The 144,179-nt window shown below is 32.2% G+C and overlaps 4 protein-coding genes across 4 annotated transcripts; 2 read left to right on the plus strand and 2 right to left on the minus strand.

Annotated features, from left to right (window-relative positions):
* Positions 1–1,394: 1,394 nt before the first annotated feature.
* LOC134682075 (anti-sigma-I factor RsgI6-like) lies at positions 1,395–16,446 on the minus strand. The gene is made up of 13 exons (XM_063541678.1): positions 16,235–16,446; positions 14,518–14,666; positions 13,872–13,964; positions 12,972–13,134; positions 11,868–11,952; positions 8,141–8,299; positions 6,592–6,647; positions 6,234–6,371; positions 4,666–4,837; positions 4,032–4,139; positions 3,458–3,673; positions 2,721–2,922; positions 1,395–1,498 (listed from the first exon to the last, which is right to left on the minus strand). The coding sequence occupies exons 1-13, from the start codon at positions 16,414–16,416 to the stop codon at positions 1,461–1,463; spliced, it is 1,761 nt and encodes a 586-aa protein (XP_063397748.1). The 5' UTR covers positions 16,417–16,446; the 3' UTR covers positions 1,395–1,460.
* Positions 16,447–22,296: 5,850 nt separating this feature from the next.
* Positions 22,297–24,217, plus strand: LOC134727902 (galactose-specific lectin nattectin-like). Its single transcript, XM_063592299.1, has 3 exons — positions 22,297–22,387; positions 22,929–23,102; positions 23,982–24,217. The coding sequence occupies exons 1-3, from the start codon at positions 22,297–22,299 to the stop codon at positions 24,215–24,217; spliced, it is 501 nt and encodes a 166-aa protein (XP_063448369.1).
* A 19,601-nt stretch (positions 24,218–43,818) lies between these two features.
* LOC134681309 (protein unc-93 homolog A-like) lies at positions 43,819–77,772 on the minus strand. Its single transcript, XM_063540878.1, has 4 exons — positions 77,629–77,772; positions 61,520–63,693; positions 50,139–50,409; positions 43,819–44,427 (listed from the first exon to the last, which is right to left on the minus strand). The coding sequence occupies exons 2-4, from the start codon at positions 62,600–62,602 to the stop codon at positions 44,198–44,200; spliced, it is 1,584 nt and encodes a 527-aa protein (XP_063396948.1). The 5' UTR covers positions 62,603–63,693; positions 77,629–77,772; the 3' UTR covers positions 43,819–44,197.
* Positions 77,773–87,017: 9,245 nt separating this feature from the next.
* LOC134681310 (polymerase delta-interacting protein 2-like) lies at positions 87,018–100,360 on the plus strand. The gene is made up of 11 exons (XM_063540879.1): positions 87,018–87,150; positions 88,777–88,840; positions 89,294–89,391; positions 90,117–90,171; positions 91,297–91,369; positions 92,743–92,850; positions 94,859–94,980; positions 96,033–96,047; positions 96,959–97,084; positions 99,481–99,560; positions 100,206–100,360. The coding sequence occupies exons 1-11, from the start codon at positions 87,053–87,055 to the stop codon at positions 100,315–100,317; spliced, it is 951 nt and encodes a 316-aa protein (XP_063396949.1). The 5' UTR covers positions 87,018–87,052; the 3' UTR covers positions 100,318–100,360.
* Positions 100,361–144,179: the final 43,819 nt, after the last annotated feature.

The following is a 144,179-nucleotide window of genomic DNA, read 5'->3' on the forward strand; positions in this document are numbered from 1 at the left end:
TCTAAATTTCAAAGTAGGTGAAATCTCGGCTGCCCCATGCTATATTCAATCGCTTGTGTGCCTGTACACAAAGTGTACCAGGATACAAACATTTGCATGACTACTTTCTTGGCTGTTTGTGCCACCGGAGACATACATTTGTATATTCCTCCGAACGGTACTGACCCAGTTAAAGATACGTTTAGAGCATCCACTCGACCAACAAGGCTACTGTGGATTTATTTATTTGTGTTCGTACCAATATCCGTGGATTAAGGAAAACTAACATGTTCGCGGATATTTAATTTTGTGGTTTTGTTGAAATCTGCATACAAGCCTATAGAAAATTTGCTATTCGTTGCACATTTAATTTCGTGGTTTACCTGTTCCCACGAAATAAACGAAAAGCGATAGCCAAAGAATAATAATGAATCCACAGTGTATAAACTTCGCTTTTGTGAGTAGAGTAATGCCTTTTAATTGGGTTATAGTGCGTTGTGAATAGTGGCAAGTGAATAGTGTATCTTTTACACTATATTAATATTAGCAATGTGAGCAACACGACGAATGTCACATGTGGAGCAGGAGCGTCTTAAAGATTTACATATCTGTACTTAGGTGATCTTAGGTGATCTTAGGAAAATCAAGAATTTGAAAATAATAATATTTACTGGAAGAGTATCAGTTGAGGATCAAAATAAGCTAAAAATGTTGAGAGGTCATGGAGCTCCTTTTCGAGATATTTGATTTATAATGTATGGCGGGAAAAGGCTGACTCGGACTTTTACCTTATATTTGCATTGGTAATATTTGGGTCTCAAATCAAAAGAAAGAAAATCAAGAATCTGCTTAACTTTTAACAAATGACCATTTATAAACTATATGGTCTTATATTAAAAGATGAATAGGTGTTATGGGGCAAAATATTTTACCTTGGAATGTATGGAAAAACACCAAGGAGTCCGAACATTTGACACACATTCAAAACCCTGACCTAAGTAAATCCTTAAACTTCAAAAACACTTGATTTCACAGTTTTCGGTCGGAATCTTGTAACTAAATCTGTAGTTTTATATGTTGTGTTTAATGAACTGTTGATCGTATTTTTATTTTTTTTATTTTTCAGTTTATTTTCGACATATGAGTTTGAAGGTCCGTTTTTGGTATCTTTCGCCTTTGTTTCAAATCTAGGTCAGTTAAATTTTGTTTGCCTTTAGGCCTTTAAATATTGTATTGTATTTACTATAGATATGTTTGTCGTTCGGTTGCCGTCTCGTCGACATATATACCCTAATCGTTTCTTTATTTATTTTCAAAAGCATATTCGGATATAAGAATACTCTTGCAGAACTGTATTTTTGGACTTGTTCTTCGTGTGGTATCTCTTTCGATTTTTTTATCAAGCATCTTCATAGTGAAATTTGTACTTTTATTTCAAAGAATTCAATGTTATCTCCTTTGTATCTACAATTATGTTGTTATCATCCAAATACAACATTCGAAACAGCGTAGTTTTGCCCTGGAAAAGAATAGTTTAAATATCATTTCATTCCTCTCGTCAGGACATATGCAAAACAAATTACATGTGCACGGACTCTATTCCCGCCAATTTCATTCAACGAAAGGAAGACAAATTTGCAATTTTAATTTTTGCATTGTTCAATATATTCTAACAGAAAACTTATTCACAGCTGTAATCACTTCCCCACAGTGTACTTTCTGTAATTGTCCTCTTTCAATTTCGTGTATAAGATGCAAACACGACTCCGCAAACTTAGGCCAATTATTTGGAAACAAAAGGAATATTTCCTTTGTCATAATCGTGTCGTTTTTGTTGAGAATTTGCAATATTTTATCTTAATTTGTAAAATTCATTACAAAAATAACGGTCATCTCAATGAATTGACCTACCTCTTTGTGCAAGGGTCTAAAAGCATAGGCACTTTTGTCAGATTTCCCCCTATATACCTTTATGTTATATTTTTTTCTGAGACAAGTGCCTGTGTCTAAAAGTCTTAGAATACAATGAGTTATAAATCGTTGTTTAAAAGTTGCACACTAGGACTTTGGAAAAACTTATAAGCTTAAACGTTCGGAATTGAAGATTTCCAATGCATTCTTTCGGTCGGTTTGATTAGGGGCCAAGGGCTGGCGTGTCAGTGGCTGCTAATAGTCTTTTGTTCATTTGTATATCATTGTCATTTTGCTTAGTTTCTTTTGTTACCTAATCTGACACCTGACTCTTTTAAACTGAGTGTAACTGTGCATATTGCTTTGTGTTTTCTTTATTCTACATTTACTATAGGTATAGGGAGAGGGTTGAGATCTCACAAAATCATGTTAACCCCGCCGCATGTTTGAGCCTGTCCCAAGTTAGGAGCCTCTGACTTTTGTTGGTCTTGCATATTTTATGGTCTTGGTTCATTTGTGTGTTTTGAAATTTTCATTGATCTAATACACAATTTTATTTAGGGCCGGCCAGCTTGGGACAATCTCCAGGTGCGGTAAATTTTCGCTGTGTCTCCATTGGTGGCCCTCGGCTATTGTCTGCTATATGATCGGGTTGTTGTTTCTTTGACATATTCCCTATTTGCATTCTCAATTTAATTTTTAACTGCGTACTTTATTTTCGCCTTTTTAAATTTTAGGATTCGAGCGACAATAATTAGTATTTTGTTGACGAGAAGCGCATCTGGCATACACAATTTGAAGCCTGGTATCTATGATGAGTTTATATATACCTTGTCCTGTGACATGTATTGTCAGAGAAAGTCCACCATTTCCTAGTGTCACATGCTTTGTTCCAACAACTGGACCATTTCTTCCTCGTCTTACAATGATATCATATTCTCCTTTGTATGCACGAACAGTCACTGAACTGGTGAAACGATGAGTTTCATGGGTATGCCAGCGGTTTTGGTAGACGAGTCCAGCTTGGTTATACTATTGTCAATGAAATAATAATATAACAGGTTCTTATGGAATTCTTTGCGAAATTCATTAGAAAGTAACAATGTATAAAATATTCTGAAATGATTAACTAAAATGTAATACTATTTCAAAAATGTGCTGTTCTCGTAAACGTCTAAAAAATACAAAAACAAACAATATTTTTACCGTTACTAATTCGCCTTTTCAAAATATAAAGAACTATGGATACACCAAAACGAAAATATCGTTACGTCATTGGTTGAATTTCCATTGTTTAGAACGGTTTAAACAAAATTAATCATAACGTTTTGGTGAACGTTTTTTGAAAATTTAACCCAGAATGCATGCAAATCTGAACAGGCGAATTCAGCTCGATACAAAAAAAAAGTTTAATAAAAAGACTCTGCCTTTCACCTCTATTTGATATAACTATGATTGAGTACATAAAAAGTTAACTAATAAATTTCTAGCTAATATATGCTAAACCAAAAGAGTAGACGTAACATTTTGCTATTTTCACTTTTAAGTAATCAATCAAATGATAAACCTGTAAATTTTGTCCATTTGCCAATGCTGCATCCTGACTGTTCTGTTCCGGACCCCAAACGTCGTCTAAAATTATACCTTCTACTTCCGGTCGTGAGAATAAAAGAGTCACCACATCATCTAACAGTTGGGCTCGTAAGGAAACAGGGTCTTTATGAAATGCAAGACTTGATATCCACAATGGTGACCTTGCCTCAGCTAATTTATCAATTCTGTACTAAATAGTAATAATGTGAAGCATGAAATAATATATATATTTATAATATGACTATAAATTTACTGTCTTTTTTTTTTTTTCATTTGTTAAAAGCATAGGAAAAACTTTTTGATAACACGTTATACCCACCACGGCAAATATAACGAGAGGTAATATAAGATTTGAAACAGCGTCCGCGTGCCTAGATATAGATGTGGTGAACGTTTGGCTTAAAAAACATTTCCAAAGGAAAACAAAACGAAAAAGGCTAAATTTGTCATAAATCAACGATCAGACTGCAAAATTCGTGCTACCTCCAAACTCTTTTTTATGAGCTATATTAAGCAATGAGTTGCAATGCTAGGTTCGATAGACTTACCTTTAAGGCATCCATGTCTATGTGACTGGAGTTAAAATGTGCTTTAATACCAAGTCCATAATATGGAGTATGTATGCTCTTTAATCGCTTAGCCATATTAGCATATGCCTAGATAAATAAATGTAATTCGGAGTTTAGTAGGACATCCATTATCACTGCACTAGTATACATATTTGTTTAGGGGCCAGCTGAAAGATACCTCCGGGCGTGGGAATTTCCCGCCGCATTGTAGACCCAACGGTGGCCTTTGGTTGTTGTATGCTCTTTAGTCGGGTTGTCACTTTGACACATTAACCATTTATATTTTCAATTTTTGTCAATGTACAGCTCGTTACAAAATAAATATTGAATCTTTGAAACACGTTAAAAAGATTTAGTTCATAATTTAAGAAAACATGTTCATCTCAGATAAAACACTGCTTGTAGGAAATCGGACTATTCTTAATTTGCAGCAGATCCGCAGTTTACAAAAGGCTTAAAAAAAGGAACATAAAAGTAAACAAAATCAAAACAAAAACATTGCTGTTATAAACGATCTTGGTCAACTTCTTCCAAATTCTATGTTTCTGACTGAGCTCTTTTTTATATTTTAAATTCTCTAGTTTTCGTGTAAAAAAATCCATTAAACACTTACTGTTGTGTGTAAACTACTATTGAGAACATTCCTTTCATCTAAAAACAACCTGGCATGTGGAAATCCTTGTCTAGCTTTTAGGAATAACTCTTGTGTAATATTTGCTGATTGTGTGTAGATCTCCAGGAAATCATCTTGTAATACATCACTGTACACATCTAAGTTTTCAAAACTAAAAACAATACATTGCAAGATGTATAATATCATTAACATTTTGTTTTGTAGTACTGCAGTTTTAGTCCATTGGCTATATAAATATTTAATAGTTGACGACTGTACAATAATTTATCAACATTGCTTACTGATAATCTTTTGATTAAGGAATAACTGTAATATTTTTTTTGTCTATGAAGAAATAACATAACAAATTTGGTGCACACTGAATAACGCGCGTAGCGGGTTATTTAACAGTGTGCACCACCTTTTTTTTAATGTTATTTCGAATAGACAGACAAAATATTACAGTCCTTTCTTATAATTTAAATCTAAATTCCATTTTAAACCGTAGAAAACCATGAAAAAACGTTGATGACGTCATGGTCACATGACTAAATTATGTCTATGGGCTCATAACAAAATAACGTCAGCCAATCAGATGACGCGTTACATCCAAAATTAAATTTTTGAATGTGGGTAAAAAGTTGTAACCAGGAGATGTATAAACCTTTAGTAACATGAACGTTGGAACTACATTGACCTTATCATCTATTTTGAATAGTTTCCCCGACCTTTTTATGTATATTCAAGCTTGAAAAGGTGTCCAAGTGACATATTCCAGCGGCACATCCTATCACCCCGTATTTAGGAAATGCTCCCTTTCCCCCGAGGGTAAAGACTGAGTATAACAACGTAATGTTTTGGCCTTTTCCTTTGTTATATTCAAATGTCACTGATTAGTCTTTGGTAGATAAAACGTTCGTATGGCGTACACAATGTTAATCCTGATTCCTATTATGAGTTTATTTGCAGTATCGCTCGTGCAAGCTGTCAAAGATTAATGAATATGTCAAGATGAGCGATGGCGTTGGTTCATGTCTGTCATATTTGTGTTTTATAAACAGGTTATGTTATCATTTAAGTCGTTAGTGTTCTCTTTGTTCATGTATTTTCAAGCTTGAAAATGTGTAAAGGTGACCTATTCCAGCGGCACATCCTATCATTCCGTATATAGGAATTGCCCCCTTTTCCCCGAGGATAAAGACGGAATATAAAAACGTAATTGTTTTGGCCTATGGTTTTTTTTTGTTTTTTTTTTTTTGTGTCTGGGTCTTTTAAAGCCGACCACATATTTATTTTCATTGTTGAAGGTCGGACGATTGCCTTTAATTGCTTACATTCATTCCATTTGAACTTTGGTTGATAGTTGTCTTATTGTCATCAAACCACATCTTCTTATTCTTAAATTTTTCACAGAAATATAAGTTGTGAGTAAACAAACAAATGTATATATTACCTCAACTCATATATTGCGAAATAAAAAACTGCCGTCAAGTTATATAAGTGAGAACATTCATTGACAGTATAAGTCATTAATAACTAAGTCTTGAATTAAGAAATTATTCACGTACCTCCCATTAAACAATGCAGCCATATAATTAATTCTATCTTGAATAGCAAGGTTTATATCTCTAAGAGGTAGTTTAGATATCCAGTCAGGATTACTTTTGCTCAACGCAGAGAATAAGCCACTCCCCCATCTTTTTAACCTTCAAGAAAAAATAAGAAAACACTTTTGTATTACAAATAAAACTACAAAACAGATATCAATAAAATATTATCACTTACAAGACATTAGTTTGATAAGTCATCTCCATCTTATGTTTCCTCTATTTATAAATTTCGAGGAAAATATTATACGGTTTCTAGATATAGTTTAGAATTTATTAAGATTTCTATTTTGAAAAGGAAGACATTTAAACTACGTACCTATGATTTTGAAGACGTTGCATTGCTTGCACTAATGTTTCATTGTCTATCTGTCTCTGCAAAATCCAAAAAACGGCATGCAATAATTTAATGCTATAATGAAAAAGGTTTTAATAAATCAGTTTACAAATGTAGTTGGACTTCGTCGTTTCCTGTCTTTTTGGACGCGCTGGCCCATCTGATATTGTGTTTGTTTGTCCAGTGTTATATTAAAGATTGCTTATTATGATTATTGAAGATACACCAACTTAAAAAATAGAACTCTTATTCACTCCAATAAAAACTTTGACAATTATCTGTTAAATAAAAGTTTGACCCCTTTACCCCATGGTTCACTGAACAGTGGAGATGTTACGATTTCACATTTAGGTAATAGTTCTTAAAATATTTGACATTCTGTGACCAAATAATGTTAACGGTTTCATAGAACTAATATTAAAATGTGTAGTATGGCTGTTTTATACAATCAAGTAGTGGTCACATCAACTTGAAACTTAACAACCTATGTTGATAATTATGTTTATTTATTTTACTATATTGCAAATAACAATTGTGACCTCGTTTGCATGTTCACTGTGCAAACAAGGTATGGTATGCAAACAATATTATTTCTTGAGTCGTATACATACATGTAACACATAGTTATATGTGAAAGTCTTACGTCTAAACATTACACCTCCAACCAATAATAGTAAAAGAGGCATTCCAAAAATGTATTAATCTCGTTTACTCATTTGTCATGTTTGTAGAATGCTTCAATTGTGTCATTCTATGTAATTACTCTCTTATTTAAACGTTTCGTTGGGACCCTTCAATGTGTAAGTACTTAACACACCTGTTGACACTGTATAAGGTTGTGTTTCGTAATTGCACTTCACAAAACATTATACACATATAAAGTATGAGAATATATTTACTTTGCTTGCTGAAAACTTTTAAATTTGAAATCATCCCTTCGTAAATTTTACGGACGCCATCACGAGTTGTTGACCGTTATGGAATAACCGTTTCACAAATGATATCGGATATGTTCCTTACGTCGTAACTACAATCCCCTTCCCTTTCATGAGTTTGACCTACCGAATTAGCCTATTTACCGGATTTGTAATCACATAAGCAACACGACGGGTGCCGCATGTGGAGCAGGATCTGCTTACCCTTCCAGAGCACCTGAGATCACCCCTAGTTTTTGGTAGGGTTTGTGTTGTTTTTTTCTTTAGTTTTCTATGTTGTGTCATGTGTACTATTGTTTTTCTGTTTGTCTTTTTCATTTTTAGCCATGGTGTTGTCAGTTTGTTTTAGATTTATGAGTTTGACTGTCCCTTTGGTATCTTTCGTCCCTCTTTTAAAGAATTAAAGAGAAAAGCCTTGTTTCATTTTTTTTGGTATTTTGATATATTCAGTGTTGGCTATTGTGACTTCAGAACCATACCCAACAACAAATATTGTTGCAACTCACTGGTAGAAATTGTCAATTACACATTCAAGAAGACTGTGCTTTCGAGGGTCGTTATCATTGCAACAGCAGGCAAAGTAAGTAGTAGTATACCTGATCAGATTCCATGTCTATCCATTGTATTCCATTGTCTATTTCTCCCATCTCGAAATGGTCGTACATGAACTGACCATAGTTAGTGAGAGAGTCGTTTACTAACAGGTCTGGTTGTATGGTTGAACCAAATGGAAACTGACTCCTTTTTTGTTTAATCTGAAATGTTATTGCATTTTTTTTCTGGTTTTGCTAATTTGGTAAACAAAACCAACAACAACTATTTTTCACAATTAATAAATGCTTTTTTTTCCGTTTCACATAGATATGATTGAAATTTTCGAATGCTACTCATGAACGACTTTTAATTGTGACAAACATCATAATTGGTCCACACCCGGAGTCCAATTTTTGTTTGTTTGTGAAATGTTACTTTACTAGAGGTCCTTGTATGATTTTCATGTTTTTCAATCTGCAATGTTTTTCTTAACATTAACCGCGTTGTCCGTCTTTTCGTTTTATGGACAAGGAGTATTTACCAATTTTTTCTTGTATTATTTTGATTTTTTTAATCTGAAACTTCCCTTGTGTTGAACCTATGTTTTGTTGCCTTCGAATTTAAAATAAATCAGCGAACATGGGAAACTGTATTAGAAATAACTTAGGGTTCAAGGGATTAATCCACCATTAAGCTCGACCGATATTCCCAGTGATGCTAAAATAGAGTTAACATTATTCGTGTAATCTACCAATTCACCAACCATCGTAAGACCTATCGTCCATGTGTCTCTCAATTCGCATTTAAGAATACCAATCAGAGTAGAGACAGGTTACACAGAACATGTAAATATTGTGTTTCAACATTAAACTCGTTAAATTAGTACACCAGACATTTTGAAAATACGCTAGTTGTATTATGGTATTATTTTAGCGTCAATGTTTAAAATTGAGTTATTTTTCTTATTGGGAAATTGTCGTATAGACAAAAGGTTATTTTATAGTACTATTTACGATAAAAGCGTGGTAATTCTGGGGAAATTCGTTTGTTTTTTAGGATTTTTCCAAATTCGCATATAATATTTTATTTTTTATTTATTAGAAACTAAACAGGAGGCTTACTTAGTGTCGTGTCTTCTTACAATGGGTTTCATATTTCAGATATCGCGAATGTAGAATTAAAAACGTCTTATTAATAATAAATGTTCACATATATATGACAAATTTTGAATGTAATTTTAACATGTATCAATAAAAGCAATCAATATCATGATTAAAAAATTAAGATCACACCGAAACAGTATAAACACTCTTAATTTCAATTAGCACAAATATATGGAATATAACTGGCAATAGTGCCTACTAATGGAAAACTATTAAGAAAAATAAATATATTTTATAGTGAATTATTAACCCAATATCGATGGGAGAGAGATAATCAAATCCAAAGAATGGACATATTCTAAAGGGAATTTTCATTGGTTAAATATTTCTCAGTGATGTCCTGCCATGGCTTTGATACATTTATTTTTGGCATTGCACAAGTCATGTCTTCTTTGACTATTAATGACGTTAAAATACTTAATCCCTGGGATGTGTTTTAGTTGATTTTAGTCTATGATGCATGATTTTTTATTATTAATTGGTTTTGGCTTTTAACTAGCTGTCAGTAACTGTGAGTACTCTCAAATCGTATTTGCTTGTTAATTCGACCTGTTGATACTGTTTATAAAATAAATGCTTTTTTGTTATTTTTTATTTATATGGATCTTGTCTGTACACCAGCCTTGATTATTTGTAATATCTTTAATTTTTCACTTACTCTTACTCAATTTGTATAAACTTCAAGATCATAATTATTTTTTTAAAACCGTTTTTTTTCTAAAGAGAATTTTGATTGGTAAAATATTTCTCAGTGATGTCCTGCCATGGCTTTGTTTGAATTTGTTTGTTAGCTTGTTGGTCATGAATGTTTGTCTCTAATATTTAATTAACTGTGCATTTGTATTCAGATATCGCAGATCAAATTTATTCGTTCATTGTGTAATCATACGTTTTTTGATTGAGTTAAGTTTACCAATTGATACTTTATCGTGTGTTTTTCTATGTTGTGATGTTATGATATTGTTTCAGAAAAAGGGAGAAGGTTTGATTCCATTAAAACGTTTAATCCCGCTGCAAATGTTTGCACCTGTCCTAAGTCAGGAATCTGATGTACAGTAGTCGTTTGTTTATGTAATATATAAGTGTTTCTCATTTCTCGTTTTGTTTATATAGATTAGACCGTTGGTTTTCCCGTTTGAATGGTATTACACTAGTAATTTTGGGGCCCTTTATAGCTTGTTGTTCGGTGTGTGCCAAGGCTCCGTGTTGAAGGCCGTACTTTAACCTATAATGGTTTACTTTTTAAATTGTTACTTGGATGGAGAGTTGTCTCATTGGCACTCACACCACATCTTCCTATATCTATATAACTGTTCGATTCAAAACAAAACAGAAATATAATCAGCACACCTGCTAGTTTGGTCAAAGTAATTTTTTGATGACTGTTTTCTAAAATGTAAAAAAAGACATCAATTATGACCCTTTATTTTAGTAAGTAGCTTTCAGATATACCATGTTCGCACTCTATCACTGAGGCAGACATATTCAATAGATTCTGGCCATTAAGTTGTTTTCAATAACTCTTAGTTGATTTGTGCATGCTATTCCGATTGCCCATGTGAAAGTGTATTTTGTAATCTTCTACCCTACATCATATTTTGATATTTGTGACTTGTGTTGCGAATAGTACGCAATTATAAGACATTGGACTTTTATTTGACATTGTGTATGTAATATTACGTTGTTAATTGCATTATAGTGAATGAATCATGCTAGAATATTATAGATGGATAGTGAAAGTAGTTGTGTATATTTATGTTAATTAAAGAAAGGTTGGCAAATTCCGGAATTTACCCTGTTACCCTAAAAAAATATTATTTATCATTTCTCTAGTTAATTATAGTTTGTTCTAGATTTAGAATGTTCTTATGATTTTGATATATATGGTTTTTATGGATAATTATCATTGTAAAAATAGTAGTAACAGAAGTATAGAAGTATTATCAGTTGAACTAGAAAGAAAAAAAACGGATTTTTCCAATGTGGGTATTTTGTAACTGTACATACTGTTAATAACTGTGAGTTATTGGATTAAACATGTGAAAGATATAAAAGGATTCCGTGTTAGTCTGATTTAGTCACAGCGTGTATTTACTAAGCCGATAGCTTGTTATAGGAAGAGATGTTTGTTACACTGTTGCCTATATTATCTGTTATATCTTAATATATACATGTAGGATCAGTGAAAAGATAAGATATAAAAGATCAGATCGACATTTATAAGAAAATAATTGTAATAACTTGTGCTATATTGAGACTGATTCTATTGTTTAAGACAGTACCTTAAATCGAATGGTATTAAACATAGCAATTTTTAATTATTGTCTAATAGTATACAGTCGAAATGGAAACGGTCCATTAACCAGAATACGATTTGAAACCTTAACACTTAAACTGTGGATTCGTATTTACGTGGTCACCCATTTTCATGATTTGAAGAAAACTTGCATATTCGTGAATATTTAATTTCGTCGTTTTGGCAAGTCTTCATACATTTGTTAAAAAAAAATTGTAATTCGTTGAACATTTAAGTTCGTGGTTCCCCCTTACCCACGAAAGCCACACAAATTGGTATTCTTGGGATTTTGATGACACGACTGTATATTAACGAACTATATCACATTACCTCGACGTACATATAACTGATATCTATACAATAAGAGCCGCCATTGTGTTGACAATAGTAATAACTGGTATGGTGAGCAACGGGTCTAAAATAAAGAAATGAATGTCTAAGTGTTCAGAAAACGTCGTCAAACGTACCTCGACATTTAGTTCTAGGATAGAAACATAATTGTAGAGATTACAATAATAAACTATTTGAATTTAAATATTCGGCTTTGAGTGTTGTGTCATTGTCTGTCATCGGTTAACATTAAAATAGCAAAAATTCCGAACTCCAACAAGAGAACTTCAAAACAGAAAGTCCTTTATAAAATTGCATGATCAAAAGCTCAAACACACCTAATAGCGAATCGAAAACAATTGTGATATTCGTGTATTGGTACAGACATTTCCTGTTGTGAAACTTGTGTAAAAAAATCTTGTGATATGCAATTACAATTATTATCTTTTTGTCACTACTGTTTTTTATTTATGCATTTATACTTTATAATAACAAATACCGTTAAGTTTATTTTCTGATTTTGTATTTTTCGGGACAATTTTGGATATATTATGCATACATGCTTAGAGACTACTTAAGAAGCACAACTATTTCAACCTAACTATATAAATTCTATTATCAGCACGTTCTCAAAATTGATTTTATTGTATGATCAAATGCTGTAAGGTAACACACATGTCATTTAATTATTCTGCACTTAGCGGCTGTTATGCAGGCAAAGGTTACGATTTTGTAAACATGGTAAACAGATAGATAATCACCTTTTACCTTCGTAATAGCATACATTACAAAAATATGTCTGTTCCTGTTATTTTAGTATTTGATATCATTGTTAAGTTTTCCTATAATTTTCTTTTATGTCAGCACCAGTTTAAAATTTTGTCTTGTGTACATGTCTTTTTTATTGACTCATCATAAATTATGGAAAATTATGTATTCTGTGGGAAGTTCCTATTTTATAGTAAAAAAATATTCATTGCAGACAGGAATATGCCGACGTTAATTTTAATATGCATCTCGTAACTTATCATGATCAATATCAGAATCATGCATACCTAAGTAAAAGTAAAACCTTCAAATTTATAAAATTCAGATTATACTGACGTTAATGTAAGCGTGGCCTTTCGAAGTCGATCAATTTCAGAGTTGGCCTGTGCTTTCCATCTAGAATTCCTTGGTAATACTGTAAGTGATGCTTCATCAAGCATAAAATCCACTTCATGCTCTGGTATTTCAATAGACACGTTAAAATTGTTTGACTGAATACCTGCAGCAGAGTAATGTTACAGTTAGATATCATGTACATGTAAGACAACTAACTTATCATGTTTGTAGAATGGAGGGCAATAGTAACATCCTTTTTATGAAATACCTGGAAATTTTGAACATAAAAGAAACCCAAAAAACTTTTATGTGCATGTTCTTGTAAAATAATAACTAGATAAAAATCAATACACTCTGTCAGCAAAACTGAAGTCCGTTCATTTATAATATATTGAATTTAAGAGAACTGAATCCTGTAACTGATATCTTTGGTACAACATATGCTACTATACACCATATAAACTGAGAAACCTCAAATGTGTTCAGTGCATTACAGAATAATAGAAAATTGCACATCAATAGTGTTTAAGACCCTAAATAGGAAATACAAAAGTACATTTTGAAATCAATTAGGTCAATTGGACAAGAATTTTAGAGTACAATCAATCGATCAACTACAAACTATGATTTATTGAAGTATTATTTATAACAATTGTAAAAAGGAAACCTTTTGTAGACCTCCGGTCATATTTCCACTTTTAAGCATGAGAAAAGAACAGTGTTTGGAAGGGGGAAAATGCAGGGAAAAAAAGATAAGTTTAACAAAATATTTGAAAGGTTTCGTAGAACAGATTTCTTAGAAATTAATTTATTATAATTAAATAAGTCTTCATTTAATTAATAGATAACAGTTGTATCAGTATGTTTAATTTTGTATAATAGTCTTTATTTAATATTTACCATTTGGTATATATACATCTCCACTAAGTTCGGTCCATTCAAATCCTATCTGTATTTTTGGATAATCCACAAACCTCTGTTTAATATATGTTCCTGTAAAATGTTTAAATTTTGCTTAAAAACGGCAATTACAACTTGGATGTAATGTCAAACATACAAATTTACTGTTCGTGCTAATTGCTGATATGGGGTATTTTATGGGATTTTGTATGATGCTTGGTCCGTTTCTGTGTGTGTTGCGTTTCGGTGTTGTGTCGTTGTTCTCCTCTTATATTTAATGCGTTTCCCTCGGTTTTAGTTTGTTATCCCGATTTTGCTTTTTGTCCATGGATTTATGAGTTTTGAACAGCGGGATACTACTGTTGCTTTTATTTATTGTATGCAAATAATCATTTTGTCAGTCTTGTAACATACAGAGTTAAGACAACCTACGACTTCGTGTGGTTTCCCCGTAATTTTTGTCACAATGCGTTTGTTATTACGTTGCCATAGTAAAAGCCGATTGTAAGTTGACGTCGTGTACACCGGTTGTTAACCGGTGTTTCTCATTTATAATGTAAAACAACCTGAGATTGTTTGATGACATCGTTTACATCGGTTAACTTGATATTGGTGCTCTTATATTACAATATGAGAAACATCTTACCATAACGGTCGGTGTACTTCACATAAACGTGAATATCTGTGTACATAGTTCCTCTAACTAGCTTTAGAAGTTTGATGTAGCTTTTAAATACATAGTTTTCTCCTCCAGAGCTTCGGATGCGTTGTGTCAAAGCCGAAAAACTTTGATCCCTGAAAATGAGATGAAAAAGTTTGTAATGTAAAAAATCATTTTACGATGCATGACGTATAATTTTCTCTGTTTGAATTGTCAAAATAGAGACAAAATTTAAGTTTTGTCTCTGATTTTAGATTACTATGTATTACATGCAAATTTTGTTACAAACATCAAGTACACAAACAGCTGTTTACATTGAAAAAGAAAGCAGCCAAGGTTACATGCTTTTAGAAAAATAAAAAAGGCTCAATTTTCCTTAATTCAATGACCAAATGTTGTAACAATGATGCGCTCTCTATAATTAAAAGAGGGACGAAAGATACCAAAGGGACAGTCAAACTCATAAATCTATAATTAAACTGACAACGCCAGGGCTAAAAATGAAAAAGACAAACAGACAAACAATAGTACACATGACACAACATAAAAAACTTAAGAATGAACGACACAAAACCCACCAAAAACTAGGGTTGATCTTAGGTGCTCCGGAAGGGTAAGCAGATCCTGCTCCACATGTGGCACCCGTCATGTTGCTTATGTGATAACACATTCGGTATATAGTCCAATTTGATAGGTCTCATTCATAAAAGGGAAGGGGATTGTAGTTACGACGTAAGGAACATAACCGATATCATTTGTGAATCGGTTATTCCATAAAGGTCAACCAACTAGTGATGGAGTACAAAATATACGAAGGGATGATTTCAACTTTACCAGTTGGAACTCTTGGTTTAATAGCTTCCCTTGTGAGCAGCAACCCTCTTTCAAGAAAATCATGATAGGAAATGCAAGCAGGGGAATATCATATCAATTGAGAGATATATACCCCGTATGCAGGTCCTGCTGGAATGTTACTACTTAGAAATGGAAAGTTCACAATTGGAAAGCTAAAATCATCTCTTTTGTCGTAAAGATTTATTTTAACCGACTCTCATTGTCAATTTCTAGACGTAAGTCAAGATTTGAGGCCTACTTAACTGTATCTGTAGTAGCCTTTATTTCTAGTTCGATGGGATAGATGCGTTCCACATACTCACAAAATTTTGAATTATTAGTGAAAGAACATCAACTAATTGTAAGGTGATAGTAGTTTACCTAAGTTCAAATATAGAATACAAAAGAAACCAAATCAAGATAACAAAGAGAAACTGAAATAATAGATTGGTTTCCAAAAGGAGCGTAACCGTGATTGTCAAACTGGACGCAGTTTAATTTTGTGTACCTGTCGTTCTGGCGGACTAACTAAAACGAAAAGCAGTTTACATAAAAATATGATGATGAAAGGGCTACATGATTTTTGAAATATTTAAACCTACAATCATTCTTACTAGTTTAATTGAAATATAGAATAACAAATTTTAAAACAGTGATGCGCTCTTTATAATTAAGGTAATATTAGTTTACCTAAGTTTAAATATAGAATACCAAATGAACAAATCAAGATTACAAATGTAAACGGAGATTAAGAATTATCTCCATAAGGAGCGTGACAAGGATCGTCAACAGTTTTATTTCATGCATTTTTCGTTCTGACAGCGGGTTTGATAAGTGGACTAAGAAAAAAACCTAATTACGGTCTTACCTTTGAGTTACCATCACACTCCAATCTCCACTATAACTATTCCTTAATCCATTTGGTTTACAACCCAAACATTCCCAAGGATCTATAGTATTAGGATTTTCAAAGTCTCCATTTTCTATAAGATTTGTTGCTGAAAATACTACGTTGTATAACGTAACAAAAACTAAAAGGTCTATAAACATGTTGATCAGACTGCGCAGTTGTGATTTTCTGACGAGACTTCCTTGTCTTATCAAAATTTCGTGCTTGATCTGTTGAACTTTAGTAACAAGTTTGAATAGAGAGATCAGTCACATATTGACATTTACTTCAGATATAGGCCCTATTAGAATTGCATTTACAAATGGTGTCGTAATACCGTTTTCGATATGTATTGAAAGATTTAGAATAACAAAAATAACGAACCCCTAGGAAAATTCAAAACGGGAAGCCGTTTATCAAATTGCAAAATCAAAAGCTCAAACCCTTCAAATGAATGAAACCAAACTAGCCTATTCATCAATATTTAAATGATATTAATATCTTATAGGGATAAATATATTTTTTTCAGTGAGTTTTTATATTTAGAAATCGCTGATATATCTATTCCATTTGGTCGTAAATAGTTTTTGAATAATTGTTTAATTCACCCATGAAAGTGTCGGTAGAGACATAAAAGGCTTATTAATATAAGAAATTATCTCGCTAATGCATACTTTATTATGGGTATTTTTAGATATATCAGATTTAAACTTGGCTATTGATATTTCTTTCAAAATAAAGTTCTTTTGAATAACCGTTATCTACTAGTATTCTCTTTATAAAAAAAGAATTGAAATCGCATCAACTTTTTCTTGTTATCTTCTCAAGGTGCAAATAAGTTTAAATCTTCAACTCATTTCGTTAAAGCTGCCAAATTCATGCTCACCGATTTGACTCAAACTCTATTAAATTGTTTAATGTAAAACAGTTTCCAAACTATCAACAGTATAAAATAAACAATTAACAAGACATGTCTCAATAAGTTTCGTAAGAATTTTAGCCAAGACGCCATCTAATCAACTATAGAGTAAACTTTCTATGACCGTATAAACGATGTACGCATAAACATATACATAAATAGATTAAGCTACCCTTGAAATTAGATTTTTTATAGATTTGTTGAGTTTTGTTTTATAAATTGAAATTTATCGTCGTTTTTACCTTTATAAAAAAGATTTTTTGTGGGTCGAATTTGTCCATCAAATTATTTACCTTTGTTTCACTTTCAATGTTGACATTCTTTTCCTTTAAATAACCATACACAGGCAATGTATGCATATTCTATCTCTTTCAACGGAGTTAAATTGGAGTTCACATGAATACGGCTTTAATGAGGTCGAATTTTTCACTTGCAAGTGAATAATTCATTATCAATGTTTAGTAGCTCTAACAAAATTGAACCATTTTAAATGATAAAAGCGAATTATTAATCACAATTTTACTTTCCTTAAAAATTTAACAAAAAAATATCAAAATTTAGATTTTTTTTATATATCTCGTAGCTAGTGCCCCAATAAAGTTTAATAAACGTAATATGAAGCAAATACTTATCATTTCAAAGTTGAACATTAATAAGCAACCACACAGACTTCAACAATGAGAAAATCATATACTGTACAGCTGACTGTAAATTGCCCGGAAATAAAAAAATAAAACAATTTTATAGAGAAAACTAACGGTTTTATTAATAGCAATTTGCATAAAAAACAATCGTCATGAATATGCATGAATTATTTGCCACTGGACGTTAAGCTACTAAAAATCATTGTTTGAATGTTTGAAGGGGCCAACTCTCTCCTAATATAGGCCAAAACAGTAACGGCACAACCGATGAAAAGCACAAAAAATACAACCACTCAATCACAGTCTATTGACTTTAGACATACACACAGAAAAGGAAGGCACCGGCACGTTAAATATATCATTGACTACATCTGAAATATATTTTGATTTCATGACTTTCGGAATTAATTGAACAGTAATTGACACTTGATATCACAATTTGAATCAATAATCTGTCTCATGTATTTACTGGAATTATTATTGTATTCCAAACACGTGATTGAATGTCCATTTTTCGTACTCGAGATAGCAAAAGTTTGAATAACTTAGTTAACTGTTCGTATTCTACTTAGAAATGTTATAGATACAGAAAGTAACAAAAAATCAATTGATGGATGCGTTGATTTTAAACAGAAATTGAATAAAAGGAATCAATTGCTATCTATTTTCTAGTTAATGAAGCAATCTCTAGTGACTAGGTTTCCTTAATTGCTTTCCTTTCATATTATTATTTTATTTGATAAATTTATTTTTTGTTTACTGCTTAGTACCATTAATTTATATTTGATTTCATTTACTAAACTTTTAATACCACCTAAGTGTTGGCGGATCATGGTAAATCTTAATGAAATATGGAAACGAAAAGTATTTTAGTAGTTTGTTTACGATCAGGAATATTTATGATGTTATTAGCCGTACATACAACAGGTATGCTTTTATTGTGTTTCTTAAATGTTCCTTTACAGTAAACTGGATATTGTCAATTGTTAGTGTTTAATTTTGTGATTCATTTGCCGTTGATGTTTTGAAATATCCCAAGCAGATTTTGAGAAAACAAAAACAAGACAATCAAATAGCCTCAGTCAAACAAGGCCAGAAAACACTACTTCTTTGGGAAAGGTCAACAACATAATAAAGATAAGCCAAAAATACCGAATCATCATCCAAGCCCCACTGGAGCTTGCGGTATACTCAAACATATTAAATCAACTCACAAATTATATACTAGAGATAGTTGGTCTCCTCCTACTTGAATGACATATCATATATGTTTGTACTTTTCTATCGGTAATAGCATTTGTTTTAAGTTTTGGAAATAATAAGATTCGATGCTAATAAAAGGAACTGTCGAATATGTCAATAAGCATTAACACAACAGTAATAAAACGGTATTGATAAGCTTAAAAAATACAGTTGACAATGTCAAATGCTGAGCTTAATCGGCTCGAGTATGTACACTAAAAGAATTTATCAAACAGAAAAGTTAAAGATCTGCAATAATATGCATTAGACAAACGTAAAACACGGACCTTAATCGGGACAAACACAAAGATAATGTGTAGCATAAAGGATGTGGTCTACATTTTGTAACTATAGTTTTATATACTATCTCTTCGCTATTTTATCTAGATTATCCGGTTAAGAAAAACAGTACTAAAATATGTTAACCTCTCTTGTTTTTATCCTTTTTGTCAAATATCCGGAGTCCTCTGATGTTATCTATTTAGTTCCATTAAACATTGTTCCCGATTATCCCTGCTTTTCTCTTCCTAAACTTACTATAGATATAGGAAGATGTGGTGTGAGTGCCAATGAGACAACTCTCCATTCAAATAACATTTTAAAAAAGTAAACCATTAAAGGTCATTGTACGGCCTGCAACACGGAGCCTTAAAAAAGATTGTTATTTTGAAGCATAGTAGCAAACATCTTAAACTTTAGAAATAGCGTAATCGTTCAATATATATGTTCGCTTGTGTTCAAATGTCTTTAGATGGAGTAAAGCCATTTCCATTGATATTTCATAGTGTGTCTTTTTTTTATGTGATGTTACACCATTATTTCAGATTAGGGTGAAGGTTGTTTCCTTTTAAAAGATTTAAACCCGCTGCATTTGTTTGCACCTGTCTCAAGTCAAGAATCTTCAATGATTGACACCAGTCATCATGGTCATGTTTGTGACTCTTAAAGCTTGATGTTCGGTGTGAGCCGCAACGACCGTCCAAGGGCTGTAAAGGTCAAGGTCATTAATAACTTCCATCGTATCGTAGCCAAAGCTCCTTGTTGAAAATCGTTCTTTGACCTATAATGGTTTACTTTTACAAATTGTGACTTGAATAGAGAGTTGTTTCATTGGCTCTCATGCCACATCTTCGCATATCTAATTAATGTTGTAGATTTATTTTTCTTTCGTGTGAACACATTTTCGTTGTTTGAAGAAAGATTGCATTTTCGTGGATATTTGATTTCTTGGATTTACAAATTCTGCATAAAAGCCTTGTAACTTCGTTGACCATTTAGTGAATATCCGTATTCCACGAAGTAATAAAATCTGGTATCCTACGAGTAATGATTAATCGTCAGTAACTTGATTCTGTACCGACATAATATGTTCAGGAGAGAAGTTACATCATAAAAACATGGATGTGTGTTTGTAATTACTATTTAGTAAGCAAATGTGCCCATAGTTATAGCCCTTGTAACTAAACAAAGACTTATCAATAACAAAATATATATTAAATTGTCAACAAATATCTTTCAAGTCTCGGAATTGGCAAAATATGTAATGCAATTATCTTCAGGCAGTCGAACCACTATTAAAAAACTGACACCAGTTAGAAGAAATATTTCCGCAGAGTGGACGACAGCTACAACCATGACAACATCAGAAAATTAAAAAAAAATAACTGAAGGAATAAGACGCAGGGTTGAAGACTGACTTCATAAAAACACGTGATAGTTGCGATCGGTATTAAACTTTGAACCATGCATGTCGTTGACTGATTCAAAATTGATTTTTTCAAGTAAAATGAAAAGTATGTCTTGCGTTATGAACGCATAATGTGAATACTTAAAAAGAAAATGTGTTAGTGTAATTAAGTAAATAATTTAATTAATTTTGTACTAGTGAAGGGCCAGTTGAAACTTTTGAATGACCTGCCAGCCCGGTAAGAACTGCAAAATATTATCTAGACTAGCGACTTTGTTATAAACTTATCATTAAATACTTATTTCTGTTGTTATTCTAACATTTTAACAGGTCACAGCTTTATTTTTTCGACTATTATGACCGTTATCTCATGACCCTAGTCGTTTATATCATAACACTACCATTTTGGCATTCAATAAAAAAAAAATGTGTGTTAAACTTTTTCGTTGTGCATATTTTTTTTATTTTTTTTTCAGAAACAAGAAATGTAAAGTTACAACTCCAATATGACTGCAAATTCAGCTTGAACATAACGAGAACATTAAAGTCATCAACTATTATCCAATGTGGTCGTGAATGTATTTGGCAACACGCGACCGGAAGTGCATCATACTATGATGGAGATTGCTTTTGTCACTCAAATGTTTTTACCAGTAAAGACGATGCGGATATAATAACCGGTGCTGTTTACATTAAACCTGTCACTTACATTGCAGGTAAACGCACATATTAGAGAAAGTTATTAATTAATTATTGTTTAGAAAAAGAAAAAAAAATACTGGATTCAACAGCCTTCAACGGTCGAGTGATGGTATTGCAGAATCTTACCACCAAAACAAAGTCCTATTGTAGTGGTAATTAATTAAGTAAATAATTTAATTAATTTTGTACTAGTGAAGAGCCAGTTGAAACTTTTGAATGACCTGCCAGCCCGGTAAGAACTGCAAAATATTATCATGTCAAACGTAAGATGAAAATGAACACTTAGTCCTACAAAATATTTATGTACAAAAAGAAAAAAATGGATCTAAGCCGGCAAAATATTAGTATTCAAAGTTATAATAAATATTTCGTCCAACAAAACACCGCGAGACCACTGCAATAGTACGTAAGACGACATAAGACTCATCAGTGACTCTCATATCGAAGTATGACAAATCAGAATGTCGTCCCCTAAACATTAGAAAGTAACATTAGTCGATGTTGTGTACTCTTGTTTTTGACATTTGACCTATATCGTTTGTTTTCCAACAACAATTATTAAGGTCTTTCCCATTTTTAAAACCAAAGAGATTTCTCTAAGGGGCATAACCCTATTTTAGGTTTCTGAAAAGACAAAATCAGCTTTTACTATAAAACCAAAGTCTTCAGCAATGATATTTTGGACTTATGACCTTGACAAAGGTCACAAGGTCAAAGATCAAGGTTATGTCCCAGATAACGAATTATGTGTTTTGGGTCTTATTTAAAGGATTTTTAGTGTGTTTAAAAGGTATTTAAGGTTGACCTTGACTTTTTACCATTCAACTTTTTGGTCGATATCTCAAAAATGGTTCATTTTACAGACATAGTAAACAGTAGAAAATGTTTAGAAAACTGCAAAGAATTTAATTACAAAGGTCACAAGGTCAAAGCTCAAGGTTATGTCCCAGATAACGAATTATGTGTTTTGGGTCTTATTTAAAGGATTTTTAGTGTGTTTAAAAGGTATTTAAGGTTGACCTTGACTTTTTACCATTCAACTTTTTGGTCGATATCTCAAAAATGGTTCATTTTACAGACATAGTAAACAGTAGAAAATGTTTTGGTGACTGAGGCACAACTTTTTTGTACATTTTGACGGAAGAGATTTGACATATTCTCAAGGTGCAAAACTCCCGTTAACGGTTTTGAAAAGGTAAAATTAGCTTTTATCTTGAACCAAAAGTCCTAAACCCATAGGGTCTTTTGCAATGACATTGTGTATTGTTGATCTTCACAAAGGTCACAGGGTCAAAAGTCAAGGTCAACTCGTAAAAAGCGAATTTGTTGCTTTTTATCATAATTTAACAGTTGTTTGTGTGTTTTAGAATTTTTCGATACATTCCACGTCTATTGGAACATGTTTTTTACATAACAAAAAGAAAGACATCTCAATTGGTCAAGAAAAATTGACATTTTATTTTGTTTCTCTATTTTCAGCTGATACAGATGAATGTCCAGATGCTTACCATAAATACAGTAATGTTTCCTGTTTTAGATTCTTTGACACATTGGTTAATCACGGTACAGCAGTTGTATTTTGTCTGGAGCAAAATGCTACCCTGATCAAGATTGATAGCAATGACAAACAAGAACATGTAAATCAGTACTTAGGTATGGTTATAAGAATGAATAAGCGCATGACTTTCTGCGTTTAATAGATGATATAAATGTTCGTATGACGTGACCTATTGGTTAATTTTGTTTCGATCGCTGCCCTTGGAATTATTTCGGATACTCGGTCTTCGTTGAATAATTAATTAATTGATTGATTGATTGGTTGGTATATGATTGGTATGTTCATCTCTTAATCATATGTGCATAAAGGTTCACATTTAAGGAATGACTGTTATATTTTTTCTGTCTATGAAGAAAAACATTGACACTGAATAACCTGCGTAGCTCGTTATTTATAAGTGTGCACCAAATTGTTTATGTTATTTCGAATAAACAGAACAAAAAATACAATCATTGCTTATAATTTAATTCTAAATTCCATTTTAAACCGAAGTAAATCATGAAAAACGTTCACGGTCACACGATAAAATAATTTCTACGTGCTGTTAAACAAACGACTGTCAGCCAATCATAAGATGCGTTGCATCTAAAATTAAATTATATTCAGAAATATTCTATAAATGATTATCTGATTTGAAGGGTCAACATCTAGAATACAAATCCATATTCATGAAATTATAAATGAATCAATTTACTTAACATACGAAACATATTTCAGTTGCAGGTGTAGAATTATGATAAAGGAAACCAATACTCATTTAAAAGTCATTCCTTCGATTGGTTGTTGTAAAGAACAACCTTTACGACCATTTGTTTTCTAAGTATAGTTATTCAAATTAAATTGCAAAGACTAAATTCTTTAGATGCTCCTGATTAATAGAAAATGTGCGTTAAATGATAAAAGTTTTTTCCAGTAGAACGAGGGGTTTGTAAAGAGAACTCTGTTTGTGAACTTAAAGCAATTTTACATTATAGTTTGGCTCCCAGCCGAAATCGTTCATATACAAGGGTACAAAGAGGTTGAACATTTTGAGGATTCGTGGTTTTATGACGATGGGAACGAGATGGAATTCAGCAACTGGAACCAACGTCAACCTGACAACGATCCAGAGAACGGTCATATAGTGATGAATGTATTAGAGGGTGGTGGCCACTGGTCTAACGTAAATCCTGATTACGTAGCAAACTTCCTATGTGAAATTTACATTTAAGGCAAGAGGAAATAAGAAGACTGTTACATTGTTACATCTATTTCTTGTAATATAGACATACACATGGTATATACCCATCTGCTTTCAAACATAACGACAGTTATTCTGAACCCATGCACTTGTTTGTGGCTGTTCAAAGTCAGAAGCCTCTTACCTTTGTAAGTCTTGTATTTTTTTTTTTTTTTTTTTTATCTTAGATCATTGATATGTTTTTGAATTACGTGTGGCGTCATTTTTTACTGAACTAGTACACGTTTTGTTTAGAGGCCGGCTAAATCCCTCTTCAGGCGAGTGATTTTAATCTCAATGTGTTGAAGAAACATTTGTGTCCTTTGTCTTTTTTCTGTTTTTTTCTTGCGTTTCTGTCTCTATAACATGTTCCCAATTTCCACAGACAATCTTATTTACGACCTAGGAGAGAATAAGATGACATTTACATTGTTACGTTCCTAATTCTTGTTTAGACAAAAAATATAGGCGAACCAATGATACACACCCATCTGCTTTCAGACATAACTATGGTTATACTGAATCCATGTTTCTATATGTACGTATCCACTGCATGTAGATTACAGATACTGAACAGAGCCAATTGAAACATTTATGGGCAATAGTAATTGGAAGTGATTCATTAAAAAACATATTAAACCAGATTTGGACTTTTTGGTTTAAAAAGCTTCCACTTCGTCTTTTTCTTCCCCCCCCCTTTAACTTAAAGCTGATTTGAACGCTTCTGATCAATCTTGTGGAGCTGAAACGAGCGTCTGGGTGTTATAAATTATCTGCTGGATAGATAAAGATTAGTAATTGATTGGGAATGCTTAATATATATAGTTTGTATCGCAAGGTAGCACGTTGTTAGATACAATTGAATTGGACAACTATAAGGTGTTTTTTTTGAATTTCGAAAAGCTACAAAAATAGAGATTTATTGACAGATTTGTTATGTTTTTATCAATAACCCTATTTTAAAGGATCTCTAATTAAAGATGTTTGTTTAATGGAAATAATATGAACTATTGCAAAGATGTATTAACGATATCAATTAAAGATAGACAACATATTTATAAATGTTAATGTCTTAAATCGCAACGTTAATTATGTAGTGTATTTAGACCTATTACACTAGCTGTTTATCATATTTGTTCCATACACTAATGAGTGTGTATGATGTGTTATATCTGTTGTTTACTCACTTCTGCGTAAATATTCCATACTTGCATATCCATATTCTAAAGCCATTTCCATTCCGAATGATGATGAGAATCAAATGTCGGAATGAAACAAAAGGTCAGTCCGAACACGAATAAGACAAGGTGGTTCAACAAAGTAGGTAACTATATCACTCTGTAAACAACTTTAATTTGTGTAACGTTGACCACATGACAAGCCAAATAGCATAATACTTGTTATATGTTTTATATTTGTATTTAGATTTTTTGTTCAAACAAAATTTTTGTTTTTGTCTCTGTGAGAAGAAAGACAACTCTATGTGTTTGTACAATTTTGTATATGCTTACGTACGTATAACATAAATCTATTCTTTTACTTCGCCTGTGGGTATGTTTTTCTTGGAAAGTGTATATGTCAATGACAGGGCAACTGAACAAACAATCCAAAGACTTGTGTGGTGAAAGAATTTGAGGGTTTGACATTTTGTAACAGACATTTTGTAACAGACATGTTATGTTGTTTTCCTGAGCAGCGTATAACCCACTATTATATTAAAACAGAGTGTCATCTTATGTGGGCTTCCTTTATAAAACGATGTTTATTTTTATGCTATTTTTGTGGCATGTTGTGGGTTGCGTACAGTTTAAGACATGCCGGACAATAATAACGACCATGTCCGACCATATGTGACAAGAACAACATAAATACCAAACTCCAGTCCGTATAGTGAGTGTTTCTGACATAGGACTGCTTTCGTTCACTCCATGATTGGGGATAGGTACTAGTATGCAGATCTAAGCTGGAAATGCCAGTGAGTTTGCATAAACCCTAGCAAACATATTGAATTGAAAAGTTCAATCAATAAGACTGAGCTTTGTAAATAATTTGGAAAGCGTTCACCGATAATATTTATTTGCCTTTCTCTAATACTATTTCAGCTTTTACAATGTACAAAGATTAAATTGAATGAATGCCTTTTGAATTTATTTATATTCAACCTTACAAATTGTTTATTTAATTTCGTTCTTAAAAATTCTCGTTATTAGCAATTTCAATCGAATTCCAGGAAATTCTGGTTTCTATTTAATCTAATGTTATTCACTCATGTATTTCAGTAAAGCCATGATTAAGTAAACAAAACATATTTGTTCTTTGTTTTCCAGAATTTTATTACGAAATCAATGACACTTAAATGCTTAAGATAATTATACCATGATGTTTAGTTATTTGATTTTGAAAAGTACAATGTTTACTCCCCAAAGGAATGACAATTTTAACAATTATATGATTGTGCTAAAACTTTTGAATTCCAATCTTTTGATCTAATCGGTAATGTTGACAATTGATAGTTATGGTTACACTTATTATATCATTCTTTGTTTTATGTCGTTAAACTGTTTATGTATTTGGGTTTTCAATACTTTAAGTATCGCTTATATTTGGGAAATTTTCATATACAAATGTGTTGTTCGTATACAAAAAAGTTACATTTTGGTTGCTACCATTGATCATGAGTAAAAGTGGCTGATTTTCAAATACATCAATTTCAATCATTCTCGTATCCTTCTATGCAATTACCTTTAAGTTAGTTGTGTAACCTTGAATTGTCTCTTTTATATCGGTTTAAGAGATTTAAACACCATTAAACTTATGTTGCTTTTTCAACAATAATGCATTGTGGTTTTTTTTTTTATTGCATTATTGCTACCTACCCAGGTATATCTTACACAATTAACAGAGGAAGTTTTTAAAATTATAAAAAAAACGGTACAAAAAGGACTGTATAAGGGGAAAATCGATTCAAAATAAAGAATATAGTAAGATTCAAACAAAATAATTTATTAGATCACCCATTGGAAATGCGTACTTCAACATCATATCATCAACGCCATTTCAGCTCCTAAATCAACTGTTTATTGTACGTCATTCCAACGTTGAAAAATAACGTTGTAGAACTTTTAAGTGTCTACTGGGTAGTTCGTTGGTTTTGTTTTCGTTATTAGAGGTAATATATACACGAAGTTTAATTGTGTACTAACTTGTAGTTTTATAAATTGTTTTACTTGTGGTTCCATCACAATAATGATGTTCAATATAGCATCAATATAATGCAGATTGAAGAAAATTTCTTTTGTGTGTTGACTTTGTAACTGAACTTTCATTTCGATGACGCAGTAGCATATAAGTCCAATTATTAATACTACGGCTAAAATTAAAACTTTTTGTTTCAACACACAGGAAGAAACTGTATCCAAACGCAATTGCACATCCGGTGGCGTAGATCCAGTATAAGGCAAAGCAGCTTCCTGTTCATGCAGGAAAATTATTCCGAAAAAAGAAAATTAAAATACTTAATTTGTCAATGCGTGTGCATTCAAAAGTATTGATCAAAGCAAACGAGGAAAATGATGACATTTAAAACAAGTAAAATATGTATTTCAGAATATGGTACTAACTTTGTTCTCCGCTGGGTGGTTCTATTAATCTTTACGTATTATCGATATCAGTACTATTCAATTTGTAAAATAAAGTGGTCATACTATTTATTTTACAAATTGAATATATACTTATAGAGAGAAAAAAGTAAAATAATAAAAAATACCGTACTCCAAGAAAAAATCAAATCGGAAAGTCATCAAATGACAAAATCAAAAGCTCAAACACATCAAACGAGTAGAAAACAACGGGCATATTCCTGACTTGGTATCTCCATTTCCTCATGTTAAGAATGGGGATTAAATCTGGTTGATAGCTATATTAACTTTTCACTTGTATGCCATTCGCATAAAACTCCATTTTAATCAACTACAACAATGTGTGAACAAAAACAAACCAGGCATAATAGGTTAACATGTAAAAAAAAAATGGGGATACAGCAGTCAACATTGTGTTAGTATCACTTTTTTCTCGGTACCTTGCTGTATTACCATGAATCATGTCACGCTGAACAATGCGTTTCAAATGACCCTATGTTAAGACATATTGATAATATGTTTATAAACATATACACCCTTTTGTATTTTGAATTTTCTAACTTAAGGGTCCAACAAAGTGACTTTTCATATCTCCTGTCATTTGAACTTTAAAAATACAGATAGAAAAGATAATACTACATGGTAAAGATACATATAGTTATGTAGAGTTATAGGACATTGATGCGCATACAACAGTTCCATTTATTTAATGGATTAGAAGCATGATTTATCCTCGTCATGAACATATATTGCATAGTAGTTCAGAAGTTCAATATCATTAATATACATAAACCACTCTGTCCATTATTCATTTGTCGTTATGTTAAATAAAACATACTGCATGACCTTTACACTTAATCAATTTTCTTTTTCAATCTTTAAGCTAAGGATAATGTTTTAATGATTAGATTTAGATTTTTCTCAAAGTGGATATATGTTTCCTGAAAATGTTGATAATACTGTTTACATAAGAGATTGATTGAAAGGGTAATATAACTCTGCAAGTTCAGTCACCTACTAAGACCGTGTTCACACCAAACGCCGTGTACAGTAAACATGTTTACAATTAGTTTAATGTAATGGACACTGGTTTCACATTAAATTTGTTCACATCTATACACCTTGTTTTATGACCTGTACATAAGATTTGTTCACTTGTAAACTATATGTCATTTAATTGTTCATTACGTAGAACTGAATTCAAAGTTTTTGGACAATTTTTCTAGCAGGATGGGAACGACCATTTGAATTCAAAAAGGGGGGATGGAAATATTCCGATCCCCAATATGATAAAAAAAAAAAACACAGATGATAAACAAAATATTCTGAATCAAGAGTTCCCCCTTATATTATAGTGTTAAATATTGATGAAAAAAAGTATTTGATCACCAGCATCGAAAAAATAAAACGGAAAAAAAAGTATGCGCGAAAAAAAATCTGACTCAAATAAAAAAATAGCCCTCCCCCTTTTTTTAAGTAAAGGGGTTGCTACTTTATGAAAGCCATTTTTAAAATTTGCAGTTGTTTGAATATACTAGAGATGTCTCGATTACGCATTAGAAAACGTTACCTGCAGCACCGTGCTTACAGTCGAAAAAAGGATTGAGATATTAGGGATCACGATATTTAATCTTTTCTGTTTGTTTCAAATTGTATTTCTTCTCCAAGGACTATTTGGTAAAGGAATAGGGTAACGTTTTATTTTTATTTTAAGTGTTATTTAACAGATCTGAGATACAAGACAAACATATCATTTACCTCGCACTTTTCATCATGCATTTACGCGTGAATCGTTGTTTGAGTAAAAACCAGTGGCGAATATTTCTGTGCACGTCCCGTCGATTCGAGAAGACCTTTTCAAATGAATAGGCAGCAATTTGGGGAGGGGGAAGGGACGTGGGCTATAGATTTTTTTCAGGACAAACTTTGGTGACAAGTCGAAATCAATTTTAGCATTATATATAGTGGCAGCTCAGGGCAAAAAACTGGACACATTTTTTTTCCAAAACAAAATCCATAGCCCACCACCCCACCCCCTGCCTTTCTGTTTTATACTCAATTATAATAGAACCCCTCCCCCCGAAAATCAATTGGTTGCTGCCTTATAGGTTCGGCAACGATGCTGCTTTGAGTCTTGATCAGGGGTTAATAAAGTACGATAAAAAAAAAATAACCAAAAAAGAACCGGAAAATTTAGACAACAATTTCTGTAAAGAACTATACTAATAATTATCAAAAATACCAATTTTACTCAAAAAAAGTTTCCTCCTTAAATATATACACGGTAAAACTAATGTCCTAAATGCCTAGTTTTGTGTACACTTAACCTACACAAGGCCTACATTGGCTATCGACTGTGTGTAGATAAAACATGGTTTAAACTACATGTAAACATTGAGTTTTATCAATTGGAACGCAATTGTGTTTAGTTTACGTGTGAGTTACACTAACACAACACCGAATTTAGGTCAATGTGAACACGGCCTTATATTGTTAATGTCAAGAAACCCCAATGAGACTGTAATGCTTCTACTAAATCTAATTTATTTAAGAAAGTGCATTGCCCTTCTACCATTCTGATAAAGAGAGACGATAGATATCAAAGGGATAAGCAAACTCGTAAGGTAAACACAAACTGACAGTGATCATGTGGCAAAAAAAACCCCGACAAAACGCAAATAGTAGTACACAAAATACAACATATATGTTATAAAAACTTCAGAGTGAGCAACTCAAACCCTGCTGGGATGAATTCATGTGCTAATGGAGGTTAGCTGATCATGTTCCACTAGTGGCACTGGCAGTGTTAACGTAAACATAATATGGATAAGTGTTCTCATAGTGGACAACGCGCGTCTCCTTAATTTTATGTTGGTTTGTGTTGCTCAGTCTTTTATTTGCTGTGTAGTTTTCTTTTGTCGTTTTTGCGTTTGTGTGTTGGTATTTTTCGATCTCTTAGCATGCAGACTAGACTTTTGTGTTGTTTATTCTTTGGTTTTCTATGTTGTGTCATGGGTACTATTGTCTGTTTGTCTTTTTCATTTTTAGCCATGGCGTTGTAAGTTTGTTCTAGATTTATGATTTTGACTGTTCCTTTGGTATCGTTCGTCCCTCTTTTATCAAAATACGAATGACATTTGAAGCCAACATGTACAATAACTTGCGACAAATAAACTGACTTCACAAATGCTAGTTCTGAATTAATATGCTTTGTTCCTTTTTCAATAAAATTAACTTATGTCGTATGCATAAGGCAATATAACTTCTCCGATGTTCTAATCTCTTTACACCATGTATCTATGAAAATTCAATTTACTAAATACAGACTCATCATAGATATCAGGATTATCAATTTGTAAACCAGACGCGTGTTTCAAATACAAAAGACTTGTACAAGTTACGCTCGATTCGCAAACGTGTAAACGACCAAAGAAAGTTCAAAGTTTATGAGCATTGAGGATCCAAAATTCAATAGCGAACGAAAATTAAGCGAACTGGAAGAATCCACAGAGTAACTGATTTTTATTATACATGTATAATGATACTCAATGGATGAATCAAATGACTATTCGTATTAAATTGGAACGTGACACTCCAGGGAGTCAACTCTGTTTAAATCAGTCGAACGTTTTAATCGCGATTTAAAAGGAAATATTAAGCCTCACATGATCAAAACTAGTGTCCGATATAAAACGTGTTGTTGAAATGTGGTAAAAACGAAAATGACATCCGTTGATAACCCGTCGTAAAAAAAGAACTATTCAAGTGTCGAACAGAAAGATTGAATCTAAGAGCTGACTTTACAATCATCAATAATTCAATATGTTGAATCCATTATGGTGACATTTGCAATTGTATCCCGTTCGTTTTATAGCTACCTTTACGGTGTGATATTTGCTCATTAAGCCTATCTGCAGTTATTTCATTATATTTACATCTGTGATCTAATAATTGACAATTTGAAAATAAAATTACTCTCAAGTGATACGAATTTATATGTTCTTTAATACAGACACGAGCGAGTTTTGTGGATGACTTTATTACTAAAGTAAAAACTGCAGACGACAATAATTAACCGATATTTAAAATTTCTCTCACCGACTGTAGGATGAGAAAAATAAAGAAAAAGAAAAGTGGGTAATTGCATGAACTCCGGCGAGAAGAAGCGAGACCATTGTTTTGAACAGGGTACGCGTCTCTTACTTTGCATGCTTTTATTGCAATTTGTTTTAAATGATTTTCAAAACAAATCAAGATATCCACTCATGTTAATAAAGGCAACAGTAGTATAACGCTATTCAAAGTTCATTATTCGATTGAGAAACAAACAAATCCGGATTACAAACATAAACTGAGGGAAAAAAAACATCTAATATAAGAGGAGAACAACGACATGACAGTAACACAACACCAATGCAACACAGACAAAAACGAACTACAATATAATATAACAACCGATTGAAATTCTTAAACGAGCGCTTTGGTACAATTTCGAATGTGTGACATCACAGATCATTTAGATAATGAATACCTGTTGCCATAATCAAATAAAGGGTATACAATATGTTCATTCAGAATAAACATGTGTTAATTGTGAAACCCGGAAGTATCAAACCCTTAAGAATCCAATAGTACACGAATATCAAGATATACAAAGTAACGTATTAAATTCTGAAAAATTTCGATTCAACGTTATCCTCGGGAGAATAACCTTGTTCATGTACTTTCACTTTACAAACTTTTACCGACTGATATTTTAAGAGGCATCAATATCAAGGATATCACAACTGTACAATAACAAATGTTATATCAATAAAATGTTAGGCTTTTACTTTGACATAAGGCTTTAACTTTGATATTTAAGATACTCGTACAGTACAAAACACTATCCTGTGGGTTTATTAGATGAACGTTAACGTTGACATACAACTTTCAAGCAGTCAAGATAACGGTAAAATTACAATGAAATCATCAATATGATGTTGTGCTTAACCTTAAATTAAATACATACGAAAATTTCACAAATTTTATAAAAAGAATAATATTGCAATTCCAGCCGATGAGATCTATTCAATAATATTGCATTGGCTCCAAATTACAAGCAATAACATAAGTAGCATACCAACTGTTAGAGACAATTACGGTTTAGCTTATTGAATTTCCTGTAGAACATTGGGGAAACATCCTACTATAACTATGTAAGAAAAACTATTAAGATCTTATAATGTAACCAGACATACAGAACGCTACATTCAGATGAGCAAATGATTTCAACCAATCGAATCCAAAGTAATCATTTACCGCAATTTCATTACTCTGACTTCGTGTTCATTAACTTGTCGTCTGCAAGTATTGCTGATTGCATTCGAAACACTTTATATTTTGATGGTGCCAAGAAATTTAACTAATAGAAAAGTGTTAGGGAATAAAAAAATTGAGTGGTAGGCAAATGGTATCTACTCGGGACTGCACAATTAGTTTTATCAATATGGAGAGGTGTAGTAGTCGCATGCAATAAACATCACATAATTTATATAATTACACCAGAGACATATATGATTAGAGCAATGTCGTGTCAGATATAAAGCTACGCGAAAATAGCTATTAAGAGTGTAAATGGGAGAAGATGGGACATTAACTTTAATCCGATAGGGATTTTATTTCGGATTTTATTTCATACAGCACTTGTGTCTGAAAAAGAACTTGCGTCCATTGAAAGAGTGAAACGAATATAGGTAACAACGAGCAACATTCCTGCAGATGTTGAAAAGTTCCTATCGCGTTTATTAGTACTTTAAATATATGAATACTTTAAATATATGAATAACAAATAAGAATGTGAAAAAGAAGAAAGAAAGATACAGGGCGCAGTATCTGTAAATATGCTATAATAGAACAGTGCTAGTACAGGTCTGTCGTACGTATAAAACAATGTGTTTCAAATTAAAAAAAAAAGTCTTTCACATATCTCAATTAAATACGCTCAATTTACAACAGCGCCATAGTCTTTTGCCGTGTTGCGTTTATTTGATACATATTACGCGGCTCTGTACATTTACATCCCGTAACTGTGATATTGTGTTATTGTAAATTTCTGTTCGCCTGTGTGTCATTTTGGCTGACGTGCTCTGTCTTTATACCTTTTCTTTTCTGTTACGTATTTGTTTGTTTTTGTGGTGATTATGATTATAACACACTGATGACTGATGGAATTCTATGTTTTACCCTTTTAACTATTATGTTTGTTTATTTTGTTCACACATCGTTATTAATATAATGGAATTTGATGCAACTATCATACAATTGAGAGGTTTAGCTAGCTAAAAAAACAGGTTTCAAGAAAATGCCTGTACATTGTAACAGTTGGAAATTGACAGTTGTTATCTATTTGTTTGATGATTTTGAGCTTTTGATTTTTCCAATTGAGTACGGACTTTCCGTTTTGGATTTTCTTCGAAGTACAATATTTTTATGTTTTTACTTTTTGATACACAAAAGAAATCGAGTACAAAAAAGACGTTTGGATTAAAGCGTAGTCCCCAGGTCCCAATAGAAATGCTGCTGTTTTTGGTTATTGTGTCATTGACGAGTAACTCATGATCAAATATCCATATTTTCGTATTAATAAAATAAATTAACAAATGTCGAAATATTCTGGACTTAATTAATCTGTATTTGGGTAAGATGATGCAAGCATACGATTTTTATTGCGTTTAACACTTTGATAAGCAAATAATCTTCAACTACATTATTAACATATTGTGTAAAATCGTTAATTATGAGCTATGAAAGTCGAGTGGTTCGAGCATTTTTCTGGGGACGTTTTAACAAATTTCAAAGAAATATGTTTTACAGTGGGTTAGCTTTTATTAGTCTTCACTATCCTAAAGAGTAACAACTTTTGGTTATATTTATAACTAAGAATCTTCATTGAAGTTGAAGCACGAATGCAGTTGATTATTATATTGATGTGCCATTTGTATGCAAGAGTGACATTCCTTTGTATTATGTGCCGATTCGAAAACAAAGTTATGCGAGTATTGTCTCCCTTTAATAGGTTCATTCTTTTATAATTAAGTATAGGTTTCTAGTATATTTTTGAATGTTTACAAAATGTATCAATTCAATATATTTTAGTTATTAGTGTATACAAAAACATTGATGAACGAATATAATTTCATAAATTTGAAATGTTTAAAATGATTACATACCAATATTAAGAACCGTTCATCATTTTTTTTTATTAAATTGAGAAAGGAAATGGTGAATATGTCAAAGCGACAACCACCCGACCACAGAGCAAACAACAGCCGAAGGCAACCAATGGGTCTTCACTGTAGCGGGAATTCCCGCACCCGTAGATGTCCTTCAGCTGGCCCCTAAAATATGCATAATAGTACAGGGATAATGGACGTCATACTAAACTCCGAATTATACACAAGAAACTAAAATATAAAATCATACAAGACTAACAAAGGCCAGAGGCTCCAAAATTGCGGCGGGGTTAAACATGTTTATGAGATCTCAACCCTCCCCTATACCTCTAGCCAATGTAGAAAAGTAAAAGAATAACAATACGCACATTAAAATTCAGTTCAAGAGAAGTCCGAGTCCGATGTCAAAAGATGTAACAAAAGAAAATAAATAAAATGACAATAATACATAAATAACAACAGACTACTAGCAGTTAACTGACATGCCAGCTCCAGACCTCAATTAAACTGATTGAAAGATTATGTCTTCATCATATGAATATCAGGTACAATCCCTCCCGTTTGGGGTTTAGTATCATACTATCATAAAATATATGAGAAGACTATAAATGAAAGTCGAATAAATTAGCTCCCCTTCATGATAGAGTGATTGGGAAATTAACCAGAGTTGTCTAATATAAATCACTGAGAGGGACGAGCAATCAATTTTTAATTGTAGCTTACTTAACGTTTAACAATTTTCCACTATAAACGAAATATATTACTTTATACAAATATAAGAACTTTGTTAACTAAACTACAAATTTTATTAGATATTATAAATTTTGATTACAATAGATAAATATGCTTCAAGTTTTTGTCATGGCCATGGTAATTAACGTTATACGTGAAAGTTATCATATTCTGCTGAATCATTGCGTGTTTGTTATCTTGTGAGATTGTCTGGGTTATTACTGGAAGAATTTAGCATTCTTACACAATTATTGGACGCAGATGTAGCCTACTCTTTAGAAGTTGTTGAACGGTACTTTACCTAACCAGTTTGCAATGTTAATGTTAAAGAGGTGGGATCTCATTAGCCGATGTTAACGTTCTAGATAACTATATGTATGTATATGATACTTCCATTTAAATAGGCAATTAGTCTGAATATAAAGTACGGAGTTTCAAATTATTTGCATAGATGAAAATTGGAACAATTAACACTGGACACTTTTCCTTAGAGATACATTGTCGTAAATATAGCCAAAACGTGCGGAATTACATGGGATTCAATAAATGCGTTGCTTTTCTGCTTTTATTATTAAATATATTTAGCATTATGATTTTATTTTATTATTATTTGGCCGTTTTGTGATTTTATTTCATTATTATCTGACCGTTTTGGATTTCTAATATGAGGGTTTAGATATGGAGTCTACATTTCTTTTTTATTTAAATTACAATAAAATTGAGAATAAAAATGGGCAATGTGCCAAAGAGACAATAAATCAACCAAAGAGCAGAACGCAGCCGAAGGCCATCAATGAATCTCCAATACAGCGAGAAAATAAAACACACAGAGCCGTATTTCAACTAACCCCTTAACAAAAGCGTGTACTAGTTCAGTGATAATGGACGTCATACTAAACTCCAGTCATTTCCTATAATTTAATTTTAAAATCCATTTTAAATCGGAGTAAATCATGAAAACAACGTTGATGACGTCACGGTCACATGACAAAAGTATGTTTATGAGCTGATAAACAAAACAACGTCATCCAATCAGAAGACGCGTTACATCCAAAATTAAGTTATATATGAATGAAATTAAATTAAAATCATACAAGACTAAAAGTCCTTAATGCTTCTTCTTGTTCCAATTCTTATTACTATTTCCAAAAATGGCAAGAGTCAAGATCGATAATTTTCGAAAAAATCGATCAAAAATCTTTTGAAAAACTTTTATGAGTAACATGTAATTGTACTGATTCATTCTATAAACTATAATCTTTTTCGCTGTAGTTCTTCCACGATAAACACACGTGTTTAGTTGCTGTATATTAAAAATGTAATCGTTATTGCTAATCTTATAACTGTATATTTTATGTTTCCATGTTCTTTTGATGTACGCATTTTACAACCCTCATTAATAATTTGAATTATTTACATATGTACAGGTATAGACATTATATATGTTAGTGCAGTGATACGGAATCATCAACTAAATGAAATTGCATCGGCATTTACGATTAAATTCCAATAAATAGAAAGAAAAAAATAATAACCTCATACTTGCTTTCAATACTTGAATAAATACTAGCTTAATATATCAAAATATTAATAAAAAAGTACTGTTTATGGAGCTTTTTTCAAGGTGCATGTTATCGAAAATAGTCATTTTATTGCAAGAATTGAAATGGAAAAAAACATAGAGCATATATCAAAATAACATCTGAGAAAATGCTGAATAATAATTCTTATGACATGTACTTTCAGAAAAAAATATTAGTGATGAGTAAACATAACAGGCGTCTACTTAACTGTTATATATAAATTCATCATAGATACTAGGACTAAATTTAGTATATACGCTAGACACGCGTTTCGTCTACAAAAGACTCATCAGTGATGCTCAAATCCAAAAAAGTAAAAAGGGCCAAATAAAGTACGAAGTTGAAAAGCATTGAGGTCAAAATTCTTTAAAGTTTTGCCAAATACAGCTAAGGTAATCTATGCGTTTAACATCATTGGAAGGCTCATGCATATATTATCAACTTTAATAAGAAAAGTTAGAAAAGTATAAATCATAGGCGCTTAATTATTAAACTAATTAGGACATTTAGTTGACAAACTTACTTATTTAATATTATAAGATAAGTCATGCATCTTCTACCGAGGGCGTTGCTATAACTCTCCAACTGGAATTTAATTTTAAAATGCAGCAACCCTCGGTTATTATCTTCTAAAACATGATTAAGATTCATAAAAATTACAGAGATAACAAAACAGCCCTGAAAAAAAATATCAATTTGATAATTGGATATAATGCAAAACATAAAAATGTGATCTAATAAAATCAATATTATATTAACTTTGACCGCAAAAAAATCGGTTAATCATATTCAATACACATCCGTTAATGACATTGCTATATTATCATATGTAATGAATCATTAACTCCTTGATTCATGTATATGTTTTTCTCACTTTCGATTTTACATTTTTTTATGATCCTTCAATGCTACATTTTATTGTTATCCTTGAAAGTTCAACGCCAAACAATTGATAGAAAATCGGTTATTGTCTCTGCATGGTTATTCATTCATATTTGAATTGTCTAGATTCGGGTTGGCGAAATGTTTGATCTATGACATAGATATACATGAACTTGTCGTTTTTTGAGGACTCTATGTGTTCTTTTTTTTTTAATGATTATTCAATATGATATTTAAAATCTGAATATAAGTAGCTTGCAGTTGGCGCTATTTCAGAACAATTTTTTAATAATTATCCAACTGTGATAGTTTATCCATTTAAAACGTACTTTTAATATTTATGTAAATATCTAATTAGGAAATGATAGAAAACAGATATTAAAATATACAACAAGTTAAAAGCTTGTTTCTGCATGAGTCACCATATTAATTAGTCAACTTTTACTGTAACAGTGGTTATATATTTATGTTCTTAATTGTGTATAATCTAACTTAAATAATGTTTACACAAATGGCTTTATTGTGGGTCTCAATGTGTGATAACATTCTAAGAGTAAACTATGTTTGAACTATCAGATTGTTAAACTTGTTCTAGCTGTATATATATCGATCGACATCAGTTTCACTGAAATTCATATTTATTGTTTTCTTCAAAAGTACAGTCCCCATTTCAATCTCATAAATAATTTATTCGGAATTCAAAGAATCTTTTTCAAAGCAGGATACGACATAACACTGCAAATTTGAAAACATGATAACAAGGATGTAGCCTTTTATTTATGTTAAAATCTTTAACATGATTATATGCATTTATTATCATTTGAGATTGGAAATTTTGAACAGAGGGTATTATATTGTTCCGTTATAGATCCACCCAAATAACATCTTCGGTAGCAAAGAGTTACGATATAGTTCCTTCCTCTCGTAACTTCTGGAACGAGCAGATAGTTGATGAATGAATCAAAACCCACGGCTATCGACTGAGTTGATAGTTGGTGACTGGATCAAAACTCACGGCTATCGACTGGGTTGATAGTTGGTGACTGGATCAAAACCCACGGCTATCGACTGAGTTGATAGTTGGTGACTGGATCAAAACCCACGGCTTTCGACTGAGTTGATAGTTGGTGACTGGATTAAAACCCACGGATATCGACTGAGTTGATAGAAGGTGACTGGATCAAAACTTACGGCTAGCGACTGAGTTGCCTAATCATGGAATCATAGATTATAAATATTTGTCAGTGTACGTAACTATGGAAGTATCATTTGAACTTATTAATGTGTGGTGTAACTTACATATAAAAAAGTGTACAACGTAACTATGGAAGTATCATTTGAACTTCTTAATGTGTGGTGTAACTCACATATAAAAAAGTGTACAACGTAACTATGGAAGTATCATTTGAACTTCTTAGTGTGTGGTGTAACTCACATATAAAAAAGTGTACGTAACTATGGAAGTATCATTTGAACTTCTTCATATGCGTGGTGTAACACACATATAAAATTAAATTGTAATATATAAATAAATGCATATTAAAATGTCAGAAAATTTGGAATTTATTTGTATTAGCTTAATAATTAAAAGACATGCATGCAAGGCTAAACGAGCTAGTTGTACTGCTTCCTAGTGAGATTACATGCAGTTAATGTTTTCTGACAATCCAATTGATTATTTTATTCTAATTCCCAATACACTGGTTGTATTAGTCATGTAAGTGTAAATTCTTTGGCCAAAACACTTTTGCTAAAAGATACCTAACACACAGGTAGTTTACTTTACGATTACGTACAGTACTTTGTTTATAAAAAGTAAATTAAGTATCTGTTAGGGGTGAGCCTTTGCTCAAAGGGTTAAATAAGTTGCCAATTTTAGTTGGAATAGACCAGTTTTCACATGGTTATCACTCAAGACAGTGAAATTTCTGCTTGTACTATCACTGTTTTTGTTACCTTATCAATGATATTTATATCAAAATACCATAATTTCGAATACAAGTTATTAGAACCGTGTCGGTAAAATAAATGAGACAAAATGTAAAATTTCGCGAGACTGAAAATATGCGAAAATTAATCATTGTAGTATTAATAATGTATTGATTATATATTTAATTTTTAAATGTCACTGTTCCAATTCATTTCTTTTTCATTCTAGGTCTTCAATACAACCTTTCAAATCAGACATTGGGTATTTTATCTTCACAAACCTTTAATGTTTGCTGGTCAAATCCAAGGGAATTGTGAATACAGGCACATCAAATTCAATTCGCTTTTTACAGAATCTAAAGGACTATGGGTAAGCTCATTGTCTGTACACCAAAATGACAATAACGTTACGTCATTTGATAAATGTCAATGGTTTAGAACACTTTAGAACAAACCAAAACCTTTAAGTGTAGGCTTTTGAAAATATTACCCAGTACGCATTAAATTCGTACACAGCGAATCAAACCTTTGTAAAGTCGCTGAACATGAACCCTTGTTCTAGGCCGATGAATACAACTATCACAAGCACGAACAGACATTTTGTGTCTTTAACTAGTTATCAAAGGTACCAGGATTTCATTTAGTACGCCAGACGCGCGTTTCATCTACACAAGACTCATCAATGACGATCAGATCAAAATAGTTGTAAAGCCAAACAAGTACAAAGTTGAAAAGCAATGAGGGTCCAAAATTCCAAAAAGTTGTGAAAATTCGGCTAAGGTAATCTATTCCTGGGATAAGAAAATCCTTATTTGTTTTAAACATCTAAATTCTTGCATGGCATTTTTCCGTTGATGACATCTATACATTTAACATATCAACTTGGAGTTTTTATGTTGGTCGAATAACGATATGAGGATAACTATCCCCACCATGCATCATTCGATGTATATACTTAACAACATAATTTTCGTTTTGAAATTGATGGTTCTCATTGCATTCTGGGAAAAATAAATTCCATGATTTGGTTCATCCTCAACTGTGGGACAATATTCAGCTCCGCACGTGGAGTTTGTTGAGAAGTTATGATAATAGGGAACGTGAAGGGTTTCGTTTTCACCTAAAACAAGCGTTGTTATTAAGTTTCCCCAAACATTTCTTAAAATGACCTGTACCAAGTCAGGAAAATGGCAGTTTTTATCTAATAGTTTCTGTGTTGCATTGTCGTTTGTTTTTTGTTGCACCTCAGTGTTTCTGTTATGTTTGGTTTTAAAATAAGCACATGTTGGATCTATTGTCACAATGTGATGATTTTGTGCATTAATTGGACCAAACAGCTTTAGGAAACCCTTGACCACTACGTATAATTCAACGTGTTCTGTAACATAAAGTTGCCAATGATTATATTGAATCGCTTGAGAAAAATACTTCTTGGATCCTGGATGACGCCAAAGAAAAAATATGCTTGAACTGATTACCGAAAACTTGTTACGTTACAACACAAAATAATGCATACTTTTAAGTGTAATTTTTCATGTGATGTTCCAAAATGAAGTTATGTTGTATTAATAGCAATATCACATCTATTTCTTTTTGAAATGTGTAGTATTTTGGTCTCATTAAAAAGAACATCAAAATCTTAGGACCAAATTTTATCCTCCTTGAATTTGGTCCTGAAATGGTTTTGTTAAGTCTATCTACGAGGGACAAAATATACCAGAGTCACAGTCAAGCTATTGGCACTTTAGATTTTAATGGTTTTAATGGTTTCGACAGCTGATTTAATTTTCTTTTTTTTCAGAATTTTTGTTAAGTTAACGTAATAAGTTTCCCAAACGTCATATTCGACAACGGTGAACGATCTTTGTATTTCTTTTATTTTTTTAAGTTCTATTTATTGAATGAAAGGAGAAATAGACTGCAAGTCAATTCAAGAGCAGCACAACTTTACAACACCATAGACAGAAAAACACAACCAGAGATATCGGGCACATTAAAGACCAACTATTGTCTACACAATAGACATAGGAACATATTATACATGTACTACTATTTTGGAATATTATTACCGAGGATGTTATATCCTAGGAAAATATAACATAAGCTGTATTTTGTAAAATTGTTTGGGATTGTAGGTCCTCAGTGCTCTACAACTTTGTACTTTATTTTTGATTTTTTGATTCGAGCAACGCTGATGAGTCTTAAATTGTAGTAAATAGAAACACAATACTTGAGCACAACTTTTCAATCCCAGTATCTTTGATTAAAATATATCAATTCAATCATGTCCATAACAAGAGTGTTTGCCCCATGTTGTACATGTGTATCCTTATTTGTGTCACATGTTTTTTGGTTGTAACAAGGTTATGATATTTAAATGTGTTCCTCATAATTGCAACACTGCCGGTTGTTTTTAGGGATTAAAGTTTTTGAACTTACTCGACTTCCCTTCATTCCAATTAAAAATGTTGTTACAATATCATCTAAACACTACATTAGTTTTAACTTCAACCCATGTGTAGTGTTCTTACCACTATACATGATGCTTTACGTGGTACATCGTGTAAAAATCTCACATTCTTAAAATTTTATCATTATGCTAAAACTAAATTTGCAATCTCTTAAGCTCATCGGTAATGTTGAAAGCAGAAAGTTATGGTTGCACTAGTACTTCATATGCCAGTCTTTTTTCATGTCGTCTAACTTTTATGGTTTTCAAAGTGAGAAGTCTCTACTTTTAAAGAGCATGTGTTCTGGGTTTAGAAATAAGTTACGTGTTGTTCACTTCCACCAATCAAAAGTATCCGTGACTCACTTTGGAAGACCCTAATAACAATCCTTCTAATATCCGTTAATGCAATTCTCCTAGTTTGTATATATTTAAAAGAACATAAGGTATGATTGCCAATTAGACAACTCTCCACATGAGACCAAAAAGACACAGAAATTACCAACTATAGGTCACTGTTCGGCCTTCAACAACGAATAAAGCCCATACCGCATAGTTAGCTATTAACGGTCCCGAGAAAACTAACGGCCTAATTTATGTACAAAAATTAACAAAAAACAAATATGTAACACATACACAAACGACAACCACTGAATCACAGGCTCCTGGCTTGTACATACATAGAGAATGTGGAATGGTTAAACATGTTAGCGGGATCCTAACCCCTCTAACCCGGATAGAGGTGTCAGAGTATAACATAAGAACGAACTATAAAAATCAGTTGAGAAGTTGTGTATGTTACCTTGATTTGCGATATTTGATCACCAGTAAACTTCTACTGCCGTGACTGCAACTATGTGGTTTATTTTTCTTTCTTTGTTATTGATACCTAACTAGTTATAAAGAACACCAAATTTAAGGCTAAATTTTACAAATGTCTAAAACATGCCACAGAAATGAATGCAGGAGGTATGAGACAGGGATTATAATAAATGTATTCAAAATAGGTGGACTTTAAGGAGTTATTAACGTATTAGATCATACATTGGCCATGCGTACTAGTGTCAAAACTAGGTTTATTGCGCTCTTCTTTACATCTGATGTTCTTTTTTTATAAAATTTGTATAAAATGGCAAATAATAAGACATTCTAGTTAGTCATGAGATTCAATTTCATTTGACATAACATATCGCTATTTGAATATTGAATTGTGAAGTTGTTTCAACATTCAATTCAATACATCTTCTAACAATGCTTATAATAGCAGTGTTTCACATCACATTTTCAACGTCATTCTAACTTCTAAATTAATAGAATAGTTTATTATGCGTCATTTCCACGTTAACAAATAACGTTGTACGAATTTTGAGTATCTGCTGTATAGTTCTTTGGTTTTGTTTTCGTTATTACAGGTAATCTTAATACGTTAATTGTGTTTTCTTGAAATTCTAATAAATTGTTTGACTTCTGGTTTCATCATAAAAATGATTTACAATTAAGCATTAATATAATGCAGATTAAAGGTGAACAGTTAGCTAAACATATTATAATGCAACAATATCTTTTATGTGTTGACTTTGTAACTGAACTTTCATTTCGATGACACAATAGCATATAAGTCCAATGATTAATACTACGGCCAAAATTAATACTTTTGTTTCAACACACAGGAAGTAGCTGTATCCAAACGAAATTGCACATCCGGTGGCGTAGAACATCCGGTATGAGGCAAAAGCTGCTTCCTGTTTATGCATGAAAATTATTCCGAATAAAGCTGAAAAATAAAAATTACAATACTCAGTTTTTCAATGCGAGTCATACAAAAGGATTCATCAATGCAAACTAGGGTTTAACTACTCCCTTTAATATTGACATTTAAGATATAAATAAAGTCATGTCAAGTTTTGTTTTGTGAACATGGAACAAACTATGTTCTCCGATGGGTGGTCCTATTACTAAATAATCTAAATTCATTATAAGTACTTTTCAATTTGTAAAATAAATAGAATGACCACTTCATTCTGTTATAAATATATAAAGAAACAAGTAAAATAGTTAAAATACCGTACTCAAGGAAAAATTCAAATCGGAATCTCATCAAATGACAAAAAAATAAGCTCAAACACGCCAAAAGCCTGAACAAAAACAAACCAGACATAATGGGTAAAAATGTAAAAATGGGGATATAGCAGTCAACAGTGTGTTATAATCACTATTAAAAGAAACGATATGTTTGTAAAACTCAATGTTTTTTTAATATCTTGTCCTTTTTCTTGCTTGGTTACCATAAACCCGGGTCACGCTATACAATGTGTTTTAAATGACGTCAATTTAAAGACACATTGATAAATAAACAAGACACGTGCTATTAAAATAACTGTTTCTTTTTTTATAAACATAAACACCTTTTTGTATATCTAAAAGTTGTTAAAAATTTTAATTTATGGGTCCAACAAAGCTGCTTTTTCATATCTACTTTCGTATGATCTTTAGGAAAGCAGATAGTAAAAAAAGTTACTGCATGGCATAGATAGATATATACCTTGATTGAGTTATAGGACATTGATGCGCATATAACAGGTCAATTTCGTTAAATACATATAAACCACACTCTTTAATCTTTTCTGATAATGTTAAATAGAACTTAATGCATGACCTTTTCGCTTAATCCATTTCCTTTTTTTTTCAATCTTTAAGCTGAGAATAGAGATTAGGTTTAGATTTTTATCAGAGTGGATTTAATATGATTCCTTCAAAGGTTGATAATACTGTTTACATAAGACATTGATTCATGAAAGGGTAAATTAACATTGCAAGTTCAGTCACCTGACTTATGCTGTTAGTAGTAAGAAACCCCCGATGAGATGATAATGCTTTTGCTTAATTTAATATATTTAATAAAGTACATTGCCCTTCTACAATTCTGCTTAAGAGAGACGATACAAATCAAAGGGATACGGAACCTCCTAAGGTAAACACAAACTGACAAACTGACAGTGATGTGGCAAAAAACAAACCCGACAAAACGCACAGAGCAGAACACAAAATACAACATTAAAATCTTACGACTCAGCAAAACAAACCCTACTGGGATGAATTCATGTGCTCATGGAGGATAAGCTGATCATTTTCCACTATAGTCCGGCGGCTTCATGAACAATTGTGCAGAACGTGTTACAAGAATGAAACTTGACACAAACCTTCCTCTAGTATTTTTCGATCTCTTAGCTGGTAGACTAGACTTTTAATTGTCCCTTTGGTATCGTATGCCTTATTTTGACAATACCTCTTAAGTCATAGTCCAGCGGATATCAGAATAATTGATCACTTTATGGTAAAAGCATGAAACTTGGCATAGTGAAAGATTAAGGGGTATAGACAAAAATCAGATATGGAGCCACGAAAAAAAAATCCAATATGGCCGCCAAATTCAAGATGGCCGACATAAGTATAACATAATTCGCTTGATGAAGTCTTTCAATTTTAATGAGTTCAGAAGATGTCACAAACTTGAGGAAATACAATAAAGATATGTCAATTATTATTTTTGAAAACCTTATAGTACAGAAATCTTCAAAATGGCGCGTCAAAATGTCTAAGTTTGATAGTATTTGTATGTATACACCATCATTGTGTGATAGAAAGTTACCAAATCCGTGAAACTGATCATTTGATATCGACAAAGACAAAGACAATGTATCATTAATACCTAGGTGCATAGATAATGTTTTCAAAATGGCGGCAATATTCAAAATGGCGTCGTTTAACAAGTCCAAATTTGACTTTGTTTTTAAATATGGTATAAAAATGTTTAAAAAATAATGAATCATTTATTTCAATACAAACACGTATGTACAAACGCATTATTTTTTAATGTAACAGGTGACATTAACTATGAAATAAAAATGACTGATACAACTAAAAATGGCGTCTTTGACGAGTTCTTATTTTTCACATTTACAGGTAATGCCCTTAATTTTCCTGAAATAAAAAGAAACAAAAACTTATGCAGTATTGAATCAGTACACAGAGTACTTTGTTTTAGAAACGAGATAAGAAATAAAAAAAAAACATTCACAATTAACTATTAATCGTAACAACAGTATAAAATTATATTTAAACTATGATACAAATGCAGGAAAATCAAAAGAAAGCACAGTCTCAATCAGTTTCTCTTCCGCAGTCCGGTAAGCAGTTGCATGATGCTGTGCATTTTAATGCTGCTTTCAAGAATTTACATGCTCCTCGACATCCTTTCTTACAGCCACAGTAGATGAGCTCTTGGCATTATATTGAAGCTTCAGCAAGCACGAACCAAAATGGTACCCAATTACCATCAAGTTTTTACTAACCAAATAAATCTGGTGATGGCATACTTGGATTTGCAACTAAACAATTGCCCCAAATAACACTACATTGGTAAGCTGTACGTTGCGTATGTTAAATGAAAAAGTGCATCTGGTGTTGGAGGAATATTGTCAATTGTTTTTGTCTTCTGCGTGAATAACTGTTTTCTGAACTCATTCACAATATTAGCTGTACCAGACCGATTAAACAAAAGCACAACATATCGTTCTATTGCTTTTAGCATTTTTTAAATTTCCACTTCATTTGGATTCTCAATAACCTGCAGAAATGCTTCTGACAACTCCTCATATACGGACCATGTGTCCCAAACAGATTGCTTACCTTTCTCAGAAAATCCTGAGACTGTGTCACAACCGGCAAATGAATGGAACAGTGGAAAGACTTTCAATTTCAATGGTCCTAGAGTTAGGCACAATACATGAATTGAAATGAATCGGAAGTTCTTTCAGTGCCAAAACCTATCCACCGCTGTTCAGCCATTTGAATTCCCCTTTTAATGTAGCTGGAAATGAGGACATATCAATTGAAAGTTCTCCTTCAACGAATGGGATATCTGGTTCACTGAATCTTAGTACAGCTGGTGGAAGATTTGAATAATACTCTGGTAAAAGAGACACTCTCTTTGACTGGCATTTTAACTAAGGTTCAGATTGGTCAAATGTTTGAACAACGCCTTGAACATTCTCTGAAATATGTTGTATTAAAGATATACCTGTACCATGGAATGAATCTATTAATGAGATACTGCTTTGATTGTGATCAATGTTGTCTACAGCAGATGGAATAAATACATTTGTAGCAGATTGGTAGAGCAAACAATACCTTATTAGACTTAACGACGATAAACATCATTGCCATGGAAGTAGACATTTTTAACACTCAGTCGTAGGAGACAGACAGTACAAGTTGGAAGAAAGTATCTTCTAGATCACGTTTTCTAGTCTAACATGGATCATAATTCCCAAATAAGCACACACTGGAGGTTCATGATCTTTCGTGTGACGGTTAAATGGTTTCTTTGTACAACTATACATAAGAAGATGTGCTATTGTTAATGTCGACTGCGAATCCTGAATATTGGGTCCAAACTGAATCATAATGACCAAAGAAAGCAATGACTGGGGTACAGAAGCTACCTGATATCCCTTTGGGAAGGATCCTTTAAATTCTGAATTTGATGCGAAAATATCTTTACGAACAAACGTAGCTGTATTTAGTATGTTGACAAAGTCATTATCGAAGTCTTTTAAGCAGACTCTCTTCAATGCAGGACCAATGTCATCTTTGAAAGCAAGAAAGTTTTCAAGACCTTGTTTGTAAGCATCTTAGTTACGGAAATTACAATTGTAGTGTACTTTTTACTTGGGATGAAACATCTGCACCTAGACATGCTATTCTTTCCGTATAAAGTTTTCATAGATCTGTCAACTTGTAAACACTTATGGTCTCATCTCATGACCTTGTTTCATTTATATAAGAGATTAGTTCTAAAAATGCAATCCATAGATTTTACTTTTCTTCTTAGATTCGACATTATCATTCAATTCGAGATGCACGATTATATAAGGAAACTAAACATTTAGAGTGGTAGTTTGCTTCCTGTGCAATTAGATCACCAGCACTTTGCAAGTAACAACGTGTCATTTTATTTTTGTCTGCACACTCTCTCACACGTGTATCTTGTCCAAACGTTGAGGACTCATGAAGGGCTTCTTGGCCATTTTCATTACAGAAAAAGAACGCAGACGGGTAACTGGTGGACTGAACGGAAAAGCTATGTCTAGTTTTCTTTTTAAATGTGGTTGCTTTATCATCTATTCTCTCATGTGAGGTTTGTTGTTCTGCTCTATCCAACTGTGTCCTGTTCAGCTTTACGTTGCAAAATTTGTGCCAGCATGCCTTTTGGTCAATGAAAGACTGTGCTATTCCAGATCCCTCATCTCAGTTTTCAATGCACACATTCATGCCTTCAGGCATCAATCGTGATTCATAAAATTTAATATTGTCAACTAAAGATTAATAACCAGCACCAACATTGAGACGTTTAGAATCAAATGAGCATATGAAATTTTCATCTATTATTTCTTGGCATAGGATGCAATTTGACCAATCAATATTATTTGATTTAGTCGGTTTGTCATATTCTATACTGGATACCCTGAACGTCTTTTCAGTAGCCATGGGGTAAGACCTATGACCGTAAAGTAGTTTATATATTCCTTGTGGATAACTTCTGTATGCCAGACGCGTGTTTTGTCTACAAATGACGTATCAGTGACGCTTGAATCGAAAAACAAAACAAACACAAATGTAATTCAAGATTTGAAGACCTAAAATCCTGAAAGTTTTGCAAAGCACAAATATTTGTTGATTGTAAATAGCTTTCTAGATATACACGAAATAGTTTCTGATAATAAGACTTTTGACGGCCATTTTGAATTTGTCGGCCATCAAGGAATTATTTTTGTTAATTCCATATTCAGAAAAGATTAATTAGCATCATAACTAGCAATATGCAAAGTTTTGTACTTTTATTTTCAAATGATCAATTATACATTTTTTTTTAGACTCTGCCTCATGACTGTTAGCGGCCATTTTGAATTTGACGGCCATTATTGAATTATTTTTTATTGTTCCATATTCAAAAATGATTAATAATCACCATATAAACTAGCAATATTCAAAGTGTTGTGCTTTTATTTTCAAATGATAAATTATACCATAGTTTTTGACTCTGTATAATGACTGTTGGCGGCCATTTTGAAATTGGCGGCCATTATGGATTTTTTTTTATCATACCATATTCAGAAAAGATTGATAATCATCATAAGTAGCAATATCCAAAGTTTTGTGCTTTTATTTTCAAATGATAAATTTTCCTAAATTTTTGGACTGTGCTTCATGACTGTTGGCGGCCATTTTGAAATTGGTGGCCATTGTGATTTTTTTGTATGGCTCCATATCCAAAAATGTTTATAAGCATCATAACTAACACTGTGCAAAATTTCATGCTTTTACCATAAAGTGATCAATTGTCTCAAAATATTGGACTTAGCTGCTGGACTATCAGTACTAAATTGATTATCATGTCCTAACTGTTATCATATCATTACTTACTGTAAGTTTGTGTTTGCCAGATAGCATCACATAATCCTAAACATGCTGCTACCACGAAAAAATTTGGAATATCTAAGGTAGACGGTTTCCATAACCATAATACTATAAGTAGACCAATGTTAAACGTTGCGCCTGCGCTGATGAAAGCAAATCTTTTAATATGGCGGCTGGCTATGCAACCAATCAAAATACAGCTTACAGAACTGACTGCACCAAAACATATCATAACAGGTCCAATACTTGTTACTCCCAATGTGCACGAAATGTATGCCTGAAATATATAAGAACGGTTACTTTTTTATTTGATATCTGAGAAATATTATAGTTATAATGTTTGCATTCATAGCACAAAATAAATTATCAATTCTTAAGGCGCTGTTGCATGATCTCAAGATTTAATTGTTTCAAGAATATCTGATGAGTCTTTAGCCTTGCTCTACCAATGTACGTGTTATTAAATCATGTGTCTAGTAATAGTAAATAGCATTTTGTTGGATATATTCAAAAAAATTTGATAGTTTTTTTTCTAAATAGCTTGGATTTACAGAAAATGTATCTATAATACTAAAATTACGAGGTCCAATTTGTCAGCCGTCATCACGTAAAAACGACGAATCAAAGAATTCAACTTTATATTCAACAAATATAGTACAAAGGTGTAGATTAAAAATTACAACACTCCAGGCCCTTTTGTTTTCCACGTAATTAATATTGCCAATAATTAAGAAGTTCCGGGTCGAGTCCGATACCGATACCAATAGTATTTTCACCTGTTACCTGTTACCTTATCTGTACGTTCCGCAACTGTCAGGCGCACCACCAAACGGTGTATTCAGGATTAATATGCTATATACACGGGTCATAATCACAGGGTTGACACTACTAAATTGTCAAATTGTTACCTATTGTTGTATAGTAATCAGTAAGACTTTCTAAGATAACAAATCTTGACCAAAAATAAGGCGTATAGGTACAGTTTTCAATTTGTTTGTGGGCATGCATGACATAAAACAGCGAATCAAAGAATTCAACTTTATTCATAACTAATATATTACAATGCTGTTGATTAAAAAATACTCCATTCCAGGACCTTTTGTTTTCCAAATAATTAATATTACCAATAATTGATAAGTTCCAGTCCGACAGGTTCAAACAGAAAGATTTGAAAGCAGAGAAAACTGTGTATCTTATAATCGGCATGACTTTATCAGATGACAATACTAATACTAAAATAAGGCTGGCGCATAGTTATATAGTTTTCCAAATAATTAATATTACCAATAAATTATAAGTTCCAGTTCGACGGGTTCAAACAGAAAGATTTGAAAGCAGAGAAAACTGTGTATCTTATAATCGGAATGACTTTATCAGATGACAAGGCTCGCGCATAGTTATATACTTTAATTCATTCACGATATCACGGGTGTGTTCTAGTCATCTTAATAAATATTAGCATTGTTGAAAATATCTATAAAGTGCATCAAAACTTTATTAATTCCATGTGTCCAAAGCGCTCTTTTGAAAACATAACAGTAATGATAAAAACGGCAATAAGAAGGACATTGTTAGCCCCTTTCAGAATTCCAATTGACTGTCGGCCTAATGTCTCCCCAAAAAGTAACATGAATATAAGCAAACACAATTCATTTCTTTCCCTGTGCCAAGTTAGGAACATGACAGTTGTTATCCATTTGTTTGATGAAATTGAGCTTTTGATTTTTGCGATATGATTAGTTAATTCACCTTATGAGTTCGGTTCTTTTGTTATTTTACTTTTTTTCCACGACCAATTTGTTGTTTTTTTGGCAAACTTTATTACTGAAACGGACATTATAAGAAATGTAGAAGATATATGGTTCTTTTCAGCTTTATCAAATTGGAATAGTGGGAAAATAGAGCCCTTTTCTATTTATTATTATTTGTTCAAATTTAGAAAGGACATTCTTTAAATTGTTAGCTAAATTTGACCTTAAACATTTGACTTTATTGACCTTTGTTCCGTTAAAATGTATATCTTTTGCATGTTTGACCATCCCCATCATTATTTGTAGCGCGTTGTTCGTAATAGTCGATAGAAAAATTACTGTATGGGTTAACAGATATTGCGGTGACTAACTCCATCGATAAGACAATTACTGAATGTGCTAAAATATAGCTTGTCTCGTGTGAATAGTAAATAACTATCGATTGGTATAATAGCCTTTATCAACTATTCCTAATGTATTTAATGAATCAAATAAACAGTTAAGACCATAATGCATTGTCATGCATTCCAGCTCAATTAATAATGGCAATTACCATTTCCAGTGTGAGTTCATGTTCGTTAGACGTTTGGTATTGGTGGCACATGCAGTTTTGTGTTTGTATATTCAACCTTTCTTCAATGAAACTAATCAAACGGTTAAAAAGTTGTATATAATAAAAAGATGTGCCAATTACACAATTCTACATATAGAAAAAATGATGTAGATATAAAATAAGAAGATTTGGTATAATTTCCAATGAGACAACTCTCCACAAGAGACCAAAATGATACAGAGATTAACAACTATAGGTCACCGAACGGCCTATAACAATCAGCAAAGCCCGTACCGCATAGTCAGCTATAAAAGGCCTCGAAATGACAATGTAAAACAATTAAAACGAGAAAATTAACGGCCTTATTTATGTAAAAATAAATGAACGAAAACCAAATATGTAACACATAAACAAACGACAAACACAAAATTACAGGCTCCTGACTAAGAACAGGTACATACATACAAAATGTGGTGCGGTTAAACGTGTTAGCAGGATTCTAATTCTCCCCTAACCTGGAACAGTGGCATAACAGTACAACATAAGAACGAATGTATCAAATATTTATGGTCACCGCGCGGCCTATAACAATGACGGCGTACATATATTCAAGTATATTTTTGATATGTTCGTTGAGACTCATGGTTTATCAAACACGTATGTCATTTGAAGCCAAACATGTCCACTGAGTTGCGACAAATCAACTGACGTCACAAATGCTAGTTCGGAACTGATATGCTTTGTTCATTTATCAATAAAATTATATGTCGTATTCACAAGGCAATAGTATTCTCCGATGTTCAAATATCTTTAAATATTATGAATATACCAACCAAACAAATGTATCTATGAAAATCAAATTATTTAATTAATAAAGATTCATCATAGATATCAGGATTAGCAATTTGTAATCCAGATGCGCGTTTCAACTACAAAAGACTTATAAGTTACTCTCGAATCGTAAAGTTGAAAACGGTCTAAGACAGTACAACGTTTAAGAGCATTAAGGACTCAAAATTCAGTAGCGAATGATAATTGAGTAAACTGGATGAATCAACAGAGTACCGACTCTTGCTATACATGCATAAGGATACTCAATGGACGCATCAGATGACTAGTCGTATAAAGTGGAACGTAACACTATAGAGAGTTAACAGTGTTAAAATCAGCTGAACGTTTTAATCAGGTTCTATTGTAAAGGAAATATCAAGCCTCGCGATCTAAACAAGTGTCCGATATAAAAGCTTGTTGCTCAAAGTTGTTAAAACATTACTAAAATGACATCCGTTGATAACCCTTAGTAAAAAAAAGAACTATGCAAACTGAGTGTCAATTAGAAGGATTGACTCTAGGAGCTGTATGTATAATCATTCGTAATTTAATCTGTGGAAACATGGATGGTGATCTTAACAATTAGTGTATCCCGTTTGTATAGTTCAATTTACGATATGATAGTTGCTCAGTAAGAAGGCGATATGCAGTAATTTTATTATATTTACATCCGAGATCTGATAATTGACAATCCAGCAAAGAGTTTTACGATTGACAATATACTAAGGTCAAAAATTCAGACGACATTAATTAACCGATATTAAAATCTCGTTCACCGACTATAGGAATAAAAAACAAAGGAACAGACAAAAACACTGTGGTAATTGCATTAAGGATGTTTGTTACTCTGTTTTAAAATTACAAGCTTTTTAAACGAATGTTATTCATTGAAAGTATATAAATAATGGAACTTAAAAAGAAGAAAAAAATGGTTGGTCCGTGTGCTTTCTTTTAAAATATAAGCCCTTTAAAATTTGGCGGGGAATGATTCTCTCTAGATTTTTCATTCAATAACATTGACAGCATTTTTTTCAAAACCCTATGAGAAAATAACAAGGATTCTGTAAGATTTTTAATATCACTTTTAATACTATATGTGATAAAATCATGAAAAAAGTAGGTCTCGGTGGGCAAAATTTTTAATGGGCATTAGATGGATAAAACCTGAGGATTTTGAATATATGACCAAAATTCAAATACAAGAGGAGCGAACATCCTTAACTCGCGGCCGTCCGTGGAAAAAAGCGAGACATTTATTGCAATTCGTTTTGAATGATTCCCATAACAAATCAAGATATCCATTCATGTCACCGCTGGAAATTCTTGAACGAACGCTTTGGTACCATTTTCATGAATCTGTGACGGAACAGATTATTAAATTATGAATGAGCATGAATACCGGTTGTCATTTTTTTTAAAGGAAGCTGAAGGAACCGTCAAACTTCAAAATGAAAACAATTTAGGAATGACTGTAATATTTTTTCTGTCTATGAAGAAATATAAAACAAAACATGTGGTGCACACTGATAAACGCAGGTAGCGGGTTATTTAACAGTGTGCATCACATTTTATATGTTATTTCGAATAGACAGAAAATATATTACAGTCATTTCTTATAATTTAATTCTTAATTTCATTTTAAAACGTAGAAAACCATGAAAAAACGTTGATAACATCACGGTCACATGACTAAATTATGTCCATGGGCTCATAACAAAATAACGTCATTCAATCAGAAGACGCGTTACATCCAAAATTAAATTGTTGATATATAATCCAGAACACATATGAGGTGAATAAATAATCCAAATTAGGGGATACAATATGATCATTTGAAATAAACATTTGTCACTTTTGAAACCCGGAAGTATAAAACACTCTAGAATCTAAAAGTACAAAAATATCAAGATATACAAACGTATTAAATTCTGAGAAATTGCGATTCAAAGTTATCCTCGGGAGAAAGGTCTTCTTTTACTTTCATTTTCACAAATGTAAAGAGGCATCAATATCAAGGATATCATATCTGTACAATAACAAATGTTAAACCAATGAAATGTTTGGCTTTGACTTCGACATTAGCTTTAACTTTGACATTAAAGATACTGTAACAGTACAAAACACTATCCTATGGGTTTATTACATCAACGTTGACATGTACTTTCAAGCAGTGACAATAGCGGCAGAATCATAAAGAAATTTTTGATATGATGAACTTCCTTATGTGGTGCTTGAACCTAAATTCTAAAAAAAACGAAAATGTCAAATTTTTAATCAGAACAATATTGCAATATAAATAGACTTGCTACAAGTCCCTTTCTTTTTTTCTTTCTTGCTTATTTATATGTTTACTATAAACTCTCAGTATACTGATTGCCCCTGCAGATTTCATTATAATGGTTATCTTGCTTATAGCAGTAAAATTGTTAAAAATGAAAGATAAATAAAGGAAGCAAGTCAATATCAGCCTATGAGAACTATTCAATAATAATGCTTTTGCTTCAATTTACAGGCAATAACATTAGTAGCGTCTACAACTGTTAGAGACAATTACGGTTTGGCTTATTGAATTTCCTGTAGAACTTAGTGGAAACATCCTACTATAACTCTAAAAGAAAAACTATTAAGATCTTATAATGTAAGCAGACATACAGAACACTGCCATCCGATCAGCAAATGATTTCAACCAATCGAATCCCAAGTAATCATTTATCGCAATTTCATTACTCTGACTTCGTGTTCATTGACTTGTCGTCTGCAAGTATTGCCGATTACATTCGAAACACTTTATATTTTGATGGCGCCAAGAAATTTGATGAATAGAAAAGTGTCATCGAATAACAAGTTGAGTGGAAGGCAAATGGTATCTACTCGGGACTGAACAATTAGTTTCATCAATATGGAGAGGTGTAATAGTCGCATGCAATAAACATCACATAATTTACATAATTACACCAGAGACATAGATGATTAGAGCAATGTTCGTGTCAGATATAAACTACGTGAAAATAGCTATTAAGAGCGTAAATGGGAGAAGATGTGACATTAACTTTAATCCAATAGGGATTTTATTTGGAATCTTATTTCGGATTTTATTTCATACGGCACTTCTGTCTGAAAAACACTTTCGTCCATTCAGTGAGTGAAACGGATATAGGTAACAACAAAACAACATTCCTGTAGATGTGGAAAAGGCGATAAGTTCATTTCGTGTTTTTTTTACCATAATTAGTACTTATAGAAATAATAAATAAACATGTAAAAAAAAGAAAGAATGATACAGTGTGCAGGTTCTGTAGAAGAATAAATGTATTTCATATATTTCAATTGAAAACATGCAATTTACAAGAACGCCATAGTCATTCAAACTTTCATGTTTGCCTTGTTTTGTTTCTATGATACAGCTAGCTGACGTGGCTCTGTACTTATACATCCCGTCATTGTATTATTGTAAATTTTTGTATTCATGCCTTTCATTTTTGCTAATGAGCTTTGTCTATATGCCTTTTGTGCTTCTTTGATATATATTTGTTTGTTTTGTAGTGATTAATGTTAACTGTTGTACCCCTATTTATTTTACCTTTTTACTTATTACGGAATTTGAATCGACTGCCATACAAGTGAGAGGTTAAGCTAGATATCTATAAAACCAGGTTTAATCCAATATTTTCTACACAAGAAAATGCCTGAACCAAGTCAGGAATATGACAATTGTTATCAATTGGATTTACAGTGATTTATGTGTTTGAGCCTTTTGATTTTGCTATTTGATTCTGGACTTTCCTTTTTAAATTTTCCTCAAAGTTTGGTATTTTTGATTCACAATATTTTTATGACTTCACTTTTTGTTACATCAAAAAAATCGAATCCAAAACAGACGCTAGAGAAAAAGTGTGGTCCCGAGGTCCCAATAGATGTCCTGCTTTTTGGGTTATTGTATCATTGACGAGTAACTCGTATATCCTTATATTCGTATAAACATATTGATCAGAAACATCATAAGTTGATGCATTGTACGTAACTAAAACAGGAAGTCTGAAATTATTATACGCAAAGAAGGAAACAATTTGTTCTGTCCAGACCGAACATTTAGAATTATTTGAGAACTAACCAGTAACGCTGAGATGTAAACAAGCATTTTGTGCACACTGAACTTTCTACCTACTTTTTGAATTAACATCACCAAAACAAAATTAATGAAAACGTAACTAATTCATGAGGAATTTTTAATCATTTTAAATATGTCATTTGGGTTTACCAATGGCAGTTAAACAAACTAGGATAACTTTAACGAATAACATTTATTCCCATGGCCATGAACATTATCTTTTTGTCATGGCCATGGGAAATAATGTTATTCGTGAAAATTATGTTCAATATTGCATTACGTGTTTTGTATCTAGTGAGATTGTCTGGGTTTTTACTGGAACATTTCAGCATTCTTACCAAATTATTGGACGCAGCTGTATACTACTCTTTAGAAGTTGTTAAACGGTACTTTACCTAACCAGTTGGCAATGTTATTGTTTAAGAGGTGGGATCTCATTAGTCGATGTGAACGTTCTAGATAACTATATGTATGTATATGATACTTCCATTTATATTGGCAATTAGTCTTCTTCAATTATTTCCCTAAATGTAGATGATCATGGGAAAAATTAACACTGGACACTTTTAATTTGCAAAACACTCATTTGCAAATCCGCCATCGTCTCTCCATAGAGATACAGCGTCATGAATAAAAAAATATAATCAAAATGTGCGGAATTACATGGGATTCAATAAATTCATGACTTGTCTGCTGTTATTATTAAATATATTTTTCAATATGATATTATTTAATAATTAATTGACCGTTTTGGATTTCTAATATCAGAGTTTAGATATAGGGGTATACATGTGTGTATTATTTAATATTTAAAACAGAATAAACTGAGAATAAAAATGGGCAATGTGTCAAAGAGGCAACAACCCGACCAAAGAGCAGAACACAGCCGAAGGCCACCAATGGATCTTCAAAACAGCGAAAAACTACCGCACACAGAGCCGTATTTCGACCGGCCCCTAAACAAAAGAGTTAACTAGTTAATTGATAATCGACTTCATACTAAATTCCAGTTAGATATGAATGAACTAAAATTTAAAAATCATACAAGACTGAAAAAAAGGACAGATGCTCCTGACTTTTATTCCTTCGTGTTCCAAATTCTATTACCATTCCTAAAAATGTCAAGAGTCAAGATCAATAATTTTCGAAAAAAAAAGGGTCAAAAATCTTTTGAAGAAACTTTTATGAGTAATATGTAATTGAACTGATTTATTCTATAAACTATAATCTTTTTCGCTGTAGTTCTTCCACGATTAACACACGTGTTTAGTAGCTGTATATCAAAAACGTAATCGCTATCGCATATCTTATACTGTATATTTTATGTTTCCATGTTCTTTTGATGTAAGCATTTTACAACCCTCATTAATAATTTGAATTATTTATATATGTACAGGTATAAACATTAAATATGATAGTGCAGTGATACGGAATCATCAACTAAATGATCTTGCATCGACATTTACGATTTAATTCCAATTAGAAAAAGAAGGATAATGTCCAATACTTTACAAAACGACAGTTTATATTAGGCTATTCAATCATAATAAAAATACTGTTATTTGAGCTTTTAAAAAGCTACGGGTTGTGAAAAATTGTCAAATTTTGTAAATATTGAAATGTATAGAGTAACAGTGCTTGATTTGAAATCAACTAAACGATTGAATATAAAAAAAAATCTGAGAAGATTGTTATTATTACGTGTACTTTCAGACAGAAAAAAAAATAGCGATGATAAAAAAAACCAGGCGTCCACTTAAGTGTTATACATGCGGTTAACTTGATCGGAAGACTCATGTATATTAACTTTATTAATAATAGTCAGAGAAGTATAAAATAAAGGCGTTTAGTTATTACACATAATGGATGAGATATCTAAAACTTACTTATTCAATATCCTAAAATAAGTCATGCATCTTTTCTCGAGGGCGTTGCTATTATTCTGAAATTTAATTTTGAAATGCATGCAGCAACCCTCTGTTATTAACTTCTAAATTAAGATTCATAAAAATCACAGAGCAAAGAAAACAGCCTTGAAAAAATATTAATTTGATAATTGAATATAATGCAAAACATAAAAATGTGTTCTAATAAAATCAATATAACTTTGATCGCAAAAAATCGGTTAATTGTATTCAATACATACAAGGTAATGACAAATGCTATATTATCATCATTAACTCTTTGATTTATATATGATTTTTTTTTCTCACTGTCGATTTTACATTTTATTATGAACCTTCAATGCTACATTTTATATCCTTGATATTCCAATGCCATGTAATTGATAGAAAATCGGTTGTTGTCTCTGTGTGGTTATTCATTTATAATAATTGAATTGTTTAGTTCGGGTGGCTTTATGCTTGTTTAATAACAGGATATATTTGTCCTTTATTGAGGACACAGGGTCTTATTTTTTGTGTATATGTTTAATGTATTATTATCGGTTTATCCATTTCGAATTCGTTAATGGTATATTTTTTTTATTTGAACTGAATACAAGTAGCTATGCAGATGACGCTATTCCAGAACAATTGCATGTATATCATAATTATAAAGAGCTTATGTGTTTTAAATGATTAATTTTAAACGTACTTTTCGTACTTTTAAGACAATCTACATTTAAAAAATGTCTAATTAGGAAACGTTAGGAAACCGATAAATATGTAATAAGTTAACAGCTTGTTTCCGCATGATCCATCCTATTAGTTATTCAATTGTGATAGTGGATACTTGTGCATCTACATTTAATGTGTTTACCTAAACCATTTTAATAATTAGTGAAAAATAAACATTTGCACTTGTAACCATGGTATACATGTTTTATATTAACTTCTTCGAATTCCTTGGAGTAACTCACATAATTATATACAGTTATGTAAATAAATGCATGTGCATTGAAAGAAAGTTAAGAATTTAAATACAAGAAGATTTAGTTTGAGTGCCAATGAGACAACTCTCCATCCAAATCACAATTTGTGAACGTAAACCATTATAGGTCAAAGTACGGACTCCAACACGGAGCTTTTAATGATTTGGATCACAACGAACAGCAAGCTTCAAAGGGCCCCAAACATGACTAATATAAAACCATTCTAACAGGAAAACCAATTAACGGTTACTGTATTAGCTTTGGAATCAGAAAGTCATCCGTGTTAGGCTCGAAGAGCTATTCTCGGGTTCGTCTGCTTCCCAGAGAGAACACATGCAGTAACTGTTGATGTTTATAACAATTCAAGTGTATTGTTTTATTCTAATTCCCAATGCAATCCTTGTATAAGAGTAAATTCTTTGGACCAAAAAACGTTTGCTAAAAGATACCTAAACCAATAGGATAGTTTGATAAATATAATTATATATATATACGATGTCGTATTATACTTCTCTGTTTATAAGGGTTAAATTTTAGGGTCTTTTAGGGGTAAGCATTTGCTCAAATGGATGAGTAGGATGACAATTTTAAGTTGGAATAGGCCAATTTTCACAAGTTTATGACTCAAGACAGTGAAATACTGTCCATACTATCACAGTGTTTTCGTTACCTTATATATCAATGATATATCAAAATATGTGATTGCAAATAAAGTTATTGGAACCATATAGGTACAATCAATGATACAAAATCTAAAATTTTGGATAGTGCGAAAAGGTTTAACTCTAGTAAACTAATTTAGACTACAGGCAAAAATTAACCATTGCATTAATAATATATTTATACATGTAAACTGCTTACTTTCAGGTGCCATAGTTGCAGTTTTTGACAATTTGATTACTTTTTTATTCTTAGTCTTCAATTCAACCGTTGTATTGTGTTTGCTGATTTACAAGAGGGTTGTCAACGTATATTTGTTCAACCTAACAGAAGCTCCACTGGAAACTTTGTTATAAACAATTTCATAATACCTATTCTTGTTCCTGTTCTGTAGTCTTTATACTTTATGCTGAAATTTGTCTATTCTTCATATACAATGCATGACATCCTCTTTAATATTTTTTTGGTCCATTTATATTTACTTTTTATTTTTTGTCAATTATTCTGTATATTGTAAACCCTAGTCCACACCCTTTTTCAAGCGTATTATTTTAAGTGGTTAAAATCAAAAGGAATTATAAATACAGAAACATGAAAACCAATCATAGTTACCTTTGTAAAGTCGCTGAACATGAACCCTTGTTCTAGACCGATGAACACAACAATCACCAGCAAGAGTAAACATTTCGTGTCTTTAAACATTTTTATTGTTGCTAGGAATGTTTCTTTTGATGACAATACATCATCTCTACACTTCAATTTTGATTTTTTATGTTGGTCAAATAAAAATATGAGGATTACGATTCCCATCATGCCACATCCGAGGTATATACTTAATAACATAATTTTCGTTTTCGAACTGATGGTTCTCATTGCATTCTGGGAAAAGTAAATTCCATGATTTAGTTCATCTTCTACTGTTAGACAGTATCCAGCACCACACGTAGAGTTTGTTGAGAAGTTATGATATTGGGGTACGTGAAGGGTTTCGTTTTTGCCTAAAACTAGCGTTGTTATTAAGTTCCCCCATATATTGCTGGTTCTATATAAACCACAGAATATTCCCATCATTTTGTTCACGACAATTTCTTGTTCCTCGGCATGAATATGTTCGGAATATGCTAAAGATATCGAAGTGATAGATGTTGCTTGCGCACTCCACAACGGACCTCCTAAGAGTCCGAGTAATGCGCCCAACGGTACAAGCATATAATATTCCGGATGGAAGTTTCCCGCGAAATATCCCGTACATAGCACAAAGGCAATAATCATTGTCCATTTGGTCGTAAGTTTCTGGATTATCCATGGCGCCAATAAACATGATATAATAGTAGTCACATATATGCTGCTAAGGGACGTAACTCCTACACCGCCTTCCCAGTTCATCGTACTTTGTAATCCCTGAATTGATACAAATGCTGTGAAAACGAACATGAATGCCAATCCAAGGGCTATTACATTTTTGTAAGCTTTCGCCCGAGTCATTTCGTGAACGGCTCTCATGGTCTGCGGATCATGCGAAAGAGCGTGGTAGTTCGATAGAGTATACGAATGGATCGTACTTCGTCTCCTAGTCTTGTCGTATTCAATCCCTCCCACGTGGGTCATAACCGCATGATGCACGTGATGACTAGGCGCAGACGATACGCTTAGAACATGTACCTTTTCGTTCGATGTTTTATGTATATCATCCATAATGGTCAATCGGAGATTAAAGCACTACGATGTAAATGTCACCTTTATTGATAATTATCGTTTATTACGGCACATGAAGTACGTCAGCATGTGGAACTAATTTTGTAGATATAACTTACCTCTCTGGCACAAGCAAGCGCGTGTATTCTTCCTCGTGCAAAATTAAGTGCTTATAACATGTACAACACTAATCAATAATTTGTAAAACTATAAACAAGATCATAGTTTCTGTAAATAAGTCGTTCTGTTTTATTATTCGTTGTTCGTACATCTTGCTCCGTATTAAAAACAAACAATATCTGTTTTCATTAAATATTGTACTCTCTGTATATTAATTACATTTTTGACGATAAGAGCTTCTCGACTATTTAAAACATTGATTATATCCAACTTGGCTCGATGTGATTGCAATTAAGTACACAGAACGGGATTTTCCGCTTTATAATGGTTTCTGTTTCAAACTAATTGCTTGGAAGTTAAAGAAAAATTGATTACTATTCTCATTTTTTTTTAAATATTCTTTCTTTAAAGTTTCCATATTTCCATCAAGAAGATAAATCTAAAATAATATTGATTACTATTCTCAATTTTTATTTATACACTTTGAAATATCCTTTCTTTATAATTTCCATATTTCCATCAAGAAGATAAATTTATACTTTTTTTATTCAATCTTTCATACCGAAGTAGACGGGATTCTCGCGTCCACACGGGAATAGACGGTACTTAAGATTCAGCACGTGTCTTCTGCTAAAATGATTAATTCCTATCATCTTTCAATCTTTCAAATTCGTCATGACTTAAACTAGTGTCTTGTGTAATCCTAAGTAAATTCCTATGCTGTTTTAACGATAACATTTCCGGCGCCATTGATTTTCTGTCAAATCATACATATTTCATGTTAAAAACAGCGGATGATCAAATAAAACGTGTGTTGTTCATAAAAATCAACTGTTGATTCTATTACATTGTATCTAAATCATTCCGACATTATACATCTTTCATCCTTTAATTAGGTTATTTGAAATATTTATTCAGATCATGTCACACCAGCTGCCTATCAATCCATTGAAGAACAGTTATTTGTTATCCTGCAAAGATAAAAAAAAAAAAAAAAAAAAAGTTATTTCAGATTTTTTATAATAAATTGATCAAATTGTGTCGGATAAGAAAAGTGCTACAAATTCATATAAAAATATTCAAACAACAAGTTGACGGTGCAATTCAAATACAATAAATCAACATATTACATTCGATCATCTTATTCGCCGTTTATGGTAAATCCATTGTTCGTGTCCGCATTGCAAATAACACCAAACATTGGTAAAACTCCTTGGAGTATTAATGTAATGACATTGTTGGCAAGTCACAACGTTAGGTGACTGACTCTTTTCAAAATTTTACGCAGAATGCATTAAATTTTGAAACAGTAGACAAAGAATCAACGGTGAACCCAACATATTAACTCTTGGCAATAATTTTCTCGCAATAAAATATTATATGAATACGAAAAATGAATACCATTGAAAAGTCTGTTTCCGATTTGGGATTATGACACAAACTTGTTCTCGTACACGATGTGATCATTTGTTCACACGAGTCATTGCAGATTTTAAAATGTCGTTTGGCCGTAATGTTTTTTAAACGTTCACCACGTTAAAATCTAGAAAGAAAGGCAATATGTCAAAAAAAGTTACGTGCAATATATATCGAGGTTGAAGATAGTTTTTAACGTCCAGTGACAAATATAAAAGAGGGACAGTCAAACTCATAACTCAAAAATAAACTGACAACGCCATGGCTAAAAATGAAAAAAACAAATAGACAAACAATTATAGTACACATGACACAACATAGAAGACTAAAGAATAAACAACACGAACCCCACCAAAAACTAGGGGTGATCTCAGGTGCTCCGGAAGGATAAGCAGATCCTGCTCCACATGTGGCACTCATCGTGTTGCTCATGTTATAACACATCCGGTAAATAGTCTAATTCGGTAGGTCACATTCATTAAAGAGAAGGGGGTTGTAGTTACGACTAGGTGAACATATTCGAAATCATTTGTGAAACGGTTATTTCATAACGGTCAACCAACTCGAGATGGCGTCCGTAAAACTAACTTATAAGATGCATATCGGGACGACACGTTAAGATTATTAAAGGTGTATGGTACAAGACGGACAGGCTGATCTGCATGTAAGTTTACAAGTAACAGTACATATTATCAGCACGAAAGGCCGACTGGTCTTAATATTTTGCTGTCACGTCTCAATGACACCTGCAGACTCTATTTTAATCTACAAACTCAGAAAAGGGGGAAATGGGAGTCTTTTTTAATGCAATGCATTCCATTTTTTTTTGTTTGAAAAGCATACAATCTGGTTTCGGAAATTACTACGCGACACGCTGCTGACTATAATAGGGAAAACGATACTATTTATTCTGCCATAGGCGACGATACATTTTCTAAATTTTGCACTTTTTATAATAAAAACCTGCAAAAAACAGGTTGTCATTTTACATCAAATTTATGAAATTTTGGAAGTCTTTTAGAATATGTCTCTCGAAAATACTTCAACAGGTTTAAAAATTTATATTGTAAATATACACTCTGCAGTTATTCATAGATAAATAATAAAATATATTGTACCGTAAGTTACATCCAATCACAGCGCCCTTACTTTGACTTCCTTTACCTGCATTGGGTACACAAAATTAAGGCTTCATTCTGCATTAAGTTTTGTTGCAACAGCGAGTTGCTAAAAACTCTAGAAAATATATTTGTCTGAAAGGCCGTGTCACCTTGTCAAAGAAGTCTTATTGTGCATGTACATTAGTTTAATGAGTCAAATGTCAGACAGAAAATTATATGTTGGAATAATGAACGTCCAGCATTAAAATGAATATCGAACAACGTTTCCCTCGTTATGGATTAGCTGTCACTTTTATTGAAAAGTGCAGATTTGCCAATTGTATAAGGATTTTTTGTTTTGTAAATTAAAGATTTTTTAATTATATCATCACAGGAGAGCAGTGAGTTACTGTTCAAATTTTATACATTCTATTGTGGTATAGGAATAAAAGGAGAGTTGTGGTGACAAACAATAAAAAGCTATGTTTAGTACTAGTGCAACTGACATTTTTGAACAACACAGTGACAATTTGTCTTGTGTATGAGGGACTGAATGTGGGTCCTCTAATTTTGCATATTTTTTTTTATCTTTTAAAACCAAATGGCTAAAAACTCTATATAACATATATTTGACTGTTAAGGGCATACGATACAGTTTTGATCCTGTATTTACAAGTTCATGAAAATTTGCGTATAGGCTATTTTTTACCTGATTAAATCAATTATGTAATAAAAAATATACCTTCATGTGCTACTTTTTGAGTAAAATGAGGTCGAAATTTTGTATATTTGCTAGAAATTCAGATTTGTGGCCGTAATTTCTTTTTCGAAAGAAAGACATAACTTTTTTGTTATAAAAGATAAACACAAATTGTTTTTTGTTAAATAATCGGTAATTTCTGTATTTTATTAATATACTAAAAAATATGCAATTTTTTATTCAAAAATAACTCATATTTATCAAATGTTCATGAGTTGAGAAAAAAAACGTCATTTTTTACTGCATGTTTATCAACATTTTAAAAAATCCTCTATTTACAGTTTTATAAAATTTGACTCACATAATCTCCCTGCAAAATGAAACAAAATGCCGTTTTTAAAAATAGGGGTCCATGAACTCGTTTTCAAATTAAATCAGTTTGAATGATCAAAATCAGTCGAAAAATGCATCTTTTCCCGATATGTCACAGTTTGACGTCGCGAAAATAACAAATTACGTTAGCAACGTCATTACCTTTCCTGTAACTGTATCGTATGCCCTTAAGCCGTCTAACATTGTTAAAGAAGTCTGTACGTGCATTTTCATTAGTTTTATGACTGAGTCCGGTGAGTCTAATGCCAGACAGAAAATTACATGTTGGAATAATGAACGACCGGCATTAAAAATAAATTTCGAACACTTGTTTCGCCCGGCTCGATTTAGATAAGCTCAATAGCTGTCGTTGAATTAAAGATTTCCAATGGTTTGTGGTTGTTTTGTTTTGTAAAGGAGTAGGTCCAGTTAGACCCCTTTTTGGCCCCAAAATATAGCAGTTTTACAAAATTGTTAAAATGCAAACTTTTAGTTATTTATTTGAAAGTAGAATTCTTCTGCGACATACATATGGGCTGTTTTTGACAATGCAATGCACATATATCGGGTATTAGCATCCTCAAGTATGCTAAATTACATTTTTACTAAAATCTTTTGACGGTTTTCGTCTTAAATGAAAGTTGACGCATTTGTGTTCATTCTTAATATTGAAATGCTAGTTGTATTTGATGATAATACATAACATATATAAAGGTTAACCCTCTTGCTGCCAAAGGGACATTTATGGCTTCTACACATAAATCTTGTTGATTGTGTAGAACGTCAAAGGTCCATTGTAACGTCACAATACTCAGGGGAACCGACAACGTCAAAAGACGCCGTCAAAAGGGCGATTTTGGCGGCAATGAAACAAACTGAATAAAATGCTTTAAAAGTATACTTAAAACGGATGTCAAGAAATAATACAGGATCATAAGCTTGTTAGTATTATAATACCAACTTATCTAAAGTGTTTAACAACTATCTAGCTCGTTATTTTCATGTAAAATGTTGTATTCTTTCAAGAAATTTGTTTTACGTTTTTTTTCGTACATCTATCAATCAGAATGGCAGAACATCTCATTTATAAATCAAAAATCTTATACCTGTTAAGTAATCATAAAAAAGGTAACTATTATACTTGATTACGAGAAATATTAATATTCATTCACAATATACCATATATACACGCTTTATTTAAAAGAACTGGATAATTTATTAAGGGCTCAAATACAACGATTGAAATCTCAGTTAGGATATTTTTTGTAAGTACACACATGTTAACCGATGTACTTTTATAATATTGCCATACGGTATTTCAATACCTTTTAAACCTGTTTCATCATTGAAGCACTGACTTATTTTTTTTTAATTTTCATTCAAAATGGGGATATTAAATTAGTAGTAGACAATGATTTCTATTCCTGTCATAGATATACTTTCCCAGTGGCAACCACTTTTTTCTGACACTCACCACAGATCTTTTACTTTGTAGGACCCATGCACTGAGCAATAGATTTATTGTATATTGAATTTCAGACGTCCTTAATATTGCATGAAATACTTGCCACTGAACGTTGAGAAGAGAACAATTTATCAATTAACAGATTTTAAAGATATGTCGTGTATGTCAATTACAGTGTGTACTTATCATAGTAAATGACAATGCATTATTATTGATTCATTTTCACTTGTAGACAATAGAAATTCATTTTAAAGAATTTCTTCTCTCGTTTTTACTATGTTTTTTTATTCGTATTCTCTAAAATTTTGAGCAAGAAGTGGTCAACAAAAGAATAATGAAACATGATTAAAAAATAAGCAAAATTAATATCGATAATAAATTTTATATAAAAAATATATCCTCGCCTACCGAATCAAGGATTGAAATCATGATAATTTTAATCTGAAACGTTTGATACTTTACAACAAGAAGTGGTTTAACTTCATATAGCAGCTGCTCCGGCACGGGACATTTGCGCTTTTTCATAGGACATTTGCGCTTTTTTTTGTGGACACTTGCGCTTCAAAACATAGGACATTTGCGCTTTTTAAAAATGGACATTTGCGCTTTTCACATAGGACATTTGCGCTTTTTATATATATATATCTATGACTTCCCTTTTCTTTTATCCGGGCTTGGGACCGGCAGGTTTGACCGGGCAGAGTTAAAGTCATTCTTTATGGTTAAAAGTTTAAAAATCATTTCATAGCACAAACATGTCATATTGATGATATTTGTTTAAAAGTTTATGTACAGCTAAAAGTACACATTCTTATGAAATAAAACCATGCATGTACTGTCATCACAATTACAGGTCAGTTATAGCTTGATATTCGAAGCCCAATGAGTGAACAAATCTTGCTCATGTTATCTGTCCTGATTGGTACTTAAATAAATGATCGAGTTTCTACTTCTCAATTCTTGTTTGGGGAGCCTGTTCATTAATGTACCTAATCATAAACATTTTTTTCATTTACTAGTCTCTATAACTTTAAACTCCATGTTCAAGACTGTGTAAATGTGAACTAACTATAATGACAAATATAAGTTATTTTTTAACTAAATGATTACTTCTCATTAAGATTACAGGTAGACCACTTTAGGTAAAAAGCGCAAATGTCCGGTCAATTTAATACAGGTGAATCAAAATTAAAAGCGCAAATGTCCATAGTATTTGAAGCGCAAATGTCCTATCGTTTTACAGGTAAAAAAGCGCAAACGTCCTGTGCCCAGCTGCTCGGAGATTTTATTTATTTCTTTATTACGCTTTGTTTTTATTTTTATTTTCTTTGGGTGCCGTTGTTTTGCCGTTTATATAATGATTTGAGAGGTGTTTTTTTTTTACAGCATTTACCAATTACCTAATAAAAAAAAACGAGAATAAATATTTTAGTATTTTATTTAGGTGGTTAAGAATCGTTTATTCATTTCACTTGACAAAGCCGATAAAACAAAGTCGCCTTCAAAGCTAATATCAAAGCTAGTATAGCAGTTGGTATATTATTTTCAATTTATTTTAAGCCGACAAGAAAGATAAAAAAAAATATATTCCAAGGTTGAAAGTTGTATTTTTAAATAATGTTTTATTAAAACATCGTTTATGACAATCTTAGAGCAATAACTTCCGTAAAACTACTTATACATCGCTTTTCATAATTACGGCTACATTGACGCGGGAAAAACTATGGACGGCGGGAAAGCGCAGTTAAACAGAGAGGCACAAGTTTTGCAACGTCACAGATAAGAAACGTCAAGATGCTTTCACCGCGACAAAGCAAGAAAAAAACTCGGCAGCAAGAGGGTTAAGGATGAACACGGATGCAGCTACTTTCATTTTTGACAAAAAAACATCTGAAAAGTGACATTTTTGGCATATTTGATAGATTTTTCATATTTGAGCTTGAATCGGAGCGTTTTTAATGACTACTTAATGCGGGGTTCACACATTGCCGATTATTGCTCCCGTTTGAGATCAGACAGCGATACGACACGAAAAGTGAAAAAGTCGGATTAGTATCCTCAATTATCTGGAATGTCCTATTATTGTCTGAACGCAGTCGTTTTAGTTCGTAACAGATTCCTACTGGTCGGGAAGGATCCGAATAGTTCGGCAAAGCACCCCGACAGTTAGGTGCGTCCCGTAATATTCGGGGAAACTCAGCCGATTTTGTCTAGTCGGATTACAATCGTGCCTATGTCGTGACAGATTCTGCTGTATCGGATCAAATTCCTAACAATGTTCTGTGTATTCGGGACGGTGTCCTGTGGAACGGGAATGATATAGAGAAGTCCCGACAATAACAGAATACAATACGACTGAGACCAGACAAAGCCGTTTGCAATGCGATAGAGCGGACCGTGATAGGATTACGTTCCGACAGTACCTGATCATCCCGATTATGCCGACAGTTTTCGAACGGACAACTTCCGTCAGCGTCGGTTCACTGTCTTGTCACTATCTGATCTCTGTCGGATTACATTCGGTAGAATCGGGACGCAGTCGTGACAGACTCGGTCGAATTTTACCTGGCGAAAGATACAAATCGAATTTCCATCCACGATTCACAGGATCTTGATCAGACTTTCGACAAATTTTAATCGGGAATAGTCCTGTCAAGGACGGCAGTAAAAATCGTGAATGTGTGACCCCAGCTTAACCAGTTTAAAATCTTTTACATAAACTTATTGAATCTGAACTGAAATAGACATTTAAGTGTTTAAAAAGTGTCCAAAACTTTCGTGAGATGGTCCTGAAATTTGAGGCCAAAATCGGACCTTACCGGACCTTCTCCATTATATTACGTTTGTTTTAATTATATTAGCAACGAAGAGCAGTGCGTTGTTGTTCATGTTTTTTTCATTTTACAGTGCCTTTGTGGTATCGGAATAAAAGGAGAGTTTTGATACACGTCAATGAGACAACAACATAAGAATACATCTATATATAGTACTAGTGCAACTGACAACAACACATTTAAAGTGTGTGTTCCTGGTGTATGATCGAGGGACTGAATGGGGGTCCTTTAATTTTGTCACGTATTCTATTATTTTTCAAATAATTTTTCCTTATTCCCTATATTTTTTGGTCGTTGTTCTCTATTGCTTATTATTATAGCACTCCATTAATCTCTATTTGTTTTTATTTTTCGGCCAATATTTCTCTTGTTCTTTTTTGTTATACCCCTTCCAAATTTATTTCCCCATATAGCAAGTAGGGGGTGAAATGAAACTGTAAAAAAAAATGGGTCATAAATATTAATGTAAAGTAGTGATTAGGTCCAGCTTAACAAGGTAAAAAAAAAGCACTTCGGAAGCTGTCAAAAGATTTCAAGACCCCCTTAACATAAAATTTTTCATATTTTGAGTTAGAGCTAATGAAGTTTTCTATAATTTGATATAATTTGTCCCAAAAGTAGTACAACACACTGTAAAAGTTTCTTTGAGAAAGCACACGTGGGATTTTTTTTTATTTTCATTTATGTTCGTAAAGAAATGCACTACGAAATAATTGTGGTCTCGGACCATATAAAAGTTTTTAAGACGTTCACAAAATATTAAACTTCTTCAGACAAAAACAAATGGATTGACCGTTAGAACCAGGCACTATTAGATTCTCATTAAACCATGCAAGTACAAAGGTACAGAGAAGTTAAAAAAATAATATACATAATAACAAAAATAAAAAATGCATTAAAAATGCATAAAATTTCGGATGAGAAAACATATAAAAGAATATATTATATACTTATACAGTCAAATGTGAAAGCTAAAATTGTATAAAGAAATACTTTTTGTGTATCACTGATAAGTATGATAAATAAGAAGGAGTGAGCTTAGTATTAATACATCGTATACAATTGCAGACTGAGGTTTCTAAGTGTTTTTGGTTGTTTTGAATTAAACTATTCATATTTATATAAAATTGAGAATGGAAATGGTGAATGTGTAAAAGAGACAACAACCCGACCATAGACTGAAAAAACATCAGCAGAAGGTCACCAACAGGTCTTCAATGTAGCGAGAATTTCCCGCACCCGGAGGCGTCCTTGCTCCTTAACCAATATAACATAGATATAGGAAGATGTGGTGTGAGTGCCAATGAGACAACTCTCCATCCAAATAACAATTTAAAAATTAAACCATTATAGGTTAAAGTACGGCCTTCAACACGGAGCCTTGGCTCACACCGAACAACAAGCTATAAAGGGCCCCAAAATTACTAGTGTAAAACCATTCAAACGGGAAAACCAACGGTCTAATCTATATAAACAAAACGAGAAACGAGAAACACGTATATATTACATAAACAAACGACAACTACTGTACATCAGATTCCTGACTTAGGACAGGTGCAAACATTTGCAGCGGGATTAAACGTTTTAATGGGCCCAAACCTTCTCCCTTTTTTTTATGTATATGTATATTATACATTGCTATACATAAAATTACAAAAATACCATAAAATCTTGTGTTTCGTAGCTGAATATTTGTATGAGAAATGTCATATAAACTCATCTATACTACGCTGTAAGAAGCTAATTAAACAAATTAATCAAAAGAGATTCAGGGTATCAAAATTAAAGACCACATCTACAGAAATAGCCAGAGACAAGATCAACCAGGCGCGGATCCAGAGGGGGGTTTCCGGGTGTTGGAACCCCCTTTTTTTGGACGATCAATGCATTTGAATGGGGACATGAAATTGGACCCCCTCTTTTCTGTCCTGGATTAGGGACCCCCTTTTTATAATGGCTGGATCCTCCCCTGATCAACCAATCTAAAACAGTACTTGTAGTTGTACTTGTAGTTACTGAAAGATAGATCGAAATTCATTTAGTACGGTTTTCAAAAAGCTAACTATAATTGCTAAAACTTAAACGTGAAACTGTAGAGCCATGCATATACCCACCAGCGTTTAACCAATGATCTGGGTGTATTACAAAATATGTTTGCTCGTACATTGCCATTATTACTTATCTTAGCGCAAGCTGAAATTAATCAATATCTATCGTGCGTTTATTGCAATATACAGATGCAGCGATTAGCAGATAACTTTAAATGAAAACTGACGTTATAACTAATTGTAATAATTGCTTTCTATATAGGAATTGCTCTTACTGAAATCAAATTTTATGTTTTAATGGATCTTAGTAAATCAGAAACCACGATTTCTAAGTGAAGTAATTTGATTTTATTTTCATCTGCGAGGAAGATATCTTCAATTAAAGTTTAATTTCAAACGAAAATAAGATTTAATGATCCACACTTAAAAATAGTTCAATGCTATGGAATGTTCAACGAAGGCATTCAGTCTCAAATAATAGGGTTTTCAGTTTCTAACAATGATGACATTTCAATGAAAATAATCCTAGTTTTATTAGCTGACGTTTTCGAATGTTTTGAGCCCGCATATACATGTATTTAAGGAATGACTGTAATATTTTTTTCTGTCTATGAAGAAATAACATAAAAAAATTGGTGCACACTGAATAACGCGCGTAGTGGGTTATTTAACAGTGTGCACCACATTGAATATGTTATTTCGAATAGACAGAAAAAATATTACACTCATTTCTTATAATTTAATTTTAAATTCAATTTTAAACCATAGAAAACCATGAAAAAACGTTGATGACGTCACGGTCACATGACTGAATTAAGTCTTTAGGCTGATAAAAAAATAACGGCAACCATTCAGAAGACGCGTTACATTCAAAATTAAATTAACGCGGAACAATCTGATTCAAATACAGATACTGAGTCCTCGCTTTGCCTTGTAAATCAAAGCATAAACTGCAAGATCTGTATTTAATCAGATTTCATATTTGGCGTTGAAGAATCGCCTTTTGTCAACCCCTAACTTTACGGCTTCATTGACAAAACCTGTGACGTAATTCTGCTGGAATAACAGTATTTTATTATAACTGTGTATACATCACATATCTTTATTCAGAAAACGCATCTTAATCATAGATTTGACAGAATTATTTTGTGCGTAAAGATTATGTAATGATAGTGACATTTTTGCGATTACAAAAGTAACGTTGTTTTATGACAGTTCATAATGGAAATCTATGTTAAACATATCTGCAATGATCAATATCTTAAAAATTTTCTCCTAGTATTTAAAAAAAGGGAAAATAAAATATTAAGTTCATTTATTTTTGTTTTCGTTTATCATTAGTGTCATCATTATTTTTTTCTCATTATATCTATATGTTAAATTTCCGGTATTCCAAAATATATAGGTACTCGACGAGTATACTCTGTTTTGATGTATATTTCGTATGACGACAAAGATTCAGAAAAATATTACAGAAATAAGTAATAAAAGATCATAAGAACCCATTATCCTCTATGAAACATGCAGGCATAGATACTACTTCTCGCAATTGCTCTTATCAAGGAGGCTATATGAGATCTAATATATATAACCTCCTTGCTCTTACGTATTAAATATTTTTTCTCATCTAAACCGATTGCATTTGTTACAGTATATAAACTTTAAATTCCCAACATAGTATATTGGTACATGTACCATTAAATATTCACTTCACGAAAATATTTGAATTTCCGACTTTATATGGTCTTGATTGAAAAGAGGAAATATTAATAGTTGACACAGTATCCATACGGTATTTGAAGCCTACACAATGACGTATTCTCAGAAACCTAATCACCTGCATGAGGAAGTGGGTGGGGGCTTACAGAAAAGAGAATAGTTTATTTATTAATGAAATGCACTTTTATACCCCTGGGGTTGAAGGGTATACAATACGCGTAAAGACTCAATGCAAAAACATTATTAAGTATTAAACATCATAAATTATATAGAGTTGTAAAACAGTAAAACAATATTTAAGCAGGTGTTGTGTCCACTCCCCTCAGTGCAAAAGACTTTTAAATGAAGGAACAGTAACTAAGCTGCATATAATATCAATTGAAGATAGAAGTGTTTGTAATTTATCTGCATTAGACGATTTTAAGAACTATGGACATATACTAGGGACGACATCAAAAGTTCAATTTAGAATAAAAAACTCAATTCACATAGGTTTTTTCACTGACCCTCTTAACTTTTTATTTTGGGAAAAAATTGATTTACCAATAGGGATATAATTTATGTAAAAATCGATTTTAGATATACAAAACTTGCAGAATGTAAACCCCCTCCACCCCCAAACTATTTGATTTAAGTTTTTTTTTATCCTACATTGATCTTTTGATGTCGTCCATTATTCACGTCTTTTTCAATAGGCAAAACAAATTAAAGGGTATTTAAGGAATTATGGACCCAAAAGATAAAGAAAAGAGAATAATAAGGTGCTAGAATATAATCAACAGAGAATAAATGGGGACATATATAAACAGTTACTGTAGATATGATAGAAAGAAAAAAATCCTAAAAATTAAAGAAACAGAAATGAAGGACCGTCGTTCAGATCCTCAACTTTTCTCAGAAACCTAATAATTCGAATATTTTGTAACGCATTTAATACAATGAGTCAATTATACGTGAAAAAGATAGATTTTAAAATGTCAAATGAAAGTGCAACTGCAAAGCCATCAATTTTGTTTTCCACGTGGTTTCATTTTGTTAACAGCAATGCTTTTGTTATGTGCATGTTCATTATTCAATAGTCAAAACGTTTTTATTGCAATTTTCTGTATGATATAACACTTGTCAGAAAAGAATTAATCATCTTGAAGCTGAATAATTAGGTTGAAAGCTTATGCCATTTATTTTTTTTTCCTAAAAAAAAGACATGATGGGCTATACATTGTTACTTGGATGGAGAGTTGTCTCATTGGCACTCATACCACATCTACCTATATCTATGATATTTGAGGTCAGAATGCTTAAATCCATAGCATATTATATATGTGGATATCTTTATGATTGGAATCAATATTTTAGACGTGTTTCAGTAGAAATGGAAGATGCAATTGCATTTTTTTTTAAACTGATTGTAATATTTAGAAGTTTTTGTTAAATTCAGTAAAATCAGTAAAATATTGATAGATTTGTTACATTATTCTATACGTATTTCTGTAGAGTGTTTTTTTTTATATTTCTGATGTATTTCCAAATAGGTAGATTGTAGACGTTCCTGTGTAGATTTTAAGCAGCATTTTAGACGTATTTCGGTATAGTAATTTTAAAGTGGTTTCACATAAACAAACGGCAACCACTGAATTACAGGCTCCTGACTTGGGACAGGCACATACATAAATAATGTGGTAGTGTTTATTGTAAACGTTGTATTCGTATATATCGGCGGACTCATGACAATATTTTAGACATCTGTCGGTAAATTGTTTGTCTTACTTAATATATATTTCGATAGATTGTTTTCGGATTTTAGACAGTCATATTTCTGTAAATATAATGCAATACTTTACAAATCAATGACTCATAGAAAACTTCATTGCCTAATTACTTATAATTGTTAATCATAAACAGATATTTATGGTATTTAGCCTATGTTGCAGATTAGGAAAATTTTACGGCGTCATCCAACTGCAAAATCATCCCATAAAATAGATATTACATAAATGAGGGTTTGGAAAGGGTTTAACTTGTTTTTATATAATTCAGATATTAAGTCAAACACATAAGTTAAGTAAACTCATTTCAAGGCATTAAAGTTTTATAGCTGACGATGCGGTATGGGCTTCGCTCATTGTTGAAGGCCGTACGGTGACCTATAGTTGTTAATTTCTGTGTCTTTTTGGTCTCTTGTGGAGAGTTGTCTCATTGGCAATTATACCACATCTTCTTTTTAAATGAATATAGACTGTGAAGTTATATTAGTAAACAGTTGATTGAATGTCTACTCTAACGTTATAGTAGTTTAAATAAAGTTGGAAAATTGCAGCTTACAATGTAGTCAGGGGTGAATCCAGTCATTTAAAAAAAGGGGGGGGGGGTCCAACCATATGTCCCCGTTCAAATGCATTGATCGTCCAAAAAAGGGGGTTCCAAACCTTTCCCCCCTTGATCTGCAACAGAATGTAGTCAACGACTTTTTACAGCTACATTATTATACGCTATTTGTGTTGATGGGATGCTGTCTCGTCTCTATCTTATATCTTATTATATTTTATTTACAACGGACTAAGAATTCAATTAAAATGTTCGCAAAGTGTTTATAATGTACTGGCCTTCAAGTCTGACAGAATCTAAATTTAAGGTTTAGTGTGAAAACATACAATTATCGGTACCAAACATATACTGCTTAAAGCAAAACATAATATATAAAGATGAAATGATATTGTACGTTAATTTGTAATAAAAAAATATGGTTTAAAATTCACTGTTCCAAGTGCCCCAGTGAAGTGTATCTACCTTAAACTATGTAACGCAGATAAGTCAAAGAATATAGTTAGCTGTGCATGAGAATACATAAATTTGACATACTGTGAAGAATTGCTACTGACAATGTAGTTACAGTATTTTTACAACTACATGACTGTTTAATATCATGAATAATATGCATGTACATTTAAAATACAAAACCAGTGTGAAATATAATTATCAATTCGGGTTTTATTTCGTTGATGGGATGCGGGTTCGTCTCTATAAAGACTCCACATCATATTTGATCACAATAATGCATTATAAAAATTCACGTAAAAACTTTGTGATTTGTGTTATTTTCTACACCTACAATTATATTTCATGCATAGCTTTTAATTTTGAAATGGAATGAAATTCAAATTTGTTAACAAGTCCGAAGACTGTTACTTGATTAAATAAAAACATCAACGGTGCTATACGAAAACTGAATACAAACTAATTTGTGTTACTTACTTTAGGGAATATATTCTCTATATTAATACAGCTTCCATCCACGACTACATCGATCCGGATAGGGAACGGCAAATAGCTATAGAAGATAAACAAATCTTCTGTAATTATTAAATCAATTTCAGACATCAATTTCAGAAGGTTGTATTACACGCATAAACTACCGTTGTAATGATTTATATTTCCGTGTAGCAAATTACCACGAGAACATAGTCAGCTGCAAAAATATATACAAACGTTCGATTGGTTCATTGAAATTTTGGCTTAGTCTAGTTTATACAGAAATCTAACGGGAATTGGCTTTTAACATTTTCACGCTTATACTAAAAGTTTATTTCTATTCCATTTAACACGATGTGCAACATGTATTAAATGTGTTGCATTTGCAATGACAAATTAAAGAGGGGAAAAACTAAACTATAAATGAACGAACAAACAAACAAACACAGGACGAACAACGATCACCTTTTCCTTATAGTTCAGAATAATTTTATTGACATACAAGAAATTTCTTGGTTTTCCTTAGCAGAAAATTATACAGATAGAAGAAGAAGTATACTTAACAACAAAATTATTTGCTTTACCTGTGACCGTTGGTTTTGTTTTCCCGTTTGAATGGGTTTACCCAAGTATTTTGTTTTGGGGTGGGGGGCTTTATAGCTTGCTGTTCGATGTGAGCAAAGGCTCTGTGTTGAATACCGTACCATGACCTGTAATGGTGTCTTTTAAAAAATGTGACTTGGAGGGAGAGTTGTCTCATTGGCACTCATACCACATCTTCCTATATCTACTTTAAAAAAAAAAACCTTCACATTCAGTTCATTTCCGATGCGTATATAGTATAACCAACTACTGATTTTATATCCATTCCATTTGGAACCTGTCAATCAAGTAGTCAATCAATCATCAATTGTTATCTTTTTTTTAAAGTAAAATTAACAGTTACAAAAAGTTTGTAGATGCGGGTAGTTTCTTTATAGAATTCGCAAAATATTCACACATTATGTCAGTTATGATACAACAATTTACGGACTTTTCAGCAAAATCTTTTTAGAACACTACAAATGTTGACGCACGCGATTACATAAAGCATATAAAAATATATAACTATAAGAATGTAAGTACCCACTTAAAATGAAGTTGAAATCGAAATCGTAGTACACGATAAACGGTTACACGATACGGCATTGTCACATAAATCTTGCTATCAAATCTCGTGAAGCTCTGTTTTGCAGTTGCTGTCCAAAAATTTGTACACTATTATAGTAGTAACTATAATAAAACGAAACAATGCTACACAGCACAGAAACGCAAACCCGAGGGACCCTGAAATAAATAGTTGTATTCAAAACTAGGTAATCTGAGTTCATCAACATTAACTGTTTCATCCAATATTTGCTCTGCTATATGCATTGACAGGGGCGGATCCAGCCATTTTAAAAAGGGAGGTCCCAACCCAGGATAAAGGGGGGGGGGGGGGTTCCAATAATATGTCCCCATTTCAATGCATTGATCGGCAAAAAAAGGGGGGTTCCCCCCCCCCTCCCCCTCTGGATCCGCCAATGATTGTTAATACAATTTAATCTCAGACTTGCTATTGAATTTTTCAGGAGATTATTACTTGGATTTGAAAGGCTTATATGTTGGAAATGAAATCGTTTTGGCTTATCATGAACTCATGACGCAGCTATTAAATCCAATCTTCTAACACTACATCGTATACTGATCGCGGTGTATCGTAATTTGAATATTTTTCACGATCTGGCAAGCGATAAGAGAGGGAGAAATCTCAGGTGCGAAATGGGTATTTATATTACTTCTGAAAGATAAACAGCAAAAAATAAATTGCACGTGTTCATAAATCAAAGCCGAAGCAATTTAGTAGAAATATGTAAACAATAACTGTCAGTTATTTATTAAATTTTAAGTTACTTCTGACGAAAAACGTTTAAATTATTACATTGATGAGGCTTTGAATTAACTTTTAACTACAAATATCAGCTGTTAAACTACAAAATGCATCGTTCATCACGTTTATCATGTTTATCATGTTCAAACAATCTTAATTGATTGCCTTCTGTATACTGTTTTAGTCGTGGTTTTGTATTAGTAAGACAAATATCATTTAAAGGGAATACAAAGTTATGAATATTCAAACCTTTCCATAATTATTGTGTTACTTTCTTCTTTTCTTACTTGTATGCTAAAAAATGAGGTACAGAAAATCAGATCATTTCGTCTGTTTCTATTTAGCTATTTGAGTCCTCGAAGTTGACTTCTTTGTTTGAACTTTATGTTCTAAAACAATATTTACGTATGTATTGTGCTTCAATATAAAAATACGGGGTAAACGTCAATGATACAGCCACCTAGTGACAGAAACAACCAAAAGACACGTGCTCGGTTTGACGGTAAACCAGATATGCGAGATATTCCATCACGGGAGAAACTTTAGGAAGAAAGACAATTATCAATATGCCTGACATTTGTATTTTACTCTAGCTTTTAAAAAAAATCAATTAAAAAACAAAACCTTTCGACATTAGATAGAAATATTTCCTGTGGAAGAACCCCTTTTTCGTGCTCTCCGATTTCAACCTTTCAATTAAGCTTTCGAATCTAATCAAAATTTAAACCTTGTTATCTATGCATGTACCGGACTAGCCATTTTCTTCATTTAATAAGAACATACACAGTTGCGTTATATTGTGTCTGCTTTGAGTGCACGCCCCAAAAAAAGAAAGAAATAGCCTGACTCCAAGATACAATATTCCTGCATCACGTGATTTTTTCCACGTGGAGCTTACGTTAGAATGAAATTATGAATACCGAATATGGAAAGTGAAACTACAATTCAAAACATAAAGTCCGGAGCCACATGACGCCACATTAAAGAAAAATATGGATTGTTTTGGCAAAGGGTGCCGGGGTTATATCTTCTTCGTGTTCATAATATTCATGAAATATTTTCCACTGCCCCTTTGTCTGTTCTATAAATTCTTACCTCGAGTTTTATATCTGTTACAGTATTGTTAAACTGGAATCTATGAACACAGTGTAGTAATCAACCAAGAACCAGCTTTTATTTTGAAATACTTTTTTTTTTTCAAAGGTCTTTTTTCTTTGATTTTTTTTATTATCGGCATCTACATTTACGCTGCCGCCTTCAATATTCATACCTTACTGAGATTGTAATACATTGTGGTTATTGTGCATTACCTTGTAACGGGATTGTGACAAGCAATTTTGTAATGAAATGCATGCTCTATATAGCTAGTTACAACCTGAAGATTGTGGTTGTTCTTTTTTTTTAAATTGGCAATTGTTTAAGTTTGTAATCCTTCTTCCTCTGGTTCTCAGGGAAACCTTTTCTTTGGTGGATTTGGTTCTTATTTAATTATAGGTTATATTTTGTCATATAACGCTAACTTCTCAAGTATCGAGTTTCATATATTCTTGACTTTATCAGGAATATTTGCCTTGAGTGTTCCTGATGAAGCTATGAAAAAAATTCCGACAGATTTCAAATTTCTAAATCGTTAGTCATATCACTGCAGATCTTTTAAAATATATCTGTTAGACTAATATTCATTGTGTACCTTCGTTGTGTAACCACACTTTTCAACACAACATGCAAAAAATATGAGATGTGGTACAATGTATGCTTGCCAATGAGACAACTCTTATGAAGCATACTCTTTCATGGTTGATAATTTTACAACATTTTCGAACATTAGAATAAGGAGATGTGGTAGGCTTGCCAATGAGACAACTATCACCAAACTTCAAATGGAGTGAATGTAAGCTATTATAGGCCAGAAGACTCACTAACCGTAAGGCATTCAACAACGAGAAAAAAACTCATATAGCGTGATGACAAAGGCAAAGTTTTATAATTTCATGAGTCCATAAGTTTCCAATGGTTAACCTTTTGCATTCTCGAAGAAAGGTAAGACGAAAATAACTTGACAGAGTGGTCATTGTCCTATTTGTATATTCATAGTAGTATAATTTCTAATCGCCAAGTCCTTCTTATCATTATCTTAATTTTGCTGTATAACTTGCTTTTTTATTTTTCTCTGAACCCATATTATGTTGTGTCCTAAATTTTTGTGTTTTTTTTTATAAGATATGCTGTATAGTCACAGGCATTTATCTCAGGAATTGCTTTCCCTTTATACCTTAATATAGGGTATATCTTATCTAAAAAAAATCTGAGAAAAGTGTTCATGACTATACTTGTGACAGACAGTCGTTTAATGTCTTAATTATTTGTACTCAGTTCAATGACATTTGATAACAAAATAAACATGGTTCATTCCTAAATATACAAATTTTGTGATCCTCAATTTGTTGAGAGAAAAAAAAATATTGTGTTCAACTAGATCACAAAAAACTATGTTCTGAATCCAGATTTCCCCCAATACATCATAGTGTTGAATTTTGAAGAAAAAAATTAATCTGATGGCTTTGAAAAACTGAAAAAAAATCTGACTGAGACAAAAATCATACCCCCTTTGAATATAAAAGGGTTTCCTTTATGTCTTTCAATATGTTGTTATTTTTTGGGTTTCACTTCCACTGTGTATCATCGCCACCGGAAATTGGGTACTAACGAAGCGGAGAGAAATAGAAAAAAAAGTAAACAAGTTAAGAATTCATTCAATTTAAAGCATTTCCTCTCATTTGATGAGGGTGCCGCTTAAGAAATGATTTTCTGATATATAATTCTTTAAATTATTAGGCAGATAAGTACAAAATTAATACAAGATTTTGTGTAATACTCCAAAACTTGCCACTTAGTACCGGAAAATTTCGAGGTCGATCGTCCTCTGTGGCCCCATTCTCAAGATATTGAACTGTTTTTCATTATTTTTCCAGACACGTTTTTAGATTATTATAGTGTGGCATCATATTTGCGGAAATTTGTTGTCAAAAAGATGTATTTTAAAGAATATAGACCATAAAAAACAAAGTCTAGGGTACGGCAACTTGCTCGTGTTGACAAATTTACTGTATGGCAACTTGTTTTCAACTGTAAGGCAACTTGCTAATTTTAGAATAGTTATTTACCGTCCTTTCAAAGAAAATAAAGTATTTAAAAGGTACCCTTTTAAGTTAAACTGTTTTTGTCCTTTTCAAGGTTTTACTTTGTTTAAAATTTTATTTGACTGATAAATTTTAAAAACTGTTAACTGTTTTCGACCAACTGTCTGTAATCAGATTTTCTGTTTTGTTAAAATTTGCAATGTTGTTAACTGTTTATTTGAAATTAAGATTCCTGTTATCTGTAACTTTTAAAAATACTTAAAATGTTCACTGTTTTTGACATTATTTTCTGTTAACTGCTCTTAACGGTTTTTTACAAGAATCATTTTAAAATTTGCTGTCCATCTCCTTCTTTACGTTGCTTCCGCAAAGGAGTGACATATTCAGCATATATGTAACTGTTGATGTCTTTAAAAAAATTTGAGTATAGTAAATCCTTAATAAAATTGAGAATGGAAATGAGGAAAATGTCAAAGAAACAGAAGCCCGACCAAATAGAAGAAACATCTCAAGGCAACGAGAAAATTATGCACTAGGGTGGATGTGAATTCACAGATAGGAAAAAAACTTAAGACTGACACTCAAAATTTTTAAACACCCTCTTTCCCTTCCTTCCTAATAAATAACTTACTATTTGAGTTATGCATGTGTATATTTATGGAAAGAGAATCGTCCATAGATTTGATTTCCAATAGTAATAATGGTGAAATATAATCTTTTTTTTTGTGTTACCATGGCAACAATCAGCATTTATTTGATACCAAATATTGCAAAATAGGGGGTTGAACATGTCACAAAGATCTAAAAAGTTTGGTCCAAAGGAAAATTTCAATTTTCAACCAATAAGAGTGATACCTTTCCTGAAACCATAGACATAAATCTATCAAAAGGTTAAAAAAAAATCATATGCATTTCTGCTGTTTTTTCCATAAATTGAATTGAAAAGATCGAGCGTCAAATCTTTGTTGAAAAACAATACAAAATTTCTAAATCAAAATGTTCATATAAACCCACTAGGAAGGCTTTATTATTATTGAACTACCTAAATATCAATTCAATTGTACAAAAACTTTCATATTTAGAAAATTCACCATGGCTATAATGCGAAACTAAACTTGTAACTGTGTATTGATATACCTGAAGCTGTCTCCTACGTGAGCAATCATTTAACTACAAAACGGGGGTAAAAGTTCAATGTTTGTTTCTTAAAACATATAAATGAACCAAAATTTAAAAAATGAAATAAATACAAGACTATATACAAATGTAGCAAAGGTTACGGACTCAAGTTGGGTCATGCAGGTGCAACAAATGCGGCAGTGTTAAACATGTTTAGGGATATCTCATGCCCCTCTTTATACGTCTAACCAATGTAGTTATATATGCCTTCTATTTGTAATGTATCCAAAACGTTAAAAGGAAAGGCCACTTCTTATCCAGCTAAAACCCTAGTCAGTTCTATGATGAAAATAATTCAGATGTATATGGAATGTTTGATAAGTTATATTGACCCAGAGTACCTGGACGGAATTGTGAAAAATAAAGTACCTTTTCAATTTGCGATTCGTAAAATAACTGAACAGTGTGGCCTGGTAGAAGAGGCAGAAAATGAGGACTTGGTCCTCAAATTGATGTCAAATTTGCTAGTCTAAGACTTCAGAAATGTAAATATGGACCAAGGCTGCTTTTTTATATCAGCTCAGAGTTCTTAATTGGGACTTGGAGATAAAAGAGCGCTTCAATTTGTGACACCTTACATGCAACTTTCATACACTGGTTTTGATGATTTAAAATAAAAGTCATTAAACCTTCGTAATTCCTAATAAAATCATGAAAGCAATGAGTCGTATGAATACCCTGACTGAGATGTAACCATAATTTATAAGAGCCCCCGCCATAAAAAAAAATAATGTTCGCGCCCTATAGTATTCACTCATTCTATCTGTTTGTTACACTTTCCTACGTCATGACGATAACTCAAATTTGATACGACTGATTGACATAAAACGTTTACTCAACAATATACATAACCAGAAGAAGTCTCCTTTTTGCTGTTTGAAGCATTTTCGATTATTCATGACATAGTCCTTTTTCTTGGAGTCAATTACTCCGTCTGCTTTTCCATCCGTTCAATTGTCTGTCCATGTGTCAATAAAAATATGGTACTTGCGTGTGTCTTCTGAAAATAAGTCAGCTTTATAAAACATTCCTTATGGAGCTTGGCATTTCTGCGACTTTGTACAGTGGTTTTCAAACTTTTGAATACATTGAAGATATACACTTCCCCTTTTCATTGCTTTTGGGTTCGTTTGGAAAAAAGGGTAAATTAAAGTTGCTGTTAACTCTTATCAGCATTTAAAATTTGTTGTTAACTGTTTTTGCCAAAATCGAGGTGTTGTTAACATGTTAACGGACCCCCTCCCCTCCCCCCATCTAATTATGCATTAGATAAAATGCTTTAGATAGAAATAACATTTGCTTGACAGCATTTAAGATGTATGCAAATTTTATATTTTCAAAAAGAAACTGACAAGAAAATTAATTCGTAATGCAATTCACGATTTGTTTCTCCTTACTTTCGATGAAAACAAAGTATTTTCTTAATTTTGTCTGTCCGAATTCTCGATCCTGTGGTTCGGTGGTTGTCGTTTCTTCCTCTCTATCTTATTGGTTAATTTCATAAATTGTTTTGTTACACTGTATATGATTTAGGCCGTTAGTTTTCTTATTGAGTCCTTCCACATTTTTCTGTCGGTGCTTTTTATAGCCGACTATAAGGTACGAGTTTTCGTTGTTGAAGGCTGTACGATAGCATAATTGCTTGCATACACTTTATTTTATCCTGATGGATAGTTATCTTATTTGCTATCATACCACATCTCCACTGTTTTTTATCTATAAAAAAAAAAGCTAGCACCAAGAAAAGATGAATGGACGATTTATTTTATTAAACTTACACAATTTCAACCTAACAACAAATAAGACAACAGTCGTTAGTAGTATAACGATATATCTGTATCTGTATCTGTATGTATACGTTGAAGATACCAATTCTGGCTTTTACTCAACGGGAGAGAGAGACACCTATTGGCGGTGTTGGAGAGCAGCCTTGAAGCTCTCAACTGTATCTGCGCATACAATACGATCCTCTAGTTGGTTCCAATGTAGTACACTCTTGACGAAGAAAGAGTTCTTATATGGATCGGTGTTGCTTGGAATAGTATCTAGTGCCTTAGAATTGTTCTTCACTGAATTTGTCACTATATTGGCACATACAAAATTGTCAAATGTTTTGGGTTTGATTTTCCTCTTAGGTTTACTTTTAACAAGAAAATCGTCGGGATTAATAGCTGGGACCAACCCCTCAACCACTTTGTACAGAAAAAACTAGCCGTTGACTTGTTCTTCTTGCTTGTAGGTTGTCTAGTTCTAACTCGGCTAGCATTTTGGTGACCGACCCCTCTTCTCTAGACCTATAGTCGCCTGTGATGAATCTAGCCGCTCTGCGTTGTATTCTTTCCAATTGATTTATATCATGTTGTGTATATATAAATGTATTTAGGATAATATGGTTGAAAAAAAACCTTCTTGTACAAAATCGAAAAGTGGTACACAACGAGGCCTTCTGAACTAAATTAACGGCATATATTTGATAATATTTGATAAGTGTGACATTTTGTATATGTGTAAGCCTGTAAAGCTTTGAAATCAACAATATATCGTCACTTGATATTATCTAAACAGTAATTAATTTCCTCTTAAAATTATAATATATTGCAAGACGCCGTACTGACAAAAATTGTTATTTTGCAATTCGCCGTACAACGTCCTGCAATTCGCCGTACAACAAACAAACAATGTTTTTGTCCATATTCTTTAAATAACATGTTTTTGACAACAAATTTCCGCAAATATGATGCCACACTATAATAATCTAAAAACGTGTCTGGAAAAATAATGAAAAACAGTTCAATATCTTGAGAATGGGGCCACAGATGACGATCGACCTCGAAATTTTTCGGTACTAAGTGATAAGTTTTGGAGTATTACACAAAATCTTGTATTAATTTTGTACTTATCTGCCTAATAATTTAAAGATTTATATATCAGAAAATCATTTCTTAAGCGGCACCCTCATCAAATGAGAGGAAATGCTTTAAATTGAATGAATTCTTAACTTGTTTACTTTTTTTTCTATTTCTCTCCGCTTCGTTAGTACCCAATTTCCGGTGGCGATGATACACAGTGACTTCAGGCTATATTTCTTTTTTGATATTTAATTCATAATATATGTTCATTTTGCGGAATAATTCCATCGTTTTTCCGATATTGGTTTTATCAAGGAAGATAACTCAGGAAGAAAAATTGTCAACATGCCATGGCCAGTTTAAATATAAAAAGAACTTTAGGTTCTTTATTATCAAGAACGAAACAATGTCAACAGAAATCACATAGGTGTCTGTCCTCAGCACCAAGGTATGACCAATGCCAGACAAAATATATTTCGCCAGTAATGTTTTAGATTTGCAAGTCTAACCTCTACAAGTTTAGCTTTTCAGAAATCTTCGCGCACTGTGGACTAGTGGAGACTGTGTAGTCCAAATCAAGCATTCACGATGTCCTCAATCAGAACCAATCCCCTCTCTGATGAAATAATGAACATTGACAGATTTTTTAAAACGTCTTCAACTTCTGACAGCTTGCAATTGTAAACAGTCAAAACCACATAATCTCAGTCCTGTGGACCACAGCCACTTGCAGTCCAAATAATTAGGATGTAATGTAATTTATTTTTCTTGTACACTCTCCAGCACAGCTGTTTTAATTTTTTTCCCTACTGTCTAATGGCCTTGCAACAAGTCATTTAATTATTTGGACATTGTTCGACATAGAACCGTAATAGAAGTCACTAGTCATGCTAGTAGTCCAATAATTATGACGTCTTGAAAGGCTATTATATTTTTTGGCTTTGACTCCTTACATCAAAGTCACTGTAAGTGTCTAAGCAAAAACATAATAGCCTTTCAAGAGTTAGAAATCATAATTATTTGGTCTAAGGCACTTGTCTCTGCCAATCAATTTCAATAGGAGGTTTACTATCTTCACTCATACATGATTTTTCATAGGAGTTTGGATAGTAATAAACCCTGCTTTGACAGAAACAAGTGCCTGTCCTGTGGATAGAAAAAAACATTTTTTTTTTATTTGCAAATCTGTTTATCATTTTTGTTTAAAATTATCATTCTTAACTTGTTTAATAGAAACATGAGAAACATCTCAACGGTTTAATGTCACTTTTTTTTTTGGCAATTTTCTTGGGGCGATTGATTTTGCAGGATTTTGACTCCATGGACAGTAAACGATACTTGTGTCTCTTCAAAAAGGAATTTAACACAGCATAGAATATATCCCAATTTGCAATAATTTATTACATGTATTACTTGAATTAAAAAATTGCCATTTTAGAAATGTACATGGGAAGCGGTGAAAATGACTCCACTAGAGCATAGCTGGAAATCCTCTCACGGTTTTCATTGCCAAACCAATTGTTCTGATTGTGTAGATATACCAGCCATGATAGTGAGATTGAAATTTAATTCAACACTGGGATTTAAGTCCAAATAATTATGACGTCTAGAAAGGCTATTTTAATTTCTTCTGTGACGCAGGAGCAAAAAATAATAAATTCAGATGTACATTTTCACTGAACTAAGTTCACATTTTTGTTTAGACCAGCTAAAGTCAGTCTTCTAGTGCAGGATTTTATTGCTGTGCTGAATTCGACACATTGGTGGCCTTCCGCTGCTTTTTTACTCTTTGGTCAAGTTATTGTCTCTGACACATTCCCAATTTCCATTCTCAATTTTATTCTACAATCGTAAACAGGGATTCTTTTGTGAATTATTGTGGATAAACAGATTCTAATTATGATCAAACAATTCAGTCATTTCTCTCTAAGACTGGTAAAAATAAAGATTCCAAACAGCTATCAAACTTGTCACAAACTGTTAAACGTTAAAAGTAATTATCTTTCATATATTCTTTATTTATAATCTTCATATTATTACTCCCACCAAGTTAAGTTTTCATCTTTTGTTTTAGTGTTGTAGAAGTGGGGAAACCATGTGAGAAACAAAGTGCAGATAAAAGTTACAGTACAGGGCAGGTAAGAGATACCTCAACATAGGATGCAGTGTGATTGTGAAGGGGAGATAATACATACAATGTAGCATGAAGTGTTAAGGGGAGATAATGCATGAGAAAATTTTAATTACAATAACATTTCAGGAAACTTGACTGATATGACAGTAATTAATTAAATAACAATAAATAATTCATTATTTAATAACTCTACAAAGAACTGCAAAGCTGGAACCATACAATGAAAAAATTGATAATATTATCTGATCACACTAATATAAAATAATGGAAATCTAAATTTACAAAATGGGGTAAATGAAACACAAAATGAAATTGTTTTTGCTACAGTTTGCATACAACCTTATTGAAAATTTGTAAAAAAAACATTTAGATTCATGATTCATCTGTATCCTGAAAATCAACAAAAATGGTATTCTACAAATAATAAGGAATCCACAGTTTTTCTTTTTTATTTCAGACGTTTCTCCACACACTGTTTGATTATAGAGGAGTTATTTTGTACCCATGGGTTGCCAATGTTTATGAAATGGATCCAGAGAAAAAAGTTGCTAGCAAGTTTGTATATATAGAAGCAGTCATATTTTAGTTATTTTATATGATAACAGCAATTATTCTAAGTGCTTCACAAAATAATCCAAAAAACATTAAACCTTAAAATACAAAGCATACTCTTGCGTTGGAAGCACTCTTGAATCTGCAGGCTTCGAATGAAATATTTGAGATAGAATTTGACCATTATATGGAATCAGGAAAAAACAAGCCTTAGTGATTGCACTAGCTTGATGTTCTATATTGCATGTACTGATTGTTTTATCGAGATTAGTTTGAAGATTTTCAACACAGGAAACATTGCTTAACACATTTCCAACAACTGTCAGAAAAATCAGATAGATGCTTCTTTTGGTGTTAATATGTAGGATGTAGATGGAAAGATAATTAATTCTGTTTTGTCGTCTTCAAGCTGTTAGGTTTAATGGAAAGCTATTTTAAGAAATATATTGTGCACAAAAAAGACAGATATTCAATTGCTCATGTTCCTGTAACATGTATAATTTGTCACAAAAATGTTTTTGTTATATTTGGTCTGAAAATAACATCAAGCTAGAGACTACACCATTGATTCTAAAATAATTCTTTGGCATTGAACATGTTGAAGAAGGAAAAAAAGTATGAATCTTTACCACATATCAAAAATAGTAGAAAATTTAAAACAGTTTTTTGTGTTTTATGACTGTCATGAATGTATGATTTCAAAAATTTTACTAATTATAATTTTATAGGAAGAAAGAAATATTTTATCAAGCTTTAATAGATGACCGGGATCTTGAGTTTGCTGTAAGTAGTATGGGTATTTATAGTACTTTTTCAGATTGCTTTAAGGTGGTACCCAACACTTTCACTAAAATTAATTTGGCTCGTTTAATTTTCATAAAATTTTGCCAAAGTATTTACTTTCACCCTTTCACAAAGATATAAAATATAAAAAAGTTTAAACCAACTGTTTTGTCAGAAAAATTTTGATCATTGAGAAGCTTAAGATTCCTTTTACAACACAACGTAATTAAAATGTTTAGCTGACTTTACAGAGTTATCTCCCTGTAGTGTTAGGTACCACCTTAAAGAAATGTATTTTGCAAGTAATGATGCATGGGGTGAGATGAGGTGACAAGTGATAACTTTCTGCAGGGGGCTTGGATTGAAAAGTAAAATAACAAAAATGCCAAACTCCCAAGTAAATTTAAAGCAAAAATTCCCTAATCAAATGGCAAAATAAAAACTCTAACTCCTCAATCTAATGGATAACATTAACTGTCATATTCCTGACTTGGTGCAAAAAAATTGTTTACTTGTGTGCCTAATTTTAAGGTCAGATATTGTTTTTACTTAATGTGGATGAATTTCCAGATTAAGGATCCCGACAGACATTTTAGGGATTATTTCATCTCACCACATGTATATCTACCCACATCTTTTTCAATTTACAGAAAAATTGGTATTTCCTTAAACATAATTGCCAAATTGGAACAAACAGAACAGAGTTTTAAAAAATGAAATCAAAACATGTGCTTGAAGATATGTTGTTTATAAAAAATAAGCTGATCAGTAAATACTCTTGTCAATAACATTTACATTTCATGTGCTTATCAGGTTGTAAATACTGTTCTTGTACTTTTTTTCATGGGTACTTATTTTCGACAATTGTGTTTTTCAAACATGTTCGTGGGTATTTGTTTTCACGATTTCATAATTATTGCCTTTCAGTTGAAAGGTTTGATTTAGATTCATGTGTATTTATTTTCACTATAATAAACCAACCTTGAAATTTGTGAAAATAAATACACCGCGAAAATGAGTACAATTACAGTACCATATATTCAATATTTAAAAAATCATTTTACATGTAATTGATAACCAGAATTAAATATCTGTTTTAAAACTATGAAACCCTATTTTTTGCAGAGAAAATATTTAAAAGAAGAAAAAGTAACATATTTACCAAGTAACAACACAAAAGGTCTTACTGCTATACAAGGTAATCAGTTAAATATTTAAAAGGCCTAACTACTTTAAGGAACATAACTCTCATTTTTAAAAGACTTACTTTTTCAACACTAAATAAAATCAAAAGTTTAAATAATAAACTGAACAACACAAATAATGCACTACATCTTACCATATAGAGTAGTGTCACAATTTCTTAGTTTATCAAATTAAAGTTTTAGAATTTTTGCAAATATGATAAAACTGCATAAACAAAAGTTTATATATACAATTTCCTCACATAATCTATGCATTGAAACTGGTCGTTTTTATGGAATAAGTAGAAATATTAGAATGTGTATTATGTGTGATAAAAATGTAGTAGAGGATGAATTTCATTTTATTTTACAATGTACAAATTATAATGATATAGTACGTAAAAAGTTTATCAAGAAATATTATTGGACTAGACCGTCAACTTATAAATTAGTATAATTGCTTTCTGTTGAAAACAGTCTAAGGAACTCTGTAATTTGGAAAAAGTACTTTCTCTATGCATTTAAGTGCAGGAATGATATTTAAGACCTATGTTTATTATATGTAGTCTAAAAGTCACAAACTGTATAATATGTAACTGATATTTCTGACGTTTGTTATATGTGTGTATGTTAACGCTATACAACTTGTAAACTGTATATAGAGAATAATACATGGCAAAATCCGTATCATATGTCGTATCATCCCGAGACATCAATATCAGCCCAAGGGGCCTTTAGGCCCGAGGGATGATATTGGTCCAGGGTGATACGGCATGTGATACGGATTTTGCCATGTATTATACGCTTTATCATATATTTCAACAGAAGAGTATTATATTATATAAACTGTTTTCTGATCCATAGCACTGGGTTACATTCAGTTCTGCTTAAATTGTCTTGTTTCAAAGCCTTATTGAAAATAACTGCTCAATTATTTATACGAAGCACCTGGGTTACCTTGATGTTCGTGACGTCACTTACAATATGAAAACATGATTTTCGTGACGTATCATACCAAACAATGACGTCATTGAAAAAATTGACTTATTTTGAAAAAAAATTTTCTAAAGCCAAATAAAACCAAAAAAACTGATTTTATGTAAAAGAGAAAAGTATGCGATACGGGTTTTACCATGCGATACGGGTTTAGCTATGCGGTACGGGGTATGCAATACAGGGTAGGTGATACAGACTGGACAAACGAACCTTTATTAGATATACAAAATAGCTGTATTTTGTACTAAATATATGATAAATATATATATATATGCATATTATACTGATAAACTGTATTGTTTAAAGTAAATAATTAAGAATAGAATAAATCAATATTAAGTGACTTGCTAAAACATGTATAATTGAACACAAACAACCATTATAATTACAGGATTAGATTATGTAGCTCATGATGATATTCTGCCGTACACAGGGGTAGACAATTGTCCAATAGAACATCCATGTCTTTATCATTTCCTAAAATATGCATCTTTCCAAAGTAAGTATTAAAACTTTATTGTTGTAAGTTAGGCTGTTAGTTTTCTCTTTTGAATTGTTTCAATTTATTATATGTTTGAGTCTTTATAGCTGACTAGAATTTTCTCATTGTTGAAGTCCCATTTGTTTATATAAATATAAGGAGATGTGGTATGATTGCTTATGATATAACTATCATTCTAACATGACGTCCTTCAAACGCTTTGAGTACACACCCGTGGTAAAATATGAATATATTGCATGGGCTGTTCCCATTGTACCCCCACGTCATATGTTTTTTAATGAACGAGGAACCCGACGTCATAGAACGATGACGTAAGAATATAAGCATTTTACGGGAAAATTCACACTTGTGAATCCGAAAATCATCACAACAAGGAAGCGTAAACAAACGATGCTAAAATGTGTTATTAGCCATTTTTTTTTTATACATGTTAGACATATAAGTAAATTTTCATTTAAATTCACACAAAACTATCTAAATACGTTATTTAAAATAGTTAAAACATGTCACTAATTCAGTTTGTTCCGTTCTTTTACGTCAATTTAATAGTGCGTTTATTTATAAGAACGGCAAATATTTGCCTCCACCTAGAGCGCTTTGATCCAAAAGAATTGTCGTATTTGTCCTATTAGAATCGAAATAATTCATGGGGGCTTGAATATATATCTAGATTTTACCACGGGTTGTCCCTTTATGCCGATATTTTACCCCTCGCTAACGCTCAGGGTAAAATATTTGTCATAAAGGGCCAACCCGTGGTAAAATCACGATATATTCAAGCCTCCATGAATTATTTCTTAACTAGAGTGCAAATAATCAATATAAGTAATTATAGATTAACATATATAGGGCCTTCAACAATGAGAAAAATCCATTCCATATATAGTTTGGCACTTAGATAAGTGATATAATGACAAAAACATGAATATTGTAATAAAAGCTGAAGTACACAGTTATTATACCCCCGCTTTAAAAAAGGGGGGGATACTGTTTTACCTCTGTCTGTCAGTCCATCCATCAGTCCGTCAGTCCGTCCCAGGAAACTTTCGTCACATTTTTCTCAGGAACTACACATCCACCCTTTCTGTAATTTGGTATCAACATTTATATATGTCAGCCATACCGTGTGATGCGTTTTCAGATTCATCATTCATCGACTTCCTGTTTACCGAACACTTGTATGATTTTACACATGATAGCCAAGTTGAAAATTTTCGTCACATTTTTCTCAGGAACTACAATACAAGGATTTCTGAAATTTGGTTTCAGGGTTTATCTAAGTCAGCTATACCGTGTGATGCGTTTTCAGATTGATCACTTGACAACTTCCTGTTTACCGAACACTTGTATTATTTTACACATGATAGCCAAGTTGAAAATTTTCGTCACATTTTTCTCAGGAACTACAATACAAGGATTTCTGAAATTTGGTTTCAGGATTTATATAAGTCAGCTATACCGTGTGATGCGTTTTCAGATTCATCACTCGACAACTTCCTGTTTACCCAACACTTGCATATTTTTACACTATTATTATTATCCACTTGCAGCGGGGGTATCATCAGTGAGCAGTAGCTCACAGTTCAGTGGCGGATGCAGGAATTTTCGAAAGGGGGGGTGCTAGCCCAGGGCAAAGGGGGGGGGTGCAAAACATATGTCCCGATTCAAATGCATTGATGGGCCAAAATAAAGGGGGGTGCGCACCCCGGAACCCCTCCTCTGGATCCGCCACTGCAGTTTCACTTGTTTTACATGTTCTATACATATTTATGTTTCGTAAAATATTTTCCAAATTTCATACTGACCGTCCCAAGTCCTTCACACAAAAAATCTATAAACCAATAATTTTAGAACTCTGTGATCACCTTCTTCGTGCTTTCTAATAATTGGAGTAAGAGTTTGGATATGTTAGCACATGCAACTTCTTGTAAATCTAGCTAGTTTTTCTCATTAAACATACATGAGCATTTAACTGATATTTTAACATAACTTTATTTATTGACAGGTCCACATTATAAAGGACAACCGAACTTGTATAAACATCCGTGGTTAAAAGTTTATGATGTGTATAGAGAAATATCAGAAAATATAAAAGTCACAGTTATACCAGCTTTTATGGGAATAAAAGTAAGCTTTACAAAGATTGTGTACATAATCTGTGATCTGATGTTAAAGGAGTATTAAGGCCTGGTTTTGGCCCAAGAAAATAAAATGTTTGATTACTTTCTCAAATTGGCATATAATGTTTAGAAATGCATAGGGTCAAGAAATATCAATGAAAAACATAACGATTTGTATGTGATGACATCACAATTACGTCATTGTATGTTTTGTTCACAAAAATGGTGAAAAATACAGAATTTATGCAGTTTTCTATCTTTAATTCTTTCTGTTGTGGAAACATCATTCGCAGCCAAGAAACAACAAAATAATTTAACAGAAGCTTTATTATAACTATTGACAAAATCTCACTAAATATAAAGTTGTTTTTTGGATGCACACATACTATTTCAACTTAAAATATACTTAAAAATTTGATGAAAAACAAAGAACATCACAAAATAGGCAAATTAAGTCATGATTTGTTGCCATGGTAACTTGTTCAATGTCCAAAACTGTTTTGTTTTTCTCAAAACCCTGCACCTTAGATATTATACAGTAATTTAAAAATATGTATGATAACTTTTAAATTTGCAGTAATTTTTGGGCCAAGTAAGAGCCTTATTGCTCCTACTCCTTTAGCACATAATGGTTTACAAATTTGCTAGCAATGATTTGAGATCCAACATCAAATTTATTTTCAGCTTGTAACTCTAACAAATTTTTTAGTAAAAGGGTATTATCATTGAGAAACAACCCATTTAAAAAAAACCCAGAAAGAACCTCATACCTTCAGCTAAAATGAGCAATCGTAGTCAATTGAAATTCAGTCAAATGCACATTTGACATGAGCTGGATTTAAACTTACCACCTCAGTGTATCTATATTCAGACATCAAATTTTCATATCTTTGAGGTACTAATGTTTGCTTTTCTTTATTGTGCAAATTGTAACTTGCTAGTATTGAAAATATGCTTTCAAGTTGATGGTTACAAGTCTTATACCAAAAAAATAAAATTGTAATATTTCATAGTATTCGTGGTATTTGTAGTTTCTAATTAATTATTTTTCTTTTTCAGGATAATAATTATTGGGTAAGATTTTATTTCATTTTACACAACACACCTGTATCAATAATGTTTATTCTCTGTTTAAAGAAAAAGAAATTAACCCTTAAAAAAGAAACCTTAATTTTTTGTTTATTTTGGTGGATTGAGGTAATATTGTTTCACAGTAAGGAGATAACTGTATTATATTTTAAGCATCAATTGGTGATTTGATGGTCGCAAATTCACTTTACTGGTTACAAGTTAGTGGAGCATCAAACCACCAATTGATGCCGTTGGAGCTTAAAATACAATACAGTTATCTCCATTCTAATGAAACTGGTAAAAAACAATGTCAAATCAAACATTCAAAATTGGCAAACATCGTCTGCGCTTGCACAAATATCTTCATAGCATCAATTGTCAATTGATACCATGAGATTTGGTGTCAGACGTTATTCAATGATGTTGTATTAGAATAGTTAGTTTATGAACTAGATTTTATGATTGTTCACAAAAGTGACTGCATCCATGGCATACAAACATAGGAATATATATTCGGTTGAGTACCTATGTTCCTGGTTTACCTAATCTTATGAAATCCATGACAATATCAAACAAAACTAGAAATAATGAGGTTTCAACTCTTTCAAACAAGGTCAACAATTTAGTTTTTCTTAGATGTATTTGACTATAACTTTTAGGTTCTTTTTGATCATATTGTTTCTTGGCTTTCAAATATTTGGGTTTAAGCTTTCCTGATGAAGGTAAATTTAGAAAAGCACTCTGGACCCATGAAATTGATAAAATGTTGTTTTTATTTATTACCATAGAAAATAAGATACAATTTCTATTATTACAATAGTCTTCAACAAGTTCAATGAATATTTCAAATATTTAAAACATAAACATGTGTATCTGTCAGTTTTTAAAGTTTTGTTTCTTATTCCTTATTTCAGTGGAGGTACACTATACGTTTAGAAAATTTAGGAACAGAAACAGTGCAACTTAGACATCGATCGTGGAAAATTTATCCAAAGCCTGGTGCTCCTATTAGAAAGATTGGTAGAGGAGTTGTAGGGGAGGTATGGTAGTAGCTTAGAGACATGCTGATCCAGAATTTTAAAAAGGGGGAGGGGAACAAACTACAGATTCAGAAAATTGAAGGAATATAAAGTAGACATGAAAAAAAGGGGCGAAAGATACCAGAGGGAAATTTAAACTCATAGATAGAAAACAAACTGACAAGATAGATTTTGAGTTAGACAATCTATGCATAAACCATATATTTAGCTCCATTGGTGGCCTTCAGTTGTTTTCTGCTCTTTGGTTGTTGTCTCCTTGTAACATTCATTCTTACCATTCTGTGTTTTATATAAGAATACTGGATATCTATTGGTTAAGGTCAAGGAACAGTAAATGCGCTATGTCTCAGATTTTGCTAAAAATTGCATACAACCTTGGCTCGTTGAACTACAACTCAAAATCGAAAAAATAATACCTTTATCTCTTTTATTTTCTGAAAAGTTGCAGATTGATTTCTCTTAATATGGGTGAACATTTGTATAGAAAGCACATAAAATCGTCGAAAAACCTTCTAAAATTTGTCTTTAAATCGCCAAATCTCTAATTCTACACCATAGATTTTTCTCAAAAAACTATATATTGTTGACACATAAATTTCTGTTTTAATGATCTAAAATAATCATAGGGTCACCGACTTCGTTTTTTGTCTAATAATCAATTTGTTACCTTACTGGTAGTGAAAAACATCAAAAATCAACGTTTTACGGCCTGCTGCGCGATAACGTTACGATTATTTCGACGTTTTGTTGGATTTTTTCACAAAGAACGCAACTTTGAATGATGTATACCGTGAAAAAGAAGTCGGTGACCCTATCTTTTTTATTTTGCATCATTATAACAGAAATTTATGTATCAACAACATACAGTTTTTTAAGAAAAATCTATGGAGTAGAATTAGAGATTTGGCGATTTTAAGACAAATTTTAGAAAGGTTTTCGCCGATTTTATGTGCTTTCTATACAAATGTTCACCCATTTTGTAAGAATTCAATCAATAATATTTAAAATGATAATTGAGATAAATGCATTATTATTTCGATTTTCAGTTGAAGTTCATCGAGCCAGAGCTGTATACCAAATTTTACTGAAATCTAAGACATAGCCCATTTACTGTAACTTGACCTTAAAAGCTGGTGTATTTTTCTCAATTTATGATGTACTGTAAATTCAGAATAAGGCAATGTTTGTATTATTGCTAAATTTCATTTTTTTTAATTTTTAACCATTACTAGCTTTGTGTGCAGCATTTGCTGAATTTGCAATAACTTAGTTTACATTTTTCAAGAAACATAAAATATTGAATTGAATGCAAAAATTTCTGAATTGAACTGTTCAATCTTTTCTGCTAAATTACGAGGGTTGAAAGACCATGCAAAACACCAAAAAATTAATAAACAAAATGAACATCAAAACACAAATTGCAAGGTAACCAAGGTGCTTAATATAGATGAATAATTCAGCAGTTCTTTTCTAGTTTATAAAACAAGGCAAAAGTAAATCTGAGGAAAACCCAGGTGCTTGGGATTAGAAAGCAGTTCAGATATACTTGCCTGTTTAAATATATGAAAAAGCATATAAGATATGGCATCAGTATCACATGCCGTATCATACTTGACCAGTATCATCCCTCAGTCTGATATTGGTATCTCAGGATGATACGGCATATGAAATAGATTTGGCCATGTATTTTTTTCTATTTTATACATTTTTATGATATATGATAAAATGATATGAAATGATTTATGATATACAATATGTTAGATTTAAATGAAATACAATATGCCATATATGATAAATGATATGATATAAAAAAAATATATATACTATGTATGATATATGATAAATGATATACCATATAAAATATATGATACAATATATGATATATGACATTTATGAACATGTCAAACAATAACAGTAACATTTAGATCTCAACCCCTTGCCTTTTAATTATCAATTATGTCAATAATGGATATAAAAAGGGTGTATACAAGACATACAATAAAAGTTGGAATAGAAAAAGGTCTTATATTCACTTGTCCTATAATAAGATATAATCCTATTTTCAGTTTACATTGATATAGGAAGATGTGGTGTGAGTGCCAATGAGACAACTCTCCATCCAAATAACAATTTAAAAATTAAACCATTATAGGTTAAAGTACGGCCTTTAACACGGAGCCTTGGTTCACTATCATGACTATGGCCATTCCAGTTTCCTCTGTCAATAAAAACTGACTTCCATGAAATAGACAAATAGTGTTGAAAGTGGTGTTAGCTAACCATTGCAATCAATCAATTGCAATCAATCAATAAATCAATCAATCAATCAATCCAAAGTTGACATACTGTATATGATTAACACTGTTTATAAAGTCATCAATTCTGTTTTGTTTCAGGAACCAGTTTTATCACCTGACTTTCCATTCTTTCAATATAGCAGCCATATATCTTTACAATCTTCCAGTGGATATATGAGGTAGGTGTTATTAGTTGTATGTCTTATATTTTCATTACTGTCTGAAAATTCTATAATCTCATGGTAGCCTGCTTTACCTCAAATTGCAAGATTGCTTAGTGAGATTTAATAAGAAAATAAAGGCAGGAACACATAAAAAATCATAAGTAAATTCAAAACAGACAATACCAAAAAGTAAAAAAGAAACATTAGTCTGCAAAACTAACAAAGAAATGAGCAACAAAAACCCCAGCGAAAACCTTATATCAGATACTTTGGTAAGGTTAGCAGAACTTTTACAGTTTGCAGCTCTAGCTCTGTGTTGATCAAATCTCATTCAACTAAGGGAAATAACACAGAATTATTTCTTCATCAGTTCAAACATATCAATAGCATATCAGTCAACCAAATTGTGAAGAAGTTTCTTAGAGTTTTGAAGGGATGACTTCAATTTTACCATAAGATACCTTATTTTTCAATAGTTTTTTTTGTAAGCAACAGCCCTTTACTATCTGCAGTAGTATTCTCAATTCAGTCATAAGATTTTTTGTGAAAAGTAACGCAGTATGTTAGATGTGACAAATAGAGAAATATACCATAATAAATGTTATGACTATATTTGCTGTCTTCAAGTTAATGGTTCATTTATTTTCATTTTATTTTCAGAGGCAACTATGTAATGGAAAAGCAAGACCAAACAACATTTAAATGTAAAATACCAAATTTTTCTTTAGAAAGTACAATCGATATGGACATTAAGAATGACACAATTGACTAATAAATTGCTTTTATATAACTATTGTATCCTAATTCTAGGTTTAGTATTGATATTTTGCTGGAAATTTAATATTACTGTGGATTCATTTATTTTCGTGGGTACCAATTTTCGTGGTTTGAGGAAAACTTGCATATTCGTGGATATCTAATTTCGTGGTTTTGGCAAAGTCTACACGCATTCCTTTAGAACATTCGTAATTCGTTGAACATTTGAATTCGTGGTTCTCCTGTACCCACGAAATCCACGAAAATTGGTGTCCAACGAATATTAATGAATTCACAGTATTTGAGAAAATCACACACTGTTAACATTAGATCTCAATTGATATATATATAGATTCTTATATTGGCACCAGTGGATGATTGGCTTTACCCAATCAAGATAGTTTAATTATTGAATTTAAAATCTAGGTTGGACATTAATCTTTGATAATTTTACTATCTTGATTGGGTAAATCTATTAATCCATGAGTGACTATAAAAAGTAAAATCACAAAAATACTGAACTCTGAAGAAATTCAAAAAGAAAAGTCCCTAATCAAATGGTTAAATCAAAAGCTCATTCACAACAAACAAATGGATAACTGTCAAACTTATGTAAGAATCCGTTTCTTTGTACTATATTTGTATGAGGACAATGCACAAGATGAATCAAGTTTTAGATCAGGTATCTCTGAGGGTACAAAGTCTCTTACTCTTTTGTTCATGAATGCATCTAGAAAGTGTTCAGAATCTGGGATGTACAATGATCCTTTTGGAACGGCAGAGGTTGTGAATGCTTTTTTTTCCCTTCATGACAACTGTGTGTTTGTACCAGCACAAAAAATCCGTGAACAATATTGTTTTAATATGCAAAAACCATTCTATGGAATGTCTCAATAAAGAAATCTATACAAAACCTTGAATCCCACATATACCCCGTCATATTTCATTCACCATTAAGGAAATTATAGAAAATCACGTATGCTCCTATCTCTTACAGTTATAAAAAAACGGATGAAGAAAATCTCTGATCTCTATTTTGGCTGCCTTAACTTCACACAACTATATATTTTGTTTACAAAACCTTTAATTTTTTCAAATGCTAAGGATTTGTACCCTAAGAATAGATAACCTTAGCTGTATTATTCAAAACTTTCAAATTATCAACTGCCGATTTGTCAGGATTAATTTACACTCTGCTTAGTCATATGGCACTAATATATCTCAGTTTATACCTTATGCTCAGGCATGTTCATTCTATACAGATTTTATCAACATGGGTAATCACCTTACCTGAATCTGTTCAAACAGAGATACAATGAAGAAAACTGAAATCAACACTATGATGTGTCACTGTATCAAATCATTATTAACATGTATAGTTGTATGATTTGTAATTTTCCTATTGTTTCCTTTTCCATGTTTTGATAAATTTACCCTGTTGACACAAATCCTGTCTTGCTACTTTTGGGTATGACCTTAGTTGTCTCTCTTTCTCATCGATTTACAACATTTGAACACAGGCAAATTAATTTCTGTCGCCTAATTCACTGAAACTGTCATGGTTGATATAAAATATAAAAAAGAAGATGTGGTATGATTGCCAATGCGACAGCTGTCCACAATAGACCAAAATGACACATACATTAACAACTATAGGTCACCGTACGGCCTTCAACAATGAGCAAAGCCCATACCGCATAGCCAGCTATAAAAAGCCCCGATAGGACAATGTAAAACAATTCAAAAGAAAAAAAAAGAATGAATAACAAATATGTAACACATAAACTAACGACAACCACTGAATTATAGGCTTCTGACTTGGGACAGGCAAATACATAAATAATGTGGCCGGGTTAAACATGTTAGCGGATCCCAACCTCCCTATCGTGGGACAGTGGTATAGCAGTACAACATAAGAACAAACTATAAAAATCTGTTGAAAAAGGCTTAACTCATCAGATGGACAAAAATTCAAGTAGACGTGACCGGGTACTTATACATCCCAATAACAAAAAGACATTAGGAACAGATCTGAGAGTACTCGCAGTTACTTGACGGCTAGTTCAAAGCCACTAACAACTGATAAAAAAATCATGCATCATGATTGTTTGACACCTTATATACATCATGTACATTTGGCCATATAGCACCATGATAATCATTTAGTCGTTTTAAAAGAAGCTATTGGACTTTGAACAATTTTGATATATCGAAAAATTTACACGTGGTGAATTCAACTCTTCAGACATCATTTGACTGAAAGCTGTCATATTTGCAGAATTGTTTGTGTCTATATACTATTGCCCGTAATATATCGCCATTTTAAGAGGAGTTCTGGGACCTTACATTAATTAACTATCCTACCAAAATGACGCCTTGTGAGCACAACTTTCATAGATCTTTTGACATAAAACTCTTATACTTGGTAGAAATGTTTGCGATCATGTGCTGTTGATCATGCCTATTGTACCGTCATTATAACTCAAGCAATTTCTGAGAGGAAATGTGTCTATTTTTTCGACTGTTTTTCAACAACGACATCATGTTTTGTCTTTCGAACATTTTTTGAATGTACACAAAAGCTCAAAACATACACTTTATCTAAGATACTGTTTTCAATTCAACATTTCGTGCCCAATTAGATTCCATATTAACAGAATCAGGCAACTCTGGTGCAACAATCGTATCATATAAATGCCCAACTGGTGAAGCAACATTGATTCTAATTCATGTTATCATGTTTTATCGCTATTTTGTGCATTTTTTCTTTGATTTTTTTGTGTGATAATTTTCATATCATGCTTCTCGCTAGAGATGGAAAAAATATCGCTAGAAACTAAGGAGGCCACGTGGCGTTGCTAACGAAATTGACATTGAAATTGACAACGTCGTCATAGGTAAAATAGCAATAAACAGATTATCATTGGTCATCTCAACTCGATTGCTTTTCTCACTTTCGCTGTACCAGCTCAAGCGAGAAAATCAATCTCGTTGAGATAATCAACGATAGTCTATAATTATATGTTGACTGTTGTATTCAAGACCTATACACTAATTTTTTTCCAGCCTGGGATTCTGTCGTAGAACGCTCGACATACAGAAGTGAACTTGCGGCGGCGTTAAAAAACTTCTTAAAAGTTTAATATTTCATAATATACATGACATGGATCATTTATACTTTGTTTAGTGTGACGACAGTTATCACTGAACTAATATATATATTTGCTTAGGGGCCTGCATTGAAGACCTATTGGTGACCTTCTGCTGTTGTCTGGTCGGGTTGTTGTCTCTTTGACACATTCACCATTTCCATTTTCAATTTTATTTGTTTATTGATGCCTTATGTTATGAAGTTTCCGTTTGGCATATATTCATTGTATTGTCTTTGATCTCAGTTTCATGGTTCAGTGACTACTTGAAATAAAAGATAAGAAAACAAGTAATCTAAATATCTCTCTAATTACAAAAGATAAGATACATATATTCGTCATCTGCGAACCTTCCAAGGTTCTCATGCCCATCAGACAGTTCTAACTTGATTCAAATGTTAAGGTTTTCCTGGTTAAGTTTGTTTCTTAGATACGATATGCAAGAGATCAACTATATAATTAAAGCATTTAATGCTAGTAAGGTAAACATTTCTGTCTGACAGTTTTCATCTGATATTGACCCCATTTTCATGGGTTATTGATCAAATTAAAATGTAAAAATTTCCTGGTTATAGATGTGCAATAGGTCAACTATATTTATCTTTAAGCCACTGTCCCAGGTAAGGGGAGGTTGTGAACCCGCTAACTATATAATCCCGCTACATTCGATCAAGTTAATTAGTGGTTGTCGATTGTTGCTGTACGTGTTACATATTTATTTTCGTTCAATATTTTGTACATTAATTAGGCCGTTCGTTTTCGTTTTTTTGTTTTTATACGACCGCTTCGTCGTATATTGCTATCACGTTGGCGTCGTCGTCTGCGTCGTCGTCGTCGGCGGCGGCGGCGTCGTCGTCGGCGTCCGAATACTTTTAGTTTTCGCACTCTAACTTTAGTAAAAGTGAATAGGAATCTATGAAATTTTAACACAAGGTATATGACCATAAAAGGAAGGTTGGTATTGATTTTGGGAGTTTTGGACCCAACATTGTAGGAATTAGGGGCCAAAAAGGGCCCAAATAAGCATTTTCTTGGTTTTCGCACTATAACTTTAGTTTAAGTTAATAGAAATCTATGAAATTTTGACACAAGGTTTATGACCACAAAAGAAAGGTTGGGATTGATTTTGGGAGTTTTGGTTTCAGCAGTTTGGAAATTAGGGGCCAAAAAAGGGCCCAAATAAGCATTATTCTTGGTTTTCGCACAATAACTTTAGTTTAAGTAAATAAATTAGTTTTTTGTTTTTTTACATTTTTAGGGCTGTATGGTGTCATTTGGTCTCATTGGCCCTCATACCACATCTTTTTTAAAAGATAAAAGGATTAAAAAGATCAATTAAACCAGTTGTTCTCTAAAGCAACGAGCTTTACACGAACTCATTATAGATGCCAAATTTAAAATTTATTTCTATATGTATCCATCTGATGATTTAAACTTGTTTCAACTGATTCTTTATTGTTCTTTTCTGAAGTTGTACTGTTATACCACTGTCCCATGTAAGGGTGTAGTTTTAGATTCCGCTAACATGTTTAACTCCGTTTCATGATATGAACATTCTTCTTTCTTGTCTTGTAATTGGCAAATATTGTTTAACAAGTAAAAGAGAAGGTTTATATCTGTCCGGACCATATGAGTATTTGGACCATGACCGTATGGATATATATATACTCATATGGTCGGGGTAATCAACAGGTTTACTTCTAGTTACACGTCATTAAAAGACACTATCAAAAGTAATTTGATTAAAGATCTATTAAAAATTAAAAATAACAAGATTAACAAAATAAAATAAGCAGTTTCATATAGTAAATTTCATCACTAGTCAAAACCACAGTAAACACATATTATGATTGTGCCTGATATTCATATGATGAAGACATAATCTTTCAATCAGTTTAATTGAGGTCTGGAGCTGGCATGTCAGTTAACTGCTAGTAGTCTGTTGTTATTTATGTATTATTTTCATTTTATTTATTTTCTTTTGTTACATCTTTTGACATCGGACTCGGACTTCTCTTGAACTGAATTTTAATGTGCGTATTGTTATTCTTTTACTTTTCTACATTGGCTAGAGGTATAGGGGAGGGTTGAGATCTCAAAAAACATGTTTAACCCCGCCGCAATTTTGCGCCTGTCCCAAGACAGGAGCCTCTGGCCTTTGTTAGACTTGTATGATTTTAAATTTTAGTTTCTTGTGTATAATTCGGAGTTTAGTATGACGTCCATTATCACTGTACTATTATGCATATTTTTAGGGGCCAGCTGAAGGACACCTACGGGTGCGGGAATTCTCGCTACATTGAAGACCCATTGGTTGCCTTCGGCTGTTGTCTGCTCTATGGTCGGGTGGTTGTCGCTTTGACATATTCACCATTTCCCTTCTCAATTTTATTACATATTCTTTCATTACCGATATGTTATTACGAGTGAATGGCGAAATGACAATCTGGGAAGATAACTTTTCAAAGTTGCCTATTGTTATGATGTACTTCAGTCCTGTTGCGTCATTGGAGATCTAGAGACTTTTAAGAACACCATAGACACATCGGAATGACCAAGGACACAATAACAGCTGTGGTACCGTGTGGAAGTAAAAGTACATGCAAGAATACTATTATCGATGTAAACTAACTTTGGCATCAATTTGTAATGTTATTCAATTTTAATTGTAAATAATACAATTGCAAGTAGCAATCATTGTTTTTTTTTTATAAAGTTTTCATATATACATTATGTATTAATAAAAAAAAATACCTTTATATTGTCCAAATACTCATATGGTCCGGCCCGTTAATAACCAAACGAGTACATACTCATATGGTCCGACCATAAGCGTACGGTCGGACTATATGAGTATACGCATATGGTCATGACCATACGCGTATGGTCAAAATACTCATATGGCCCCGAACATATCTATTATATAGTATACCATGATATTCTGCAATCGGATCGAATTAACGAAGCGCTTATAACAATTTCAGTAAATCTTATTCAACGCACAGGTTGAAATGAGTTTATTAAATCAAATGATGTTTATTATGATTTCAGCAATTCATTTCTCACTATTTGAATGTAATCTGTCGATATTAATTTCCGAACAACAATGTATTTTGTATGAATAAGCCTTGAATATTATTTCACTTTAACAATTGTTAATGTTGACAGCAATGCATGATATATATAAAAGTCATAATTCTGTTGTACCCACACACTATCATTTGGACGTAACTGTCGTGCAAGAACAACAGTACCGGTATGGTACATTGTCGAAGGAGGAGAACTTGAATAAGCAATTTTTGTGTACGATATCTGATAACCATTCAAATAAATATAATAGAAAGCATTATTGGTGTACGACATGATTGATGCAGATATCAGATATAATCCACCAGTCTCACACGTAAATATTCCCGTACTTTTAAACGTTGATAGATTGTTGATACCAACGCTAAACTTGACGTCATCAAACTTAATTATACCAGCCTTGAATTGGGGTAATGCAGGATGTGCATTCATTGCCACTGAAATAAAAGATTTTGATATGATGATGCGTTTTGTCTCTATAAAAATTTGATAGAAAATAATATGACTGAATCAACACGTTAAAAACATTGACGCTTGCTACAGGGACGCAACTTCAGATACTGCTACCATTAAGTGTAGCAGAAAAGTGACGTTAAATTGGAAACGTGCACTAATTTCATGTTTTCTTTGTTGGGTAAATGCAAAGTATTAAACGAAAGAACAAGTCCCGTGTAATTCCAATCCAATATGATTTTATAATTCAGATAGAATATAAGAGGTTTTTGATGGTAGTAAGTTTGTGGTATTTGGGGAATATGTTTGCATTACATATTCAAACTACATCGAATATATATATATATATATACATATAGATTTTCTTACTTTTTTAATGGTCTTATGGGTGAACATTCTTTATATATTTGAATACTTGGGACGGTATGAACTGCATTCGCATGTTACTTCATCCGGTAACTGTAAATGTCCCCTCTCTAGCGACGTGTTTCGCGGTCTTAGATATTTAGATATTAATATAGTGATCCCAACAGTTATTTTACAGATTCTTTCATAACCTCGACATATTGACTAAGTGTGAGTTTGTATGTTTGTTTGTCTGTCTGATTGAGTTACGAAATTTGAACATCTTATCCAGGGTATTGGATGAATTATTTAAAGTTATAAATATTGAAATAATTATTCAATATAAACAGGAACGGGATATAAAGGTTCAATTCATGGATCTATATCTAATATTGTTACATATTATATTTACCTAGGTCTGTGATATCGTCTATCTGGTTTTGTAGACGACTTAAAGTTACATTGGTTCGCCTTTCAGTTTCTTGTATATCAATTGCAATCTCACCCAACGTCTCGCTTTGATTCTTCTCAATATTTTTCAAATGTATTTCTAAACTACTTTCCAACGATATCACGGATGTTTTATGAGACTGTAGTGTGTTATTATTTAGACGGTACATACGGTTTTTTATATTTCTAAATGAAATATTATGACTGTTTGATAATTGTTGGATTTTACTGTCAGTGCGCATCTGAAGATCTGAAAGTGCATGAGTGGTCATATTACACAATGCAAGAAATTCTTGACTACGAGCACGCTCTTTTAAACTCAACGAATTGGTCTGCGAAGATAGAGTTTGTATTTTCTCTTCTAAAATGTTTATATGTTGCAGTGGTTTAATAATTCTCAACTGTCTACTTTTTAACAATGCTAACTCTTGTCCTTGTTTCATTAATATAGTTTTAGTGTTATTGCAAATCTCTTCTTGCACCTCTAAAAGTTCGTCGTTTATGTTTGTTTTGTTTTTTATAAGTACAAGTTCACTTTCGACAACAAATAATTTTCCCTGCAGTATCACCTTTTCAATCTTTAGATTGTGGTAGTTTTGCTCCAAAGCTTGATATTTTTGCTGCAGTGTAACCAACGCCAGATTCGTTTTATTCTGCACTTCTTTGTCTGTGATTTTAGCGTCCATTATATCCAATTTCTGCTGTAGCTGTGTAGTTAAAAGAACAATGATAGTATCCATCTCATGACGCAGTGTAGTGGTGTCGGTTTCAACTTTCTGTTGCAGAAGGGTCTTTTCCTCGGCAAACTTTGATATTGTCAAGTACTGATTTGCTGGAAGCCAATGCCCTGGATTCCTATGTGGATTATCAAATAAAAACCCATGGAAAAATTGTACAAAAACAAAGAAAAACATCAACATGTTGTAGGTTTTGTCGGTTAACACAACGCCCATATACTTTATCTTACTTTCAAATATCAAAGTTATATTTACATTTTGATAAACTAATATGTATATTATCAAGTATTAATATTTTGTTACTTAGTTTTAATCAGATTGGTAGATCAAAAAGCACAATTTCTCAAATAAATCACATCAGGTATATGTACATGTGCTATATTCATAAACGTATTCAATGAATGCTATAATATACAAAGAAAATACACATAGAAAATATGCTAAACAAGTTTGAAAAATGGTTCGAAAAACCGTCGGCAATTTTTACTTAGAATCATAATGCCAGTTTTCCATGACCTGTTTCAATATCAGAGTGGAACATCATCTGTGCGTCCGTCTTTTGGTTTTTAGCTCACCTGGTCCAAAAGTCCAATGAGCGTTTCCCATCACTTGGCGTCCGGCGTCTGTCGTCGTCCGTCGTCGTCGTCCGTCGTCGTTAACTTTTACAAAAATTTTCTCCTCTAAAACTACTGGGCCATCTTAATCCAAACTCGGCCACAATCATCTGTGGGGGATATAGTTTACAAAATGTGTCCGGTGATCAGGCCATCCAACCAAGATGGCCGTCATGGCTAAAAATATAACATTTGGAGGGAAAATGCAGTTTTTGGTTTATAACTCAAAAACCAAAGCACTTAGATCAAATCTGACAATGGTAAAACTGTTTATCAGGTCAAGATTTATCTGCCCTGCAATTTTCAGATGAATCGGACAAACTGTTGTTGGGTTGCTGCCCCTGAATTGGTAATTTTAAGGAAATTTTGCTGTTTTTTGTTATTATCTTGAATATTGTTATAGATAGAGATAAACTGTAAACAGTAATTATGTTCAGCATAGTAAGATATACAAATAAGTCAACATGACTGAAATGGTCAATTGACCCCCTTAGGAGTTATTGTCCTTTACAGTCAATTTTTAACAATTTTCCTCTGAAACTACTGGGCCAAGTTCATTAAATTATAGATAGAGATAATTGTAAGCAGCAAGAATTTTCAGTAAAGTATGATATACAAACACATCACCATCATCAAAATACAATTTTGTGATGAATCCATCTGCGTCCTTTGTTTAAAATTAAATTCACATATACCAAGGTGAGCGACACAGGCTCTTTACAGCCTCTAGTTTATATCCACGTCAACCTGTTACTTATACATTTGGATGTAAATATTCACAATGGCAAACTAAATTACGAATTTCACAATGACAATACGGTCCATTGATCAAAATTATATGATAGCAGGATAATAGTACATTTTCAAATTATTTGGTTTAATTGTGTGAACATATATAGAAATCATGTTAATGGACCTAATTGTGCAACACTAGTTAATTATTTTTAATCTTGATTTTCAAATATGTAATACTTGTAAAAAATGATATATATTTCATTCATTACTACATTTTCTAACTTGTGTTAACAGGTCGAAAGTTGAATAACTAATGTACAGGAAATTGGGGTACCCAAAAACATTTGTGTTCTTCTCGCTATTTAAGGAAGTGACTACACGTAATCAACGCTAAAAAAGTACAGAAAGTAACCAGTTTTTTTTTTGCTTGCTGTGACTTCTGTTTTGATTCTTCTGATTTGTCAATAGATTCTATTATGGTCTTCTTTGGCAATCATACAGTTTAAACTGTAGACTTTAGAATATATAATTTCAGTTGACTTTGTGGTATTTCAGTGTATGTAAAACATTCGTGGCGTTAACCTGTCTGCTGTCTATCATTTCTATTTGTTTTGTTCACACATCGTTGTCTAAAAATGAATTCGATGTAACTATCATACAAAGTGAGAGGTTTCGCTAGCAATAAAACCAGGTCCAATCCACAATTGTCGACTTAAGAAATTGCCTGTACCAAGTCAGGTACATGACAGTTGTTATCCGTTCGTTTGAGCTTTTGATTTTGCCGTTTGATTAGGAGCTTTTCGTTTTTTCTTTTCCTCGGAGTTCAGAATAAACCAGGCGTCACTGTTGTTTGTCTTTTCATCGTTTTACATGTTGTTTTGTTATTGAAAACTATGATGGTCTTCAGAAAAAAAATCTAAATAAATCGTTCATTTGCATCTCTTTAGATCAAAAGACTTATTCTAATTTTTAACCAGATTTAACGGTTAAGTGAACAAGGACATGGGATATTGCGAACGGATCATGATATCATATTTATCTCTGGAAACATAACATTGTTTAAAGAAATTAGTATGCATTCGACTGAACATGTTTTGATATGGGTTTTTTTCACGTTTGCATAATCATTATAATTAGATATTAAAGACAAATCCTCTTATTCAGATCTACCAATCATATCTTCTCTATATTCTATTTTTACTTTAGGCTTGGTAAACATGGTAAAAGCTTCAAAATAAGCAAATGGGGTCACCGACCTCGTTTTCGATTTAAAACGAAATCTCTTTCATGGAATTTGAAAATCGGGACTTTTAACAATAGCAGTGTAATATTTTTGAAAAAGTTCGTACCCAATACAGCTTGTCTTGTCTATTAACCTAGTTGTTAGGTTGAAATGTTGATATAACCATTTTTGGAGTAGAAAATAATAACGATAAGTTGCTATAATAGTTTTCCCGCCTTTTTTATCGTGAAATATCTATAAAAAATTAGTTTTATAAAAATTGACCAATAATTTAATTCAATAGAATATGCGTTGTTAATATCTAAACAACATAAGGAAATAACTAGAGGCTCTAAAGAGCCTGTGTCGCTCACCTTGGTATATGTGAATTAAACAAAGGAAGCAGGCAGTTCGTGACAAAATTGTGTCTAGGTGATTGTGATGTGTTTGTACATCTTTCTTTACTGAACATTCTTGCTGCTTACAATTATCTCTATCTATAATTAACCTGTCCGTGTAGTTTCAGTGGAAAATGTTAGTAAAAATTTACAAATTTTATGAAAATTGTTAAACATTGATTATAAAGGACAATAACTTCTTAGGGGGTCAATTGACCATTTTGGTCATTTTGACTTATTTTTTAGTCTTAAATTGCTGTACATTATTGCTGTTTACAGTTTATCTCTATCTATAATAATATTCAAGATAATAACCCAAAACAGCAAAATTTCCTTAAAATTACCAATTTAGGGGCAGCAACCTAACAACAAGTTGTCCGATTCATCTAAAAATTTCGGGGCAGATAGATCTTGACCATATAAACAATGTTACCCCTTGTCAGATTTGCTCTAAATGCTTTGGTTTTTGAGTTATAAGCCAAAAACTGCATTTTACCCCTATGTTCTATTTTTAGCCGTAGCGGCCATCTTGGTTGGTTTGCCCGGTCACAAAAGACAATTTTCAAACTAGATAGCCTAATTATGATTCTGGCTATGTTTGGTAAAATTTGGCCCAGTAGTTTCAGAGAAGAAGATTTTTGTAAAAGTTAACTAAGATTTACGAAAATGGTTAAAAATTGACTATAAAGGGCAATAACTCCTTAAGGGGTCAATTGACCATTTGGTCCCGTTGACTTATTTGTAAATTTTACTTTGCTGAACTTTTTTGCTTTTTACAGTTTATCCCTATCCATAATAATATTCAAGATAATATCCAAAAACAGCAAAATTTCCTCAAAATTCCCCTTGTCAGATTTGCCATGGCGGCCATCTTGGTTGGTTGGCCCGGTCAAAAAACACAAATTTTAAACTAGATACATCAATAATGATTGTGGACTTGTTTAGTTTAATTTGGCCCAGTAGTTTCAGAGGAGAAGATTTTTGTAAAAGTTAACGACGCCGGACGACGGAGGACGACAGACGACAGACGCCGGACGCCGGACGACGGACGCCGTACGCCAAGTGATGCGAAAAGCTCACTTGGCCTTTTAACATATAATTAGCATTTTATATAAATGAACAGCGATATCAAAGTAATACACATACGGTATGAAAATATTGAAAATAAGGGACGTGAAAGGAAATAAAAAATTGTCTTAGATTTATATCATATTATGCTGCATTTCTTCTAATGTGAGCTCTAGTAATTATACTTAGGCCAATACAAAATAGTTCATTTGTTTTCGCCACTTTTATGTCATTTTGGAACTAGCACTGTTACAGTCAGACTGATTCCCTTATAGTAAAACCAGCAAACAATGTTTGTAAAATAAAATGATATTGCATACCATTTTCAGAACGTTAGCAGAATCACATATAAAAACGATATATGTATTTTCGAGTTCTTTGCAATTTTGCAAGTTTTTGCTTTAAAATATGCCAGGCAATTATATACAAATACATTTTTGAATACGATTCTTCAAAATTATTATGAGTGTGTTGAATATCTCAATTTAGCTTGTTTGTAGAATTTTATAATCAAATCAAAGTATACTAGCTGAAAGACAAGACAGAATTTTGCTTTCGATATTATGAATTTTAATTTCAATTAAGAATGTTTATTCCTTTTCATTATGACGATAGTTGCTTAAAATTAATAGAAATCTAAGACACCGTTAGCACTAGCAACAAAGATTGATTGTTTCTGAGATCGCCGATCTTTAGAATAGCAAAAAAAAATGGGAAACGTCTATCGTGAATCGAAATTAAAAAAATACCACCGAAGATGTGGTTTTAAAAAGATTGATTTTCTATGACTCGATCTTTCTTAAAGTGTAAACACTTATATCCATCGCGATGGATTAAAAAAATCAAAATATTATTTTTACATATGAAAATAAATCTGCGCATTGTCAGTTTGATTTATTCCTATAAATGAATGCCTTTCAGTGTTTCATCCATATTTTCAAATGATTTGACAAAACGTGAAGATAAAAAATAAATATACATATACTCGATGTTTCTGCGTCATTCTTCTGAAAAGATAAATATCAAAAAAGAAGATGTGGTATAAAAATCCCCGAAATGGCAAATGTAAAACAATTCAAACGAGAAAGCTAACTGCTCAACTTAAAAAAATATAAATCTAAAACAAATATGTAACACATTAACAGACGACAACTACTGAATTATATACATACAGGGCCCTGACTTGGGACAGGATCATGTACCTGTTTAAGCGGTCGACTGATACCCTGTTACTTAATTATTAGTTCCTTATTCGCTTATACAATGTTATACGTAGCACCTTTAAAATAAATCTTTTCATTTGTTTTGGTGTCTCTGATGCTAGCCCTGGGTTCTTAAAGGTGAAATAACCCCCAATAGCGCCCGACTACTGCCCTGTTACTTATTCATTACTTCGTTTATAATTCTTATAGGTTGCATCTTTAAAAAAAGTCATGTTGTCTGGTCTCTGGTACTAGCTATTAGTTCTAAGAGGTGAAATGACCCTATTAAGGCGTAAATTTTCGTTTCAACGCTCGACTGATGCCCTGTTTTTTTATTCGTTCTTGATTTGTTTATAATACGTGTGTTAATCGGTGCACCTTTTAAAAGAGTGACTTAAGATACTAGAGGGACAGTCAAACTCATAAATCAAAAATAAACTGACAACGTCATGGCTAATAATAAAAAAAGACAAACAGACAAACATTAGAATACATGACACAACATAGAAAACTAAAAAATAAGCAAAACGAACCCCACAAAAAACTAGGGGTGATCTCAGGTGCTCCGGAAGGGTAATCAGAACCTGCTCTTCATGTGGCATCCGTCGTGTTGCTTATGTGATAACAAATCCGGTAAATAGTCTAATTTTAGAATACTTTTAAAATTTTATCTATTTATTCATTTTTCATTTATTTTTTTATTTCCCGCAAATTCCTCATCTTCAAACGAAATGACCGTTATAAGTAAAACTATTCTCACATTTCTTTGTTTAAGAACATGTTAATCAAAAAGATAATTAATAATTGCAGAAATAAATCTAATGAACCAAATATTTCCTTATTCTATTTTCTAGGATTTGTTGTTATTTAAACGAAATGGTTTATAGACCGATTATTTTAAAATTGCAATGTATACTAATGCACTAGTTCTAAAAAGATTGTAAACGACAAACGGTCTTCAAGGATTGAGTCAATTCCGTGCAAGTGTTAACATGGTCTCATCAACACAGATTTTGGTTTAGATCATTCATCCATAGTCATTTTTGAATTAATTACCATTAAGTATCGAAATATTCCGTAATATTGCTAGAACTTCTACAGTCTAAGTATACTCATTCAATTCAGCTATCATACATAGATTATGGATGGAACCTGGTCCGACCTCTTTTTTAAAATCAACTCATGACAAGATTTTTAATTGGTTTTTTTTCCATATGCATTCCTAATTCATCGTTCAACTATTAAACACAGACACGCTTATGTTTTTATACAAAAGTTGGGCACCTAGTATGAATATATTGATGTTCCATTTCACAAGCATTCAAACTTAGCAAATCGGAACAGAATGGTCAAATAAAAAAATACACTTGATAACAAGGTTTGAATAAAAAATAGTTTTGTTAAACATACTTAACACACGGTCATAGTTGGTTAAACAAATGCCATGGGAGGTGGTGCATTATAAACGATTATAGTTATAACTCTACATGAGTAAGACTGTAGCAGAGATTAAGAATAACATTGAACTAATAGAAATTATATTTTCATATCGAAAAGCAAATAACTGCTTTCAAATATTTGTTTATCAACCCGCTTTTTAATGCTAAATTATTTAATCATATAGATTGAATTCATACTGGGGCTTTTCAAGAAAAAGAAAAGAAAACTGGCGTTTACTTTTGAACTTTATAATCCTCTTTACAGTCGGAAACTATTGGAAACGAATTATAAAAAATCACTGCTTCTTATGCTTGAGTCGAGAAAATCAATAATTAAATAAGATATAATTGAGAATGAAAATGAGGAATATGTCAAAGAGAAAGCAACTCGACCAAAGCGTACATAACAACTAAAGGTCACCAATGGGTCATCAATGCAGTGAGAAAAACCCCGCAACAGTTCCGGTGACGACACTGATCAAGTGTTATTTCTGAATTATTGTACATTTTAAAGAAATTAGTTATAAAACTGAAAGTATTTCTTATTGATGCCATTTGGATGATGTATACTTAGTTCCTTTATGAAAATGCTTTCCCAAACTGGTCTCAAGGCATCACTCCAGTGGATGTTCTGATCGATAACTAGGATTTGAATGTGATATCGTAGATATCGTCGATGTCGTAGATATTGAAACTACATCGAATTGTGTTGTTATCCCTTTGAATGGGATTTGATATCAGTAATACATTATTGTTTTAGCAATTAAGGGATGAAATTAACACTTGATATTAAAGAGAAGATAAATATATAAATTATATATAATATGCAATTTATTTCTGATATACGGTCGAATTGATACATGCAGCAATTATTTTAATTTCCGTAAATCTGTTTCATAAATTTGAAAATGTGGAAATGATTTAATTAAATCAATTTAAATTGATTGTATTTCAGCGAATATTTTTCTTAAATTTGGAATTTCATCTGTTAATTCAATTCCGAACAAAAAATACTTTGTATGATTCGTCCTGGGTTATTATTTCACTTTCACAATAGTTAATGTTGACCGCAATCCATTAAACATATAAAAGTTACTACTCGAGTATACCCACAGACTATCATTAGGATGTAACTGTCGTGCTAGAACAACAGTACCGGTATGGTACATTTTCGAAGGAGGAGAAGATGAATAACCAATGTATGTGTCCGATATCTGATTACCATTTAGATAAATGTAGTAGTGAGCACCATTTTTTTCGGACATGATTGAAGCAGATATTATATATATTCCACCAGTTTCACAAGTGAACTTCCCGGTACTCTTATATGCTGACAGGTCATTGATGCCAACGCTGAACTCTACAATGTCAAATTTCACAATACCAGGTTTGGTGGAGGCATATCCAAGTTGTGCAGTCATTACCACTGAAATAAAACATTTTGATTATATGTGTTTTTTCTCAGTAAAACAATAGAAAACACAGTACTAGTAATACTTATGACATTGACAGTATGTCTTATATAATGGTTAACAATCTTGACCCTCAGGTGATTACTGACTTCGGTTTATTTTTTTGTTTACATATTTCTTGTAGGAAGATTATCCGGCCAGGTTATTTAAATAAGTGAGTGAAAGCGAGAAATTTTAAAACAGAAAATCACACACTCTCATTAAAATCCGATGTTCTGATACGATACACTCCCCTTACTCCTAGGGAGTATACATATTCGGTGAAGAAAATCATGAACAAAAGGACGGGCTATGAATAAAACAAGTACAAGGTATGCTTTTTGAATATTTAACAAGAATTTGTTTACCAAACAACTATATCTTTGTCAGCTTGTTAAACAATATCAACTCATTGTTAATCTATAACGTATATCCCTGATTTATTCTTATATGATGGTGTTTGTTATGAAATCATGAAAATATGGTGTGACAGTTGAAAAGCACACAAGCAAAAAGATGGCATATAGTCTACATAAAAATACAAGTTCATATAACTGTATAAACATGTCTAGCCAATAATCCTAACTTAAACCAATAAGTAATAAAGACATTTATTGCAAATATTCAGACATCAACATAGCAATTACAACCATTGTTAACAACATCGAATAATATTGCACAGACACACGAATATGTGATGGAGTTAAACAACTTGCATAATAAAACATAAAGCGTATAATGTACTAACACATCAGCAAGATACTTAATAAATAGTTAATACAGACACTAATCAAAAATGAAGAAACGGTACATTTGAGACAATTCTTCTTAAATACCAAACACATTTGAAACATTTAATTAGTACAGAGAGTGGAAAAGATAAAATTGTCAACCGAATTAAAAGGAACATTTAAAATACATTATTCATCTAAAAAAGCCAAAACAAATCGTCCAAAAATAGTGAATTCCAGTATTTGCATATTCTATATCATAATCAGTTATCTTATTGATTCCATGGATTAGTTAAAAGCACTGAACGATAAGTTGTAGAACACTAACAAGAGGCATGAACAGTATATTGGGTTGATTGTGTAGTTAAGGGAACCTAGATTTATTACGAAACTTCAAATGTTTTAAGGAAGGCCTTAACAATTTTAAATGTGGCATTGCTATGATTGTTTACTAGATGACTCTTTGTTGAATAATAACATGGTAATAGCGAATATGTATAAAATTCGATGTTTAATACTTTTACAGTAAACTCTGATTATTGCATTGTCATTGCTAAAATCCTAATCGTATTGTTTTTCTACTTTAAAATGAAACTAATTTGCAGCCAACGTTTCGTTTATATAGTGATATAAACTGTGAGTAAAAACAGATGTTTGTACCTTTTTATGTTTTAAAAATTATATAGTGTTTATTATAGTGAATATTTGTACAACATGTACCAAGTTAACCTATGATCAAACGACAGTATTTCGAGTAAAATATTTGTTTTGAGTTAGACTTTGATTACTTTTTGGTATTAAAAGAATTTTAGTTCATTTGTTCAAGAAATAAACCAAAGAATGCCAAACCAAAAATATATTAAGCTGAATATGCATGTCATGCTTTAGATAATTGGTGTAAAATCTCTTTTTTTTATGAACTTTTTAATATCCAAGTAAGTATCTGAATATATGCTTGTCCACATTAAACGTTAATTGTGTCGAGTTGGGTGATGTTTTTGTTTACAAATAAACTGCTTCAACAGCATATGTACAGAGTTAAGGGAACGAAGCCTGAAGCCACGACTTCATAAGTTTTACGTAGCCATCACGAATTGTTTGACCAATACAATGTATCATTGTCTCCACTCATTTGTGACGCATGTACAAGATCCTAGATATTAAGATACCAGTATAGGTGTCTGAACAGTAATCTAACCGATTTTTTGCCAACTTTTATTGAAACATTTACTAAGTGAATTCGCAAGGCGGATGATTCATAAAAAGTAAAACACTTACTCTCTCGGCGCACCCTATTTCACTGCTTTGTTCTTTTTAGCTTTTTTTTTTAATTCATCGTCATCTATGATTATTTGTTGACGAAACATGCGTCTGGCGCAAATACAAATTTCAACCCTTTATATATGATTAGTTTGTTGGATAATATGCAGATTACTCGATACATGAATTTTTTGTCTTCATGATCGAGATACGAGATTTAATCATAGTACTCTGAGCTTTCGTTATTTCCAGGGTACTGGATGAGTAATAAAAAAAATGGAGTTTTAACTAACAGACCTGTATCAAATATTGTAACATATCATATTTACCTATGTTTGTGCTATCGTCTATCTGTTTTTGTAAATGAGTTAAAGTTAAATTGGTTCGGATTTCAGTTTCCTGCATGCCACTTGCAACCTCATCCAACGCCTTACTTTGGTTGTGTAGAGTGTCATTGTTCAGAAGGTATATACGATTGTTTAAAGTACTAAATGAAATATTATGTTTGTTTGATAATTGTTGAAATTTACTGTCGGTGCGCATTTCTAAATCCGAAAACGAATGAGTGGTCATATTATACAGTGCAAGAAAGTCCTGACTACGAGCACGCTCCTTTAAACTCAACGTAGTGGTCTGCGAAGATAGAGATTGTACTTTTTCTTCTAAAACTTGTATTTGTTGCAGTGGTTTTATACTACTCAATTGTTTAAGGCTCGACATGTCCTGATCAATTGCCGTCGACTTATTTTTCAACAATGATAACTCGTGTCCTTGTTTTATCAATACTGATTCAGTGTTATTGCAACACTCTGTTTGCATCTCCAAAAGTTTATCGTTCATTTTAGTTTTTTTTTGTTATAAGTATTAGTTTACTTTCGACAACATTTAATTTTCCCTGCAATATCAGATTTTCATTTTTCAGATTATGGTACGTTTGCTCCAAAGTTTGATACTTTTGCTGCAGTGTAACCAAAGCCTGGTTCGTTTTATTTTGCGCTTCTTTATCCGTTGTTCTAGCATCTATCAAATCAAATTTCTGCTGTAGTTGTGCAGCTAATAGAGCAAGAGAAGTATCCGTATAATGGCGGAGAGAAGTAGTGTCGGTTTCAACTTTCTGTTGAAGAAGTTTTGTTTCCTCAACAAACTTTGATATTGTCAAATACTGATTTGCTGGAAGCGATTGCCCAGCATTCCCTTGAGGGTTGTCTAAAAGAAATCCATGCCCAAATGGAAGAACAATCAAGAAGAACACCAACATTTTGTCTTAATTGTCGATAAACACACCTCCCATCAACTTTGTTTTATTATCAAATATCAATGATTTATTTACATTAAGATAAACTATATATATAACAAGTATAAACCTTTTGTGACGAACTTGTGGTCTGATAAGTAGATCAAATAGTACAATCAATTATATGTACATGTACTATTTTCCGTATGTAATGACTACTTTTACATACATGTTGTATCAGGACAATACACATTTTAAATAGGCTAAAAGGTTTAAATGATATAAATGGTTTGGATAATCCCTGTCATTTTTACCTAGAATTATAATGCCAGTGTGTTATGTATGACCAGCCTACAATATTAGAGTGGAACATGGTCTGTGCATCTGTCAGATCCTTTTCTAAATCCAATTCAACTTGATACTATTAACTTATAAAAAAAATACACTTGATTTAACAAGATTCGAATAAAAGAATGTTTTGTTAAACAAACTTAAACCAACAAACGCCATGAAAGGTGATGCATAAAGCTGGGGTCATATACATTCACGATTTTTACTGCCGTCCTATGATCATTCCTAATTAAGATTTGTCAAAGTCTGATCCTGTGAGTCGGGGATGGCAATTAAAACTTTAATTAAAATTCCTATTTTTTTTAATCAGATACTGTTCAGGAAGCGTCGATTTTAAACCGTTACCAAGCGAATATTCCCCGATAATATGGTTGTCAATCTTATCCGATTTGTATCTTTGGCATGGTAAAATTCGACCTAGTCTGTCACGGCTGCATCCCAATTCAGATCTTTATGTTTCGATGCAGTTAGTGTAAAAATATTATAAGTTTATTTTGCAGGTGGTACCATTAGCACGTGTGCATAGTTCTTTATTCAGTAAACAAACTAAAACCATGCATATATATTTTTATTTCTGATTTTTAAAATTGGTGTGATCAAAACGTTAATTGGGATCTACCTAATATCTTATTTAATATGTTTAACCTGATGCTCTAAGGAAAATACTCTGCCTCATTGATTAAAACACTTTTCATTTGTTAAATGAGATTTAGTTTCCCTCTTGCAATACAAGATTATATTTCATTGAAGGAGACAAATTCATTGTTCTTGAAATTAGACATATATAGTTATAGAATGCTAGGTACAAATGTAAGAAATGAAAAGTAATGCTGTATAATCTGTATTTTCTGAAGTCAGTATTTTATGTATATAATCCTTATTAGAAATTCACTGTCATGGTTTTTTTGAAAACAATATGCAGATCAATACTTAAACTGGAATATCATTCTTCATTTGGAAACATGTCTGTTAACATGTTTCTTGCTTTCTATCTGAGGACATTATTGACATATGGGGGTAAGTTTTATGATCGATCAAGCAGAAAAGTTATTACTTAAACTGGACTGTTAAAACACTGTCTCAGGTCAAGGGGATCCCACTAATATGTTTAACCCCGTCACATTCTGTATGAATGTGCCTGTCCAAAGTCAGGAGCCCGTAATTCAGTGGTTGTTTTTTTATCTACATGTATATGTTGCATAATTATTTTCGTCCATTTTTTTGTAAATAAGTTCTTAATTTCTGTGTCATTTGGTCTCTTGTTTAGAGTTGTCTAATAAGCAATCGTACTTGTGTTGCATTTCAAATTTTATCAATATAACGAAACTACAGTTTAACAACTGTCATACAAGTTGTAGGTTTGGCTAGCTATAAAACGTGGTTTAACTCATCTTTTCTGCGAGATATTACTTTACCAAGTCGGGAAAAGGATAGTTGTTCTACTTTTGTTCCGTTCGTTGATATACTATTCTTTTTTACTTTGTCAAGGATCATTTACATTCTACTTAATGAAATTACCATGGTGTCTTGAGTAGTTTTATATTACTTTTGTTAGATTTGGTAAGAGCTCAGGGTTCCGGGTAATGTTATATAAGCATGTGTTACCGTTATATTGGGGTAATGGCCGCTGAAGTCTAGCGCTATTTGAATGTGGATCCCTAAAATTAATGAAAAACTTATCAAGTTTACGCCGTGCACTCTTGATTTTTTTAATTGGTTAATATGTTTGTTGTTTGAAGAAGTCCATATTTTGCTATTCGTCTTAACTTTTATTCAATGTTCACTGTTCTGTGCAATCCATCCACATTCTCATGGAATAAAACATGATTAAACAATATACACATAACCCTTAATTATACATTTTCCTTGACCATTGACAAGTGCAGAACTTCAAACATCTAACGTACCAGAAGCTTAATCAAGCCATATTACATCTTTAACAAATGTGAGATACCAAGGAGGCGATCAAAATGCTGACAGCGCCATGAGCAATAACTCTCAAGGGATGAAGACAACGCCATGAGCCCAAACTGTCACGTGGTGCAGACAACACTATGAGCACTAACTGTCACGTGATATGAAAAAAAATATATAGTAAAAAAGTTATATAAGCATGTGTTACCGTTATATTGGGGTAATGGCCGCTGAAGTCTAGCGCTATATGAATGTGGATCCCTAAAATTAATGAAAAACTTATCAAGTTTACGCCGTGCACTCTTGATTTTTTTAATTGGTTAATATGTTTGTTGTTTGAAGAAGTATTGGTCACTAGATATATAAATATAAATAAGATAAAATATGATTAATGTTTATGTTCAATCCTCGATAGTTACTAGTAATTAAAATGCGTCTTGACTATGTTACCGAGCCAACCCATTGTAAATTGTTTATTTTAGACTATTTTATAATTTGGATATTCGTTTCAGTATGTTCTGAACCATATTTGAGAAATTAAGTCTAATCATTGATAAGAAATTTGACAGCTTATGTCCTTTTAATGGTATTGTAAACAAAAGTATATTCTATACCGAATTTATGTTATGATACATAAAACTAAAACGGTAAAAACATCCAGAGTTCATAATCTAAACAATACAAAGAAAGTATTTCTAATTGCAGAATTAGGTTGCAAAACTACTGAATTAGGACTGGAATATATAGGTACAGAGAACATGACTCGCTCATGCATCCCATGCCAGAGATGGGATTCTGATTACCCACACGATCATATTAATACTGAGTCGATGAAAGAGCATGAAAATTATTGTCGGAACCCTGACCGAGAGCCTGAAGGACCCTGGTGTTACACAATGGATCCAGGAAAACGATATGAGTACTGTGATGTGCAGTTTTGTGGTAATACTGTATATGTATTGTTATGCTATAAGTAGCAAGGATAAGATAAGATAAGATAAAATAAGATTAATTGTATTTCCAATAGAAAACACATTATGGACAAATAATTAACACATTAAACCATTTGAAGTGTAAATAATGCAAAAGAAACATTCAACAGGGTCCAATAGAGGGTCCTATATATTTGTATTCTTCAATTGTTTATCCCATTTGCTCAATTATTTTTACTTTTTATCTAAACTTATCTTTTCTTTGTATTTTAGAATCTAAATAATATTCTCTATTCTTTCTTTTTTTGTGTCCATATTTTCCTATTCGTCTTAACTTTTATTTATTATTCTCTATTCTATGACCTCTATCCACATTCTCAAGGAATACAACATAAGTTAACAATGTATTCATAACCCTAAAATAATACATTTTATTTGACCATTGACAAATGCAGTACTTCCAAACAACTTACGTACCAGAAGCTTGATCAAGCCATATTACATCTTTAACAAATGTTAGATACCAAGGACGCAATCAAAATGCTGACAGCGCCATGAACACTAACTGTCACGGGATGAAGACAACGCAATGAGCACTTACTGTCACGTGATAAGACAATAATCTATAGTAAAAACCATTGCTTGTTGTACAAACTGGAAAAAATAAGTATAATAAGTAATGGAACACGTATCCTTATAGAAGTAGTTGACAGGAATAAACTATTATTTTTTTTACATAAATAAGGCCGTTAGTTTTCTCGTTTGAATTATTTTACATTGTTTTATCGGGGCCTTTTATAGCTGACTGTATGCGGTATGGGCTTTGCTCATTGTTGAAGGCCGTACGGTGACCCATAATTGTTAATGTTTGTGTCATTTTGGTCTTTTGTGGATAGTTGTCTCATTGGCAATTATACCACATCTTCTTTTTAGAATAGTTCTCAAAAGATGTATAGACATGTCTACATGTTGATACCGACAAACCAAAACACTAGCAAGTGTCATAACTTATAAAATGACAAACGGAGAACCTAACCAGTGCTTTAACTTATAACATGACAAACGGAGAACATCGCCAGTGCCATTACTGATGAAATGACTAACTGAGAACCTCACCAGTGCTATAACCTATAAAATGACAAATCGAGAACTTTGCCAGTGCTAACAGTTACCAAATAACAAACTGAGAATCTCGCCTATGCCATAACTTATTGACAAACTGAACACCGCGCAAGTGCTATAACTTAGTCTTATAAAATTACAAACCGAGAACTTCGCCCGTGATAAAAATTACAAAATGATTGACCGAGAACCTCGCTAGTGCAATAACTGATAAGTTGACACACTGAGAACCTAATCAGTGCTTTAAATTATAAAATGACACATCGAAAACTTTGTCAGTGCTTAAACTTACAAAATGGCAAACAGAGAGCCTCGCCTGTGCTATAACTTATTAAATGACAAACTGAGAACCTCGTCAGTGCCATAACGTATAGTGCCATAACGTTTAAAATGACAAACTGAGAACCTCGCCTATGCTATAACTTATAAGTTGACAAACTGAGAGCCTCGCCTGTGCTATAACTTATTAAATGACAAACCGAGAACCTCGTCAGTGCCATAACGTATGAACTAAGTAGATGTGGTATGCCAACTAAAAAATAACTAGTCGGGTCACCGTACACCTTTAAATCACGGCAGAATCTCATACTGTTAAGTAAACTATGAAAGACGCCTACATGACAAGTTATTGAAAAATAAAATCATACTGAAATCAAACGACAACCATTTTAGAATTATAGACTCCTGTCCTGGTACATACAAGTATACAATGTGGCGGGGTCAAAAAAGTTTGTTAGCGCTCAAATCTATAACCCTAAAAAATCATTTATGCACCGCTCAATACAATGATTAAAGAACACTTTCTGTTGAAATCCGACCATACGGTGATATTGTTTTATCTCCACTGAAGGAGTTGGGGCTTTGTTATATTCACGTTGTCTTTGCCCCTTTTTATTTTTAGAAATATGTTCGTATAGTTATTTGGTTTGGAAGAATTACTCAATAAACTGAATTGATATACAGGCGCTTAATAGTTATAAGCACATAAACATGCATGAGTTGTAAAGTGTGACCAGGTTCAGTTTTTTAAAGATATGTTTGTAAAGAAATATCTTAACCCGCAGAAAATGTTTTCCCCTACATCATCTAAAAAGAAGAAAAAAAAACATACAAACAATAATTAACATCAAGTTTTAAGGACATTTCTCTGTGAAAATGATAGACATTACTTGAATTTCGTAATTCCAAAATTAAAAAGATATATTAATCAATATGTTCTTATAATGTTGTGTTCCCTTGGCTTTATTAAGCATTTTCAATTATTATGCAATCATGCGTTATATGAATAACAAAATATATTTCCCATGATAGTATAGTTTGAGTCGTATCACACAACCACAGACTACAACGTAATTATATTCTTCAATACACATATACATTATTTTACAGGATTGACCCCGGCGGTGTCATCTCATATCAAATGTCAAAAAACAACAACTCACTACACAACAGCCGCTTACGTCAATGGAACATCTGATTCTGTGGTATCCCCAACTCAGCTACCAGCTGAAGACAAGACTGTTTCAGAGTCCCAGTGTATATGCAGATGTTATACAAATGAACAGTTTATTGCCCATTCAACAAAATCAAGCAATCACAATTACACGAATGCAGAACTAAAACAGCAAATTAAAGAAGAGTTACGAGAAATTTCAGAACAGCTCAAAGTTCAGAAGAATTTAACGTCTGCTTGGGTAAGAGCGCGACGATGTGCAGACGATCAAAGAATGACATGTGTCGGGATGGGTTATGTTGCCACTGTTATCATAGCACTGCCTTTTATTCTTACTTTGATCAGCGACTGTTGTAAACTTAAGTAGGTTACCAGTCTAGGCCTCTAACAGATAACGTGTCTTTTTGGTGTTTGAATCGGTAGTTTATCAAATACCTGACATTGTTGTGATATGTTTCTGACGCATGAAATTGTTGTATTTCAAATGAAATAACAGTAAAAGTTAAGGAATAGGCAATTTGTGTATGACAGCTGGAAAAAAGTATTGGTTACGGTTTTGATAGATAGGAAAATGTTTGAGTACTCATTACTAATATTATAAAACTATACAAAATCAAATGCTGACAATGAAAAAAAATACGTACACCATTTAAAATTTTACACTATCAATTAATTGTTACTGTATACAAGAACAGACAGAAAAGAAAAAAACAGAAAACATACAGGTTATAAATACTCTAAAATCAAACACGTGTTGTTGTTCATTGATTCACGCTATTGGATTTCATTTGAAGATTGGATGCTGATCGCAGTTTTCAAAACGGATTGGTTCCATCTTTGATAATTTAATTATTTATCGCTGGTCGATAAGTGATAGATTCGGATTTTACAGATTATATTCCACATAAGGATCAGAAAATAAATCTCAGTCTTATCAATACAGTAGTTCCTTTTGTACTTTTGATGTTTTAAGGTGTTACCCAACACTTTCACTAAAATGAATTTGGCTCGTTTGATTTTCATAAAATTTTGACAATGTATTTACTTTGACCCTTCAACAAAAATATAAAAATTTCAAAAATTTTGAACCAAATTACACTGGTTATATAGCAGTTTGACAAACACAAATTTTGATTAGTGAAAAGCTTAATATTCCCTTTACAACACAAAGTAATTAAAACGTTTAGTTTACTTTAAAGAGTTATCTCCCTGTAGTGTTAAGTACCACCTTAACAATATTTTTATGTCAAATATCTGACCAAAAGTTAAGATATCAAATCCGTGCACTAAGTTACTGTAGGACGTGTAGAAAAAAAAAACGTCCGTTTGGGATTAATTTTTACCTAAGTAGTTTTGCGGACATCAGCCAACACTTTGAAAAAAGGAATTTATATTCTCTTTGATTTAAAACTTGTAAGTTACTTTTTATACCGATATGAATAAATTCAACAGATTTATGGAGATGAAACATTGACTGACAATGTAATATTTTGTCCATTCAAACATAAATGCACTAGGATAATGTATTTTTAACCCTTGAACTAAAAAGTTTTTTTCTCAATAAAAAGGCAGTTACAATACATCAAAATCTGTTAGTACTGCCTCAATGTCACTTGTTTTGATATTCTTGAACTTCATTTAATTCTTTTATTCATTCATGAAAAGCACATTTATACCTAGGGTTTGAAGGCTAATGGCGTCATGTTGGAATTGTTTGTAACATTAGCAAGCAAAGTGAATAATTTTTCATTCATGCAGACAACACTTGTATGTTGATAGTAGTTGTTTGATTAATATCTTAAAACATTATTATGACAACCCGGCAAGAGCACCAATTAGGTAGATCATGGACGTGTAGAGATGTAAATGAATTAGTGGTCATATTATACAATGCAAGAAATACTTGACTACGAGCATGTTCTATTAAACTCTACGAAGTGATCTGCGAAGTTGTGTTTTTTCTCTATCGATTTATGCATTTTGAACAGCGGCATACTACTGTTGCCTTTATTTTGTACTTTCTTCTGAATTTGTATTTGTTGCAGTGGTTTAATACTACTTAATTTGTTTTAGGCTCGAAACTTTCTGCGTGTCATTGCATCACTTTATTTGCACCTTAATCGTTTATGTTAGTACAAGTTCCATTTCGAAAACACTTAAAAATCCCTGCAATATCAAATTTTCATTCTTCAGATTATGGTAATTATTCTTCAAAGCTTGATATTTTTTGCTGCAGCGTAACCAACTCTTGCTTTGTTTCATTCTGTGCTAATTTGTCAGTTATTTACCGGACCTGCTCCTTTCATTTGATATTAGCTAAATTCTGAAAGATTTTGGACACTTTTTAAATACTTAAGGGTCTGTTTTATTTGATTCAAATAGTTTATGTGAAAGATTTTAACTGCCATTGACACGCTCCAATGCAAGCATAAAAATGAAAATTCTATCAAATATGCTAAAAAATGTCTCTTTTCAAATAGTGTTTGTCAAAAATGAAAGTGGCCGCATCCGTGTTTATCCTCAACCTTCAGATATGTTATGTATTATCATTAAATACAACTCACATTTCAATATTAAGAATGAACACCGATGCAGCCACTTTCATTTAAGATGGCAAGTCTAAAATTTAACTCAAATGCTCAAAATGTAAAGATTCCAGTAATTTACCATGAATTAATGATGCTAGTACCCGATATATGTGCGTTGTAATGTCGAAAACAGCCCATATTTTGTAGTAGAAGCATTGCACTTTGCAATAAATAACTGGAAGTTTACATTTAAACACTTTTGTAAAACTGCTATATTATCGGCCAACAAGGGGTCTTACTGGACCTAATCCTTTCTGCTTTATCTCTGCAGTTAATAACACAAGGGAAGTATCCGAATAATGGCGGAGAGAAGCTGTGTATGTTTTAACTTTCTATTTGAAAAGGTTCATATCCTCAACAAACTTTGAATTAATTAAATAATTCTAGATGAGTAAGGAGGTACAAAAGATGACGAATTATATCGACCTAACAGAATGTATATTTTGATATTGAAAAACCATGCAATGTCATATGACTGCTTTCACATGTTTGGTTGTTTACCGTCCGTTTAAACTGCATTATAAACAATTATAGCTCAAACTCAATATGAATAATACCGTACAAAAGATTAAGAATTATATGGAACTAATATAATGTATATTTTGATATTGAACCACCATGTAATGCCATATTTAGATATAGAACAACAAGCTATATATTTCACATGTTTGGTTATTAAATGGCCTTTTAATTGTTTACTTTTTCAAATTGTAATTTGGATGGACAGTTGTCTCATTTGCACTCACACCACATCTTCCTATATCTATTGTCATCCTAAATGGAGAATTAATTCTTTATTTCTATAGGTTGACATCATACTGGAGCTACTCAAGGAAAGGAAAAGAAAACAGGTGTTTACTTTTTACTTTATAATCCTCTTTACAGTCGGAAATGTAGTGAAATAGAAAATTTACTCTTCTTATCACAAAGAGTCGAGAAAATAAAATATAAAATATACAATGCCGATGGAGACACTTATCAAGCGTTACTAGTATTTCTAAATAACAATTTTACATCGGCCGTTGCTGGAGATTTATACATCCTGTCAAGCCAAAAAGTCTTATTTATATTTCATTTAATATATTCTCGTCAAGAAACTTCATTAATATTTTCTCTTTTATGTATAAAAACAAAAATCAATGTAGCTTTTAATCTTCTTAACTTCATCGTATATTTCTTTCTTGTATTCATGATACCAATATCATATTTTCGTTTTTTTTTCGAATTATCTAAAAGAATTATAAAATGGCTTTGATCTGTCTGAAAAAAATAATTTTATACTGTATTATTCTGAAGAAACTTATCGCAGATTTTCACAAAAGGACTGAATATAGGTTATCTACATTGCAAATTAAATGAATTGCTGATTTAAAAGAAATGCAATTCTCCAGATATAAAACCGTATTTTAATGATATATAGATGCAGTTATACTATGGTCACAAGGAGAAATTTTAGAAGGCAAAGCTTGAACCATATTGACTGCCAAGTTTGTACTTATATGAACAACACGACCGGTGCCTCAGTTTGTAATTAGTAGTAGTTGCTGAAAGTAATGAAGCCAATAACAGCTAATTCAATCAATGTATCTATGACTTTAAAAATAGCAATTAGTTCACATCTAACATTCCATGAAAAAAAAAGATCTTGATACTTGGATGTAATTAGTGTAAAAATATTTTTAATTTACTTTGGAGTTGCATTAACAGGTACGCATATTTCTTTATTCAGTAGACAAACTAAAACCATACTTGATATGATTGTTCTACACAAATGTATTTTCACGGCACTACATTTAGGCGATACTTATATTTTGGCATTGCACTAGGGCAAGTTTTCTCTGACGTCTTTACACTATATCCATTGAATGTTGGATGTGTACTGATTGATTTTTTTAAAAGTCATAGATACATGGATGTTATTAGTTTTTATTAGCCTCATAACTTCTGCAACTTCGACTATAGCTACTCACAATTTCATATAAATTCAATATTCAATAAAATATAAATAAATATTTTTGGCTTGACAGGATGCATAATTCTACAACCACGGCAGATGGACAATTTTTTTCTATAGGTACCTCTTGATCAGTGTCTTCATCGGCATTGAATATTTCATTATTGATTTTATCCAATTGTTGAATTTCCTATCCCACTAGATTTCAGACTGTAGTTAAAAGTAAACGTCCGTTTTCCATTCTTTTCCTTTAGATGCTTCAGTATTTGAACAAATGCAATTTGTTTTGATTCTTTCATCTGAAGATTTATTTGTTACTACAAAGTTATCTTAATTATTGCTATCCCTTTTTGAAGAACGAAAGAAACAAACTATTTATAAAATCGGTCAGGAGTTGTCTCACATAGACCTAGGACTATAACATGATTAAGTAATAAATCACAGTCGATTCCAAAACAACGAAATGATTTGTCAAAAACATGGTTTATAATTATGTCACTTTGTTTAATTGTGTATACATGTTTTTTGTTTAAATGCACTTTAATCAATCTAATCATTAACTTTGTCCTGTAATGTATTTGATTGTATAGCTCAAATTTGGGCATGATGGTTGGTTAATAAAATGATCATATCTTGTATCTTGAAAAAACAAGGCGTTTCGAAGGAGGACTGACGCCATCTTAATCCCAGCCTTATTATAAGGCACAAGTATATGAATCTCCGTTCGACTCCCTGCACGTGACGTATTAGATATCTCTTTTTGGTATATGTAGAATATCTACCAACTATCTGTGTATCAAACTGAATCATTGTGTCTCCTGTTGAATCCTACCTACGTCATCCACTTATACACGTCCACGATCCATCTAATTTATATCTCTAACCGGGTTGTCATTATATTTGTTTTGAGACATTAAGCAAACAACTTCAATCAACATATAAATGCCTGCATAAACAATAACTTACTGCGCTTGCTAATATTATGAAAACGTTACTAACAAGATGCCATCATGAATGTGCTTTTTTGAATTAATAGATTAATTAAATGAAGATCAAGAAAATGTGTCAGTACCAATAATTCTAATTTATTCCAACTGCACCTTATTGAAATATACCCTGTCGTCGTCCTGCGTTAACTTTTACAAAAATCTTCTCCTCTGAAACTACTGGGCCAAATTTAACCAAACTTGGCCACAATCATCATTGGGGTATCTAAAAAATGTGTCCGGTGACCCGGACAACCAACCAAGGTGGCTGCCATGACTAAAAATAGAGCATAGGGGTAAAATGCAGTTTTTGGCTTATAACTCAAAAACCAAAGCATTTAGAGCAAATCTGACATGAGGTAAAATTGATTATCAGGTTTAGATCTATCTGCTCTGGAATTTTCAGATGAATCCAACATTCCGTTGTTAGGATGCTGCCCCTGAATTGGTAATTTTAATGAAATGTTGCTGTATTTGGTTATTATCTTGAATATTATTATAGATAGAGATAAACTGTAAACAGCCATAATGTTCATCAAATTAAGATCTACAAATAAGTCAACATGACCAATATGGTCAATTGACTACTTTAGGAGTTATTGTCCTTTATGGTCAATTTTTAACCATTTTTCGTAAATCTTAGTAATCTTTTAGAAAAATCTTCTCCTCTGAAACTACTGGGCCAAATTAAACCAAACTTGGCCATAATCATCATTTGGATATCTTGTTTAAAAAATGTGTCTGGTAACTCGACCATCAAACAAAGATGGCTGCCATGGCTAAAAATAAATCATAGGGGTAAAATGCAGTTTTTGGCTTATAACTCAAAAATCAAAGCCCTAGGAGCAAATCTGACAGCAGGTAAAATTGTGGATCTGGTCAAGATCTATCTGCCCTGGAATTTTCAGATGAATCTGATAATCGGTTGTTAGGTTGCTGCCCCTGAATTGGTAATTTTGAGGAAATTTTGCATTTTTTTTGTTATTATCTTGAATATTATTATAGATAGAGATAAACTGTAAACAGCAATAATGTACAGCAACGAAAGAACTAAAAATGAGTCAACATGACCAAAATAGTCAATTGACCCCCTAAGGAGTTACTACCCTTCATAGTAAATTTCTAACAATTTTCATAAAATTTGTAGATTTTAACTAATATTTTCCACAGAAACTACTGTTACAGATAGAGATAATTGTAAGCAGCAAGAATAAAGTAAGATGTACAAACACATCACCATCACCAAAACACAATTTTGTCATGAATCAATGTGTGTCCATTGTTTAATATTCACATAGACCAAGGTGAGCGACACAGGCTCTTTAGAGCCTCTAGTTTTATATCAAGGGTTAAACGTTCATGGTACTAGTGTATTTATGTTTGATTGGACACATAACACATATTATAAGTATTGTCGATGTTTCATCTGTATAAATATGTTAGAATAAATTCATACTTTGGTAAACTATTTACAAGCATTTAACAAAAAAACAAATAAATCGTATATTCTTGGGAGTATAACAAGTCTTGGCTGATGAGCAAACAAACTACTTAAGTTAAGATTTATTCAGAACGGGTGGATTGTTATACACGTCCAACGATAACTTAGTGATGCGATTTGATATAAGTGTTTTTATGCAAATCAGCCTAGGTATTTAAAACCAAAACTGTGTTTGATGCTCTTTGAAGTGTCCTGTCTCATGTTCAAAATTCCTCAATAAAATTATCGTTTTCCACCATTTTCTACATAATAAAATGAATGTACAAAGTCAGGAAGAAGACAGTTGTTATCAAATCGCTTGATATGTTTGAGGTTTTGATTTTTGCCATTTAGTGAGGGACTTTTCGTTTTGAATTTTCCTCGGAGTTCAGTATTTTTGTAAATATAAAAAAGAAGATGCGGTATGATTGCCAATGAGACAACTGGCCCGTGAACACAGTTATCTCGTAGTGCATTTCTTTTAGACTATAAATTCAAATTCAGCTTCAGACGTGATAAATTTTGACCTTTTAGAACTGGACCAATTCACTACTTCACATAAAGATTCAGCATCAAAATAATTTTGACATGTAATTACATCCCCCTACTTAATATTTCATGCATTTAATATCAAGAAATAAATTGGGAAAGTGTAGCAAATAAAACATGCAAGTTATACACTATTTACACTAGGGACTATGTTCGTAGACAACGAAAACCAAAGGACGATAACTGTGTCCTTGGACCAACTATCCACAAAAGACCAAAATGACACAGACATTAACAACTATAGATCACCGTAAGGCCTTCAACAATGAGCAATGCCCATACCGCATAGTCAGCTATAAAAGGCCCCGATAAGACAATGTAAAACAATTCAAACGAAAAAACTAACGGCATTATTTATGTAATAAAAAGAACAAAAAGCAAATATGTATGACATAAACAAACAACCACTACTGATTTACTGGTTCCTGACTTGGGACAGACACATACATAAATAATGTGGCGGGGTTAAACATGTTTGTAAGTTTACTTTTCACACAAGGAACTGTTATATCGAATTAAGATAGGATTGATATTTTTGATTCTGGTCCTTTTGTAGATAAATCTGTGAAATCGATTCTGTCACTAAGCGATTAGCGATTAATAATGTATATAATTTTGAAACACATTGATCATTTTTTTCTATATGATTGTTCAAAAAGTCTCATTAATTGACATAATAGAGGGTTATCGTGATGCCATTTGACTTCAGTTCTTGAAACAGAATAATAAAAAAACACATATCACACATCAATGTGATCATTGTTTTTTGAAATTAGACTACATATATAGTTATAAAATGCTAGTTAAAATGTAAGAAATGAAAAGTAATGCTGTATAATCTATATTTTCTGAAGTGTGAATTTCATGTAAATAATCCTTATCAGAAATTCACTGTCATGGTTCTTGTGAAAACAATATGCAGATCAATACTTGAACTGGAAACTCATTTTCAATTAGGAAACATGTCTGTCAACATTTTTTTTGTTTTCTATCTGAGGACAATATTTGCATATAGTGGTAAGTTTCATAGTAGTTATCAAAGGTACCAGGATTATAATTCAGTACGCCAGATGCGCGTTTCGTCTACACAAGACTCATCAGCGACGCTCATATCGAAATAGCCATAAACCAAACAAATACAAAGTTGAAGAGCATTGAGGATCCAAAATTCCAAAAAGTTGTGCCAAATACGGCTAAGGTAATATATGCCTGGGATAAGAAAATCCATAGTGTTTCAAAAAAATTAAAAGTTTTGTAAATAGGAAATATATTATCAATCAGAAAGTTGGTTTTTCTCGTACTTCAGACAGTGTTTGTTATCGTCACATTTTAAATGCAATTATTTCTATTTTTGTAGCGCACCCAATTTTATCCAATTTAACGAATTTATGAATAAACAACTGTCATACAAGCAGTAGGCTTTTCTAGCTACAAAACCTGGTTTAACTTCTTATTTTCGGCGATATATGCCTTAACAATCTGGATTAATATAGGTGTTTTACATTTGTTCCGTTGGTTGATATATTCTACATTATGATTTTGTCAAGGACTTTTATAAATTTCTATGAACTTTGGTACTTTTGTTATTACTTTTTAAATTTTATAACGACTCAAGGTTCCAGATAGTACTTTATCTAAGCATGTGTAAGCATTATATTGTTTTGGGGTTGCTCAAGTTTAGCGCTTTGTTATTTTGGATTCCTTAAATAAATTTAAAAAATATCAATTTGACGGACACACACAAACACACATTAAAAAGATCTTCAAGATATATTGCGCTTAAGGTGGTACCTTACATTTTCAATAAAATTAATTTGGCTCGTTTAATTTTCATAAAATTTTACCAAAGTATTAACTTTGACCCTTTAACAAAAATATTAAAATATAAAAATTTTTGAACCAACCGTTTTGTCAGAAAAATTACACTGGTTATATAGCAATTTGACAAACACTAATTTTGATCATTGAGAAGCTTAATATTCTATTTTACAACATAACACAATTAAAACGTTTAACTGACTTTACAGAGTTATCTCCCTGTAGTGTTAGGTACCACCTTAAAACAATAAAAAAAGAAAACGAAAAAGTAAAACATTTAATAAAAAGTGTCAACAATTTAAACATTTATAACGCCTACATTGAAACAAATTTCATTTCGTTCTCAACCTTTGAATAATGAACATTTTTCAAATTTGAATATTGCACAGTAAAATGAAAAATGAAAAGTTTGAGCATTTTTCATTTTTCAATATCAAACGTCAAATGAAAAATGATCCACGTTGCAGCATTTTTCATTTTTCAATATTGTGAGTCAAATTAAAATATGCTCCACGTTAGAGCATTTTTCAATTTTCAATATTGTAAACTAAATTGAAAAATGCTAAAGGTCAGTATTTTCAATATTAGATTTTAAGAATAAGATTAAAATATGTCTTGTTTTCTAAAGCAACCAAATACAAATATTTCAATACATTCAAACTTTTGACAAAACAAAATCATTTTTAACACAAACTTATTGTAATTTCTTTCAATATCTTCGTAAAATCAAAAATATAATTTCATGAAAATAACAAATTTCAAATGTTATAGAGAAAATGTTTTTTCGAAAGTGATTTCAATAGAGTTTTGTTATATTTATCAAACCAACTACCTTTAAAATTTGCAGAGCAATTTAAAAATGTATTTCACATTTTAAAATGAAAAATGTTTGTCGTAAATGTACACGGACGAATTTGACGCCGTTCACTCTTGATTTGTTTGAATTGGCTTAAATGTTTGTTGTCAAAAGGGGCATTGGCAATGAGATAGAAAAATCATTTGATTATTGTGTATGTTCAATTATAAACAAAAGCGAAATTGTAAAAACCAATTCGCTATCATGAGTACTCTATTCGGCCTTGTTAGCCTCTTTAGATCCGTGCGTCACTGGTGAGAAGAAACGTGCGTCTGGCGCAAAAACAAAATTGTCAAACCTGGTAGCTATGATGAGTTTATTAAAAAGCCAGTTTGGTTAAATTTTGTCAGAAAAGTCTAAGAAGCATCACAGAAATTAATCATTACAAGTAAACAACTCGACCTCATTGAAATCGTATTCGTGTTTCCCTAAATTTAACCCCTTAGCTAAAGATGGGTTACGCATGAATGAGGTGTGTTCAGTTGCACTACAAACCAGTAAAAGTCTGAAATGGCCTATATCATGTATATCTGTACTCGACTGTATTTATTTTCACTCGACCCCAGTCTTAACAATATTTTACTGTATTGATTTGTACTTAACCCAGTTCTCGACCTATATGTTTTAGTCTTAACCATACTCGACGAGTCTGAACCCTACTTGACCAAAGAACCTCTCCTTTTTTTAAAATTCTAACTGTTAAAATATTTTTTTAAGTTAACATACAACAGACACAATAACATAAAGATGTATACTGAGGGTGATAAAACCTTATTAAGGTTCTTCTTGTTTTTTCTTAATCTTAATTTTCTCAAATTCCTAAATAAAAACTATGTAGGTTTCATGGTTACATACAATAGTTATACAAGTATCTTTTAATGAGGCAACAACAGCCAACAAAATCACTAGAAAATTGTTTAACCTTATACCAGAAATATATCTATTATAATTATAGTTTTTGATATAGTATAAATACTGTGGATTTATTAATATTCGTTGGATACCAATTTACGTGGATTTCGAGGGAATAGGGGAATCACAATTTAATTGTTCCACGAAACACAAATTTTCGAAATCGTTTATATAAACATTTTTCTAAACAACGAATTGAAATATCCTTGAATATTCAAGTTTTCAACAATCCACGAAAATAATTTAATCCACAGATATACATATCAAATTGAAGAAAGCAATAAAATTGTTCTGCTGGTTTATAATGATGAAGTATAAAATAATACGTCTTGTTTGGGGAAAACTCATGAAACAGATCACACTTGGTCAAAGGGTATTAAATTCTAAAAAAAATTCATCTTAAATTGCAACATTCTGTTAAACATAAATTGCAAAGCCTTTTGAATTCCCTTATTAGATAGTAAACAAGTTAATGAAAAAAAGGACTTTCTTTTTAACTGTAAAACACAATTGTACTGAGGTCATTAAACCTGATTATAGTGACTGTATTATTAATATAGTAGAATAGAAGGAGATATACAAACGCATGAAAATTATATAAATTTGTAACTGTAATATACCAGTATTAAGACAATGTATAATAATTAACCAGAGTATACTGATGTATACTGATGTGTAAGCACTACAATGTAATAGTCATTACGGTGGGGATGAATTCCCTGTCTTTAATTTATCATCTACGAACGACAAAATATCTGTACATTAACCTCACTTTCAGGTATAGAGATGCAAATTTTATTCTGAAACAAGTGTTTGTCGAACCATTCAGAAGAACTTGCGATCATCCGATGTTAAGTACTTCAGTACTTTTACTATTACCTAAATTCAACTGATATCCTAAATCTATACTAGGTTTTAAATGTATTTTTGAAATTATATTTTTGAACTTAACTGTGAACATTTGGTTTAAATGCTTTATTGAATACATTTCTAATTCAAATTTTTGTTAAAAAAACAAGGAGTCAAAGCTGTTGAAAACAGTTTCTATATTGACGAAATACAATAGATTGATACAAAAAATAGGTCTAATTTGGTAACGACTCTGTTGAGTATGAATCAGAATAGGTCGAATATGGTTTAGACTAGGTCGAGTACGGCTATGACTAGGTCGAGCTAGGTTCAGAAGCATTTAGAATGTTTAGTACTGGTCAAGTACAAGTTTAGACTATAAAAGTACGATCCAGACTAGAGTTAATTATTATCAAGTAAACTTTAGACCAATTCAAACTGATCGAGTAAAAATCAGTACAGTCGAGTACAGATATAGGCCATTTAAGACTTTCCTTGTTTGTAGTCTTGTGAAAGTGCAAAGAATGTCAATATTGAAAGGAAACTGTTGTAAACTTCTTGATTGAATAATTCGATACACAATACCTCATTCCTAAACAGGTAAAAACGATGATTGAACTATATGTTAAACTGTAAAATAAAATCACACAGACCAAGAAAATTTCAATGGCACGAGTTCCGTAATTCGTATCTATATGTATGTTGATATCGGGTTATATGACCGACAGCAGTGTTTGGAAGTCACCTCGATAGTTAATCAGAAGGCATCTGAAATACGCACGAAATACTGATACTTATTATTGCGCCAATGCATGGTAAATTGTTAATTGTAAACTTTTTAGCTCACCTGGCCTGAAGGGTCAAGTGAGCTTTTCTCATCACTTGGCGTCCGTCGTCCGTCGTCGTCGTCCGTCGTCGTTAACTTTTACAAAAATTTTCTTCTCTGAAACTACTTGGCCAAATTAAACCAAACTTGGCCACAATAATTATTGGGGTATCTTGTTTAAAAAATGTGTGGCATGACCCGCCAAACCAACCACGACAGCAGCCATGGCTAAAAATAGAACATAGAGGTAAAATGCAGTTTTTGGCTTATAACTCAAAAACCAAAGCATTTAGAGCAAATCTGACATCGGGTAAAATTGTTTATCAGGTCACGATCTATCTGCCCTGAAATTTTCAGATGAATCGGACAACTCGTTGTTAGGTTGCTGCCCCTGAATTGGTAATTTTTAGGAAATTTTGCGGGTTTTGGTTATTATCTTGAATATTATTATAGATAGAGATAAACTGTAGACAGCAATAATGTTCGGCAAAGTAAGATTTACAAATAAGTCAACAGGACCAAAATGATTAGCTGACCCCTTTAGGAGTTATTGCCCTTTAAAGTCAATTTTTAACCATTTTTCGTGAATTTTATATACCTTTTACAAAAATTCTCTCCTCTGAAACTACTGGGTCAAATTAATCCAAACTTGGCCACAATCATCTTTGGAGTATTTTTTAAAAAAAAATGTGTGGCGTGACCCGCCAAACCAACCAAGATGGCCGCCATGGCTAAAAAAAGAACATAGGGGTAAAACGCAGTTTTTTGGCTTATAACTCAGAAACCAAAGCATTAAGAGCAAATCTGAAAAGAAGTAAAATTGTTTATCAGGTCAAGATCTAACTGCGCTGAAATTTTCAGATAAATCAGAGAACCCGTTATTGGGTTGCTTTCCCTGAATTGGTAATTTTAAGGAAATTTTGCGGTTTTTCGTTATTATCTTGAATATTATATAGATAGAGATAATAGTTATCAAAAGTACCAGGATTATAATTTTATACGCCAGACGCGCGTTTCGTCTACATAAGACTCATCAGTGACGCTCAGATCAAAATAGTTAAAAAGCCAAACAAATACAAAGTTGAAGAGCATGATAAACTTTAAACAACAATAATGTTCAGCAAAGTAAAACCTTAAAATAAGTCAACATGACCAAAATGGTCAATTGAGCCCTTTAGGAGTTATTACCCTTAAAAGTCAATTTTTAACCATTTTGCGTAAATTTTGTATATCTTTTACAAAAATATTCTCCTCTGAAACTGCTGGGCCAAATTAATCCAAACTTGGCCACAATCGTCTCTGGGGTATCTAGTTTAAAAAAGTGTGTGGCGTGACCGCCAAACCAACCAATATGGTCGCCATGACTAAAAATAGAACATAGGGGTGAAATGCAGCTTTTGGCTTATAACTAAAAAAAACAAAGCATTTATAGCAAATCTGACCTGGGTTTAATTGTTTATCAGGTCAAGATCTATCTGCCCTTAAACTTTCAGATGAATCAGAGAACCCGTTGTTGGGTTGCTGTCCCTGAATTGGTAATTTTAAGGAAATTTTGCTGTTTTTAGATATAATCGTGAATATAATTATAGATAGAGATAAACTGTAAACAGCAATAATGTTCAGCAAAGTAAGATTTACAAATAAGTCAACATCTCCAAAATGGTCAATTGACCCCCTAAGGAGTTATTGTCCTTTATAGTCAATTTTAAACAATTTTCATAAAATTTGTAATTTTTTACTACCGGTAACATTTTCCACAGAAACTACTTGGACAAGTTTATTATAGATAGTGATAATTGTAAGCAGCAAGAATGTTCAGTAAAGTAAGATGTACAAAATTATCACCATCACCAACACAATTTTGTCATGAATCCATCTGCTTCCTTTCTTTAATATTCAAATAGACCAAGTAAGCGACACAGGCTCTTTAGAGCCTCTAGTTTTTATAATTTGGATATACGTGTCAGTATGTTATAAATCAAATATGAGAATTTTAGAACACGAATGTAACAGAAAATGCCCCTTTAAATTTTGACGGTATTGTAATAACAAGAGAGTTTATTCTATGCCGAATTAATGTTAGATACATTAAACAAAAACGGTCAAAACAGTTCAAAATCGAACAAATATAATGAGAGTAAAATACGACGAATGACTAACTGAATGTAACAGAGTGTTCACTACTCCCAAAGAGGCCATGAGTTTCGCAGATATTAAGGGCCTAAAAGTATATCAAATTCATAAGCGACCAATCGTTCCAAGAAAAAAATATATTCGTGAATAAAGGTAGATTCAAGGTAATTAACCGACGTGCAAATCTTTTCAATCAATTCGGAAAATGCATAGTCAGATTAACATTGTGGCAAAAACTGAGGCAATGCAAAACAGGGCTAGGCAAGATCTGTTAATCGGGTTATTTATTTCTTTTGGAAATTGATATACATGCATGTAAAAGGCTTGACACTGTGTACTAAAAAACAAAGTATTTTTTAGAAATTAAATAGAAACTAGCAATAAGCCACGATGCACTACAATCATTTTCTGATTTAAGACTGAGAAGAACATTCCTTGTTAATAAACTAGTCGTCTAATCTTTGTGATTATGTTGAAAATCGAAGATATTTTTAAATTTTATCAATAATATCATTATATACAACTCCACTTTCAAAGTGATGTTAAGCGTTGAATTAGAATGAGGTTCAAGGAAAAATTATCTCTATCGAAATATATATGTTATATAGTGTTTTTACAAATAAAACAAAATTTAAAAAACTAAGTTCAATATGTATAGGGTTGATGTTTTTTTAGCATTAGATTTTGACAATTGATAAGATATTTTCTATTTTGATTTGAGGATTTTACGCAAAGTGTTTATTTCAATATACACTGATGTCTCTATCATCTCAATCGTGGACATTTTGTACATTTCAACCAGTTGATCGTTATTTTTATTTAGCCATTGACTAATAGAAAAAACGATAGTACTAATTCTTTTATTGGCGACAATACAAACATTATCAAAATTTACCACTTTTTATCATAAAAAATTGGATAAAACATTAATGTTTGATATAAGTTCTTTATTATTCTGTTTAAGAAATGGAAGTCAAATTGCATCATATAATTATTTACTCCCACTATAAAATTGTAGTAGCCTTTAAAACAATAATCTAGAAAAAAAAACCAATGTGTTTTAAAATTATATATATGTAGCTAATATAGACATTGCATTTATTTTCGTAAACAGATCTTCAACATAACACGTACATATATAATGTCGATTGCATCATAAAAATAAGGTTGCCTTTTGAACAATTATCTAGAAAAAAATTCTATGTGCTTCAAAATTATACACATGTAGCTAATATAGACATTGCATTTATTTCATAAACAGATTTTTACCATAACACGTACATATTTGATGTCGATTGCAGTCACCAAACCTCTACGGATCGATCTTCCTAGTTTTGCCGAATGGTGTCAACTGCGGTCATCTTCTTCTTCGTTAGATCAGAACACATTCGTTATATCGAATGCAGATTTTGTAACGTGAGCATTTTTGTTTGTTAAATTTTAATCAATGTAAAATTTTTGTATAGTGTATAATGGCTCAGTGATTGATATTCATGAAGAAGCTCAAGCGGTTCTTTCAGGAATGTTCAGATCAGCAGACCAACCACAGACGGATCTTACAGAAATTTCAGACTAGGAGAACCACGACTGGATCTTACAGGAATAATCAGACCAGAACAACAGACGGATCTTACAGGAATGTTCAGACCAGCAGAACCACAGACAGATCTTACAGGAATGTTCAGACCAGCAGAACCACAGACAGATCTTACTGGAATGTTCAGACCAGGAGAACCACAGACGGATCTTACAGGAATGTTCAGACCAGGAGAACAACAGACGGATCTTACTGGAATGTTCAGACCAGGAGAACAACAGACGGATCTTACTGGAATGTTCAGACCAGGAGAACCACAGACAGATCTTACAGGAATGTTCAGACCAGGAGAACCACAGACGGATCTTACAGGAATGTTCAGACCAGGAGAACAACAGACGGATCTTACTGGAATGTTCAGACTAGGAGAACCACAGACGGATCTAACTGAAATGTTCAGACCAGGAGAACCACAGTCGGATCTTACTGGAATGTTCAGACCAGGAGAACCACAGGCGGATTTTACTGGAATGTTCAGACCAGGAGAACCACAGGCGGATCTTAGTGGAATGTTCAGACCAAGGGAACCACAGACGGATCTTACTGGAATCTGTAGACAAGGAGAACCACAGATAGTCCAAGATTACTCTGACGTCCAACGGCTGTTTTGACAGACCAGCTGGGCCGTTGGACGTCAATGTTCCTCCCATATCAAAAAGTGGATATTTGCCTGTCCAGAATAGATGCGGTGCTTTGTCGTTTCAGGTGCCAACAAATGAAGGTTATCAAGTTGTTCATTTTTCAATCACCTCTTCATTTATGTAAGTTTCATTTACCTGTCATCTTTTATTTTCTCATATTTCGACGGTTAGTGACCGAACGATTCAGACATTTTTACTTTTATTAGACGTTAAGTTACGAGGGACTTCGCGACCTCGAGACGTAAATAAACAACTTTTTTTTCACCTCCTTTATACAGTGGAAGACATTAACAAGCAAACATTATCGGTGATATGTTATGTCATCTTGACCACGGTATAATTTCTGGCGTTCAATTATGAATAAAGAAATTCTTGTGATTTTGGTAGAACGCTTATTTCATGATTTAGATATCGCACTTTACAAACAGTTCATTATAAGCATGATACCGTATTATTATGTCTTGATCGTGTACATTATGCTCGATGGCTACCGATCTATATCCGAAATATGACTCTACTTTAGAAATATCATCCACAGCTGGCAAAAGTAATGACGATAAATGTTAAACCAGCAAGTTGTTTTTTAATATCACAATTAATCAGGCCCAAAACAAAATAACGCAGTTGGTGTTATAGGTTTTTGAAGGCCGTACGGTGACCTGTATTTGTTAATGTTTGTGTCACTTTAACCCAAGATCCCTTGACACGATGGAGGGTAGCAGGAACAGAAATCAGTACACTTGTAGATGAATTTGAATAATCCAATAAATCAAGTCCTTTTTCGAAAAATGAACGACATCCTGAAGACTTTACGAAAACGCCAAAGAATCTCTTCGAAAAGCTTCGATGGCTTTTTAAAGAGTTGAGTTTCTAGAAGAGAAGTAAGATTTGTATAGAAAGTTAATTCTTTAAGGAAATTGTTGATTCGGAAGCATTTGATAAGTATATAAACTCTAATATATTGCGTTCAAACAATACGAAGATCATTTGAAGAAAATAAAAAACGAAATAGAATCTGCTTTGAATAACCAGATAAAAAAAAACATTTTTTTCTACGATAGCCTTGAAATGAAACTGGAAAAGTCTCTGTCAAAATAAAGCTAGAGAACCTGAAAAGTGTTTGCGATCTCTTTTCTAGATTTTCGTTTCTTGTAGTTTGACTTGGAAGATTTCTTTAGCCGTGAAAACCAAACTGCTTTTCCGTCTTTGTCTCAGGCAGTCTTCCTTAAACAGTGGTATTAAATCGCAGTATAGGGGTGTACTTAAAATATCATGCGATTTGACATCAACTGATTCCAATTATGAATCGTCGTTGGGGCAGCAATCGTTATTTCCAGGCAAC

The sequence above is a fragment of the Mytilus trossulus genome, chromosome 8 (assembly GCF_036588685.1).
Source record: "Mytilus trossulus isolate FHL-02 chromosome 8, PNRI_Mtr1.1.1.hap1, whole genome shotgun sequence".
Classification (NCBI taxonomy): Eukaryota; Metazoa; Mollusca; class Bivalvia; order Mytilida; family Mytilidae; genus Mytilus; species Mytilus trossulus.

Excerpts from the sequence above, each read along its gene's own strand:
- LOC134727902 (XM_063592299.1), top strand. The coding sequence starts at position 22,297 with ATGGTTCATTTTACAGACATAGTAAACAGTAGAAAATGTTTAGAAAAC. Across the intron at positions 22,388-22,928 it reads TCACAAGGTCAAAGCTCAAG|CTGATACAGATGAATGTCCA; the intron begins GTTATGTCCCAG and ends CTCTATTTTCAG. Across the intron at positions 23,103-23,981 it reads ACATGTAAATCAGTACTTAG|TTTGGCTCCCAGCCGAAATC; the intron begins GTATGGTTATAA and ends TTTACATTATAG.
- LOC134682075 (XM_063541678.1), bottom strand. The coding sequence starts at position 16,416 with ATGTTTATAGACCTTTTAGTTTTTGTTACGTTATACAACGTAGTATTT. Across the intron at positions 13,965-14,517 it reads GAAGTACACCGACCGTTATG|GAACATATATTAAACAGAGG; the intron begins GTAAGATGTTTC and ends AACATTTTACAG. Across the intron at positions 4,838-6,233 it reads GCTGCATTGTTTAATGGGAG|TTTTGAAAACTTAGATGTGT; the intron begins GTACGTGAATAA and ends TATTGTTTTTAG.
- LOC134681310 (XM_063540879.1), top strand. The coding sequence starts at position 87,053 with ATGGCCAGTTTAAATATAAAAAGAACTTTAGGTTCTTTATTATCAAGA. Across the intron at positions 88,841-89,293 it reads AAAGTTACAGTACAGGGCAG|ACGTTTCTCCACACACTGTT; the intron begins GTAAGAGATACC and ends TTTTTATTTCAG. Across the intron at positions 97,085-99,480 it reads GTAGAGGAGTTGTAGGGGAG|GAACCAGTTTTATCACCTGA; the intron begins GTATGGTAGTAG and ends GTTTTGTTTCAG.
- LOC134681309 (XM_063540878.1), bottom strand. The coding sequence starts at position 62,602 with ATGGATGATATACATAAAACATCGAACGAAAAGGTACATGTTCTAAGC. Across the intron at positions 50,410-61,519 it reads TGTTCAGCGACTTTACAAAG|GCATACATTTCGTGCACATT; the intron begins GTAACTATGATT and ends TATATATTTCAG. Across the intron at positions 44,428-50,138 it reads CTGGCAAACACAAACTTACA|CTTTATTCGGAATAATTTTC; the intron begins GTAAGTAATGAT and ends TTTATTTTTCAG.